Source organism: Pelmatolapia mariae, linkage group LG12 (genome assembly GCF_036321145.2).
Source record: "Pelmatolapia mariae isolate MD_Pm_ZW linkage group LG12, Pm_UMD_F_2, whole genome shotgun sequence".
In the NCBI taxonomy this organism is placed as follows: domain Eukaryota; kingdom Metazoa; phylum Chordata; class Actinopteri; order Cichliformes; family Cichlidae; genus Pelmatolapia; species Pelmatolapia mariae.
The window spans coordinates 11,107,997-11,250,836 of record NC_086237.1 but is presented as its reverse complement, the minus strand read 5'-3'; the positions used below and the strand labels follow the sequence as shown (position 1 = coordinate 11,250,836).

General features: G+C 38.6%; 2 protein-coding genes across 3 annotated transcripts; one reads left to right on the top strand and one right to left on the bottom strand.

Moving 5' to 3' along the window:
- Positions 1-39,208: 39,208 nt before the first annotated feature.
- Positions 39,209-79,606, top strand: npffr1l2 (neuropeptide FF receptor 1 like 2). Its single transcript, XM_063489985.1, has 3 exons — positions 39,209-39,551; positions 75,770-75,869; positions 78,601-79,606. Exons 1-3 carry the CDS (start codon positions 39,209-39,211, stop codon positions 79,604-79,606), a joined length of 1,449 nt encoding a protein of 482 aa, XP_063346055.1.
- A 15,819-nt stretch (positions 79,607-95,425) lies between these two features.
- hk2 (hexokinase 2) lies at positions 95,426-134,786 on the bottom strand. 2 transcript variants are annotated; one of them, XM_063489262.1, is made up of 18 exons: positions 134,517-134,786; positions 129,214-129,376; positions 127,981-128,129; positions 123,862-123,981; positions 120,981-121,076; positions 117,165-117,264; positions 116,441-116,624; positions 112,412-112,573; positions 109,926-110,159; positions 108,492-108,796; positions 108,244-108,392; positions 107,936-108,055; positions 105,745-105,840; positions 104,806-104,905; positions 104,465-104,648; positions 100,559-100,714; positions 98,254-98,490; positions 95,426-97,343 (listed from the first exon to the last, which is right to left on the bottom strand). In XM_063489262.1, exons 1-18 carry the CDS (start codon positions 134,577-134,579, stop codon positions 97,199-97,201), a joined length of 2,763 nt encoding a protein of 920 aa, XP_063345332.1. In that variant the 5' UTR covers positions 134,580-134,786; the 3' UTR covers positions 95,426-97,198. The 2 variants fall into 2 exon arrangements, with proteins under 2 accessions (XP_063345332.1, XP_063345333.1); XM_063489263.1 differs by lacking the exons at positions 123,862-123,981; positions 127,981-128,129; positions 129,214-129,376; positions 134,517-134,786 and adding an exon at positions 122,322-122,575.
- Positions 134,787-142,840: the final 8,054 nt, after the last annotated feature.

The following is a 142,840-nucleotide window of genomic DNA, read 5'->3' as shown; positions in this document are numbered from 1 at the left end:
GCCAAGTGCATAGCAACCATAACAACGCATGTATTTTCTGAAAAATCATAATTTTGCAACTCAGAACTTAAAGAGGGATAAGATTAGAATTATAAAAGATATGAAAAAGCTGAATCATATATGAATAGCCCAATAAATTGTTTACATTTTAAAGTTTGAATGGTTGTTCTAGGTGAAAGTATGAGGAAGTAGTTAAGTTTCAAAATCAAGCAAGTTTTAGCAGAATTTTGGAAGTTTCCCATTCATTTCAATGGGACAAATTAAAGGAAAAAAACGTAATATTTTAAAAAGTATAATAGCAAAAAATACCAAAAATCATAGCAGGAATTAGCAGAAATAGCAGAATAGTTTAAAATTTGAATGGTGAAAATAGCACAAAAATTGTGGAAGTAGTTAACGGACGAAAAACGTACGGAAGCAACTAGAAGAATAATAATAACTAGAAAAATTTGCATTTCCTGCGAAAATGCAGTGTGGATGCTTTACAGCTGAAGCTGTCTGCTGAAACTAGCTAAAAAAGCTGAAAAGTTGCAGAAATTGTAAAAACTTTGCAGAAGCAAAGGAACTTTGCTAAAATGTAGTAACTTAGGAGAACTGTAATACCTTAGAGGAAACATAATACTTGGCAGAAATACAATAGCATAGCAGAACTTAGCAGAAATATTGTAACTTACCAGAAACACGATAACTTCTCAAAAATACAAGAAATTAGGAGAAATAGTATAAGATAACAGAAAGAATATATTTAGCCAAACATTCTTAAACATTACAGAAATACTATGATTTAGAAAAACAGTACAACAAAGCAGAAATGCAGTGATTTACCAGAGACACTGTAATATACTATGAATATTGAAATTTTGAATAAATACTATGTTTTAGCAAAAATACTCCAGTTTAGCACAAATATTGTAACATAGCAGAAATACTATTCTATAGCAGAAATGCTATATTTAGAAAGAAAAAATATAATATAGTAGAAATACTATGATTTAGCAGAAATCTTACAATATAGCTTAATAACAATGATTTAGAACAGATACTATGATTGAGCAGAATAGTAATAACTTAAGTGAAAATATTGGAAAGGTAAAATGACAAGCTGAATAAAAAGGAACAAGGTTAAATTTGCTCAAAACTAATTTTTGTTCACCTGTGAAAAAAATAAAATAAAAATACATTTAGAAAAAAAAACAAATAAGAACAGCCAACAGATATACACAAAATCAAATATAGATACACAAATCACCAAATACACAGAAAATCAAATATGGGTACACAAATGTACAGAGAGAGACACACACACAGGGTCTATGCCAGTCAACCAGTCTGAATATATTATATTTTTATCCAACAATGAGATGCTGCCCTAAAAAGGGTCTTTGTGTGTGTGTCTTTCTTTCTCTCTCTCTCTCTCACTCACTCACTCACACACTCACACACACACACACACACACACACACACACACACACACACACACACACACACACACAGCAGCAGCAGCAGCAGCATCAGCAAGTGAACAGGGGCTGTTAACAGCATGTTTCTAGGTCAGTCAAACGGCTGTGAGCTTCTTAATTTGAATCCACCAATCAGAGAGGCTGTGTATTTTTCCCACCAAAACTGGTGCACTAAGTGCAGGCTCTTACAGCACAGAGAGAGACAGGATTTTTGCAGTCTATTTCTCATAGTGAGGACTCCCCTCAAACAAACAGCCATAAATTCCTAACTGTAGGGGCTAAAATGGTCGTTCTTAGACCGTTTTGTTCAGAAGACATGGGAGAATCTTGAAATGTTGACCATTTAAAATAAAAATATGAAATATCATAGATATATGACATAGATGATTGGTTATCTAAGAAGCCACGAGGGCCCCAATATGCAAATTTGAATGTGCAAGCCCTCAGACATGATTGGTTGTCTTAGAAGCCATATAAAAAGCAGTAAAACTGTACTATGATTTGGTAGAAAAACTATAATTAATCAAAAATACTATATTTGGGAGAAATTGTATTTTTTAGCAGAAACATTACATGTAGCAAAAATCTTATGAAATAGCAGAAATAGTATGATTTAGCAGAAATGCTGTATTTAGCACAAATACTGAAAAGCAGCAGAAATGCTATGACTTAGCACAATAGTAATAACTTAAATAGAAAAATTGGAAAAGCAAAATGGACAGCTGAACAAATCCTGAACATGCTAAGGGTCCCTCAAATGTAATTGTTAAATGAAAATAAAATCAGTAAAAAAAAGTATAACAGTCACACAATCACAAAGATGGACACATATAGAAACACACAAGCACAGAGAGACACACACAGGACCAAATTCAGTCAACCAGTCTAAATATATTGAATTTAAATCATACAGTAAGATGCTCCCATAAAAAAGCTCTCTCTCTCTCACACACACACACACACACACACACACACACACACACACACACACACACACACACAGGGAGAGACAAGCAAGACTCTAGGTCAGTCAAGCAGCCTGGGAGCTGCTTAATTTGAATTCACCAATCAGAGAGGCTGTGTGCTTTTTCCCGCCAAAACTGGTGCACCAAGTGCAGGCTTTTACACACACAGACACAGAGAGAGACAGGATTTTTGCAGTCTATTTCTCATAGTGAGGACTCCCCTCAAACAAACAGCCATAAATTCCTAACCATAGGGGCTAAAATGGTCGTTCTTAGACCGTTTTGTGCAGAAGACATGGGAGAATCTTGAAATGTTGACCATTTAAAATAAAAATATGAAATATCATAGATATATGACATAGATGATTGGTTATCTAAGAAGCCACGAGGGCCCCAATATGCAAATTTGAATGTGCAAGCCCTCAGACATGATTGGTTGTCTTAGACGCCATATAAAAAGCAGTAAAACTGTACTATGATTTGGTAGAAAAACTATAATTAATCAAAAATACTATATTTGGGAGAAATTGTATTTTTTAGCAGAAACATTACATGTAGCAAAAATCTTATGAAATAGCAGAAATAGTATGATTTAGCAGAAATGCTGTATTTAGCACAAATACTGAAAAGCAGCAGAAATGCTATGACTTAGCACAATAGTAATAACTTAAATAGAAAAATTGGAAAACCAAAATGGACAGCTGAAAAAATCCTGAACATGCTAAGGGTCCCTCAAATGTAATTGTTAAATGAAAAAAAAATCAGTAAAAACAAGTATAACAGTCACACAATCACAAAGATGGACACATATAGAAACACACAAGCACAGAGAGACACACACAGGACCAAATTCAGTCAACCAGTCTAAATATATTGAATTTAAATCATACAGTGAGATGCTCCCATAAAAAAGCTCTCTCTCTCTCTCTCTCACACACACACACACACACACACATACACACACACACAGGGAGAGACAAGCAAGACTCTAGGTCAGTCAAGCAGCCTGGGAGCTGCTTAATTTGAATTCACCAATCAGAGAGGCTGCGTGCTTTTTCCCGCCAAAACTGGTGCGCCAAGTGCAGGCTTTTACACACACAGACACAGAGAGAGACAGGATTTCTGCAGTGTATTTGTCATAGTGAGCATTCGCCTCAAACAAATGGCCATAATTTCCTAACCGTAGGGGCTAGAACGGTCATTCTTACACCGTTTTGTTCAGAAGAGATGGGGGAATCTTCAGGTGTTGACAATTTATCATTAAAATATGAATTATTGAAGATATTTGACTTCTAATGCACCATAACTGAGTAGAGGCGAAGAAAAACTGCCTTGACCAGCCCTCGAACAAAGCTTCGTAACTCTAAATCTATTTGGAGTATCGATATCATTCTTTCACTGTAAGAGACAGCAGGCTTTGGTGAACAGTCATGGAAATTTTCAGGTTTCTGTGGAAATCCATCAAAAAGATATGACGAGAGAAAAAAGTGCGTCATTTCCAGAGTTTGAAATCTGAAGAAATCTGAGCGAAGGACGAATTTCCTACCCTCAAACAAGTGTAACTCATCTCAGAAGGGTAATTGGTGAGAAAAAAATTCTTGAATTGTGAGCGTCAGGAGTGTCTGAAGATATACTGGGACAAGCCTCATGTTTTAACTTCGCTTCGTTAAGGAGATATGACGATTCGAATATGCCTCTCATGACAGAAATCAAGCGGTGATTTTGAACAAACTCTCCATTGACTTTGTATGGAGACTTTTCCGACCTTGTGTTGGTCTGAGGAGATTTGGCAAAATTCTATAAATCCCACAACAATAACAGTGACATTTTCTGAAAGCCAGCAAAAATACCTACGTTTTGATGTATAATTTGTGGAAGTTGAGTGAAAATTGAGCAAGTAGCAAGAAGTTGTTCGGACATGAAGAGAAGACTGCGAAACCTACAGTGGCACACTGAAAGCCAAGTGCATAGCAACCATAACAACGCATGTATTTTCTGAAAAATCACAAAAATGAAACTCAAAACTTAAAGAGGGATAAGATGAAAACGGTAACAGATATGAAAAAGTTGAATCATTCATGAATAGCCCAATAATTTGTGAACATTTTACAATTTGAATGGTTGTTCTAGGCAAAAGTATGAGAAAGTAGTTAAGTTTCAAAAACAAGCAAGTTTTAGCAGAATTGTGGAAGTTTCCCATTCATTTCAATGGGACAAATTAAAGGAAAAAAGCTTAATATTTTAAAAAGTATAATAGTTAAAAATACCAAAAGTCATAGCAGTCGTTAGCAGAAAAAGCTGAATAGTTTAAAATTTGAACGGTGAAAATCGGCTGAAAATTGTGGAAGTAGTTAAAGTCCAAAAAACGTACGGAAGCAACTAGAATAATAATAATAATAACTAGAAAAATTTGCATTTCCTGCGAAAATGCTGTGTGGATGCCTTAACGCTGAAGCGGTCTGCTGAAAAGCTGAAAAAGATGAAAAGTTGCAAAAAGTTGTATGGTGGTGAAAAATAAAAGTAGCCCTGAGCAGGATTCGAACCTGGCCCTCCTGGTTTCAAGGCAGCCACTCAGCTCACTGAGCCAAACTCATTCTGACAAAGAAAAGAAGGAGAGACTGAACATTATTGGGGAAATGAGCAGAAGCTGTTGAGAATTGTCCTGATAAGAGATAAAAGGGCTGAAAATTTTGCAGAAAAGAGGTAAATCAGCAGAATTTCTGCAGAAAAGAGGCAGAACAAAACTAAAAGTAGGTATTACCATAACCGGGATTTGAACCTGGCCTTTCTGGGCTCAAGGCAGAAGCTCATCTCACTGAACCAAACTCTTTCTCACAAAAACAAGAGATGGAGAAACTGACAATTTTGCTAAATGAGCAAGAGCTGCTGAGAATTTTGCTGAGAAGAAGTGAAAAGGCTGTAAATTTTGCAGAAAAGAGGTGACTCAGCAGAATTTCTGCAGAAAAGAGGGAAAGAAGCAGAACGTTGCGCTGAAAAGAGGTGAATGAGCAGAATTTCTGCTGAAAAGAGGCAGAAGGTTCTGTATGTAGAAAAAGAAACACTGTTGAACCATGTGTGAAATAAATAAAGAAATGAAATGAAAGAACAACCTGGTTCTGCTCAAATTCACCAATCAGAGGTACTGCCTTAGTCTGCTTCATCAGGCTGTGTACTTGTTTCTGCCATGGAGCGTTAACAATTGTGCTGATAAGAGGTGAAAAGGCTGAAAATTTTGCAGAAAAGAGGTGAATCAGCAGAATTTCTGCAGAAAAGAGGCAAAGAAGCAGATACTTGCACTGAAAAGAGATGAATCAGCAGAGTTTCTGCTGAAAAGATTTTTTTTAATGAAAACAGCCGAAAAAGCTGGAATTTGTGCTGAAAAGGGGTGAAAAAAAATGAAAATTTTGCTGAAAAGGGGTGAAGAAGCTAAAGTATACCAAATCAAAGTATTTGTGCCAAAACTTCCATATTACAACATGAATACGGATTAAAGATGAAAGAAACTGGCAACAAATTCCTCCACTACAAACCAGTGTGATACCACTACTTTGCAGTCTTCCGTTTACTAAGGCACTACCCAAAAGGCGCCACAAGAGGGCACTCCAACACAAGAGATGACCTATGTACACTGATGCACTTAGTAACAGTCAGCCTCCTACTTTGCCACTACGTAATACAGCGGAAATACAGTAGCAGAAATACAATGTTTTTGCAGAAAGACTGTAATTTCACTCATATACTATGAAATAGCAGTAATACTATGATTTGGCAGAAATACTATGTTTCAGTACAAATACTATGACAAAGCAGAAATACTATGACTTAGAAGTAATACTATAACAAAAGGGATTCCTGAAAATACTATGAAATTGCAGTAATTTTAACTCTATGATTTGAAAAAGATGGAAGCATTGAAAAACATGAAAAGGCTGAAATGAGCAGAAAAGAGATGAATCAGCAGAATTTCTGCTGAAAAGAGGCAGAAGGTTCTGTATGTAGAAAAAGAAACAGGATGAACCATGTGTGAAATAAATAAAGAAATGAAATGAAAGAACAACCTGATTCTCCTCAAATTCACCAATCAGAGCTACTGCCTCTGTCTGCTTCATTAGGCTGGGTACTTGTATTGACCAAGGTGGGTTTGAACCGACGACCTTTGAGCTGCAGAGCCGAGTCATTACTGATTGCGCCACCTGGGAAGAGGCCGGGCGGCCGAAAAACAAAGAGATCAGCAATCAGAAATAGATCGCGGTGAGCGGCGAAAAGCGCCGTTTTTTGGAGTTACAAAACGTCGTGTAACTCAAAAACTAGGAGGGCTAGCAGCATAATTCTTGTACTGGGTGAATCAGCGGACTTTGGTGTATTTTGACTGCGATTTTCATAGCTCTTTGTACCTCCGTCGCGGAGATATGACGAGAGAAGAAACGGCTTCATTTCCAGAGTTTGAAGACTGAGAGAAGGACTGATTTCCACCCCTCAAACAAACGTAATTTATGGCTCAACGGTAAGATGAATGTAAAAACTGCTTCCACTGTGAGTGTCAGGAGTGTCTGAAGATATATTGGCACAAGCCTCATGTCCTAACTTTGCTTTGTTAAGGAGATATGGCGATCTAAAAATGCCTCCCGTTACAGAATTTCAGCTCTGAATTTCAAAACCTCCCCATAGACTTTGAAAGGGGACTTGTCAGACCTTGTGTCACTTCGAGGTACATTGCAAAAAAACTGTGAATCTCACAATAAAGATAGTGACATTGTCTGAAAGCCAGCAAAAATACCTACGTTTTGATGTGTAATTTGTGGGGGTTGAGTGAAAATTGAGCGAGTAGCAAGAAGTTGTTCAGACATGAAGAGAAAATTCAGAACAGACCAGCACACACTCTGAGTTAATTGCATAGCAACCATAGCAACGCATGTATTTTCTGAAAAATCACAACTTTGCAACTGAAAACTTAAAGAGAGATAAGATTAAAACGGTAGAAGGTCTGAAAAAGCTGAATCACACAGGAATAGCCCAATACTTTGAGAACATTTTAAAGTTTGAATGGAGTTTCTAGGTGAAAGTATGAGGAAGTAGTTAAGTTTCAAAACCAAGCAAGTTTTAGCAGAATTGTGGAAGTTTTCCATTCATTTCAATGGGACAAATTAAAGGAAAAAAGTGTAATATTTTAAAAAGTATAATAGTAATAAACACCAAAAGTCATAGCCATCATTAGCAGAAAGAGCAGAACATTTTAGAGTTTGAACTGAGAAAATCGGCTGAAAACTGTGGGAGTAGATCCACGGCAAAAAACGTACGGAAGCAACTAGAATAATAAAGAATAAAGAGAAACAGGAACTCAATAGTGTGGATGCCTGAGGCATCCACACAACTAGAAAAATTTGCATTTCCTGCGAAAATGCAGTGTGGATGCTGGAACGCTGAAGCTGTCTGCTGAAACTAGCTGAAAAAGCTAAAAAGTTGCAGAAGTTGTAAAAACTTTGCAGAAGCAAAGGAACTTTGCTAAAATGTAGTAACTTAGCAGAACTGTAATATCTTAGAGGAAACATAATACCTGGCAGAAATAAAATAGCATAGCAGAACTTAGCAGAAATATTTTGATTTAGCAGAAATGCTGTATTTAGCACAAATCTCATAAAACAGCAGAATTAGTATGATTTAGCAGAAATGCAGTATTTAGCACAAATCCCATAATAAATCAGAATTAGTATGATTTAGCAGAAATGCTGTATTTAGCACAAATCTCATAAAACAGCAGAATTAGTATGATTTAGCAGAAATGCAGTATTTAGCACAAATCTCATAATAAATCAGAATTAGTATGATTTAGCAGAAATGCTGTATTTAGCACAAATCTCATAAAATAGCAGAAAAAGTATGATTTAGCAGAAATGCTGTATTTAGCACAAATCTCATAAAAAAGCAGAAATAGTATGATTTAGCAGAAATGCTGCATTTAGCACAAATACTGAAAAGCAGCAGAAATGTTATGTCTTAGCACAATAGTAATAACTTAAATAGAAAAATTGGAAAAGCAAAATAGACAGCTGAAAAATTCCTGAACATGCTAAGGGACACTCAAATGTAATTGTTAAATGAAAAAAGAATCAGCAAAAAAAAGTATAACAGTCACACAATCACAAATATGGACACATATGGAAACACACAAGCACAGAGAGACACACAGGATCAAATTCAGTCAACAAGTCTAAATCTATTAAATTAAAATCATACAATAAGATGCTTCAATAGAAATTCTCTCTCGCCCTCACTATCTCTCTCTCTTTGTCACACACACACACACACACACACACACACACACACACACACACACACACACACACACACAGGGAGAGAACAGCAAGTTTGTAGGTCATTCAAGCAGCCTGGGAGCTACTAAATTTGAATCCACCAATCAGAGAGGCTGTTTACTTTTTCCCGCCAAAACAGGTGCAATTGCTTACACATACGCAGCATAGAGAGAGCCAAACACACAGGGTCTATGCCAGTCAACCAGTCTGAATATATTAAATTCCTATCCACCAATGAGATGCTGCCCTAAAAAGGTCTTTGTGTGTGTCTTTCTCTCTCTCTCTCTCTCTCTCTCTCTCTCTCTCCCTGTCTCTCTCTCTCTCTCTCCCTCCCTCCCTCTCTCTCTCTCCCTCCCTCCCTCCCTCTCTCTCTCTCTCTCTCTCTCTCTCTCTCTCTCCCTCTCTCCCTCCCTCCCTGTCTCTCTCTCCCTCTCCCTCCCTCCCTGTCTCTCTCTCTCTCTCCCTCCCTCCCTGTCTCTCTCTCTCTCTCTCTCTCTCACACACACACACACACACACACACACACACACACACACACACACACACACACAGCAAGTGAACAGCGTGTTTCTAGGTCCGTAAAACAGCTGTGAGCTTCTCAATTTGAATCCACCAATCAGAGAGGCTGTGTGCTTTTTCCCGCCAAAACTGGTGCACCAAGTGCAGGCTTTTACACATGCAGCACAGAGAGAGAAAGGATTTTTGCAGTCTATTTCTCATAGTCAGGACTCCCCTCAAACAAACAGCCATAAATTCCTAACCGTAGGGGCTAGAACAGTCATTCTTAGACCATTTTGCTCAGAAGACATGGGGGAATCTTGAAATGTTGACCATTTAAAATACAAATATGAAATATTAAAGATATATGACATAGATGATTGGTTGGCTTAGAAGCCATGAATGACCCAATATGCAAATTTGAATGTGCCAGGGCTCAGATATGATTGGTTGTCTTAGAAGCCATGAAGGCCCCAATATGCAAATTTGAATGTGCCAGGGCTCAGATATGATTGGCTGGCTGGGAAGCCGTCCAGGTCCTGATAGGTAAGTTTGAATATTACAGTCCTTACAGAGGACTGACTCCCTGGGGACCTGGCAGAAATATATAGAAATACAATGATTACCCAGAAATACTGCATTTAGTACAAATACTATGTTTTAGCACAAATACTATAAAATGGCAGAAATACTATAATTAAGCAGAAATACTATATTAAGTACAAATCCTATAAAATAGCAGACATAGTATGATTTAGCAGAAATGCTGTATTTAGCACAAATACTGTAAATCAGCAGAAATGCTATGACTTAGCACAATAGTATTAAGTTAAATACAAAAATTGGAAAAGCAAAATGGACAGCTGAAAAAATGCTGAACATGCTAAGGGTCCCTCAAATGTAATTGTTAAATCAAAAAAATCAGCGAAAAAAAGTATAACAGTCACACAATCACAAATATGAACACATGGAAACACACAAGCACAGAGAGACACACACAGGATCAAATTCAGTCAACCAGTCTAAATATATTGAATTTGAATCATACAATAAGATGCTCCCATAAAAAGTCTCTCTCTGTCTCTCTCTGTGTCACACACACACACACACACACACACACACACACACACACACACACACACACACACAAACACACACACACACACACACACACACAGGGAGAGAAAATCAAGTTTCTAGGTCAGTCAAGCAGCCTGGGAGCTGCTAAATTTGAATCCACCAGTCAGAGAGGCTGTGCACTTTTTCCCGCCAAAACAGGTGCACCTCTTTTTACACACACGCAGCACAGAGACAGGATTTCTGCAGTCTATTTCTCATAGTCAGGACTCCCCTCAAACAAATGGCCATCATTTCCTAACCGTAGGGGCTAGAACAGTCATTCTTACACTGTTTTGTTCAGAAGAGATGGGGGAATCTTACAGTGTTGACAATTTATCATTAAAATATGAATTATTAAAGATATTTGACTTCTAATGCATATAACTGAGTAGAGGCGAAGAGAAAACTGCCTTGACTTGCCCTCGAACAAAGCTTTGTAACTCTAAATCTCTTTGGAGTATCGATATCATTCTTTCACCGTAAGAGACAGCAGGCTTTGGTGAACAGTCATGGAAATTTTCAGGTCTCTGTGGAAATCCAACAAAAAGTTATGACGAGAGAAAAAAGTGGTTCATTTCCAGAGTTTGAAATCTGAAGAAATCTGAGCGAAGGACGAATTTCCTACCCTCAAACAAGTCTAACTCATTTCAGAACGGTAATAGGTGAGAAACAAATTCTTGAATTGTGAGCGTCAGGAGTGTCTGAAGATATACTGGGACAAGCCTCATTTTTTAACTTCGCTTCGTTAAGGAGATATGACGATTCGAATATGCCTCTCATTACAGAAATCAAGCGGTGATTTTGAACAAACTCTCCATTGACTTTGTATGGAGACTTTTCCGACCATGTGTTGGTCTGAGGGGATTTGGCAAAATTCTATAAATCCCACAACAATGACAGTGACATTCTCTGAAAGCCAGCAAAAATACCTACGTTTTGATGTATAATTTGTGGAAGTTGAGTGAAAAATGAGCAAGTAGCAAGAAGTTGTTTGGACATGAAGGGAAGACTGCAAAACTTTCAGTGGCACACTGAAAGCCAAGTGCATAGCAACCATAACAACTCATGTATTTTCTGAAAAATCACAAAAATGAAACTCAAAACTTAACGAGGGATAAGATGAAAATGGTAACAGATATGAAAAAGCTGAATCATACAAGAATAGCAGAAAAATTTGTGAACATTTTAAAGTTTGAATGGTTGTTCTAGGTGAAAGTATGAGGAAGTAGTTAAGTTTCAAAAACAAGCAAGTTTTGGCAGAATTGCGGAAGTTTCCCATTCATTTCAATGGGACAAATTAAAGGAAAAAAGCGTAATATTTTAAAAAGTATAATAGCAAAAAATACCAAAAGTCATAGCGCACATTAGCAGAAATAGCAGAATAGTTTGAAATTTGAACGGTGAAAATCGGCTGAAAATTGTGGAAGTAGAAAAGTGCCAAAAAAAGTGCAAAAGTGGCAACTAGAATAATAATAATAAAGTATAATAAAGAATAAAGAGAAACAGGAACTCAATAGTGTGGATGCAAAAAGCATCCACACAACTAGAAAATTTGCATTTCCTGCGAAAATGCTGTGTGGATGCCTTAACGCTGAAGCTGTCTGCTGAAAAGCTGAAAAGTTGCAAAAAGTTGTATGGTGGTGAAAAAAAAATGTCACCCTGAGTAGGATTCGAACCTGGTCCCACCAGACTCAGAGAAGCTACTCATCTCACTGACCCAAACTCATTTACACAAAGAAGAGGTGGACAGATTGACAATTCTGCTGAAATGAGCAGAAGCTGCTGAGAATTGTGCTGATAAGAGGTGAAAAGGCTGAAAATTTTGCAGAAAAGAGGTGAATCAGCAGAGTTTCTGCAGAAAAGAGGCAAAGAAGCAGAAACTTGCGCTAAAAAGAGGTGAATCAGCAGAGTTTCTGCTGAAAATAGTTTTTTTTTCTGAAAACAGCCAAAAAAGCTGGAATTTATGCTGAAAAGGGGTGAAAAAAATGAAAACTTTGCTGAAAAAGGGTGAAGAAGCTAAAGTATACCAAATCAAAGTATTTGTGCCAAAACAGTATTTCTGCCATATTGTGGTATTTGTGCTACAAAAGTTACTACATTACAACATGAATACGGATTAAAGATGAAATAAACTGGCAACAAATTCCTCCACTACAAACCAGTCTGATACCACTTCTTTGCATTGTTGACGTTTACTAAGGCACTACCCAAAAGGCGCCACAAGAGGGCACTCCAACACAAGAGATGACCTATGTACACTGATGCACTTAGTAACAGTCAGCCTCCTACTTTGCCACTACGTAATACAGCGGAAATACAGTAGCAGAAATGCAATGTTTTTGCAGAAATATTGTAATTTCACTCAAATACTATGAAATAGCAGTAATACTATGATTTGGCAGAAATACTATGTTTCAGTACAAATACTATGACAAAGCAGAAATACTATGACTTAGAAGTAATACTATAACAAAAGGGATTCCTCAAAATACTATGAAATTGCAGTAATTCTATGATTTGGCAGAAATACTGTACTTCGTACAAATACAATGCTTTGGTAAAAATACTATATTTTGATTTTAACTCTATGATTTGAAAAAGATGAAAGCATTGAAAAAGGTGAAAAGGCTGGAAATTTTGCAGAAAAGAGATGAATCAGCAGAATTTCTGCAGAAAAGAGGCAAAGAAGCAGAACATAGCGCTGAAAAGAGGTGAATGAGCAGAATTTCTGCTGAAAAGAGGCAGAATTTCTGCTAAAAAGAGGCAGAAGGTTCTGTATGTAGAAAAAGAAACACGATAAACCATGTGTGAAATAAAGAAATGAAATGAAAGAACAACCTGATTCTGCTCAAATTCACCAATCAGAGCTACTGCCTCTGTCTGCTTCATTAGGCTGGGTACTTGTATGTATTTCGGTCCATATTAGAAAAGCTGCTAAAATGATAAAACTTTGCAGAATTGTAATAAATGATCAATATAAATGACAGGTCTGTGATAGTGTTTAAATTTGTAATGAAAAAAAATGTTGAAGCAAGGTGGGATTGAACCCACGACCTTTGAGTTGCAGAGCCGTGTCATTACTGATTGCGCCAGCTGGCAAGGGAGCGCTCAGCTCAAAAACAAAGACATGACCAGTCAGAAAATAGATCGCGGTGAGAGGCGAAAAAGTGCAGTGTTTTGGAGTTACAAAACGTCATGTAACTCAAAAACTCAAAGCTCTTTGTACCTCCGTCGCGGAGATATGACGAGAGAAGGAACGGCTTCATTTCCAGAGTTTGAAGACTGAGAGAAGGACAGATTTCTGCTAAAAAAGAGGTGCAGACGCGCTTGATGGAGATGGCTTCATGTGTAAGGGTACACTGAAGAGTGTCAAGAAAGGAGAGTGCATGCAAGCAGGGAAGATGTGTAACAACTGTCACAGGCAGGACTCGAACCTCTGCCACCGGGTCCCACAGCAGCGGCTCAACCCTCTGAGCCAAATGAGGTCTGGTCACAAAGGGGGCGGGTGTCTAAGACACAGAGACTTGAGCAGTCAGAATTAGATCGCGGTGAGCGGCGAAAAACGCCGGTTTTTGGAGTTACAAAACGTCGTGTAACTCAAAAACTAGGAGGGCTAGCAGAATAATTCTTGTACTGGGTGAATCAGCGGACTTTGGTGTATTTTGACTGCGATTTCCATAGCTCTTTGTACCTCTGTCGCGGAGATATGACGAGAGAAGAAACGGCTTCATTTTCAGAGTGTGAGAACTGAGAGGAGGACAGATTTCCACCCCTCAAACAAACGTAATTTATGGCTCAACGGTAAGATGAATGTAAAAACTGCTTCCACTGTGAGTGTCAGCAGTGTCTGAAGATATATTGGCACAAGCCTCATGTCCTAACTTTGCTTTGTTAATTAGATATGGCGATTTGAAAATGCCTCCTGTTACAGAATTTCAGCTCTGAATTTCAAAACCTCCCCATATACTTTGAATGGGAAGTAACCAGACTATGTGTCACTTCGAGGCAAATTGCGAAAAAACGGTAAATCTCACAATAAAGATAGTAACATTGTCTGAAAGCCAGCAAAAATACCTACGTTTTGATGTATAATTTGTGGAGGTTGAGTGGAAATTGAGCGAGTAGCAAGAAGTTGTTCAGACATGAAGAGAAAATTCAGAACAGACCAGCACACACTCTGAGTTAATTGCATAGCAACCATAGCAACGCATGTATTTTCTGAAAATTCTCAATTTTGCAACTGAAAACTTAAAGAGGTATAAAATGAAAACGGTAGAAGATCTGAAAAAGCTGAATCACACAGGAATAGCCCAATAATCTGAGAACATTTTAAAGTTTGAATGGAGTTTCTAGGTGAAAGTATGAGGAAGCAGTTAAGTTTCAAAACCAAGCAAGTTTTAGCAGAATTGTGGAAGTTTTCCATTGATTTCAATGGGACAAATTAAAGGAAAAAAGTGTAATATTTTAAAAAGTATAATAGTAATAAACACCAAAAGTCATAGCCATCATTAGCAGAAAGAGCAGAACAGTATAGAGTTTGAACTGAGAAAATCGGCTGAAAACTGAGGAAGTAGTTAAGTGCCAAAAAGTGTACGGAAGCAACTAGAGGAATAACTAGAAAATTTGCATTTCCTGCGAAAATGCTGTGTGGATGCCTTAACGCTGAAGCTGTCTGCTGAAAAGCTGAAAAGTTGCAAAAAGTTGTATGGTGGTGAAAAAAAAATGTCACCCTGAGTAGGATTCGAACCTGGTCCCACCAGACTCAGAGAAGCTACTCATCTCACTGACCCAAACTCATTTACACAAAGAAGAGGTGGACAGATTGACAATTCTGCTGAAATGAGCAGAAGCTGCTGAGAATTGTGCTGATAAGAGGTGAAAAGGCTGAAAATTTTGCAGAAAAGAGGTGAATCAGCAGAGTTTCTGCAGAAAAGAGGCAAAGAAGCAGAAACTTGCGCTAAAAAGAGGTGAATCAGCAGAGTTTCTGCTGAAAATAGTTTTTTTTTCTGAAAACAGCCAAAAAAGCTGGAATTTATGCTGAAAAGGGGTGAAAAAAATGAAAACTTTGCTGAAAAAGGGTGAAGAAGCTAAAGTATACCAAATCAAAGTATTTGTGCCAAAACAGTATTTCTGCCATATTGTGGTATTTGTGCTACAAAAGTTACTACATTACAACATGAATACGGATTAAAGATGAAATAAACTGGCAACAAATTCCTCCACTACAAACCAGTCTGATACCACTTCTTTGCATTGTTGACGTTTACTAAGGCACTACCCAAAAGGCGCCACAAGAGGGCACTCCAACACAAGAGATGACCTATGTACACTGATGCACTTAGTAACAGTCAGCCTCCTACTTTGCCACTACGTAATACAGCGGAAATACAGTAGCAGAAATGCAATGTTTTTGCAGAAATATTGTAATTTCACTCAAATACTATGAAATAGCAGTAATACTATGATTTGGCAGAAATACTATGTTTCAGTACAAATACTATGACAAAGCAGAAATACTATGACTTAGAAGTAATACTATAACAAAAGGGATTCCTCAAAATACTATGAAATTGCAGTAATTCTATGATTTGGCAGAAATACTGTACTTCGTACAAATACAATGCTTTGGTAAAAATACTATATTTTGATTTTAACTCTATGATTTGAAAAAGATGAAAGCATTGAAAAAGGTGAAAAGGCTGGAAATTTTGCAGAAAAGAGATGAATCAGCAGAATTTCTGCAGAAAAGAGGCAAAGAAGCAGAACATAGCGCTGAAAAGAGGTGAATGAGCAGAATTTCTGCTGAAAAGAGGCAGAATTTCTGCTAAAAAGAGGCAGAAGGTTCTGTATGTAGAAAAAGAAACACGATAAACCATGTGTGAAATAAAGAAATGAAATGAAAGAACAACCTGATTCTGCTCAAATTCACCAATCAGAGCTACTGCCTCTGTCTGCTTCATTAGGCTGGGTACTTGTATGTATTTCGGTCCATATTAGAAAAGCTGCTAAAATGATAAAACTTTGCAGAATTGTAATAAATGATCAATATAAATGACAGGTCTGTGATAGTGTTTAAATTTGTAATGAAAAAAAATGTTGAAGCAAGGTGGGATTGAACCCACGACCTTTGAGTTGCAGAGCCGTGTCATTACTGATTGCGCCACCTGGCAAGGGGGCGGGCGGCTGAAAAACAAATAGATCAGCAATCAGAAATAGATCGCGGTGAGAGGCGAAAAGCGCCGTTTTTTGGAGTCACAAAACGTCGTGTAACTCAAAAACTAGGAGGGCTAGCAGAATAATTCTTATACTGGGTGAATCAGCGGACTTTGGTGTATTTTGACTGCGATTTTCATAGCTCTTTGTACCTCCGTCGCGGAGATATGACGAGAGAAGGAACGGCTTCATTTTCAGAGTGTGAGAACTGAGAGGAGGACAGATTTCCACCCCTCAAACAAACGTAATTTATGGCTCAACGGTAAGATGAATGTAAAAACTGCTTCCACTGTGAGTGTCAGCAGTGTCTGAAGATAAATTGGCACAAGCCTCATGTCCTAACTTTGCTTTGTTAAGGAGATATGGCGATTTCAAAATGCCTCCCGTTACAGAATTTCAGCTCTGAATTTCAAAACCTCCCCATAGACTTTGAATGGGAAGTAACCAGACTATGTGTCACTTCGAGGCAAATTGCGAAAAAATGGTAAATCGCACAATAAAGATAGTAACATTGTCTGAAAGCCAGCAAAAATACCTACGTTTTGATGTATAATGTGTGGAGGTTGAGTGGAAATTGAGCGAGTAGCAAGAAGTTGTTCAGACATGAAGAGAAAATTCAGAACAGACCAGCACACACTCTGTGAGTTAATTGCATAGCAACCATAGCAACGCATGTATTTTCTGAAAAATCACAATTTTGCAACTGAAAACTTAAAGAGGTATAAAATGAAAACCGTAGAAGATCTGAAAAAGCTGAATCACACAGGAATAGCCCAATAATCTGAGAACATTTTAAAGTTTGAATGGAGTTTCTAGGTGAAAGTATGAGGAAGCAGTTAAGTTTCAAAACCAAGCAAGTTTTAGCAGAATTGTGGAAGTTTTCCATTCATTTCAATGGGACAAATTAAAGGAAAAAAGTGTAATATTTTAAAAAGTATAATAGTAATAAACACCAAAAGTCATAGCAGTCGTTAGCAGAAAGAGCAGAACAGTTTAGAGTTTGAACTGAGAAAATCGGCTGAAAACTGAGGGAGTAGTTAAGTGCCGAAAAACGTACGGAAGCAACTTTAAGAATATTAAAGAATAAAGAGAAACAGGAACTCAATAGTGTGGATGCTTAAAGCATCCACACAATAAAGAATAAAGAGAAACAGGAAAACAATAGTGTGGATGCATAAAGCATCCACACAACTAGAAAAATTTGCATTTCCTGCGAAAATGCAGTGTGGATGCTGGAACGCTGAAGCTGTCTGCTGAAACTAGCTGAAAAAGCTGAAAAGTTGCAGAAACTGTAAAAACTTTGCAGAAGCAAAGGAACTTTGCTAAACTGTAGTAACTTAGGAGAACTGTAATATCTTAGAGGAAACATAATACCTGGCAGAAATACAATAGCATAGCAGAACTTAGCAGAAATATTGTAACTTACCAGAAACACGATAAATTCTCAAAAATACAAGAATTTAGGAGAAATAGTATAAGATAACAGACAGAATATATTTAGCCAAACATTCTTAAACATTACAGAAATACTATGATTTAGAAAAACAGTACAACATAGCAGAAATGCTGTGATTTACCAGAGACACTGTAATATACTATTAATATTGAAATTTAAAATAAATACTATGTTTTAGCAAAAATACTCCAGTTTAGCACAAATATTATAACATAGCAGAAATACTATTCTATAGCAGAAATGCTATATTTAGAAAGAAAAATATAATATAGTAGAAATACTATGATTTAGCAGAAATCCTACAATATAGCTTAATAACAATGATTTAGAACAGATACTATGATTGAGCAGAATAGTAATAACTTAAGTGAAAATATTGGAAAGGTAAAATGACAAGCTGAATAAAAAGGAACATGGTTAAGTTCGCTCAAAACTAATTTTTGTTCACCTGTGAAAAAAATAAAATAAAAATAAATTTAGAAAAAAAAAACAAATAAGAACAGCCAACAGATACACACAAAATGAAATATGTATACACAAATCAACAAATACATACAAATGTACAGAGAGAGACACACAGACAGGGTCTATGCCAGTCAACCAGTCTGAATATATTATATTTTTATCCAACAATGAGATGCTGCCCTAAAAAGGGTCTTTGTGTTTGTCTTTCTTTCTCTCTCTTTCTCTCTTTCTCTCTCTCTCTCTCTCTCTCTCTCTCTCTCTCTCACACACACACACACACACACACTCACACACACACACATAAACAGCAGCAGCTGCAAGTGAACAGGGTCTGTTAACAGCATGTTTCTAGGTCATACAAACAGCTGTGACCTTCTCAATTTGAATCCACCAATCAGAGAGGCTGTGTGCTTTTTCCCGCCAAAACTGGTGCACCAAGTGCAGGCTTTTACACACACAGACACAGAGAGAGACTGGATTTCTGCACTCTATTTCTCATAGTGAAGACACATCTCAAACAAATGGCTATAATTTCCTAACCGTAGGGGCTAGAATGGTCATTCTTACACTGTTTTGTTCATAAGAGATGGGGGAATCTTCAAGTGTTGACAATTTATCATTAAAATATGAATTATTGAAGATATTTGACTTGCAATGTACCATAACTGAGTAGAGGCGAAGCGAAAAATGCCTTGACTTGCCCTCAAACAACGCTTTCTAACTCTAATTCTATTTGGAGTATCGATATCATTCTTTCACCGTAAGACACAGCAGGCTTTGGTGAACAGTCAGGAAATTTTCAGGTCTCAGGTCTAACATTTGTTTGTTCAGAAGAGATGAGGGAATCGTCAAGTGTTTTCTTTTTTTTTTTTTTTTTAAATATGAATAATTATAGATATATGACATAGATGATTGGTTGTCTTAGAAGCCATGAATGCCCCCATATGCAATTTGAATGTGTCAGTCCTCGGATATGATTGGCTGGTTGGGAAGTCGTGCAGGCCCTGATATGTAAATTTGAATATTACACTCCTCACAGAGGATTAGCTCCCTGGGGAGCTGGCAGAAATATATAGAAATACAATGATTACCCAGAAATACTGCATTAAGTAGAAATACTATGTTTTAGCACAAATACTATAAAATGGCAGAAATACTATAATTAAGTAGAAATACTATATTAAGTACAAATCTTATAAAATAGCAGAAATAGTATGATTTAGCACAAATGCTCTATTTAGCACAAATCTCATAAAAAAGCAGAAAAAGTATGATTTAGCAGAAATGCTGTATTTAGCAAAAATCTTATAAAATAGCAGAAAAAGTATGATTTAGCAGAAATGCTCTATTTAGCACAAATGCTGAAAAGCAGCAGCAATGCTATGACTTAGCACAATAGTGATAACTTAAATAGAAAAATTGGAAAAGCAAAATGGACAGCTGAACAAATGCTGAACATGCTAAGGGTCCCTCAAATGTAATTGTTAAATGAAAAAAAATCTGTAAAAAAAAGTATAACAGTCACACAATCACAAAGATGGACAAGTATAGAAACACACAAGCACAGAGAGACACACACAAGATCAAATTCAGTCAACCAGTCTAAATATATTGAATTTAAATCATACAATAAGATGCTCCCATAAAAAGGCTCTCTCTCTCTCTCTGTGTCACACACACACACACACACACACACACACACACACACACACACACACACACACACACACACACAGGGAGAGACAAGCAAGACTCTAGGTCAGTCAAGCAGCCTGGGAGCTGCTTAATTTGAATTCACCAATCAGAGAGGCTGTGTGCTTTTTCCCGCCAAAACTGGTGCACCAAGTGCAGGCTTTTACACACACAGACACAGAGAGAGACAGGATTTCTGCAGTGTATTTGTCATAGTGAGCATTCCCCTCAAACAAATGGCCATAATTTCCTAACCGTAGGGGCTAGAACGGTCATTCTTACACCGTTTTGTTCAGAAGAGATGGGGGAATCTTAAAGTGTTCACGATTTATCATTAAAATATGAATTATTAAAGATATTTGACTTGTAATGCACCATAACTGAGCAGAGGCGAAGCAAAAACTGCCTTGACTTGCCCTCAAACAACGCTTTCTAACTCTAAATCTATTTGGAGTATCGATATCATTCTTTCACCGTAAGAGACAGCAGGCTTTGGTGAACAGTCATGGAAATTTTCAGGTCTCTGTGGAAATCCAAAAAAAAGATATGACGAGAGAAAAAAGTGGTTCATTTCCAGAGTTTGAAATCTGAAGAAATCTGAGCGAAGGATGAATTTCCTACCCTCAAACAAGTGTAACTCATCTCAGAACGGTAATAGGTGAGAAAATAACTCTTGAATTGTGAGCGTCAGGAGTGTCTGAAGATATACTGGGACAAGCCTCATGTTTTAACTTCGCTTCATTAAGGAGATATGACGATTCGAATATGCCTCTCATGACAGAAATCAAGCGGTGATTTTGAACAAACTTTCCATTGACTTTGTATGGAGACTTTTCCGACCTTGTGTTGGTCTGAGGAGATTTGGCAAAATTCTATAAATCCCACAACAATGACAGTGACATTTTCTGAAAGCCAGCAAAAATACCTACGTTTTGATGTATAATTTGTGGAAGTTGAGTGAAAATTGAGCAAGTAGCAAGAAGTTGTTCGGACATGAAAAGAAGACTGCGAAACCTACAGTGGCACACTGAAAGCCAAGTGCATAGCAACCATAACAACGCATGTATTTTGTGAAAAATCACAATTTTGCAACTCAAAACTTTAAGAGGGATAAAAATAAAACGGTAAAAGATTTGAAAAAGCTGATTTATACCTGAATAGCCCAATAATTTGAGAACATTTTAAAGTTTGAATGGTTGTTCTACGCGAAAATATGATGAAGTAGTTAAGTTTCAAAAACAAGCAAGTTTTAGCAGAATTGTGGAAGTTTCCCATTCATTTCAATGGGACAAATTAAAGGAAAAAAGCTTAATATTTTAAAAAGTATAATAGTTAAAAATACCAAAAGTCATAGCAGTCGTTAGCAGAAAAAGCTGAATAGTTTAAAATTTGAACGGTGAAAATCGGCTGAAAATTGTGGAAGTAGTTAAAGTCCAAAAAACGTACGGAAGCAACTAGAATAATAATAATAAAGAATAAAGAGAAACAGGAAAACAATAGTGTGGATGCCTTAAAGCATCCACACAACTAGAAAAATTTGCATTTCCTGCGAAAATGCAGTGTGGATGCTTTACAGCTGAAGCTGTCTGCTGAAACTAGCTGAAAAAGCTGAAAAGTTGCAGAAATTGTAAAAACTTTGCAGAAGCAAAGGAACTTTGCTAAAATGTAGTAACTTAGCAGAACTGTAATATCTTAGAGGAAACATAATACTTGGCAGAAATAAAATAACCTAGCAGAACTTAGCAGAAATACTGTAACTTAGCAGAAACATGATAACTTCGCAGAAATACAGAAATTTAGCAAACATGGTACAAGATTACAGAGATACTTTATTTAAACAAAAATACCTGAACACTGCAGAAATACTGTGATTTAGGACAAATACTACAACATAGCAGAAATGCTGTGATTCAGCAAATATACTATTCTATGGCACAAATAGAATGAATATGCTCAAATAATATGATTTTGCTCAAAAACTATGATTTAGCAATAATACTAAGATTTGGCAGAAATACTATGCTAGGGCACAAATACTATAATTAATTACAAGTACAATAACATAGCAGAACTATCAAGATTTGGCGGAAATACTTTTAGTTTTAGCAGTAATACTATGATTTGGTAGAAATACTATAATTACACAGAAATATTATATTTACCTCAAATGCTATAAAATAGCAGAAATAGTATGATAATTAACAGGGGCTGTTAACAGCATGTTTCTAGGTCAGTAAAACAGCTGTGAGCTTCTCAATTTGAATCCACCAATCAGAGAGGCTGTGTACTTTTTCCCGCCAAAACTGGTGCACCAAGTGCAGGCTTTTACACACGCAGCACAGAAAGAGACAGGATTTTTGCAGTCTATTTCTCATAGTCAGGATTCCCCTCAAACAAACAGCCAGAAATTCCTGACCGTAGGGGCTAAAACGGTCATTCTTAGACCGTTTTGTTCAGAAGACATGGGGGAATCTTGAAATGTTGACCATTTAAAATACAAATATGAAATATTAAAGATATATGACATACATGATTGGTTGGCTTAGAAGCCATGAAGGCCCCAATATGCAAATTTGAATGTGCCAGGCCTCAGATATGATTGGTTGGCTGGGAAGCCATGAAAGCAACAATATGCAAATTTGAATGTGCCAGACCTCAGATATGATTGGTTGTCTTAGAAGCCATGAATGCTCCAATATGCAAATTTGAATGTGCAGGCCCTCAGATATGATTGGTTGTCTTAGAAGCCATATAAAAAGCAGTAAAACTGTACTATGATTTGGTAGAAAAACTATAATTAATCAAAAATACTATATTTGAAAGAAATACTATTTTTTTAGCAGAAAACTATATTTAGCACAAATCTTATAAAACGGCAGAAATACTATAATTAAGCAGAGATACTATATTAAGTACAAATCCTATAAAACTAGAAAGTGCATTTTCTGAAGAAACTGCAGTGTGAATGCTTGAATCTGAATGTATGCACTGAAATGAATTAATTGCTGAATTTTAAGTTAAAAATGTTGAATGAGATGAAAAATACAGAACTTTTCACCTGAAAACAAAAGTGCTGAACTGCTAAAAGTTGAAAACCACACAGAAGAAGTTGGAAAATAGCTGAAAACGTTTTAATTGTAAATTAGAAAAACATAAGAAATGAGAAAGGACTATTAAGAGTCAGAAAACATCTGAATGAATATTAAAAAATCATATTCTTTAAATCACTGAATGACTAAAATGTGATCCCTCCACTTGGATCCACACAGTTTAAAAAGCTTAAATGTCTGAGCTTTGAAAAACACGCTGTTGGAAAGAGAACAACGACGGCGACGTTTTGAGGGTAAAATGATGGCTGTAGAGCAAACACTGTGGACAAAGCAGCAGTTGAAAGAGAAGTGTTTAAGATGAATCTTGGCACAGTGAGAGACAGAGCTCGTTAAGCAGGCAGGTGTGAGCCTGGTTGCTATAGTGACTGCACCCAATGGCTCCATACACACGGACACAGACATGCACCTCACTTTTGCTGCTTAAAATGAACAGAAAAGTCAGGCCGAAACAAATCGCTCCCAAATGAAAAGTACAGGTCGTATTGACAAAATTCTTTCACCGTGAGCGACGGCAACGTCTAGTCTACCTAATTCTCGGTTTTCATGGCGGTGGAGTTTATTATATGGACGTGGTGACAGTGGAAAGACACCATGCTCTTCTGATTTTCAAACGAACCTTCTGAGCCATTTTAACATTGGAGTCTATGGAGCAGTTGGAGGGAGTAGGCTGCGCATTGGTGACATTTATGAAAGAACCATAACACCTAGTACAATAGTAAACACATTGGATGAAAGAGGACAGCGATGGCTACGTTTTGAGGGTAAAATCAGACCGGTAGAGCTAACGCTGCGGACACAGCAGCAGTTTTAAAAAAGATTTTAAGATTAATTTTTTTGCTTCTCTCACTGTAGCAGTTGAGCTGTCTCACTCTGGCCCCAACATTCCGTCCCATACACACCCATTATAAACTCTGAAACGGCTGAAAAAACATCATGAAACTTAAACTGGAACTGAAGAAAAAGTATAAAAGATATTGAAAAGATAAATACAAGTTGAATAGTTGAATGTCTTGTCTTCGTTTTAAAGTTTGAATGGTGGCTCTATGTCAACGTATGTGGAAGTAGTAGGAGTTTAAAAATGAGTAAGTTGAATGAGGATTTGAAGGGTCTCCCCATTGAAATACATGGGAAATTTTTGTTGAAAAAAGTTGAATAAAATTAAAAATATAAATGTTAAAAATGAGAAAAATAGAAGCAGTCATGTCCTAAAGAAGAGGAATCTAACAGTGTTTGAATGGTTTTTCTAAGTTGAACGGTTTTGAAGTAGTAGGACTACAAAAAACGTACGGAATAGATAATAAAATAGAACTAGAAAGTGCATTTTCTGAAGAAACTGCAGTGTGAATGCTTGAATCTGAATGTATGCACTGAAATGAATTAATTGCTGAATTTTAAGTTAAAAATGTTGAATGAGATGAAAAATACAGAAATTTGAAAACAAAAGTGCTGAACTGCTAAAAGTTAAAAAACCACAGAGAAGAACTTGGACAATAGCTGAAAATGTTTTAATTTTAAATGAGAAAAACATAAGAAATGAGAAAAGAAAATTTAGAGTCAGAAAAAGTCTGAATGAATATGAAAACTTCATATTCTTTGAATCACTGAATGACTAAAATGTGATCCCTTCATTTGGATCCACACAGTTTAAAAAATTTAAATGTCTGAGCTTTGAAAGACACGGTGTTGGAAAGAGAACAACGATGGTGACATTTTGAGGGTAAAATGATGGCTGTAGAGCAAACACTGTGGACACAGCAGCAGTTGAAAGTGTTTAAGATGAATCTTGGCACAGTGAGAGACAGAGCTCGTTAAGCAGGCAGGTGTGAGCCTTGTTGCTATAGTGACTGCACCCAATGGCTCCATACACACGGACACAGACATGCACCTCACTTTTGCTGCTTAAAATGAACAGAAAAGTCAGGCCGAAACAAATCTTTCCCAAATGAAAAGTACAAGTCGTATTGACAAAATTCATTCACCGTGAGCGACAGCAATGTCTAGTCTACCTAATTCTCGGTTTTCATGCCTGTGGAGTTTATTATATGGACGTGGTGACAGTGGAAAGACACCATGCTCTTCTGATTTTCAAACGAACCTTCTGAGCCATTTTAACATTGGAGTCTATGGAGCAGTTGGAGGGAGGAGGCTGCGCATTGGTGACATTTATGAAAGAACCATAACACCTATTACAATAGTAAACACATTGGATGAAAGAGGACAGCGATGGCTACGTTTTGAGGGTAAAATGATGGCTGTAGAGCGAACGCTGCGGACACAGCAGCAGTTTTAAAAAATATTTTAAGATTAATTTTCGACCTGCTTCCACTCTGGCAGTTGAGCTGTCTCACTCTAGCAGCAACATTCCATCCCATACACACCCATTATAAACTCTGAAACGGCTGAAAAAACATCATGAAACTTAAACTGGAACTGAAGAAAAAGTATAAAAGATATTGAAAAGATAAATACAAGTTGAATAGTTGAATGTCTTGTCTTCGTTTTAAAGTTTGAATGGTGGCTCTATGTCAACGTATGTGGAAGTAGTAGGAGTTTAAAAATGAGTAAGTTGAATGAGGATTTGAAGAATCTCCCCATTGAAATACATGGGAAATTTTTGTTGAAAAAAGTTGAATAAAATTAAAAATATAAATGTTAAAAATGAGAAAAATAGAAGCAGTCATGTCCAAAAGAAGAGGAATCTAACGGTGTTTGAATGGTTTTTCTAAGTTGAACGGTTTTGAAGTAGTAGGACTACAAAAAACGTACGGAATAGATAATAATAATAAAATAGAATAATAAAGATTAGAAGAACAATACTGTGAATGCTTTTACAAGCATTCACACTAATAAAGATTACAACAACAATACTGTGAATGCTTTTACAAGCATTCACACTAATAACAGAAATAGTATGATTTAGCACAAATGCTGTATTTAGCACAAACCTTATAAAATAGCAGAAATAGTATGATTTAGGAGAAATGCTGTATTTAGCACAAATACTGAAAAGCAGCAGAAATGCTATGACTTAGCACAATAGCAATAACTTAAATAGAAAAATTGGAAAAGCAAAATGGACAGCTGAAAAAATCCTGAACATGCTAAGGGTCCCTCAAATGTAATTGTGAAATGAAAAAAACCCAGCAAAAAAAGTATAACAGTCACACAATCACAAATATGTACACATATGGTAACACACATGCACAGACAGACACTCACAGGATCAAATTCAATCAACCAGTCTAAATATATTGAATTTAAATCACACACACACACACACACACACACATACACACACACAGCAGCAGCAAGTGAACAAACAGCATACTGTGTTTCCTGTATGTCTCTAGGTCAGTCAAGCAGCCTGGAGCTGCTAAATTTGAATCCACCAATCAGAGAGGCTGTGTACTTTTTCCCGCCAAAACTGGTGCACCAAGTGCAGGCTTTTACACACGCAGCACAGAGACAGAAAGGATTTTTGCAGTTTATTTCTCATAGTGAGGATTCCCCTCAAACAAATGGCTATAATTTCCTAACCGTAGGGGCTAGAACAGTCATTCTTACACCGTTTTGTTCAGAAGAGATGGGGGAATCTTCCAGTGTTGACAATTTATCATTAAAATATCAATTATCAAAGATATTTGACTTGTAATGCACCATAACTGAGTAGAGGCGAAGCGAAAACTGCTTTGACTTGCCCTCGAACAACGCTTTCTAACTCTAAATCTATTTGGAGTATAGATATAATTCTTTCACCGTATGAGACAGCAGGCTTTGGTGAACAGTCATGGAAATTTTCAGGTCTCTGTGGAAATCTATCAAAAAGATATGACGAGAGAAAAAAGTGCCTCATTTCCAGAGTTTGAAATCTGAAGAAATCTGAGCGAGGGACAAATTTCCTACCCTCAAACAAACCCAATTCATGGCCAAATGGTAATAGGTGAGAAAAAAATTCTTGAATTGTGAGCGTCAGGAGTGTCTGAAGATATATTGGCACAAGCCTCATGTCTTAACTTCGTTTCGTTCGGGAGATATGACGATTCGAAAATGCCTCTCATTACAGAAATCAAGCGGTGATTTTGAACAAACTCTCCATTGACTTTGTATGGAGACTTTTCCGACCTTGTGTTGGTCTGAGGAGATTTGCCAAAATTCTATAAATCCCACAACAATGATAGTAACATTTTCTGAAAGCCAGCAAAAATACCTACGTTTTGATGTATAAATTGTGGAAGTGGAGTGAAGATTGAGCAAGTAGCAAGAAGTTGTTCGGACATGAAGAGAAGACTGCAAAACTTTCAGTGTCACACTGGAAGCCAAGTGCATAGCAACCATAACAACGCATGTATTTTGTGAAAAATCACAAAAATGAAACTCAAAACTTAAAGAGGGATAAGATGAAAACGGTAACAGATATGAAAAAGCTGAATCATTCATGAATAGCCCAATAATTTGTGAACATTTTACAATTTGAATGGTTGTTCTAGGCGAAAGTATGAGAAAGTAGTTAAGTTTCAAAAACAAGCAAGTTTTAGCAGAATTGTGGAAGTTTCCCATTCATTTCAATGGGACAAATTAAAGGAAAAAAGCTTAATATTTTAAAAAGTATAATAGTTAAAAATACCAAAAGTCATAGCAGTCGTTAGCAGAAAAAGCTGAATAGTTTAAAATTTGAACGGTGAAAATCGGCTGAAAATTGTGGAAGTAGTTAAAGTCCAAAAAACGTACGGAAGCAACTAGAATAATAATAATAAAGAACTAGAAAAATTTGCATTTCCTGCGAAAATGCAGTGTGGATGCTGTAATGCTGAAGCTGTCTGCTAAAAATAGCTGAAAAAGCTGAAAAGTTGCAGAAATTGTAAAAATTTTGCAGAAGCTAAGGAACTTTGCTAAAATGTAGTAACTTAGCAGAACTGCAATATCTTAGAGGAAACATAATACTTGGCAGAAATAAAATAGCATAGCAGAACTTAGCAGAAACATTGTAAGTTACCAGAAACACGATAACTTCTCAAAAATACAAGAATTTAAGAGAAATAGTATAAGATAACAGAAAGAATATATTTAGCCAAACATTCTTAATCATTACAGAAATACTATGATTTAGAAAAACAGTACAACATAGCAGAAATGCTGTGATTTACCAGAGACACTGCAATATACTATGAATATTGTAATTTTAAATAAATACTATGTTTTAGCAAAAATACTCCAGTTTAGCACAAATATTATAACATAGCAGAAATACTATTCTATAGCAGAAATGCTATATTTAGAAAGAAAAATATAATATAGTAGAAATACTTTGATTTAGCAGAAATCCTACAATATAGCTTAATAACAATGATTTAGAACAGATTCTATGATTGAGCACAATAGTAATAACTTAAGTAAAAATATTGGAAAGGTAAAATGACAAGCTGAATAAAAAGGAACATGGTTAAGTTCGCTGAAAACTAATTTTAGTTCACCTGTGAAAAAATAAAATAAAAATACATTTAGAAAAAAAACAAATAAGAACAGCCAACAGATACACACAAAATCAAATATGGATACACAAGTCAACAAATACACAAGAAATCAAATATGGATACACAAATGTACAGAGAGAGACACACAGACAGGGTCTATGCCAGTCAACCAGTCTGAATATATTATATTTTTATCCAACAATGAGATGCTGCCCTAAAAAGGGTCTTTGTGTGTGTGTGTGTGTCTCTCTCTCTCTCTCTCTCACACACACACACACACACACACACACACACACACACACACACACACACACACACACACACAGCAGCAGCAGCAGAAAGTGAACAGGGGCTGTTAACAGCATGTTTCTAGGTCAGTCAAACAGCTGTGAGCTTGTCAATTTGAATCCACCAATCAGAGAGGCTGTGTACGTTTTCCTGCCAAAACTGGTGCACCAAGTGCAGGCTTTTACACGCACAGCACAGAGAGAGACAGGATTTTTGCAGTCTATTTCTCATAGTGAGGACTCCCCTCAAACAAACAGCCATAAATTCCTAACCGTAGGGGCTAAAACGGTCATTTTGAGACCATTTTGTTCGGAAGACATGGGGGAATCTTGAAATGTTGACCATTTAAAATACAAATATAAATTTAAAGATATATGACATAGATGATTGGTTGTCTTAGAAGCCATGAATGCCCCAATATGCAAATTTGAATGTGCCAGGCCTCAGATATGATTGGTTGTCTTAGAAGCCATAGAAAAAGCAGTAAAACTGTACTATGATTTGGTAGAAAAACTATAATTAATCAAAAATACTATATTTGGCAGAAATACTATTTTTTAGCAGAAAAACTATATTTAGCACAAATCTTATAAAATGGCAGAAATACTATAATTAACCCTCTGGGGTCGCTGGACGCGCCGGCGCGTCAAAATCACATGACCAATTTAAGACGACACAGCTACAAGATGCAGCACGTCAGAGTCTCCATTTCAACTTGGGTCGAAAGTGCGGACTTCAAACTACATACCAGTTTTTGAATTGTGTCGATGGGCCACGTAAAACCAGAGTTATGATAAAAAATACACGCGATGTTTTTTTCTGAACAAAACAGTGGTGTTTACAGCGGGAAGAACGGTAAAATGGCGTTTTCTACAGACAGCGCTAGCAAGCACTCTCCCTTTGCGAGTGAAAAAAGGATAACAAAAAATACCCCTTCCCTATTGGTGTTAGAGTTTACCATGTCAGCCAATCAAAAAAATGATATGGCAACATGTGGCACTTGGTTGTTTAGGGAGAAGGGGACGTTTTTAGGAGTGACACCTGTGACGGAAAGCAGGCGAGTGAAAGAAAGAGAGAGAGCGAGTTTTCACGTGTGAGACATTAGTGACGTTTAGCGTGTTTGGAGGCTATAGTTAGTTTGTTGTGTAGTTATTGTCTTGTATTGTGTGTCAGTTAGACTGCTTAATTTCATATTTGCTCTAAAAAAGCCGTCAGAGGCAGATTCCAGTGTAAACGCATATTCCCACATGGAAAACTGCACTCATGCACCTCCTGCTGTCAGACCTGCAGGGTTTAGGCCTGTGGTGTTCTCCTCTGTCTTATACTGAACACAAACTACATTTTTTGGACTGGCACAAATCATTTGTGTGCCTTCTTCCTTGATGCAGCACACCTGATTGTTCTGTAAATAGATTTAAATGGTTATATAAAAAACGCCCGAGGCCTTTGCTGCATTTTTAGGTAAATAGTACCATATAACTTTGTTGTTTGCAAAACTTGTGCATAATTTTTAGAAATGTACAATTTCTATTTGCATTTCAAGTTATGAAAATGATTCGTTAAACATGTTTGTGGGTTTTACAGTAAAAAATATAACTTTTTTCTACTCGGATTTTGAATTTCTTGTCTGAATTTAGATCAACTGTGCTAATATGGTATGCCAAAATGAAAAAATAACTCAAATTTCAGATATTTGAGGTTGTGTTGAAAATAATGATACCAAACAAGGCAAGAAAAACATATTTTAAAGGTGAAATATAGAGGTAAAATCAAAAGTAGTCAAAAACGGCCAATTATACCCTGGACCCCAGAGGGTTAAGCAGAAATACTATATTAAGTACAAATCCTATAAAATGGCAGAAATAGTATGATTACTGAAATAAAAATAAATACTGAAAAGCAGCAGAAATGCTATGACTTAGCACAATAGTAATAACTTAAATAGAAAAATTGGAAAAGCAAAATGGACAGCTGAAAAAATCCTGAACATGCTAAGGGTCCCTCAAATGTAATTGTGAAACGAAAAAAAATCAGCAAAAAAAAAGTATAACAGTCACACAATCACAAATATGTACACATATGGAAACACACATGCACAGAGAGACACACACAGGATCAAATTCAGTCAACCAGTCTAAATATATTGAATTTAAATCATACAGTAAGATGCTCCCATAAAAACTCTCTCTCGCCCTCTCTATCTCTCTCTCTCTGTCACACAAACACACAAACACACACACACACAAGATCCAATTCAGTCAACCAGTCTAAATATATTGAATTTGAATCTTACAATGAGATCATCCCATAAAAAGGCTCTCTCTCTCTCTCTCTCTGACACACACACACACACACACACACACACACACACACACACACACAGGGAGAGAGAAGTAAGTTTCTAGCTCAGTCAAGCAGCCTGGGAGCTGCTGAATTTGAATCCACCAATCAGAGAGCCTGTGCACTTTTTCCCGCCAAAACAGGTGCACGCAGCACAGAGAGACACAGGATTTTTGCAGTCTATTTCTCATAATGACGACTCCCCTCAAACAAATGACCATAATTTCCTAACCGTAGGGGCTAGAACGGTCATTCTTACACCGTTTTGTTCAGAAGAGATGGGGGAATCGTCAAGTGTTGACAATTTATCATTAAAATATGAATTATTAAAGATATTTGACTTCTAATGCACCATAACTGAGTAGACCAAAGCAAAAACTGCCTTGACTTGCCCTCAAACAACGCTTTCTAACTCTAAATCTATTTGGAGTATCAATATCATTCTTTCACCGTAAGAAACAGCAGGCTTTGGTGAACAATCATGGAAATTTTCAGGTCTCTGTGGAAATCCATCAAAAAGATATGACGAGAGAAAAAAGTGGTTCATTTCCAGAGTTTGAAATCTGAAGAAATCTGAGCGAAGGACGAATTTCCTACCCTCAAACAAGTCTAACTCATTTCAGAACGGTAATAGGTGAGAAAATAATTCTTGAATTGTGAGCGTCAGGAGTGTCTGAAGATATACTGGGACAAGCCTTATGTCTTAACTTTGCTTCGTTAAGGAGATATGACGATTCGAATATGCCTCTCATTACAGAAATCAAGCGGTGATTTTGAACAAGCTCTCCATTGACTTTCTATGGAGAGTTTTGCGACTTTGTGTTGGTCTGAGGAGATTTGCCAAAATTCTATAAATCCCAAAACAATGATAGTGACATTTTCGGAAAGCCAGCAAAAATACCTACGTTTTGATGTATAATTTGTGGAAGTTGAGTGAAAATTGAGCAAGTAGCAAGAAGTTGTTCGGACATGAAGAGAAGACTGCAAAACCTTCAGTGGCACACTGGAAGCCAAGTGCATAGCAACCATAACAACGCATGTATTTTGTGAAAAATCACAATTTTGCAACTGAAAACTTTAAGAGGCATAAAAGTAAAACGGTAAAAGATTTGAAAAAGCTGATTTATACCTAAATAGCCCAATAATTTGAGAACATTTTAAAGTTTGAATGGTTGTTCTATGTGAAAATATGAGGAAGTAGTTAAGTTTCAAAAACAAGCAAGTTTTAGCAGAATTGCAGAAGTTTCCCATTCATTTCAATGGGACAAATTAAGCTTAATATTTTAAAAAGTATAATAGTGAAAAATACCAAAAGACATAGCACACATTAGCAGAAATAGCAGAATAGTTTAAAATTTGAACGGTGAAAATCGGCTGAAAATTGTGGAAGTAGTTAAGTGCCAAAAAGTGTACGGAAGTCCCAAGAGGAACTCAATAGTGTGGATGCCTCCAGCATCCACACAATAAAGAGAAACAGGAAAACAATAGTGTGGATGCCTCCAGCATCCACACAATAAAGATTAGAAGAACAATACTGTGAATGCTTTTACAAGCATTCACACTAATAATAATAAAGATTAGAAGAACAATACTGTGAATGCTTTTACAAGCATTCACACTAATAAAGATTAGAAGAACAATACTGTGAATGCTTTTACAAGCATTCACACTAATTAATGTCAGCTGTTAGCAGCTTTCACAGTTGTTTTGTAGTTATGACAGTTACCAACAATATTTCCACCGCGGCATACACGTAATATTTTGGATGATTAATTACTTTGGCTTTTATTTTTACGGTAAGCAAGCAGCAGCCTGGGTAGCAGGCTAGAGCTCTTTGTCAGAGATTACTTACAGTCTGCACACTTTGTAACAGTATATACTGCTGTGGTGAGTTTATACTTGACTTGTTTTCTTGGCCGTCACCTAAGGATTTACATCCCTGATAAGCAGAAGGAGTCTCAGTGTCTGTTTAACGTCTCCCATTACAATGGCCTGTGTGTGTGGAGTATAAGGCCTATCTGTAGTGCAACGTGACATTACTATTACTAATGTGATATGATTAAAATATGTGATTAATACATGAGAAAAGGAATCTGCCACCACAGGGTGTACCTTAGGTAAATAACTTTCACAACCTGAAAATTAAAACTATTTAAGAGGTGTAATCTAATCTCCTTTGTTTCGCTTGAATATTTTCTAAATTTAAAGACATTAGAGATACAAAACTTAACTTAAAGACATAAATGAAAGCCTCAAAAGAAAATTTTTATATTTTTAAACATGTGCCTTATTTTGCCATCTTACTGGGCTTAAAAAATGCTTTAAATCAGCACAATGGTTATGAAGCGACTGGAAAGTAACCCACATGGAAATTGCCCTCGTCAAGGTAACAGTGTTTGTTTTTGCCAGAGACATTCGCAGATTATATTCTGCAGAAGTCTCGGACTACATTTAATGGTGCCTGTCATGCTACTGTGTATACTGGAGCACTTTTCATCAGGAAAATGTGCTTTTCATGTAGGATTTAGCCTCCTAGTTGACTACTTACTGCAAACAACAACGTTTCCAGGTTCAGCACTAGCCTGTCTCTGAAAGCTTTAAGAAGGGTAGTCATTGTGTCGCCACAGTGTGGAGATAAATCACATCACACATCCAAAACAAAGAAACACATAAGTGTGTGATTATTAAAATAAATGTCACAATGTGACAGCCATCATGACTTACTGTGCTCCTAGAACTGTCTATGCAAAAACAGAGTATTTTACACTTCCTTTTTCTTTATGTTAGTTATTGATGAGGTATGGTGGGACTTTATGCAAATAATTTATCAGCATGCTCAACAACACAGTAAGACAAAGTATTGCACAAGATTGTACAGCTGCTTGGTGTCAATTATGTTGTTCATTCTACAAAAATAACCCATACTTTCAGGCTTTATGTGCCAGCTTGGTTTGTAAGGAGTACGTCAGACCTATTCTTGGTGGTAGTTGGACTCCAGCAGAGCTGCCCTTTGTCACTGGTTTTTAGGTGGGGACAAGTGGCAGATAGCTTCTGGTTTGGTGGCCTCAACATCACCTCTGTCCTTTGTGCCGATGATATGGTTCTGCTGGTTTCGTCAGTAGCTGACCTCCAGCTTGCTCTGGAGCAATTTGCTGGCAAGTGTGAAACGAGCGGGACGAGAATTAGCACCCTCAAGTCAGAGGCCATGGTTATCTGTCAGAAAAGTGCCCGCTCCAAGTCAGAGAGGAGTTGGTCCCCCAAGTGGAAGAGTTTAAGCATGGTGTGGCAGTTGGTCATTTGTTAGGGGTTCAGAGAAGAGCTGCTATCCCTTCGCATCGGTTGGCAGCCATTTGAGGTGGCTCAGGTATCTGTTTAGGACACCTTCTAGGTCAGGTGTTTCAGACATGCGCTACTGGCAGGAAGATTTTTATTTGGCACTCTGTAAATAATATTGAATTGAATTAAATATTAATATTAGTTTCATTTTCACCTTTTTGCATTCAGAGGGAACAGGGTGTATCTAAGGTTTCAGTCAACACTTATGTAGCAACAGAAAGCTTGAGGTTTCAAGGTCTTTTGGAAAGGAAGTATAAATCCTTTTTTAGTTTATGGCTTAGGAAAAGGAGAGGCTAGTTCATTGCCATGAGGATAAGAAAAGCTCTGTGAAACGCATCTGACAAAGCAACTAGATTTAGCTATTCTTGGCCAGCCTTGAGGAAATGATGCTCCAAGCTTTGTGTATTTGAATTTTCAGTGTTTGTGCATCTGTACGCTCCATTTGCTAAGACATGGGTCTGGGTACTGCTGGCAGGTTTTTGGTCTCTGCAGAGATTGGTACTTTTTGACATTTTGTAAATATACAAAATTGGTGTTGTCAGCCAAGTTTGACAGTCCTCCCCCATTAAATGCATTCATTCAACACTCTGCTCTCATCTACCAAAAGGCTTGTGACTGAAGTCCCTGTCAACAAAAACCATCACAGCGGCAGCTTGTGTAAATTATTACAACGTGGCAGAATGTTGGAGGCATAAATCATAATTAACTTTTGCTGAAGAACCACAGCCTTAGCATTCTGTTTGAGGACGTTGTCTAATCCCGCACCCCGTCTTCCACTTTTTTTTGTTCGTCTTCTCATACTGCTGTACTTCATCTATTAATGAGCTGGTTATTTACTGCCATTGAGATTGACATTCAGTAACTTGCCTAAGGACATAATGAACTGGTGCATACTTGTTTGAAAGACTAAAGCCATCCAAATCTCTTGTTTTATAAAATCTTGTAATTTACAGTCACGTCCAATAAATTTCACACCAGCGTTTGCTGACAGATTTTTGACTCTGACAGACTCTGTTTTAGACAAGTTTATGTTCACTGATATTTTACCTAGAAAAAGTAAGTTTCATATCACAGACATATCACCACATGCCCTATTTGGGTTATTTGCATCTCCTTTTATTAACGTGATACTGTCTGCTGCAATCAAAACCCGGTAACGTGCCAGCAAAGCAGCTGCTGCCTAAGCTGATTTGTCTTTCTTGCCGACTTACTTTACATGCATTTAACACTTAATTACCGAAAAAATCTGGAAACCTTGTGGGATTTGAAATGTGCTCTAATTCTCAGTTAGCCTGTTTCATCCGTTCCATCTGCCTGATTATGCTTTGCAATCACAAACCTCTAGATTTTGCTTCTTTGGCAACTTTTAAAATAAATGTCTACTCTGATGTCCAGCAGCACAAATGGACATTTGTTTACATTACAGGTTTTCTTTCAATTGTTTACCTTTTTTCTCCAAATTGGTCTATTTTCACTGAAATACACTTCCTGTAGGTGCAAGGATTTTTGGACAGTGGCACTTCTTGTATTTTTGCTTCTATACATTTACCACAATGGCTTTTAAATCAAACAGTCAAGATGCCACTGAAGTACAGACATTCAACTTTAATTCAAAGAGCTTTACAAAAGTATCACACTCAGTGCTTTTGATTTGAATTAATTGAAATTTTTATACACTGTTCAAAAAATAAATAAATAAATAAAACAAAGTAACGCTTGTAGCAGTCCATAAAGTCCTCTATTTTTCAGAGGTTGAAAAGTAATTCTACAAATTAACATAGTTTTATATAAAAAGAATTACTTTTAATATTTGGATAAAGATCCCAGATGGACATTGCCAAATGCTGCGTTTTACTCACGTGAGATGCTCTGCTAGTTGCTTCTTCAATTCTCTCTGCCTTCATTTTTATCTTCAGTAACAGAAAATAGTGTGCTTTGTGTTGCAATCAGGTAACTGACTGACCACTGCAAATATCACATTTCTGTCATAAGCTGTGTGTGGCAGGCAGGAACGGAGGCCCTAGATGCAGACTCCAGGAGGTGAAAAGTAAACTCAAAACAGCTTTATTGCTTGGATACAAGAAAAAAACTAAATTGAGGATACAAAATAAACTAGGCTGGCTGGCAAACAGAACACACAGCAGTTAGTGATGGGATTTCCGGCTCTTTTTAGAGAACCGGCTCTTTCGGCTCGGCTCACTAAAAAGAGCCGGCTCTTTCGGCTCCCAACCGGCTCTTCAGGTTTTTTTGTTGCTTAATTTATTGTTAACAACAATATAAAATTATGCACAAAAAGGAATTACTAATGTAAAAAAAACCAAACGTGGTTTTACTTATATATGTTTATATATAAATGTATACGGTGGCCCCTAGAGACAAAGCACGTACAAACTCCAAAACACATTTCTAGTGTTAACTGACCTTCCAAAACAGAGCTACCTAGATCACTTAAATTACACAATTGAACGCATATGTGTATTGTTTGTGTATTTATACACAAGCACTCATATATATTCAAATAATTTAAAAAAATGTTAATTTACCTTTTACTACCACACACCAAATCCAGTCGTTGATACTTTCTGGCTTGTGTAGCCACTAGGTAACAAAAGCTCAACACGGCACTTCTGTTGTGTTTTGTACGTGCTTTGGAGCTTGTACGTGCTTTGGAGTTTGTACGTGTTTTGGAGTTTTTACGTGTTTTGGAGTTTTTACATGTTTTGGAGTTTTTACGTGCTTCGGAGTTTGTACGTGCTTTGTCTCTAGCGGTTACCGTAAATATACTTTTATTTATTCACTCCACATGAAATGTAACAAATAAATCATATAATACAAAAAACAACTATTTACATTTCAACTAACTACCGCCCCTCCCCCCTGGAGTGAAGCGGAAAAAAAGTGCGAGAGAGAGAGGGTGAGAGAAAGAAAAAAAAACCCCATGGCTCCCAATAAGGAGCCGGCTCGCATCGTTCACTTCAAAGAACCGGCTCTAAGCCGTTTCGTTCGCGAACGACACATCACTACACAGCAGGAAATGAGGGAGATCACAACCCAGGACTGAGGGAGACACTGACATAAATACAGAGAAGGATAAGGAGGGAAGGGAGAACACACGGGGAACACAGCTGACACGAGTTAACACACCGAGACCTTCACAATAAAACAGGAAACTGAGGAACATGACACAGGAGTGGAGGAAAGACAGACGAGAGGGAGCGAGGGAACACGAAGGAGCAGAGAGAGGCAGAGAGAGAGAGGAGCCGAGAGAGACATGACAGACTGGGAAAACAGAATGAAACACAAGGAGGGAAACAAGACACCCTGTGTTTTGGGTCATTATCCATTTGCTCTGAAGTGCTGTCCTCCTTGTTTGACAGCCAAATCCTGCTTCTTCTATCAGCAGTCAAATTATCAATAAACCCTAACGACCTGGTTCCACTGGCAGCCATACATGCCATAAGATATTTTATAGATGATGCAGAATGCTGCATCACCTTCTCCATACTTTTCTCTTCCCATCATTCTGGTGCCAGTTCATTTTGTCGTGCTTTGTGCATTTTTCCCCCCAGAATTGTGGAGACGCTTTTAGCTGTTTTTTCACACAGGACAACGTAGGTTTTAATTTTCCCCCTTAATAATGAAAACCTTAATTTAGTGTTTATCTTTGTCTAATTTTTACATTTGTTTGTCAATCCAAAACATTTTAGTGTGACAAACACAAAACAAATAAATCATGAAGGGAACAAGCACACTATAGATATATGCAACACTCCTCACTGTACTGTATTGCTAATACCTACCTCAAAATAGCAATACATATACATAGTTAAGTGTAGAGATGAGGACAGTCACACAACTATCGTTGCTGGTAAGGCAGTGAGCCCTTCTTTTTTGGTAGAAACCAATGTGTCTTCACCTACTTTATGAAAACAAAACTAAACTCTTGGTGTCAAGTAAAACTGTGATTTACTAACAACACACTTTTTAATTTTACAATTTTAGTTTGCTATTATCACCATTTTTTCCTCCACATACACGGGAAACTTATATGAAAGCGAGTGACAAGAAGGTGCTAATTAAAAGCATCTCTGAAGAAGACACGAATAGCTGAGAAAACCCAAAGCACAGGAAAAAGATTTGTTTTGTTTTGTTTAACTCTTTAGTGGTGTAACGCAAGAGCAGAGCTTCTAACACTATCCTACATTCTGATGCATTGGCATCTGTAACAGACTCTTACAGTATGACAAATATTATGTATTAGATGCTTGACATGAATGGCGTTCACTTTAAATTAACCAGTTTTAGTGATGCTTGCATCATTGGAGAAGATGAACCTCTGCCAATGTACTGTTGCAGCTGGTAATGAAAAGTTGTCATATGTCTGAACAAAGCCTGCAACACCTCTACTTCTCTTTGTTCTAACTTACATTTTTCTCTGCTTGTTGCCATTTTATTTCCTCTGCAGTGTTGACTGATATCAAGGATGGATATTCTGGGCGTTGTGGACGAAGACGAGATGCCACTTGAGGGATCAATCATTACATCCATCGTTTTAAACACCAGCCTAGATGGTGTATCCAATGTCACCAACATTACTTTTTTCCCTTACTATCAGCACTCTCTGTATGTGGCTGCCATCTACACCCTGGCTTACACCTTCATCTTTCTGCTGTGTATGGTGGGTAACATCCTGGTGTGTCTCATCGTACTGGAAAACCGTCGTATGCGCACGGTCACCAACCTCTTCATCCTCAACCTGGCTATCAGTGACCTGCTGGTGGGGATCTTCTGCATCCCTACAACACTGGTGGACAACCTCATCACAGGTAATACTGAGCTTGTGACTAATGTACATGCGGTCGTATCATTGTTAATTTGGACCTGGGTGCAGATGTGCATTTCAATTCAGCACAATGTACCATTTGGATGCATAGCATAATCACAGAGTATTCCGATAAGCAAATGGGTCATTCCATTTTAAATCACAGGCCTTATTCTCGATCTTCTCTGATTTGCAAAAGAGTTTGAACATATAGCTAATACATATAAAGCTAAAATTTTAGCTTTATATGTTTACTTTTCAATGTGTTTTGAAACATACTCAGCTGACCAACATTTCAGGCCTTTTTTTTCCACACAACAATGTCTGAGGCGATGTTTGAAAGTAGTCATTGGTCTTTCTTACAATCAAAATGATTCAGGGTCTATGATTTAGAGCAGATTAATTTAAAAAAAATATCTCGATGTTACTAGTGAAAATTTCTGAAAAGTATATAGTTATACAGTGGTCCCTCGTTTATCACGGGAGTTACGTTCTAAAAATAACCCGCAGGTGCCTTTGATGGTGCAAAATGTTTCATTGACATTGTTGGGTTTGTTGGGAGAAAACTTACACACATACAGTACAGCACTTCAAAGTTACACTGCTAGCGATCAAAGATTTATGTAAATTTGAGAAGCTGAATGCATTCTGTACTGTACAGGAGAGATGGCATGAGATTGACTGACAATGGTCTACGGCAGCGGTCCCCAACCTTTTTTGCGCCACGGACCGGTTTATGCCCGACAATATTTTCACGGACCGGCCTTTAAGGTGTCGCGGATAAATACAACAAAATAAAACTAGTACCGGTACCGAAAAAAAGATTTATTCATAACACACGTGAAAAGACCCAGGAAAACCGAGTTAACGATAAAAATGATAACAAAATAACGCTGAAAACCGATAAAAACCCTGAAAACCATACATTTCACACCTGAGCCTCAACTCTCGCGGCCCGGTACCAAACGACTCACGGACCGGTACCGGTCCGAGGCCCGGGGGTTGGGGACCGCTGGTCTACGGCCAAAAGGACGCAGAACACAATGTGCTGTAAAAACAAAACAAAAAAACAAAAAACATGCAAAATTGCACAAAAAAATCTGCGAAACAGCGAGGCCATAACGAGGGACTGCTGTATTTGTAATTTTGTGAAATACTACAATACATCATTCAGAAATTGTCTTTAGTTGTCATCACACACAAAAAAATAAGTACATGCATCAAGACGTTTACCCATCTGGAACAATCCTGACATCTTACAACACAGTAATATGACAAACGTCCCAGATTAGGGTTGTTAAGGAATTAAATACTTGGAACATATATTCAAAGTAACAGACTTTTATCCATTTAGCAGAAGAATATTAGAATATGGGATTAACAAGAATAGATTTTTAGACTATCAATAGTCTAAAAAAAAAAAAAGAGTTAAAAAAAGGTATTTAAGCAAAATCAAGTCAAATTACAAACAGGTGTGGTGCAATCCCTTATTTCAAAACCCCCACATTACTGTCTAAAAGATACAGAACACTCTCCAAAATAGATGAATCAATATCCCTTCTATTGTGAAATCTATCAGTCAGCTTAGACCACAGTTATTGGTCTCAGATATGCTTAAAAACCTTTAAAATGACCAATCTACAATTAATTCAATACAAAATCCTGCATAGAGTCAGGTCAGTGGTTGTCCAGGATTGGTTTTGTGTCATCTAACACCTGCTCACATGGTCAAAGCAATTCGCCTACAATTACATCCACCCTCTTTGGTTCTGTCCACCTGTTCAGAGGTTTTGGTGCCAGATATGTGAAGACTTATCAAATAGTCTGAAATGCTCAGCCTCACCTTTCGTTTGCTTGTTAAGCGGCCTAGATGATGTCACTGTGGAGATGAACATGGTCCACATGGTTCTCACTGCCTTATGCATTGCTAAGAAGACTGTCGTCATGAACTGGAAAAATAAAAATAATCTTAGTATAAACCAAAACAGAGACCTTTTGTTTATACATATTAATCTTGAGACAGCCTCTGCCTCTGGTGGGGGCTGTGGCTCCCCCACACCCACTATTAAACACTACATGGAGAAAACATATAAACACAAGCGTGCTCAAGTACACAGGTACTCACAGACACACACTATCTTGGGCTGCTGCTGCCTGTAAAAATATCTTGTATTATTAGTACTGTGTGCTGTTCTGTAACATTGTAATTGTTATTTATGCATATGTTGGTTGTTGCTGTGGTTTCTCTGTTGTTGTTTTTTCTTCGGTGTTGAAGCAGATTCTCAGTAGTTTTTTTTTCTCTCCCTCTTTATCCTTGTCTGTTTTTCTCTCCCTCTCCTTCTGTTAACTTTTTTCCCAACTTCACTTTCTTTTTTTCTTTTCCATCCCCTGCTCTTGTCTGTTATGCTTGTAGTAATCCAAAATAAAAAATCCTAATGAAGTTCTAATAAAATATCAACTATCAAGTGCTGCTGTACAGGATGGAAAGAAGAAGAAGAAGTAGTTCAGGGTCAAGGTGCTAGGTTGGGGTTGGCATTCACTCAGCTTTTACATCACTCTGGGATCTTGGTAATGTTAGCATTAGCATGCCGTCTGTACAGGCGCTTGCAGAAAGCAAAAGTTGTGTTGGCAGCATAATGCAGTCGTTTCTGTCCTGAATGCAGATTGAGCTTTATTATAGTGCTCTCATCAGCTGATTGTAGCACAAGTGCATATTGAAATGATAAGCAGGATTTATAGACAGGCAGACAGGGAAACTACTGGGACAGTAGTTCAATTCCCATCCCTTACTAGGTGTCCTTTTTTTTTTTAAACAACTTTCAGTGAGTGCATTGTCCATGCTTTGGTTTCTTTGTAACCATTTAAACTTGTGCCCATACATCCCTGCCTACACTCTCTTCTTCACCTCTCCTGTGCCATGTCCATTGTTTTGTATGGTTGACTGCAGGTATTGAAACTCACCCACCTTCTTTACCTCTCTTCCTTGCATCATCACTGTTCCACCTGCCTCCCTCTCATTCACACATGTGTATTCTGTGTTGCTTCTACTGACTCTAATTCAGCCTCTCCTAGCTGCCTGGTTTGGCATCTATGCTCTGAGTTCATTGCTTCCAGCATATAAGCTACACAAAGAGAAATTGGGTAGTGATGAGCAAATATCCCCCTGGAGCTCCAGGTGGATGTCAGGGTAGGTGTAGTAGTTGAAAACAGCAGGCAGCAGTGCAATCGGAGAGTGTCTGTGATATATATCATGAGGTGAGAAGAGCATGTTAATTTTGATGACACAGTTCAGCTCAAGTTGGCTGACTGAACTTCTTTGCTGGCTTCTGTTTATATACACACACACAAGTCTGCGGCAAATTAAGTTTACTCCTGTTTGAGTAACATTTGCAGTCCCTAATTGTTTCAGAAAATCACTGAGTTTTCACGTCTTCCACTTTCACCCAGTAGGAAGGGGACTGTGTGCCACAGGAAGTCTCTCAATTTGCTATATATAGTTAATCATTGGTCTAAATGGTAGATTCTGAAATAGAGAAGGCTTTCAGTAGCTGCAGTGCACAACTCCACATGAGAGCAATGGTCTGGAGACACTTATGAGGCAGGTGTCAGTGGTGAAAAGCGTAAAAACAGCTGTGCTGCTGTGATAGCAGGATGCAGCAGTCAGAGAAGTTGCATCAGATCTCTCATGGACTCTCTGGAAAAAGCGATGTTGTCCTTGAAAACCATCAATTCTGTCATTTTTTTAGTTCACTGAAGCAAAAGCTTTACATGAAAATACCGTCACACTTTCTAATCCTTAATATCTCTTTTTTATTACCAAGAAATGTGGTGACATTTTACCTGATTTTTTTTTTTTTAAAAAGGGGGAAAAAAGAACAAACTGTGAAAACTTCATTTTCCTCACTCTGCTTACTTTAGAAAATATTCACAGAGGACACATAACAAGTAAGATTGAATAATTCATACAGGTGATAACACTATATGACCTCCAATCACATTCCTCGGATGCCATGCTCACTTTTCTTAGTCCTCACACAAACAGACAGGAAGTTCAGGTATCTGCAATAATGATTTCACAGCATTACTGCAGGTGCTGGCATTCATCGACTTTAATTAAGTTATGTTATCTTTATAAAAAGAAAGAGAGCCATAGGAAGCTGCATGAAGCCCATAATTATCCTCTTGATTTAGATAATTGCAAAAGATGCAAACTGCAGAATGACATCAGTCGTCATTACTGTGCCTGACAAAGCCTGTAACTGTGAGAGCTGACTGAGATTTTTTTAGTCATCTGATATTGTATTAGGGATGGGTATTGATAAGATTTTCACGATTCCGATTCCATTTTCGATTCTGTTTAACGATTCAATTCTTTATCGATTCTTATTTTTTTAAAAAGAGAACACTAAGGTCGATTAGCTTAGAACTTTGTTTTATATCTTCTCTTTGAACAAGATAGAAATTTAGGAGTAACATGGCCTTACAAACCCAACAGTGAGATCTTAAGAGATCCACAGCCTACGGCTCTTCAATGGGGTGTCACAGGGTCCCCGGGGAAAAAATTGTAAATGTAAAATAATAAAATAAATATTCTTCTGTAGCAATTACACAAGAGTATCCAGTAATGTCCCTGCCTACAATTAAACACATTCACTTACCTAAATTGGGGGCATCTGCTGTGGCAAATGGGTGCAAGCCTTTTACCACAAACTTAGTCACTGCTCGGTGACATTCGTCTATCCTGGCATGAAAGGAGACGCGACCGGTAGGCTGCAGCGAGAACTGCCAGCATCTGAGCCAGCCAGACTCTGTCTCTCTCATCATGGTCACCTAAATGCAGCGCACAGTAATGGCAGGTTTTGTAATAAGGCAGATCGCGCTAACATAATATGCACTGTTAGTTGATTATTTACCTGCCGCATTAACAGGAGAGGACGTGCAAACGTTACCGCTGCTGCTGGGTTGAGGTTCACGAGTCCGGAGCGGAATTAAAAACACGACATTCATTTAAGGTCATCGCGTGTTTTGTGAGCAAATGCTTTTGCATATTCGTAGTGTTTCCTCCCTTAAATGAAATATCTACTTTGCAAGTATTGCAAGTTGCCCTGTTGTCATCCGTTCTCGTAAAGTATAACCAAACTTTTGAGCGTTTGAGCCGCCATGTTTCCTGCCAGGTAAATGACGCTCCGCAACGTGGTGACGTCATTCGGGGCGACTGGAATCGATAAGGGAATCGTTTGTAAAAATGGCAAACAATTCCAAGGAATTGAAACAGTGGGAACCGGTTCTCAACAAGAACCGGTTTTCGATACCCATCCCTATATTGTATTGCTTCTTAGTGTTAATACAAATCCACACACTGCATCCTCAGTATGATCAGGAATAAACTGAACAGGGGGAACATGTTTTGTGTGTTTGATAAATCACAAAAACATCAAAGTTCTGTTCCTGATTTCAGAATACATGATCCAAAAACAACATTTCCAAAATCATATTAGTCATCTTTGTTGACTGACAGACACAAAGACATAAACCAATATAATAAATCAATGACTGCTGCTCTCAAAGGCTGTTTCAAGGCAAAACAACAATACCCAGTTTCACAGCAAACAGTTTCCATCGTATCTTCAGTCGGCTGCAGCAGACATTCCCAGTCACCAACTCATCAGCCTGTTGCACAAAATTTCTATCTTTAAACTTTCACCACTGATATTTACAGGATGTCTTTGATCGATATGTGAAACAGGCAGGGTAAATTGCTTGCACAACATCAACAAATGCCTAGTAAAGACCTAAAGAGAATTCCTGGAATAACAGTCCCACCACACAGTTCAAATGGAAAAACTCATGCTGGATATCTATACTGATATGGGCTGGGTAATGTCTTAGGGATGAAGGGATGCCACACTGTTTGATGGAAATTTAAATTATCAACCTACAGAGGGCTGAGTTCAGAGAAAGACAGAAAATCAGAGTGAAAAAATGAAACATCGGGCTAGTTCATGCTACTGAAATTTCACTCAGTAGTTTGTATGTGTGCTTGTATACATGCCTGACAACGTTGGGGTGTTATCCTAATGAGACGACAGATGGTGTCAAAGAGAATCTGCTTGCATATTTGATCCAGGGCATCACTGAGCTACTTGATGGCGCCAGATAGAGCGAAACTAAATGTCCAAGAGGTGCTCTGTTGGATTTATGTCAAGCAACATTCCAGTCCTGCCGATGTGTTAAGGACCTTCTAAAGCCCTGTCCAGCTCTCCACGAGTAGCTGTCTGTCTCCTAGAATCTCCTCCAAGCACTTGAGAAAGTGCTGGGAGATACAGCAAACCTACTGATAATGTATTTGCTGAATTTTTGTATTGTGGCACATGTTAATGTATCATCCTAGGAGTTGGGCTACCTGCAAATCCTCTACTTAACTCACCAGATCAATATCCCACAAGTTTAATAGACCTGTTGCTATGCTCTGATTTAAAAAGTGTTTCTTTCACATTGAGAACATTTCCAGCTGTGTTGCTTCCTGAATAGAAGTGCCCCCTTAATGTTGAGACAGAACAAATTTGAGATATGAATGTGATGCAAATCCCAGTTACATGATCTCTGCAGAGTACTTCTTGAAGATTAATTTTACGAATAGCTTCAGTGGTTTGGATTCAGATAAATTGTGCTAACATGTTTCTTATGTTGGAATGAGGCAAAGTGAGATCATTCAGTTTGTCAATAATTCACAGTACATTTAAAAATCACTACATTTAATTTATTTAATTTATTTATTTAGGACAGTGCATGTTAATGAACATAAATGTAAAAAAAAATTACATGAATGTAAATATGCCAGATTATAGCCAAGGGCTAATTTCCATCTGTTGTCCTTAAACATAAAAAAATAGACATAATAATTCATAAAAATTCATAATTCATTCATAATAAAAACTCCATCACCAAACTCACACATACACATCATTCTGTTCCCAAATAAAACATTAAAACTATACAACTTATACATGATCACACACTTGATTTGTCCATAACCAGTTTTTAACCTGTGCCTTAAACAAATTGAATGTAGAGCATTTTCTGATGGATTGAGGAAGACTGTTCCACAGATGGCCACCCTGGACAGAAAGGACGTTCTGCCCAAATGCTGTCCGTCTGTGGGGTATAAACAAGTCTCCTCGGATTGTAGCTCGAGTGGTCCTGTCTGAGCTTTCTTTATGCCTAATGAACTGCTTTAGTGGTGGTGGAGCAAGGGAGTGTAAGACTTTATATATTAAACACACTCTTTTAAGTTTCACTAAGTTATTGAAGTTCAGTAATTTGTTTTTTTAACACATGACAGTGGTGGTGGGAAGTCGGTTTTTTGTCAAGTAGTTTTAAACTTCTTTTATAGATGTTTTCAATAGTTTTAAGTTTTGTTGGACAAGCAAATGACCAGGACGTCAAACAATAGTCCATATGAGAGATGATCATTGAGTAAAAATAAGTTTTTGCAACATTCATATTTAAATTATTACGTATATGATTAAAATTTCGATTATTAAATTTAAGTACCTGGGACACTTTATTTATGTGACTCTTAAAGGATAATGTTGGGTCTAGAATGACCCCAAGATATTTAAATTCTGGAGCTAATTCAAGCTCTACTCCATCCAGGAATATGTTTGACTGCTTCAAGTTTAAGGGGCGTTTTGAAAAATACATACAGACAGTTTTTGAGGTGTTCAACATTAGGCATGAGTCCTCCAGCCAGCTATGCATTAATGCTAAAGCAGCTGTAAGATCTTTTGCCACCTGCTGGACACTATTTGCTTGCGTATATATAACTGCATCATCCGCATACATTTGAGCAAATATATTTGGACAGACTTCAGGTAAGTTATTGATAAAAAGAGAGAACAATAAGGGCCCAAGAACAGATCCTTGAGGAACCCCTGTATCACAGTCTAAATATGGAGATTTAACCCCATCCAACACCACACACTGTTTCCTGTGTGAGAGATATGAGGCAAACCACTGAAGAGCCTGACTGGGGATATTAAACTGAGTCAATCTGGACAACAATATCTGATGGTTTACAGAGTCGAAAGCCTTCTTCAGATCTAAAAATACAGCTCCAACACAGGGACTCTTGTCCAGCAAGCTCTTCAAGTTCTCCACAAACATACACAGGGCAGTATCTGTGGAGTGATGTGCCCGAAAGCCAAACTGCAATGGATGTAATGAGGGTTGGGTGTTTTCTAGGTGAGCAGTGAGGAGTTTAACCACCCACTTCTCAGCTATTTTAGATACGACCGGGAGTATGCTTATGGGGCGATAATTAGCCATGTCAGTCTTCACACCTGCTTTGAAAATTGGTGTAACTGCAGCAATTTTCCAATCTGTTGGAACAGTGGAGTGTTCGAAAGACATATTCAAAACATGAGTTGTTGGACGTACAAGCAAATCCATATGTTCCTTTAGGAAATTTGTGTTAATACCATATACATCAAGTGCTTTTGATTGTTTTAAACCTGTAATTAGTTTAGCAACTTCAGTGTCTGAAATATGAGTGATGGTGAACAAATTTTGACCAACATCATTCACATTATCAGAGCATACGACTGAGTCAAAGCTCTGACTGATCTCCTTAACAGATGAAATAAAGAAAGTGTTTAAGTTACTGGCAATAGATAGAGGCTCTCTAACAATAGAGTTATTTACATAAAGTTCAATTGTATTTTTACTTTTGTTTGAATGACGGCCAAGTAATTTATTTAGGTGTTGCCAGATAATTTTACCATTACCTTTGGCTCTTTCAATTGTATGTATAAAAAAATTTGCTTTGGCCTTTCTCAAACTTCTTGTTACTTTGTTCCGCATTGAAGTAAATCTCTGTCTATCCAGAGTTAGACCTGTTTTCAGGAACTGTTTTAGTAATTGATCTCTTGTTTTCATTAGATTCTTGCACTCTTTGTTTAACCAGGGCAAATTAGATGTTGTCTTTATTTTTTGTCGACCTCTAATGGAGTATGTTGATATAACATCCTTGACAATGTCAGTGAAGTGACTGCTGCAGAATTGTGGATCATCACTACACAATAAAGGCTCCCAGTTAACTGATGCTAATGCTTCTGCTACATTTTGTCGCTGACTTCTTGGTATAAATTCATAAAAGGATCTCCTATTAGATGAACTTTGAAAGTTCATCTAAAGTTCATGAAGTTTTCTAGAAAATAATATAAAATTGTGGTCTGAAATACCAGTGATAAAATTATAAGATTTAATAATTCGCTCGGGCTTATTACTGAAAACCAGATCTATTTTAGTTTTAGAGTGTCTCGTTATTCTTGTGGGTTGTTCAATGTGTTGAGTAAAGTTTAAAGTCTCCATTATGTCCTTGAGTGTTTTTCTGTCCTTTTGACAGTCCCAGTTGACATTAAAATCTCCCATTACAATTATTTCATTAGACTTATTATTTATAGTATGATATTTAAGTAATATCTGTAGTTGTTCATAAAAAATATTCTTTGCGGAAGGAGGGCGATATAAACAGATCAACGTAAATGACATTTCTGGGGAAAGAGTAATTTTAACAGAAATATGTTCTATTTCAACATCTATTGGTGAACTAAGTAAAGAGGAATCCAGGTGTTTTTTTACATACACAAGTATTCCTCCTCCTCTTGTTCCAATTCTATCCCTTCTGAATACTGTGTACTCTGGAAAGACAACCGCAGACTCAGGAGAAGAACTTGTGAGCCAAGATTCAGAGATACCCAAAATAGAAATATTGGAGTTGCTAAGAATATGTTCCAGTTGCTCATGCTTTGCTAACATACTGCGAATGTTAATGTGTCCACATAGAAGCCCTTTGGTTTATTTTTAGTGTCCCAGATTACTTTAGCCTGATTAAATGTCTTGCAGATCTTTGTTCCTCTGTACCTTTTAATAGCAGGATTTCTTGTCCTTTTGTTGACATGCTATGAGCATTTAATGATGAGAAACCCTTTACCGGAGACTGTAGTTTGGGTACAGCAGGTGGGGGCCCAGGCAGCCGAGATGGGGGCCCAGGCAGCCGAGGTGGAGGCCCGAGCAGCCGAGGTGGAGACTCAGGCAGCCGACGTGGAGGCCCAGGCAGCCGACGTGGAGGCCCAGGCAGCCGATGTGGAGGCCCAGGCAGCTGAGGTGTAGGCCCAGGAAGCCGAGATTGAAACCCAGGCAGCCGAGGTGGAGACTCAGGCAGCCGAGGTAGAGGCCCGAGCAGCTGAGGTGGAAGCCCAGGCAGCTGAGGTGGAGGCCCATGCAGCTGAAATGGAGGCCCAGGCAGCTCAGATGGATGCCCAGGCAGCTGAGGCAGAAACCCAAGCAGCTGAGGCGGAGACCCAGGCAGCTGAGGTGGAAGCCCAGGCAGCTGAGGTGGAAACCCAGGCAGCTGAAATGGAGGCCCAGGCAGCTCAGATGAAGGCCCAGGCAGCTGAGGCAGAAACCCAGGCAGCCGAGGTAGAGGGTCGAGCAGCTGAGGTGGAAGCCCAGGCAGCTGAGGTGGAAACCCAGGCAGCTGAAATGGAGGCCCAGGCAGCTGAGATGGAGGCCCAGGCAGCTGAGATGGAGGCCCAGGCAGCTGAGGCAGAGGCCCAAGCAGCTGAGGTGGTAACCCAAACAGCAGAAGTGGAGGCCCCGACAACAGGGGCGTAAACACTATTAGCTGCAGATGTAGCCTTACTAACTGGGACGATGGTTGGAGCACAGTTAGTTGAGGTGGAAAGCAATGCAGAGATAGCTGTGCCCATAGGCTAACTAGGCTAATTAGTTGTAGCCAGTCCAAATCACTGATGCTTGAATTAGGTCCAGGATTTAGTTCTATATCACCAGCCAAAAGTAGCATCAGAACAAGTTTCAGAATCTCCAGCGACAGTTGTGGTGTATTTAATTGATCATGTTTACCTGGGGGTGGTCTAGCATGACCAAAATCCAAGAATCTTGTGAACAAAAGATGTTGACTCCATTTGGCTGGGAAAATGGTATAATTATCCAGCTTTCTTGGACATGTCAAACTCCACAGAACATAAAAATGTATAAAAACAAAAAGACAAGTTGATGTCAAGATCCAGGGGTTTTTAGATGGTTTTTTAGGTGGGTTTTTTGGCAAAAGCACAGGACCTGCAAAGCTGTGTGTCTGCACCCTAGCAGCCATCTTGAAAATGTGTACATACTGTAGCAGCCAATCGGAAAGCATGAAGACAAGGTATCCCCACATTATGGCTCTAATATGAAAAGGTAAATTGTTCCAGTTTAGTGGAGCTTTAGTGCAATTTATTGTTTTAATTCATCCAGCCACACATACACGCAAAAAACAAGAGCTAATCCAAGTTCCTAACTTGATAATTTGTGAAAAAAGGTTCAAGGACACTATTGAAAAAATGTAAATAAGGGCAACTGAAAGTTGAATACATCAGGTATCTTTTTACATTTAGAAATTCCATCTAAATGTATCACTCTTTGTCCAGTGATAAGTGGACCAAGGACAAATCTTCAGATTCTGTTAAACTCTGGGTTAAACAGGACAAGGTCTTATTTATAAAAGGTGTCACTAGTCAAGGTCCAGTAGAGTAAGTTGGGAGCAGAGGTTATTACACTGTGTAAATAAAATTCAGTATTGATTTAAAACACGGACAAAGAGTTGACAAAATCATTATGTGATGAATATTTAGAGTCAAGTGTGTAAGTAGCAGCATTAATTGTAGGTTTACTGCAAATAATTACATTATTTTTAGTTTCTCATGCTTTGGTGTCTGATGGATGAACAATCTTTACATCTCAATACACGATTGTCTCTTTGTTGTTTGCTGTGGATAATTTGTGGATGTAATGACGTCTTGTAGTGTTGCTGTCTTGCTGATGAGTACCTGGTCATTATTATTAGTAATATTAGTATTTTTATTTTTATTGCGAACCAACAAGTCAATATTCATTAATTAAATTGTGTAAGGAGTCCATTATGTAACACTTTTAACGTGTTAGGTCCTTCACAGAGTCAGGAAGTGTATTCATGATAAACCTTCAAATTGCCAATGACCTTAAAGGTTTAATTACTGAAAAGGTTAAAAATATACTATACAACATCTCTTATTCAAATTGTAACCTGCAGTAGAAAAACTGGCATTTATCATTAAAAAACAAAATTGGTTTGTTTGACTTCAAAGCGAGACTGTTCGAGGGAAAGAAAGAAAGATAACTAAATAAACGAGTCCCCAAACAGTTCTAAACAGTGTGGCTTAGATATTATTCAGAAATCAACTGAATTGAAAGTGACTCTGAACAATGCTGAAGTGGTATGTAACATCATTTAGAGTATTGAATTAAATGGCCTGCATTTGTATAGCGCTTTTACTCAGTCCCTAAGGACCCCAAAGCGCTTTACACTACATTCAGTCATTCACCCATTCACACACACATTCACACACTGGCAATGGCAAGCTACATTGTAGCCACAGCTGCCCTGGGGCGCACTGACAGAATTAAAACAGCCAGATGGGCCCATTTATCTTCATGCTTTTAGTGATTTTATGATAAAAAGTATTTTTCTTCTAAATTTAAACTATTTTTCTGTCATTGGCCTCATTTGTCATTTGTACCACTACTGCATGACTGTACGAATGACTGATGTCTAGCTAAATGAAACCAACGATTAAAAAGAAAAATCTCTTTCAGTTCACTTTCAATGCTCTTTTTCTTCCATGAAACCGACCTTGAACTACTACTGGGAAAGTTTTTCAGCCGGTTGACAGTTTTTACTTGACTGAAGAAATGTGTGTTTCATTTGATCTCCTCGATATGAGTCACACATCAATTATCATTTACTGCTCTCCCTGTAGTTGAAGGTCATGACTTTGGAGTCCATGAAGTGGAGCTTTAAGTGTCTGTCTGCTCTTGTAACATTTATAGGATTGCAGCCAAATTACGAACAACCGTGTCTATCATCAGGAAGTGTCCTTATTTCTTCTTTACACAATCAGAAAGGTTGTACTATCCGGAGCGTTGTCTCATCTTGGCTTTTCCAAATGGCTCCTCATAGATTGGCTTTTGGGTCGAAGCTATACTATGGGTATATGGATCTGTGGATATATGGATATGTGGTATGGGATCTCCACTAAACTTTGTGGGGGGGAAAAGTCACAGCAGTTAAGGGCTGAAAAAGGTAATGCTATTTGGATCACTATGATTTTATCCCCTGACTAAGTCATTGAAAGCCCACTGAAAGGCATATTTAGATAACTCCTTAATGCTACCGTATTTTCCGCACTATAAGGCGTGCTTAAAATCCTTTAGTTTTCTCAAAAATTAACAGTGCACCTTATAATTCGGTGCGCCTTATGTATGAATTCTGGTTGTGCTTACTGACCTCGACCTGTTTTTATGTGGTACACAGCGCTCAAAAATCTGTCAATAAATGTTTTAGTACGACTTTGGTAAGCTACCAAGCCACAACGCTTGATGGATTGTAGGAGCATTACGGCTACTGTTGTCGGGAGCCTCGCAGAGTAATCTGGGTCCAAAACTCAGTTCGCCTCAGGTCCAAAAGTCAAACGAACACTGAGAGTTAAAAACTGTCCAAATACTTTAATCTTTAATAAAATGATCAGCGTTGCTGCTTTACCAGGTGTAACAATGAAGTTTAACATCCAGGCATCCGTGAAAACAGAATTTATTACATTTAACAGAGTTAGAAGTTAGCAGGAAGTTAGCTCGCTAGCTTCCACCTAAGCATGATATCGCATGTTCTGACTGAGAGATTTGTGAAAAAATTAAAATGTACAGCTCTGCTATCACTTCCAACATAAATGAAGACAGAAAACTAAACAGCAGTGACTTTTGTAGGGTTACTGAAGTTGGACTAGCTGGTATATAATGATGTGCTACGTGATCGTTAGTGACACAGCTATGTTAGCATAACAAACAGTGAAGCTGGAGGATGAATGCTAACCTTTTTCCACTCGATAAAAGTTAGCATGAGGGTTCCCGATGGTTAGAGACAAATGCAATCATATGGCAGCATGCTGTAAACGGACCAAACTTCAGTCAGGAGAACAACTGAGATAATCCATCCACAATACGAGGTTAGTCATTAATATACTGCAACAACAAGGGAATAGAGCAGCTGCGAGAGAGTTCAACATTAATAAATCAATGGTACTACGGAAGTGGGGGAAGCAAGAAGAATGAATTGAGTGAAGTTTGACTTATCTGACTGTTTTGTTTGGCTTAATGAGCCTTATAATCCGGTGCGCCTTATGGTCCAAAAAATACAGTACATTCAGCTAACTTTGATGTTATGTGATGTCCGTCTTTAATGTATTACCAAAATGTTGCAAGATATCCTATAAGACCAGCTGGTTTCCAATAACAAATGGCAGAGACTGGGATGGCTCAGGTGACTGTGGAGAGGATATAAAGCCATATTTTACATAGGTTTAGTGATAAAATGTATTTTGTTTTGCTTTATTGAAAGTTGGCTCGTTTTATTCTATAATATAAAATATTAATTGGAAATTATCTATTTTCTTGTTACCAGCAACATTGTTCATAATGTTGAAAGACACCAGAATGTCTGCCATGAACTTATCATCTTTCAATATTTAGCTTTTTTTTTTTCTTTTATGGCTCTTCCTGCTGTGCACCCAAGACTGTGGCCTAACCTTTATTTATCACTACCAATCCAGCATTACTAGCATAACTTTCCATCAGGAAGGAGGCAGAAGAAAGAGAAAACAAATGAATAGTTCAAAGGGAAAAATGCCCCAAATTGGAGAGATTCCAGAGCTAATATTATCTCAGGAGGGCTTGGCACAAGTAAAAGTATTTAAAATTTTATTTTTCCTTTTACAGACATGGCAGATTGATACAGGATTAAATCACAAACAACCTCAACAATTATTACAAATTCCTCAAAATCCCCAAACATTAGATTTTCAGTCCAGACAGAATGAGCCATATGGAGCAGAAGGAAGTGAAACATGAGGAAAGAGAGGTGATAGAAGAATACAGAAAGTGGCCACAAGTGATGATACTGGATGCAAAGCCATGACTGGACTCAGCTGTGTTATTTTTGTTTCAAGCATCATATCCAGATCATTAAGTCCCAGCTGTTCAGAATCCTCATGTAGGACCAGCTTGTCTTTGCTTCACCCAGTCAAACAGAAAATGTGTTATCCTTTAAAGGTTACACATATCTAAAATCTGAGGTTCTCGGAAAATGAATTAGTACAAAGTACTAGGGATGCACCGATACCAATACCGGTATCTGGTATCGGCCTCGATACCACATTTTCTAAAGTACTCGTACTCGTTAAAAGTCCCCCGATACCGGGGACCGATACCACAGTCTGAGAAATGTCTATGTTTGAGCGGCGTGTAAGGGGTTAATTGCAGGCGCCGATTGCCCGCCCCAGGCCCCGGCTGCAGCTCAGAGCGGGGGAGAAGGCGAGGCGAGACATGTCAGCCGTGTGGAACTATTTCAAAGTGAATGAAGACGACAAAACAAAGGCAGACTGCAAATTGTGCTCAGCGAAATTGTCCAGAGGAGGCTCAAAAGGTAGCGCATTTAACACAAGAAATTTAATCAAGCACCTAAAATCCCAACAAGACAAGGAGTACAAAGAGTTTACCCACGCTTCTAAACCAACACAACCCACGCTGCAGCAAACTCTTGCAAGACGAGAGAAAATGTCCAGAGACAATCCACGTGCTGTGAAAATAACACAGGCAATTATCGAGTACATTGCATTGAGTGACCAGCCACTCTCGGAGGTAGAAAATGTTGGATTCCTGCATCTCCTCCATGTTCTGGAGCCCAGATATGATGTCCCAAGCCGCCACTACATGACTGACACGGAGCTGCCTAAACTACACGAGTCCGTGAAAAAACATATCCACAGCCTACTGCAAGCCTCCTCTGCGTTTAGTTTCACCACGGATATTTGGACAAGCAGTGTTAGCCCCGTGTCGCTAATTAGCCTAACCTCCCAGTGGATAGACGAGTTTCACGCCGCAACGAGCCATATTACATGCCAAACAATTCCGCTTCTCGCACACCAGCCAGGCTATAGCGCATGTGTTTGAGGAAATGCTCCAGACATGGGGTATACATAAAACATCAGTACATGTTGTGCTTCGTGACAATGCCAAAAACATGATTAAAGCCATGAATGACGCAGGGCTCCCAAGTCTGCCGTGTGTCGCACACACGCTCCAACTGGCTGTTCACAAGGGCTTATTAGCACAGAGGAGCATAGCTGATGCTATAGCAGTGGGGCGGAAAATAGTTGGGCATTTTAAACATTCCGCCTTAGCCTACTCCCGCCTCGAGGACATTCAGGGACAGCTCAACCAGCCAATAAAGAGACTGCAGCAGGACGTACAGACGCGCTGGAACAGCACGTATTACATGCTCCAGTCCCTCATAGAGCAAAAGCGAGTGCTGGGGGTGTATGTGTCCGAGCATGAACTCCCTGACTATCTCACCGCTCACCAATGGGCTCTTATGGAGAAGACTGTTGCCATCCTCGCCCCTTTTGAGGAACTAACTAAAAAAGTGAGTAGCTACGACGCACTAGCCTCTGATGTCATCCCAGCTGTGACTGTGCTAGTGAGACTTATAAACAGAGAAACAGACAAACAAATTTAAAATTAAATTTTGTTTTTTTATAATTATTTATTCTGTAATATGTTGCATACAACATGCTTTTCATTTTAAATAAATGTTCTTAATTCCAAACTAGTCCCTTGTTTGTTTTTTGTTAAATTATATGACTAAAGCTGTTACCTGTAAATTTAAATCATGTTTTTATTAAGTACTCGGTATCGGTATCAGCGAGTACTGAAATGCAAGTACTCGTACTCATACTCGTTTTCAAAAAAGTGGTATCGGTGCATCCCTACAAAGTACCAAAAATTTTACCCCAGGTGTGCATTTAAAAGCCAATGCTAATGAACCAAATACTAGACTGTGTCATTAGCATTAAAACATACGGTTTAACAGGATGAGAACATAAAAATGACACCATCTAACAATACCACGAGGATCACTGTGGAAAAGGATTTGTACCATGGCAGACTGTAAGGCATTGGTAAATAATGGTGAAGGTTAGGGCTGCACGATTTTGCATAAAATGAGAATCACGATTTTTTTGCATAGAATTGAGATCACGATTCTCTCACGATTTTCTTTTCCAATATAAATATTTATTGCACTTATTAACTGCACATCAACTTCGTAACAGTTGAGACTGAACATAAAAACAATAAATAAACATAAAAACAATAAATGTCTCACATTTTGTCGTTGCCGCAAAATGTTGTACTGCTTGTAATTCCGTCTCCACCGACACTGCGTGTATAGAGCAGGTAGTGCAACATTTGAAAAATAGTTGTGGGACGGCACTGTGTAGCGTTTGTCTAGGGTGTTGATCATATTCCTAAATCCCTCGTTTTGAACAGTGTTGATGGGAGCCATATCTTTGGTCAGGTGATAAGTGATAGCCTCCGTAATTTCTTTGTGCCTGCGGGAGTTCGACGGGTATGGGGAAGCGCTGTATAAGGTTCCCGTTATTGATGTTTGGGTGGTTGACCGGGACGGATTTTCTCCTGTCACTTTCTTGGCCTTTACAGCTTCGTCATCTCTCATGTGCTCTCCGTTGTTTTTTCCCTGCCAGCTGGCTTCTGTATCACGTGGTATAAGCCTCCGCCCTTGTCATTTGTTGAGCAGGAAGAGTGAGCGCTTGTTTTCATGCAGCTTATGTCCCAGATCAAAATGCGGTACAATCGTCATCTTTTTTTTCTTTTTTTTTAAATCGTTGTCATTTGGAAATGAGATCACACATAAGTATGAATTGAGATCGCAATTTTCTAACGATTAATTGTGCAGCCCTAGTGAAGGTTATGCACAGTACAGTTTATACTAGAGCTGTGTTTGCCTCTGTGGCCCTAAATCTAATAAGGAGCCCATGGGTAGAAAGCAAGCATCAAACTCCAGCACCTAGAAATGAAGTTAAGCTTAAGTTTTATAAGGAAGATCTATGGTCTCACATCTGTAGCGGACTCTTGAATCTAAGCTTCACATCACTTTTGCTTTCCAAGCTGTGAAGCTGTTTGTGTAGTCCAATCATCTTTCTCCAGGCCTCCTTCAGGCCAATCAGCATGCACGCCGCATCTCCGCCTTTTATCACTCAGGCTCCATCAACAGTGTCTAGACTCTGGGGGGTCCTGCTCTATCACCCTATCACTGCTGAGATGGGCCATCAGAGTCTAACCACAAAATACCTCTGAAACCTCTAATCTAAATTCTATACATCAATAAATCATGTAAATCGCTTTCTAATGACCTCGCCTTATTGAAATGAAGCTATCAGCAAACAGCCAAACCCAGCTATTCCAGCTGGTTTTAAAATTTATACAATCCCAATCAATAATAGACACATTTTAAAATGCTCAGTGGGTAGCTTGACCAAAACTGTACAGGATTTATTTTACTTTATTTTTGAAACACACGTGTTTGGATTTTGTTGAGGTTTAAAGTTAGAAGCTAGTTAGCTAGTAGCACTTTGATCGACATCTTTAGCTAGTAGCTATCTTCAAGTAGACTTGTAGTCAAGACCAGTGTTGGGGAGTAACGGAATACATGTACCGCCGTTACGTATTTAAAATACAAAATATGAGTAACTGTATTCCGTTACAGTTACCGTTTAAAAAGGTGGTATTTAGAATACAGTTACTTTGTTAAAATAAATGGATTACACGGCGGTACTTTCCTGTTTCATATTGTGGCGGGTCAGGACTGTTTGGGTTTTGTTTGACAGCTACGTTCTGTTGTTCCAGGCGGCAGCGTTACGGTTGCCATGGCGCTCTCTGCGACTGTGTGTTTCCTGGGTGAGAGAGCGCCTTTTTGTTGTTGTTGTTGTGCTAAGCTAATAGGCAGAATGCTACAGGCATAGCTCTAAAGAATGTAGCCTCCTCGGCAGTGTAGTCCGTGCTGCAGGGAGAATGGACTGCCATACACGTTATGTGTCTGTGAGCACGAGGAGGGAGAAAAAGGAAAAGTACGAGCTGTCACTGAGCAAAAACGGGAGCTGGAAGCATGTAAATATAATAATAACCACTGCAGCCAAGAAGAGTGCCTGACGAGCCCATTTGTAAGTAAGCTATTAAGACTCGAGTCGACTGTACGCTGTGTTCGTGTTTTCCTCTGAAACAATAAGTTCCGTTGGAGCAGCCTTTCAACGCCTCTCTCTGTCTCTCGCAAGCAAAGTTGACCCACACAACAAAGTAAAGTTATTTTTCGGCTACCAGCCCAACACGGAACCAGACGTATTAGCCAGAGGTCCCTTTACTACGGTTCGGAGCCGCGGACCTTCAGCAACAGTAATAAATCACACAGCAATAGTGCATTCACGTAGTTGGAAAAAGCATGATAATATATTAAGTAATCCAAAGTATTCAGAATACGTTACTGTCATTGAGTAACGTAACGGAATACGTTACAGAATACATTTTGGGGCACGTATTCTGTAATCTGTAATGGAATACATTTTAAAAGTAACCTTCCCAACACTGGTCAAGACCACCTAATCCGAGACCAAGACAAGACCAAGACCAGAGGGTATCGAGACCAAGACAAGACCAAGACCATGTCGAGACGAGACCAAGACCAAGACAAAAAAGTCTTTAAACTGCAGCCAGATGCTGCTTCGTTTACTGGTGTCAGGCATATTTATGTGTTTTTGCTTCCGCACAGCCCTCCTCAACGCTGTCTACAGTCTCACTCACTTACTGAGAGGACAGACGGATGCTCCACTTGACTGTCGCGTCTCTCACCCTCTCTGTTTTTCACATAGTAAGTAAGTAAAATTTTATTTATATAGAACATTTCTAGATAAAAGATCACAAAGTGCTTCACAAGGTATAAAACAAAAACAGTCCAAAGTTAACAAAATGCAATTATAAAAAGATGTGTTTTTAGCTGTTTTTTAAAAGTAATCAATGAGTCTGCAGATCTTAAGTTCTGAGGAAGAGAGTTCCACAGTCTGGCGGCCACAGTGGCAAAAGCTCTATCACCCTTGGTTTTCAGCCTAGTATGCTGAATAACAAGTAGGCCCTGATCACAAGACCTCAGGGACCTACTAGGGACATAGGGCTGTAAAAGTTCAATGATGTAGGCTGGTGCTTGTCCTTGAAGAGCTTTAAATGTCAGAACCAGTATCTTAAAATGGACTCTGAATTCAACGGGGAGCCAGTGCAGCTGTATAAGCAACGGTGTCACATGAGAGAACTTAGATGTTCTTGTCAGAAGCCTTGCTGCAGCATTTTGGACAATCTGCAGACGCTCCAGGGAGTTTTTGTTTAGACATGTAAACAGTGAATTACAGTAGTCCAATCATGATGAAATGAATGCATGAATAACAATCTCCAGTTCAGTATGAGATACTATGGGGCTGAGTTTAGAAATGTTTCTTAAATGATAGAAGCAGGACCGAACCAGAGATTTGACGTGGACATCCAGGGTAAGAGCAGAATCAAAGGTTACCCCTAGCCTCCTGATAGAAGATTTCACAAGTGTTGAAAGAGGACCAAGAGCATTCATTATGTTAGGTACATGTCTGTCCGGAGCACATACAAGGACTTCAGTCTTTTCTTCATTAAGTTGGAGGAAGTTGTCAGCCATCCAACCTTTGATGGTTTCTAAGCACACATTCAGAATCTGCAGCTTAGAAACATCTTCAGGTTTAAAAGACATATATAGCTGGATGTCGTCTGCGTAGCAGTGGTAGCGAATGTCCTCAAAGGGGCTCAAAACATGCTGGAGAGGAAGTAGATATATTAAAAACAATAAGGGCCCCAACACAGAACCTTGTGGCACACCATAGGACAGGGACGTGGAAGATGACCTGTACTTAGAGACCGCCACAGAAAAGTATCGTTCATAGAGATACGAGGAGAACCACTCTAAGGCAGACCCAGATACACCAACCCAGTATTTCAGCCTTTCAAGCAAAATGTAATGGTCAACGGTGTTTTTATGTAAAAAAATGTTTTTATGTTTTCTCCCTAAAGTGTATGTAAATATCTGGTTTCAACTGTGAATATACTTCTGTGTATTGAAATTCCTCTTGTTTTGCATAGAAATATACTGAACAACATACAAAGCATAATATATAAAATAACATCTACCTGAGTTTTTTCTTTGAAAGAAGCCCCTTATGTCCATTGTTGTGTTCATCAGTACATAACTGAAACCGATTTAGAGTGCTTTGTTTAGCCGTGGAGGGTAACAACTGAAAATATGAAATAAACACACATGTAAGCTAAGACTCTCTAAAAAATCAGCATTGTTGTTCGGCTTTTTATTTCGCCATTTGTTGATTCACTCGAAGAGCAAGTAACGCAACCAAGTGATCAGTTTGATATCAATCTTTTGTGATACACCGTCATATTTACATTATTTGTACAGTACGAATGATTTGCTTTGGTACCTGGTCAAACTTAAGCTCTCCTCTGTCTGCAGCAAACTCGCAGGCAGCAGCTTCTCTCCCCTCGCTCACGTGCATAAGTGCTGTGCTCAGTCGCCTAGTGCCTGAGCTCGGACCATACCAAAATTAGGGGGAATTTACGACAGTGCGCTCTGTGCTTCGTGTGTTGTTTTTGTTTTATACAGTTGTCAGTCAGGCATCTAACTGACAAATTACACTCCAAAAGACCCCATGCTTCTGAAAAAATGACCCGGGCTTAAGCCCAGTAATTTCCTCAGAAATCAATGTGCCATATAATTGCATTAGCAATAAATTTAATAACGCTCTATATTAACAGTTGCTGTGCTGAGCGGACAGCTCCTGAAACATTTGAAGTGTCGGAATGTGGAAATTTCGACATTGCTTGAAAAAACTGACAGCTAGCAACGTCCCTCTCACCAGTAGGCTAAGTGATTTTTAGCCAATTACAAGCTGAATCTGGTAGTTGGGGTTGTTAGCTAAGATACCATCATTAAGAAGCGGTACAACTAATGTGTCTATGTGAGCTAATTTGCAATCTGCACCGCTGGCCCGGCCATTTATTTTTTAATGCACCCTCTCAGATTAATTCACTGCGTGTCGTGCCCAGGGCTGGACTGGAACAAAAAATCGGCCCGGGCATTTTGACTAGAGACCGGCCCACCAGGTATTATAGGAAAAGCCATAAAGCCTTTGAATGAAAACAGACGCTGTTGTGACAGTGATGTACACTGTCTTGTTGGTATATGTATGATTTCTATACGTTGTACATCAGATAAAAACTTTGGTTGTAAGATTCAGATAATTATTTAATAAAAGCTAGACATTTTAAATGAGAATAAGAAAGAAAAGTGCCCCCCTCTCCCTGTTAATGCCCTACCTGGCCCCCTGGCAAAACTTTGCTAGAGCCGCCCCTGCACAGTTACCAGCTGTCAGATACGTAAAAAAAGGATGCTGGTGTTATTTGTCTCTCAGAAACAGTTCATAACTTCCCTTCAACTCATCCATGTCACCTAAAAGGTAAACCTGTTTCTCCATCACCTGTTCAGCTCTGATGATTCAGTAAGGACATCTCCTGGTTTCATTTTCATGTTTCCCTCTCACCACATATCCAAACCGACATCATGACCAGCAGCTTTTACAGCTGTGGCTCCAGCAAACATCAGCTGATACTAGAAAGTAATATTAAATAAATTCTAACAACAGCTGATCAAGCTTAAACGCACTGCTGTTGTTTAGCGCGACATCCGCTGGTTTCCTCTTTCTGGCGCAAAGCAGGCGATAAACAAACGAGAGACGGGACTTGCATCAGAAATACCAATCAGCTGATCATTGATCAGTTTCATGATTGAATGAGAGAAGAAGAGGCAGCTGACAGCGTAAAGACGCAGAATAACTCCAGCTTTGTGTCTTTTTCCATTCTAGCTGAAGTCCGGGACAAACTGTGTTCCTTTTCAGCTCAATACGAAACGCTTAATATTTTCTCTGAATGCGGGACGATTCTGTTTTTTAAAGGGCGGCTGGCAACTCTAATAACTAACCTTCTGAATAAAGTTCACTATCAGTAACATCATAGCACCCACCCAGCTGTAGAAACTCCGTCATGCTAGCTAGCACGCAGTACGAGTTATTGTAACTGACTGTAAAAACTCAGCACAACGAAAATAAACTACACCTAAACTCGGTTTATATCTGACCCAGATAGACTACAGGTCATAACTTCTTACCTGAAGTTCAGTTCACCTGACACTCGGACCGGCGGCCGCCTCGGGTCTCTCCTTCTCCTGCCTCCCCTTTCCCTCATCCACCTGGCCTCTTGTGGCAGCTCCGCCATAGCCACCACCAAACAACTGAGTTATTTTTACACATCTGCCAGCATCTGGCCAATCCACCACCTTTCATTGTTTATACGGTTATAAAAAAAATAACAATAATCGGCCCATAAAAACGAAAAATCACCATCGGTCCACCGGCCCGATGGCCAGTCCAGCTATGGTCGTGCCATCAGTTAACACGCGTGCCCAGGATTGCCGACCCCTGATGTAGACTATCTGAGAAGGGGGGGGGGGGGTATTAATCATCAATTAGCAAGCATATCTGTGTGTTTCAGCCAAACAGCTGAGTGTAGTTAGCTAACCAAGCTTGCTAGTGTGGACCTTCCAACTTTTAATACCCGGCAGTTAACATGACGGAGAAGGATAGATATGGTGTGAAATCCAGATTTTGAATACCCACTGGTAAGTTATTATTAATAATTTCCCTTGAATTCCAAACTTTTATGATTTTATGCAAAATACATATCTATTTCATTTATCAGATTGAGCAATGATAGGTTCCCTATGTCCCTAAAGAATAAGAAAACTTGATGAAAAGCTCAGTGAATGAAAACAAAAAAGTTTTTATTGTTCTCATTCACTTTTTGAACAAACTGAAAATGAGAGCACAGTTAAAAAGAAAAAAGGCTCATCTTTTATAGAATCTGTGGGTAACGAATCACTTTTCTAGGAAGTTCACAATTATCTTAAAATAGGCTTATGTTTTTAAATTGTTAATGTGATTATATTCAGAAAAAAATACCTTAATATATAATTATATAACTAAAAAACAAGCCTATTGGTTTTTAGTGCTCTTTCTGATACAAGTCTCTTCTGTTCTGTCAGTGAAGGCTCTGTGGGATCCAATTGGAAACAAACAGGAGGCAGTAATTGTTAAAGTTGTGTGTACACATGCATGCGTGATGAACCATGGAGCAAAAGTAATATTAGTTCAAGAATACATTGAGAGTAAATCTTGATTGTATTTTCAGTGCAATGTGCACAAAATAAAAACAAAATGAACCCAGCTGCGTTTTGATGGAGCACTCTATGATGGCATTTCTCATTTTTCATTTTCAGAAAATATTTACTTTTATTTTGCTTTAACCAGAACTTCAGCCTGTGCCCGCCGGGCTTTCTCACACTCTTTTTTGTGCACATTTGCACCTATCTTAAACTATTTATTTCTAAACATATAGTCTACATAAACATAAAATCCTAGCAGGTGAAATATCACATCATCACTTATATCTGCCTTAGAGCACTGTGCTCTATGCAGTCTCTGTAGATTCTGTTCCTATATCCTGTAAAAAGGACTAATTAATTACATTGCATCATTTCCTGTAATGAAATATGTCTTCATTACTTCATAACTCACTATTAACACAGTATTTCTATATTAAAGTAGTATTAAAGTGATCATAGCAAGTCTTACAGGGTTTATGTTATACCTTCAAATGTATTGTTGCTACTTTTATGAGTACTGAATGTTGTTCTTTTATTCTGGAAATTTGTATAAAAGCTGCTCTTAATTACAAAAGAGTATAAAGCAAGTGTTTCATCTTTACAGAGAATAAAACGTTAGATATCTTCCTTCATCTGTTGATTACTTGGTGAAAAGATTGTTTCACCTCGGTTATGGTATTCACACATCTCAAGAGATGCTGTCTGGCTTAGCATCAGAAATTCACAAATCTGTGACGCCTGTGGCATAAACGTACATTCTGATGTACTCATTTTTATTCTTGTCCATTCTGGTCACTTTCAATGAAAACTTCGACATCACTAACTCTGCCACCTCCAGCTCGGCCTCCTCTCTTTTTGTCAGTGCCACTGTCTGCAAACCATACATCATAGCTCTTAGCCTAAACTGGAAATAAAATAGGGAGAATGAAATTTGTGATCAAAATTGGTCTATTCCTGACACATATCCAAAAGGATGTTTCACTAGTGATGAAATAAATGTTCTTGTTGTTTTTTCAGAGCCCATTTAGATGGCCGTGTAAGGACAGGAAGAGGTTTGTGGTTAATATTCAGCCTTTTATTGTTCAAGTTTGTTATGGTCTGTATTAGGTCTTTCTTGTGGCCTTCAGTTGTACTTCAGGGTGTCCTGTAGCTTCCTGCTTCCATATCTGTCCTCTAAAGAAATAACAAGTGACAGAGTTAATAAATGAAGGACATATTTCACATGTTTTTCAGACACATTATTTTCTCAGACTGGAGTGAAAATTAAACCACCCCCACCAAAGAATCCATGGTTACACAGACTTCCACAGATTCTCAAGGTTGTAATCATGATCATCTTCCACTGAGTCGTTATAGCTGAGTTGCTATAGCAACACTGTAACAATACAGATTATCCTGCACACCACAGTCCTCACACAGAAATAGTATACAGACCTGTGCTTCAGTTTGATGACCACTACCGAGGTTAAAAGCCCTGCCTTGTGTTGAGGTTTAAATTTATAATCTTAAATGCTTATATGCTGATTATATTGCTTTATAAGAAAGGCCTAACTCTGAGTAGGGATGGGTATCGAAAACCGGTTCTTGTTGAGAACCGGTTCCCACTGTTTCAATTCCTTGGAATTGTTTGGCATTTTTGCAAACGATTCCCTTATCGATTCCAGTCGCCCCAAATGACGTCACCGCGTTGCGGAGCGTCATTTACCTGGCAGGAAACATGGCGGCTCAAACGCTAAAAAGTTTGGTCATACTTTACGAGAACGGATGACAACAGGGCAACTTGCAATACTTGCAAAGTAGATATTTCATTTAAGGGAGGAAACACTACGAATATGCAAAAGCATTTGCTCACAAAACACACGATAACCTTAAATGAATGTCGTGTTTTTAATTCCGCTCCGGACTCGTGAATCTCAACCCAGCAGCAGCGGTAACGTTTGCACGCCCTCTCCTGTTAATGCGGCAGGTAAATAATCAACTAACAGTGCATATTATGTTAGCGCGATCTGCCTTATTACAAAACCTGCCATTACTGTGCATTTAGGTGACCATGATGAGAGAGACAGAGTCTGGCTGGCTCAGATGCTGGCAGTTTTCGCTGCAGTCTACCGGTAGCGTCTCCTTTCAGGCCAGAATGTCAGCGAGCAGTGACTAAGTTTGTGGTAAAAGGCTTGCACCCATTTGCCACAGCAGATGCCCCCGATTTTCAGTAAGTGAATGTGTTTAATTGTAGGCAGGGACATTACTGGATATTCTTGTGCAATTGCTACAGAATAATTTATGTTATACTTTGTTATTGCTACAAAAGAATATTTATTTTATTATTTTACATTTACAATTTTTTTCCCCGGGGACCCTGTGACACCCCATTGAAGAGCCATAGGCTGTGGATCTCTTAAGATCTCACTGTTGGGTTTGTAAGGCCATGTTACTCCTAAATTTCTGTCTTGTTCAAAGAGAAGATATAAAACAAAGTTCTAAGCTAGTCGACCTTAGTGTTCTCCTTTTTTAAAAAGAATCGATAAGAGAATCGATAAAGAATCGAATCGTTAAACATAATCGAAAATGGAATCGGAATCGTGAAAATCTTATCAATACCCATCCCTAACTCTGAGTACACTTTGTGCCAAAAGTCCTGACAGGAAACGACATGCTTTTGCAGAAGCATGGCAACTGCAGTAGAAAGTGAAACCAACTAGGCTGTTTGATCGAAACTTAAAGTGTGATGTGACGTAGAGAGCGAGTATATAAATAACTAGGCTTCCGTTTGTGCTTCAGACCTGGGGTTGTGTGTTTTGTGTCCAGGTCTCCATATCCGGATATGTAAAATTAAAGATCATTGTTTGAGTTTGACCACTTTGAGCCCTGTGTCTTTCTTGGCCATAAAAAATCTAAAAGAACTGGGATTTAATACTTGGTGCCAGTGACCCGGATTCTTGTGCGGCTGAGGGGACTAATTTGGACCTTAAGGTACGATCTGATATGAGGTGGACAACAGACCGGTCTAAAAGAGTAAAGGTAAATATGTTACTGTGTCATTGGACCATGTGAAATCTGGCTGCTTCATTTAGCGCTAGGTGGTTTAATGTGGCAATTCTTTCAGATTTATGAAAGGGGGTATATACAGTCCAGATCAAAAGTTTAAGACCACTCATATTTTGCATGGTTGGATCTTAACAAGGTTCCAAGTAGAGCTTCAACATGCAACAAGAAGAAATGGGAGTGAAACAAAATGTTTTTTGAGCATGCAACTGAAATCTAAGTTTCAAACATGAACTTGGTAATGAGAAGCTCTACCACTATTACTGATAACTTCAAAAATTTGTTGCGGCATGTCTGATGTAAGCTTTTCCATGAGGTGAGTGGGAACATTTCTCCAAGTGGTGAAGATGGCCGCACGACAGGCATCTACTGTCTGCAACTGTTTGTATATTTTTGTAAACTTCCCTTGCCATCCATCTCCAAAGGTTCTCAGTTGGATTTAGATCAAGGGAACACACAGGATGGTCCAAAAGAGTTATATTTTTTTTCCTGGAAGAAGTCCCTTGTCCTGCAGGCATTGTGTACTGTAGTGTTGTCCTGTTGAAAAACCCATTCGTTAACACACAGACGAGGGCCCTCAGTCAAGAGGGAAGCTCTCTGCAACATAGCCAACGGCCATTTGATGCCCCTGCACCTCCTGAAGCTCCATTGTTCCCCTGAAGGACAAAGCACCCCAGACCATTATGGCGCCCCCTCCACTGTGGCGCGTAGAAAAAAATCTCAGGTGGACTCTGCTTGTCATGCCACTAACATTGGAAACCATCAGGACCATCAAGGCTAAATTTTTCCTCATCAGAGATTAAAATTTTCTTACACCTTTCAATGTCCTGTGGCACTGTCTTGCAAAGTCCAAACGGTCAGTTCTGTGGTGTTCAAGGAAACTAGGTCTTTGAAGAGGTTTTTTGTTTTTGAAGCCCTTCAGTCTCAGGTGCTGCCTGATGGTTATGGGGCTGCAGTCGGCACCAGTAACGGCCTTAATTTGTCTTGACGGACAGCTATTTGGATTCTCCGGCTCAGTGGGTCTTTCACTTGACTTTTTTGTTTCATAACTCTCAGGATCATTTAAGAAATTCCAAATAACTGTCTGCGTCCCACCTCAGCAGCAATGGCGGGCTGCCAGATGCAGTTCAACAACCCGACCATGTTCAAAAAAGGAAAGTTTTTTCTGCCTTTGCCATCAGAACGTCATGACAGAAAATGACAATGAATCCACATTTTTGCACAGATTTGACATTTTAAAGCATGTGGTCCTGAACTTTTGATCTCCTGTAAAAAAGTTTCAGTTTAAGTGTGGTTTTCCATAAATTGCATGCTCAAAAAATGTTTTGTCTCATTCCCATTTCACCTTGTTGCATGTTGAAGGTCTGCCTGGAACCTTGTTAAGATCCAAACATGCAAAATATGATTTTTTTTTTTTTTTTTTTTTTTTTTTGCAATTTTTCAACTGGTCTTAAACTTTTGACTGGGACTGTATAAAATGGTCTGATGTAATCAGTTAAAAAAAAAGAAAAAAAAAAGAAGAAGAAGCCCGGTACAATAAATCTGCAGTAATCCTGTAATTAAGAAGACTACACTAATTTATGCTTTAAATTCTACTCTGCAGTTTCTCTCTCCAGGATTTGTAACATTCCTATAGAAAATAAAATATGTATTTTGCTCTGCAGTATTGGGAGCAGATAGACATAAAGAGAACGACTCTGAGTTGTCCTCATCATCATTTTAAATCACAGCATGTAGACAACTTTTGCCACAACATCAGCAGTCAGCAATAGAGACTTCAAATCAAGTACTGATATGTATGTGTGTATTGCAATATGGGGGAGGACTGGCTTCAACAAATAACATAAGCAGTAATAAAAAGCACTTTGCTAGAACAGAAATGATTCTGCCTGGATAGACATCAGAATTCACATGTGGACAGGGTCGCTTGCAGTTTTGTTGCTTTATTACTGCACTGGTTTTGCAAGATAGGACTGCTGTGAAAAGGCCTGCTTGTTTAATGAGTGGCTCTGTCATCACTTTCAGTATCAGCACATCATTAAGGTAGTAACGTAGACCTTTAATTGATTATTGAAATGGCATGCTGAAGTAGAGGTTTTTGTACCTTGTTTGAGTCTGGTACAGATGAAGTCTGGTATTAATTAGTGCACGCTGAAAGAATGAACTGAGCTTAAAGTGTTGAAAGTCTTTATTCTGTGCTGAAAGGTCTTTGAAAACCACCTCCTATAAACTATACTTATATACATCCAAGTATTATATACTTGGATGTATATAAGTACACCTGTCCAGGGTGTACTCCACCTGACAGGTGGAGTACACCCTGGACAGGTTGCCAGTTCATCACAGGCCTTAGACAGAGAGAGGGGCAACTGCTTAACCCATATCAACCAACAGGAGCCCCATTAAAGCTGACATGCATGCCTTTGGACTGTGAGACAACGCTCGAGTACCCAAAAAGAGCCCGCACAGTCACAGGGAGAACATACAAATCCACCCAGAAAGGACCCGACAACTTTGAAAGCAGAGTCTTCTTGCTGTGAGGTGACAGTTCCAGAGGCACACTGTGACACTTTGTAACATTAACTAACAAACTATCTCCCATCTGCTGCCAGTGGAGCCCGCAACATCGTCTGAAGTGATACTCTGGTCCCCGAGGCAGAAACTAAGAAACTAAGAATCTTTAATACTGGATGGCACTAATGATAATTTCACAATGGAGTATGACTTCAGATCTAACTATACATATTTACATACAGCATTTCCACATCGCCATCGGTGAATTAGCTACATTACAGCTGTTGTATTAGAATTGTCAGGAATAAGTTTGAACTCACACTTTTTCGCCTTTGATCATACAGCGTAAATCTTTACACTTTTAACACACCCTAAGACTGGCAAACCATTTCAATTTCATTTATCATTATAGCTGTATAGGTACTACTTTTCTTTATACAATGCCTTAATAGTTACACCTGTACAGTAATACCCACAGAAAGAAGGTGTGAATGTGACTTTGTTGTGACAACAAAAGGCAGAAGACTTGAGCATGAATGAAAATAATGAAATTCTCCACCTACTACAGGTTTGTATCGCACACAATACTATAGATGCCTTTAAAACCAGTGTCAAACACGGTGATAAATCATCACCACGTGAAAAGTTTTTGTTTTTCATAAGCATTTCACTTTAAGCACATAGCAGTATGCTGTGAATCAACGTAAACCAACAGCGAGTATGTTGTCCTTGCAGCCTAGTGTGACTCAGTGTCTGTCCTCTGTGTTTTATACTATGAGAGACTGAGCCCCTCCTGTAGTGGTTTGGTTGCAATGGTGTGTGACAGTGACTCTGATGATGCATTATTAAAACAATGACCTGGGGCCTCATTTACAAAACAGCACATGGGACCATACTAGAAGTGTATAAGTGCACAGAGACAAAAATCTGTGTGTCAAAGGATAATCAGGTTTATATAAACTGCAGACAGTTCCCCTTTATAAACTAAATGCATATGTGGATCCCTATTTCACGCTCTGCATGGCATTTAACCATAAATAGACTTTGCAAAGTGTAGCAGATTTCAAATGGTAGACTGTGTTGTGATGACAGACACAGACTGGCTGGAAACTGGATTTAGTTTAGACAAAGTGCAGCAGCAAAATCAGTGTCACACAGCAACAGCAGGCCTCTCCTCATCCCAGTGTGGAGTCCATGCAGCTCTGGCTCACAATATATAAAAGAAAATACAATCTATCAAAACAACGGTGTGGTTTCTCTCAACAGCCACTTTAAAATCAAATGTTATAGTGGGGTAAAACAGAGACAAATACTAAGCAAGGTGTAGTCAAAAATAAGCCACTAATAATAACTTGCAATATTTAAATCGTCACTAAGATGGATCAATTACACAATACATATTCAAACAACTGTAACTTTTCCCAACATGGCTGAAAATACTATTCAGTGTGCAGCCTCAGATCATGAACTCATTATACACATAAAACAAAACCTATACATTTAAACATACCTAAAAGACAAAGTGCAGCAGCAAAATCAGTGTCACATAGCAACAGCAGGCCTCTCCTCATCCCTGTTTAGCACAAGTAAGGAACACATAAACGGATGGTGTAACAGATAAAAGGCAGTTCCAATTACTATTTTCCTTGTTCAAAGTAATCAAAAACACTTTGGGAGCTTTTAGCCATAAGAACTAATACTTAGTAAAGAAAAATGCACCACATTTAAACGTATAATTTAGTACAGGTAGAGGAGCTACAGAAAGTGTGCCTCACCAGTGTGGAGTCCATGCAGCTCTGGCTGGGAACCCCCACACATGCAGCTTGTTTACAAGTGGTGTCACACTGATTAATGCCCCACTTCAACAGTGACATGTGGAACCTTAGTTTTACAAAAATTAAATTTACACAATAAAAAAAAATAAACTATATACAATACAGTTTTGAGAATGTTCACACTCAGTATATTATATCTCAGCTACAAAAGCACCTTGTGAATGGAGATGCATAGCAATGAGCCTGCTGATCGATGGGTCTTTAGCCCTCTAGCAGTGTCCACCACCAAACAGCAAGATGCAAGTTTTACTGCAGGTTTTATTTTTAAATTTTACAGCAGTCTGACTGATTATTTCACAAGATGCTGAACTGATAGCAGCAATCATCGTTTTCATTTCATTCCGTCTGATTCCTGGGGGTCTTCTTTCTAATATTGTAGGGTCTTTACCTTGCAATATACAATTTAAAGCACCTTGAGGCAACAGTTGTTGTGATTTGACACTATGTAAATGAATTTGAACTGAACAGAATGGAATTGGCTGAACTTGTCCAATGATATGATTATGAGGATGAACCATGCTAATGATGTCATTGTCTTTATTTTAGGGCTGCTCACAATTTTTTAAATGTACAGATGGTGAAATGACAAAAGGTGGAACGCGTGGGTGGCAGCTCAGTGAGCTCTGTGCAAGAACCATCGGGAGAATACAGTAAAGAATTGCCATTATTATAATTATTATTATCATCGTACAACTCCAACTCCATCCACAATTCCAAAGTTGGGACCCAAATCGCAACAGAACTGAAAACATATAAGTGTTTAAATTGAGCCATTTTACTATACAAAATGCCAGCTCATGGTAGCATCACACAGTAGGGACCATGCCATCTTCTTTTAACAACAATCCATTCAATTCAATCAGTACTGTAGGATTCTAGCTGCTCTGTCTGGACTGCAGGCAGGTCAGTTCAGCACCTGGACTCTTCTTATATGAGCTGCGCTGCTGCTGCAATAGCTGTAGAATGCAGTTTAGTGTTCTGGGTGGGAGCATATGTTGCTCTAAAACCTTTATATACAGTACCTTTCATCACTGATGGTGCCTCTCCAGATGTGCAAGCTGTGGTTTTCATAGACACTGATGCAACCCCATACCATCAGACATGCAGGGTTTTGAACTCTGCTGATAACAGACAGTCCCGCTCCTCTTTTGTTTGGAGGACGTGGCATTCGTGTTCTCCAAAAGGAATTTAAAAATTTTGATTCGTCTGACAGTTTCCAACTTTGTCTCAGTCCATTTTAAATGAGCTCTGGTCCAGAGAAGACATTTCTAGATTTCCATGGCAGTCATGGAAATTTACCCTGATGAAACATTCTGGCAGGTTTCATTCTGTATGTTGAATCTAGGACGATTGGTTTCTGGTGTTGATTATAAAATGACACAAGGAATAAGTGATAAATGATGAACTTATGTTTAGTTTTCTACCTATCATTACTTTTTATGAAATAAGTATATTGAATGACGCTTTACCTTTTACCCCAGGAGGCGGTTTAACCCCTCTGTTGTGTGCACCCCCACCCCCCTTAATTTAGTGCTCTGGTCACAATTGGCCAGTCAGTTTTAACAGCTCTTAAATTAACACAAGAAACATTTTTACAACTAAATTCAGTTCAGTGGGCCATTCAGTGGGTTGTTCAGTACGTCATTCAGTGGGTCATTCAGGGGGTCAGAGGCCAAAGGGGTGGGGGTGGATTCTCATTCATTTTCTATGGCGGACACTTTTGACCGGGAAGACTGCACATTTAACAAAGTTGTCTGTGAAGGTTCTCAGTCATCCAGGTCATCATAGTCAAAGGAGTTTGCAAAGAAAAGCGTCTGGACTTCTTTGAGTTGCTTGAAGACGTTTCACCTCTCATCCGAGAAGCTTCTTCAGTTCTAAGGTCAAATGGCCGAGAGTCCCAGATTTAAACCAAGTGGGAGTATCCCCCCAAAGAGGGACAAAGGACCCCCTGGTGATCCTCTAATCACATGAGCCAAGGTGTGAAAGCGGGTGTGGGACCTAATCAGCCAGGGTTTCGGGTGAGCTCATTGTGAAACCTGGCCCCACCTTGTCATGTGAATTCCTGAGGTCAGATGGCCCAGGATGTGAGTGGGCATTAAGGCGTCTGGGGAGGGAACTCAAAACTGGATTATAGATGGCAGACAGTTGGTGTCGTAAACCACCGCCTCTGTTCAAAGATGGTCGCTCATAGTGGACATAAATGGCCTCTTTCACTCCTCTTTCAAACCATCTGTCCTCTCTGTCCAAAATGTGAACATTGGCATCCTCAAAAGAGTGACCTTTATCCTTAAGATGCAGATGGACCAGTGTACTTCAGACCCAGCAACACACTCAGACAGAAACTGGTTCACCCGAAAGACAAAACTCCAAAACACAGACTTAACAACGTGGTGTATGCTGTACAGTGCAGCGAGGAATGCCCAGACTTCTACATTGGAGAGACCAAACAGCCACTTCACAAGCGCATGGCACAACATAGAAGAGCCACCTCCACAGGACAAGACTCAGCAGTCCATCTGCATCTTAAGGATAAAGGTCACTCTTTTGAGGATGCCAATGTTCACATTTTGGACAGAGAGGACAGATGGTTTGAAAGAGGAGTGAAAGAGGCCATTTATGTCCACTATGAGCAACCATCTTTGAACAGAGGCGGTGGTTTACGACACCAACTGTCTGCCATCTATAATCCAGTTTTGAGTTCCCTCCCCAGACGCCTTAATGCCCACTCACATCTTGGGCCATCTGACCTCAGGAATTCACATGACAAGGTGGGGCCAGGTTTCACAATGAGCTCACCCGAAACCCTGGCTGATTAGGTCCCACACCTGCTTTCACACCTTGGCTCATGTGATTAGAGGATCACCAGGGGGTCCTTTGTCCCTCTTTGGGGGGATACTCCCACTTGGTTTAAATCTGGGACTCTCGGCCATTTGACCTTAGAACTGAAGAAGCTTCTCGGATGAGAGGTGAAACGTCTTCAAGCAACTCAAAGAAGTCCAGACGCTTTTCTTTGCAAACTCCTTTGATTTAACAAAGTTGATTAAAACACTCAAAATTCAAGGGAAGAGGTGCTCATCACTTTTATATGTTCAAGTGCATAGTGTGGAGGATGTCATAAGGTCTTGAGGCAATCGGATGTAAAACACAGTATTTATGAGTTTTTTAATTTGTAAATCGGTCAGATTTGACCCGAGAATGAATAAAGAACATCTGTCCTGTGCCTTGCGTGGTGATACAGATGTTAGCACTGGTACCTCACAGCAGGAGGATTCTGGGATTTTGTCTCACTGTGCCTTTTGGGGGGGTTTCTGAGTAGTTCCACTGATTGTAAATCCATCCATCAATTTTCTACTGCTTATCTTGTGCTTGCAATTATTTTGCACTGACCACTGCACTCCTGTGCTTTGGACCCTGGCATCCTGCCATTGGCAAAACACGTGCTTGGGTTAGGTTAATTGGCAATTCTAAGGTGGGAATGGTTGTTTGTCTTTCTGTGCTATTCCTGCCAGAGACTGGCAACCTGTTTACAACGGACAGACTGCCAAAACACAAAAAACAACCCTTGTGACAAAACACAAGAGTACGTAAAAGTATCAAAGGGTAGCCCTCTAGCAGAGGGGGGGTAAGAGGTCTGATGGAGAAGCCAGTGAACCCCTAAATTCACAACAAAAATCCTTTCTGGGTATTTCACAATACTGACTGGAGTTTCTTTTATATTTTGTCCTCTCTCACACCTTTTTTGTCCCTAAGGTTTTTTTTCTTACAAAATCTTTTGTTTGTGTTTTCTTGTTTTAATTTTTAGCACTTTGGGATTTTCAGCCTATAAGCTCTAATGATCATTCTTACACATGGATTCTTAGCCACAGCAAGTTTCTGCAGGAGAAAATGCAACTTTGCTTGAACTCAGAAATTTCACCTGCTTATTTGTCCTGCAGAAATAACATACAATGCTGGAAAAGTATCAACATTATTATGCACTGTTGTAATCCATAATCATATAGAGGTATTCAGCACCTCACGCTTCCTCTGCCTGATGGTGTGCAATGGAGCGAGGAAGGTACAGTATTATTTGACAGGAAATGTTTGCCTATGTAGCTGCAATTTTCCAACACCCCAAGGTCAGTGTCAATTGATTTCGAATTTTTTCAGCACACCAGCCCACTGCTACAATCCCATCACGCTCAATTCGAGCAATTTGCCGTTCGTCATAGAAAAGAAATTGGGAGGCTGTGTTTGAAGACTCTGTTTCTGCTGCCGCTAAAAAATGAAACAATCACCGTGAAGCGGAAGGAAGAAAAATGTGAACGGATACGTCTTCCATTCTAAATGGCACGTCTCAATTTGTGTGTCTACTGTCGTTCGACAACAAAGACACGGCATTGTCCAACATCTTACAGCGTGGAGTCTAAAAACTGATTACCAACCTCAATATTCTTCATGCAGCAATATAATCAGACTGATGTTAAGGATTTCTAAAATCACTGGGACAATTATTTCCTTGTATTGCCAATGATGTTACTTTCTTAACAGGTTGGCCCTTCTCCAACACTGTGTGTAAGATGAGCGGCTTTGTGCAGGGCGTGTCAGTGTCTGCATCAGTCTTCACTCTGGTGGCTATTGCTGTTGAAAGGTAAGTGCACATTGTTCTTTGGTTCTTGATGGAATATAACACAATAACAGAGAAATAATTAATGGCCAAATATATAAAAATTCTAATAATGTTAGTGGTGCAATGTTTGCGCTATTCCTATTTCATTTTAGAACAATACTATTTACTAACAGCAGCGGACAAATATACACCTTTGGCCTAATGATGGTATGAAAAGTGAGAGTAAAACCAAATGTATGTAGGCTTATAGATATCCTAAGGTGAACCTCACTGCAGCAAAATCTAGTAAAGTAGTTACTGAGATATTTCACTTCAAAACCACAAGACAAACACATCAATGCAATAATCAAAAGCTCAAGAGATTGGTTAATTGGCAATTCTAAATGGGCCATAGGTGTGAGTGGTTGTTTGTCTCTCCATTAGCACAAGTAATGACATGATTGTAATTGTAATGTAATTACTGGAGGTAGTAGAGTAACTCATTACAATACTGTATGCTGAAAAATGTAATATGATCACAGTTACACTCAGCACTACTGATTTTCTGCCTTACACACAGCGATTGCTTGAACAATCACGTTACTGACTCGGTGCAAATTAACCAAACTATTTTCAAAATGTTCCTGCCACTGTTTCAGTTACACTTTCTTTTCCAGCCTTTTGCTATCCCGGTCGCAACATTTTTAAGATGTGTTGCTGATATCAAATTCAAATTGAGCTGATATTTTCCATTAAGTGTGAAATTGTCTCAGTTTAAGCATTTGATGCATTTTCTGTGTTATACTGTGAATAAAATGTGAGTTTGTGAGATTTGCAAGTCACTGCGTTCAGTTTTATTTTTACATTTTACAGAGCACCCGAACTTTTTTGGGAACGCCGTTGTTTTTACTTATACATTTAAGTTGGACAGTCCAACCAGCCATACCCAGACTGACAAAAAACCCCAAATATTTAACAGCTTTATTTTGTCACTTATTGCTAAGATCACTCTAGGGACTTGCAACCAACATTAATGCAAGTATGTGCAGTCAACTTGTGATCCTGTTGCCTTTGAAATGTGTTTTGTTTTTTGGTTTTTCGAAAATGAAGATCAGATCTGCATCCACTCATATTCATTTGTCATCTTCAGTGTGACCTTGGTGCATTAAGACAACAACAAAATGGCAAGAAGACGCAGTCAGTCTGATAATCGGTCTGTGACTGAATGGAGTTACAGTTTTTTCTGAATGCTTAAACCCTAACTGTGATTCTTATAGCACAATTTATAAAACTATTAATATTTATAGCAAAATCACTCACTGAGTTTGCAGTGAACATGCTTCCTCTGCCTCCAGCATCTGGTCGTCTAGCAATTCTGTAAAGTAACAATTTCAGTATTTTTACATCTATGGTATTGTATCATTGGCATATGGCAGTGCTACAAATCTTAGTGCAAAGTGACTGTACTAACCGATTCTCATTTCAAAATGTCCTTATGATGCTTGCTACAGTGTAGCAGCTCGAGTTAGGCTGAACCTGTTGGCCAGCTTCCCTCAGGGTCATTCCACGGTTGATTACATGGTCCACTATTGTAGCTCTGATGTCATCAGCAATTCTATTTCTTACTCTTCTTAGCCTTCCTCTCCCCCCTCCTCGTCCTCCTCTCCCCCCTCCTCGTCCTCCTCTTGCTCCTCCTTGTCCTTGTCGTCCTCTTCATCCTACTTCTTCACCTCCACGTCCTCTTCCTCGGCCTCCTCTACTTCTCACTCTTCCTGCTCCCTCCTCTGTACTCCACACACACAGCTTACCTGTATTATAGTGCTTAGGCTGATTGCAAAGTGAACTAATTATCTAAAAAAGTTTTCACATGTGACAGTGTGCCAGACAGTTGGCAAAATAGTGTAAATAATGGCCATAAATGTGTATAGTTTTGCTAGGAGTGCGTTGATCATTTGGAAATTGAGTGTAAAGCAGTGAGTTGTGTTTACAGTTCTGCAAAAGAGTGCTGTGCAGTGGATTGTAGCTACAGGTTTGCAAAGTGTGTGTTACAAAATGGCAAACTGAGTGCAAAGCAGTGTTTGTGCTTTTAGTTTTGCAAACTCAGTGAGTGGTTTTGCTATAAATATTAATAGTTTTATAAATTGTGCTATAAGAATCACAGTTAGGGTTTAAGCATTCAGAAAAAACTGTAAGACAACCTTGATTTCATATAGAAATAACCAGAATGCAACCAGTAGTCAGCCAGTTGAGTCAAGTCCCATATTGCAGAGAGATGTGTCTTGTGCTATTTTGCACAGACTAATGCAAAATGTGCAAATGCAATACACAATCTGTCTGTGTTTTTAAATTAAACACTAATTATTTGCAAACCTTTGCCAGTTTGACAAAGACTGCAGTCGGTAAAAGTCAGACCGCAAGTGTTTGAGACAGGTTGCCTACTACCTTGGAATAGAAAGTGGTTGGCCAGAAGTTGAAAGCATTGCACGCTCTACCTCTAGGAAATCATTTCATACCTGAAACTACTTTTTAACAAACGTGAAAAAATTCAATGCAATTGATATACAACCACAGACCTTTTACATAGGAATGACACAACGGAAACAATTTACACTTTTTCTTTTCTTCTTCCTGTAAAACAGTTGTGATGTAATGGGTTTATTTCACAGGCTTAAAAAAATTAAATTAAACAAGTTATGATATTTATCTCTGAAAACCCACAAGTTTATTTCATTAATTCATAACAATGCTTCTTTTGTTTCCTTGTCCACTGCAGGTTTCGCTGTATTGTGTACCCTCTACAACCCAAGCTGACGGTGTTTGTTGCCAAATTAGCCATCATCTCAATCTGGGTGTTAGCCGTGGCCTTCATGTGTCCTGCTGCAGTTGCCCTGACTGTGGAGAAAGTCCCTTTCCATTACATGATATATAATAACAACTTCAATCAGACATTGCCCTTATACACCTGCTACGAAAACTTTGCCAACCCTCGGATGAGAAAGGTCTACACAGTGGTTTTGTTTGTGCACATCTACCTGCTGCCCCTCACAGTAATCTCACTGATGTACATAAGCATTGGAGTCAAACTCTGTTCTTCTGTGTTTGCAAACAAGGAGCCGCACCTGGCCAATGCTACAGCCCAGGTAGGAAGCAGGAGACACGGTCATCCGAGGGTATCGAGGAAAAAGATAAAGGTGATAAAGATGCTCATTGTGGTAGCTTTGCTTTTCATGTTGTCCTGGTTGCCTCTCTGGACCCTCATGATGATAACAGACTATGCAGACTTGGATGGGAACCAGCTGGACCTTCTGACTAGCTACATCTTCCCCTTCGCACACTGGCTGGCTTTCTCGAACTCCAGCGTCAACCCCATCATCTATGGCTACTACAATGAGAATTTTAAGAGGGGCTTCGAGGCGATATGCAAGTCCAGGCCTTTTTGTTGCCTTGTGCAGAGCCAGCTGTGGAGCAGAATTGTTGGGTGGAGGAGGAAAAGAAGGTCTGTGCAAGCACCTTGTGAAGGTACTGTTTCTAGAGAAGTTGTTAATCACAACCATTTTGTGTTGGGACTAAGAAATCGAGTCCATAATGACAACAAGTTGAATGACACGGCTGAGGTGAATAGGAGTGCGAGAGTCGAGTGTGCGGTGGTCCACTCGGGAAGGGCGCTTTCGGATCAAGAGTTAGAAATGACTGCTGTCAATAAGAAAAGCAGTAATGAAGAAGAATCAGAAAAAGTTAGTTCACTGGCAGTTTCACCGTATCAGGTGTGGGATAACTGAATAATTACAGTGCTAGCAAGAGAAACACGAAACAAAGCCATACTGTTATACTACCGCCCCATGAAGGACACAGTCATTAACTAACTGATGTCACAGGTTAAATATGGTTACACTTTAAAATGATGGTTAGAGAGTACACATGTTAATTTTCTACAATTGCAGTTACAATTACTACAGTTTTAGGAGTTGAAATGAAAATAACAGTAGGACTAACTAACCCTTCTAACAGTCCATAAACCAAAGACAATCTGACTATATTGGTCACTTTCATATTATTTTCCTGTATCTGAACCACAAACATCCAATAAGGTAAGCAGGTCCTGTCGTCTGTCCTCTCCCTGCTACCAAAGGGATTGGCTGATCACGTGTGGAGCCACAAAGACGTGTGACCACATCAAAAGATAACAATGCCAGTATTTATGCAGGCTAAATATACAGACCTTATTTAAGATCCATGCACGATCTTTGCCGTCATAAGGCTTGGTTGGTATTTTGTCTCTATTTATTTGAAATAGGAATTAGACCAATAGCCTTTTTTCTGTCTGTTTATCTCATTATCCAGCCTTTGTGCCAAGCACACAAAGACATTTTTGTTACAAAAAAGTTTTTTAGCTCTTCATTGCACTTTGTACATTTAGCCTGTTTATCCCAAAACTGATATGGCACAACAGCCAAATATTAGTCATCTGATAAAACAACCAGAGTGAAAATTAACATGTTTAAACAAACCACTGCGAGCCTTATTAATAGAAACACCCCCCAAAAATATTGGAAGATAAACTAAGACAGATTAGATATCGTGTTAGCCTTTGTATTCAATCATCTGGCAGTTAATATAGCTCAGCTTTGCGTCTTGTGATATGAAATTTGTTCCACATAGCCTAGGGTTTTGTGTAAACAGTACATGAGAATAAAACATTACATTATCTTGATAGATCGCATCAAATGAAGGGAAAAGTGTGGCATAAAGGATGCTGCATAGGCGTCAGTGAATGATTATGAATGACAAACTACGCCACAAAATATCTAAAACACTTCATGGGACATCAGTGTATTAGTTTTGCACCTTTTAGCAAATGTGAATATTTTAATGGAAGACATCCAGCAGTCACTGAAAAACTGCCTTCAAAGAACAATCAAAAAGCTACCTCCGCAATCATGCAAATGTACAAATGTAAGCAAATTCAGATTCATACTGGAAGCTACTGGTCAACTACCTCAAACTCAGTAATACTATGAAACTTCTAAAACATTTAAGTGGCATAAAATGATGAATGAAAAAAGCACAAATACCATTTAATAATCTCATTCTAATATGCTGTAGTGCTTTCTATTCATTAGAAAGTCATTACAAATATTTTCCAATCAGTGGTTAGTCTTGGTGATCGATGCCAGTAAAGCCTCTTTGACCATAGTGGCCGCTGACAAGATGGAGCGTGTATCTCGTAATGTGTTAAAAACTGCGGTTATGCTTAAAAAAACTACTTTGCATCACAGGAGACAAAAGTAAAAGAAAAAAAAGCTGCTTTCTTGCACGCCCTCACACACTTAAGCCAATTACTGTGTGGAGTAGGTTTGAATGTTAGATTGTCGAGGCTGACAGTGGTGATCGTGGATGAATCAGTATCACAAAGGCTCTAATCAGCTGCATTTGGCAACTGATGATTTGCCAGCCGAGCAGAAAGTGTGCCCTGTGAAAAAAATGGAAGTTGTTATAATTACAGGGTAACCTTAGAACGTCCACAAATGAAGTGAAATAATATGAAGTGAATTAAACCACAGATATATTGAGGGAGGAGGAAGATGATACTGACAGAGTTTGAAGAACTAAAATAAAATCAGACAAGCGGAACAGAAAACAAGTTCTAAAAATGGTACTAATTACAATTTGCGCAACATCTGAAGTAAAACAACACAGAGAGAGAGATACCGCCGATGTGGATGACAATCCACTTAAAGTGCTAAAACATGAAACATGTCAACCTTTACAAGACAAATTGATTATGTTTATGATACAGTCCCTTTAGACCAGCACTGAAATCTCCCAGCCCCCACTAAAGTACCCAACATGCATTTCTTTGCACGTAGTTCAGTTTCTCTAAAATGCAGCAATTAAAGAGGAGGAGCTCCCTTCAAAACTCATGAATAATGACGCAGGGCCAGATTCATATTTACATTTTTCTTACAGGGAAACTGAATACAGTGTAATGCAGTGTTGCTGCAATCACAGCAAACCTCTCGCCACAGCGTTGCAGTCAGTCGCTTTATTACAAATGCAGCATTACTCTCGTTGTGCCTTTTCGTGCTAGATGTTTATATAGAAACGAACAGCATAGAACAAACTGTGAATGTGAGATGTGCTAACTTTAGTTTCCTGCTGTTATCTGCTCCAGGGCAAATAACTTAATGGTGTTATGATTACGATTGTTGGCTGTGGCCATTATTTAAAAATGATTACTTGCGCAAAATAGCATTTCTGTTTTTCTTGGGAGAAAGCTGGTATTTCTTATGAAAATATAGATTTCAGTTTAAAGGGGAATTCCACTGATTTTTACGCACAGAAAGTAGCTAGAAGAAATTGGCTTTGTAGCCTAAAAATTACCTTAAATTGAAAAATATACATATGTCCTTTGTAACCATAAAAATTGTTGGTTGCCCATTGATTGCAATGAATGTTGCCAAGAGTTAAGGCAACCAGCTGGTTGAGTTTGAGTGTGCAAAACCCTCAGCCTCTAATCGACCACTTTCAACAGAAAGGTGACTGCATGGGTTGCCTGCTTGGTAAATGATAAATGGATGGGCACCTTTCTACCCAATTTGAGCACTTCTACTACAACTGGTCTTATTCACCAGTCACAGCCACACTCATACAGTGCTTTTATCTATATCTAAAGACGTTTCTTATCTGATATTCACACTCTGACCAGGGGCAACTCAGGGTTCAGTATCTTGCCCGAAGAACCTTCGACACATGGGCTGGAGGAGACGGAAATCAAACCCCCAACCTTTTGATTGGTAGATGACCTACTCTACCACCGGCTGTTGCTCAGATATTAAAGCAAGTCGGACATGTGGGAAGCAACCTGTCTCCAAACAACTGCAGTCTTGCAGATTGGCTAAGGTTTGCAAATAACTGGTGTCTGATTTATTAACTTAGACAATATGTTACAATCAGTTTGCATCGGTCTGCAGACTCGTCTGCAACCCGTGTGCAACCCGTCTCTTTGAAGTAGGGGACTTGGCTCAGTTGGTTGCCATCTGGTTATATTCTGGTTGCTCTGCTATTTAAAAGTGCCTATGTCACTTTACATGTAAATGTCTGTTCTGTAGCAACTATTTATAAAGGAATTTCAGAATTTTCAGATCTATGAGTTTCTTGTTGGACTCTGAATGTAAGCAGCTTATGCGAAGTATGTAGCCAGCGGCAGCATATTTTTGACACCTTATGACAGTTTGCTGTTCATTGCAAAGAGATTGCATGTATCCTATTAAATCACTCAGTGTTATATAAGAATCAGTCCATTTATTACCGTTTTATCCGTGTTTTGGTGCACTAATGTCATCAATACATCAATCTTCTTTCATTAACTTTGTCCTGACTGAATTATATTTTTGGCAGATATGTTTGGAAAGAGAGCATGAAGCTAAAATATGAGCAGAACTTTTTTCCCCCATGTTATATGGAAAAACAAACATTACTAAAATCACTGGATCCCCTTTAAACACTGTGCAGTCACAACACGTAAGATTATGTAAGAACACTTATAGTTTAATAGTGATTCCTCACTCATTATTTTTCAGTTTGCAAGCAACTGTTAAAATCACCAGCAAAGTTGATGATAAAGTTTACTAATAGGAGTAAATTAAAGTGAGAATTTACTGGCGATGTTGTGTGGGGCTCTGTGGTGATGTGCAGCCTCAGACGTCCTCCCTAAAACATCATGGGGCTAATAGGCTGCAAGCTTGAAGCTGAGGTTTTTGTGTGTGATATTCGGCATCACTTTAACAAAGATTTTGGGTAACTCAAAGGTTGTTATGTTAATGTGACTTATATAAATTATTTTGATATTTAGTTTTACCTTTAAAAACATTTACAAACCAATCAGATTTCAGTTAAACACAAAATGTTTTTTTCTTACTGTTACTGAATCAAGCACTTAGTTTCATGACTCAGAGCACATGTTGTTATCCAGTGTTAATGCCTTGTAATATCTAGTGTTGTTTGTAGAATAGAGGTGCTTTGTTACAGACTGTGATATATTAAAAAATACCACTGTTAAATCCTTCAGATGACGGTCTGATCTGAAAAGAATGTATTTTAGAGCAACGTATTTAACTAGTAAATATGCAAGCGTTGTGATCCTCCACAGCAAGAAAGATATCCCCATTATTATAGAAATATATGGATGAAAACATGTGTGCTTGTACAAATGTTGTCCACAGGAGCCTGAACCAAAGAGCAGAATGCAACATAAGGAGAGTCTATCTTTACACATGCTGTACTGTGCAAAGGTTCGGGTAAAAGAAGGATGTTATGTTTCGACTTCCCTAGATCTTTAAGACATCATCATCACCAAACATCATCTCTTCACTACACTTAAAATGGACATCATTACTGTGTCATCACTAAGTTTCTTTAATGAGAAGTGGATCCGACTGAGAAGACAAGGACACTTCACTCATACGGTAGCAAACTCTTCATCACAAGGTAATCAGGGCCTAAATTACACTGTGCTTTATCATCTTCTTTTCTCTAAATGGGACCATAATTTGTTAAATGAACATCATTATGAATTATTTCGCACTCAAAACAAGGGATTGAGACCATAAAGTCTTCAGGAAAGTGTTTACTAAATATTAATTAAAGTGGGCGATAGGGTCTCTAACTTGACGATTTGTTTTATGCAATTGGATTTTTTTTTCTGCAATCAAAGATGTCGCCTCCTGCTGAACATTTGAAAGAATGTACTACAGTTCTGTGCAAATGAATGTTTCTCAGGACAGCATTATTACATGCTGTCCCGTAAAAAAACGACCCCATGATTCAAAGCTTGTAGAACCACCTTTAGCAGCAATAAAGTAACTGAATGAAAGCAAGTACTGTATTTTACGGACCATAAGGCGCACCAGATTATACGGTGCGCCTTATGGTCGGCACTGTTGATGAACAGGTCTGTTTTCATACATAAGGTGCATTAAGTGAAACAAAACAGTCTGATAAGCCAAACTTTACAAACATTGATTCATTAACCTCCTAGGACCTGCCGTCCACATATGTGGACATCACATTTTGGGTTATTTAGACCTAAATACTCAATTTTGCCCTACATGGGCAATATATCCACTTACGAGGACATTATACTGCTACTGTTCTATCAAAATTTTAAACGAATATCCTCATATGTGGCCCTTATTTTTCTTAAAAACAAAAATAAGGTAAAAAAAAAAAATCTGGTAATTCTTTGTTTTTACATTCATCGGGCCCCAATTAGGGTTGCCAACCGTCCCTTAAAAAATCGAGAATCGACTAAAGAATCGTCCCGTATTTAGAAACAAAAGTACACGTCCCGTATTGAGCTAATAAGGGACGCACTTTGTCCCGTAATACAGTGAGAATCAAAAGTAGTCTATAACATTTAATGGAATTAACGCTTTGTTTGAAAACATAATTCCCAGCCCCTCATTTGTGACCAATGAGCTGACAGCACACTTATGACAATTCGAGTATGACAATTCAGATTACCGCTTATCTCATTGGTCGAGGAAAGGTCGCTTACAGAGAAAATACCGGAAGACAACAGATGACCACAAGAAGCATGGCCAACAGGGAAACAAACGCAGACACTGCGGTGCAAGTCTCGGACGACAGTACACCTAAAGCTGGGCTCACACTGTGCGATTTTTTTCAGTCACGTTATTCAGCTCTGCTCAAACTGCACGATTGACTCGCAGGGGTTATAAGTTCGTAGGTCACGATGCAGGGTCTCACACTATACCGCCCGATGCTCTGATGCGACCTGAGCGCTCACACTGTGCGTCCATAAAATGAAGGTTATAACAGAAAATCTGTCGCTCACTCTCCCTCTCTGTCTTTCACTCACACAGACACGCACACCACCACCATCAACTTTGCTAAATTGCTAATGAAAAACATTGATCAGGCAGCTGTGATTGAGCAGCAATGTAAATCCAACTATTTTCACGGTTGTTGTGGTCGTGATAATTTTGTGATGCCACATCGAAAAGGCTCGGATGAGCTTTCCAAAGTTCTACAAGTTGTGCCTCCATCGCTTGTGTCCAGATCACACGCTGCACTTCCGTGCTGCTCCGTCTTTGCGCGTGAGCAGTGTGAGCGGCTGCGGTGACACCCTCACGAGCGATTAATGATCGGGAGCTGGTCGTGAGGTGTTAATCGCTTCTCGTTACCCCACGTATACTACACGATGCACGATGAAGGCCAAAATCGGGCCGATCACCAAGTCGGTCGCACGACTCAAAAATCGGCTCAAAATGGGCCAAAAATCGCACAGTGTGAGCCCAGCATTAGACCAGCAATGTTTGTTCCCCTCAGAGAAAGAAAAAAAAGGCTGCAAAAGTACAGGGAGGAATGGGAAAAGGAAAACACCTGGCTGGAAAAGTGCACGATAACACCTATAAAGCGCACTGCACTGTGTGCCGGCACACTTTTTCCATAGGCATGCTTCTAATGGTGGGCACATGAAGAACATGAGGGGCGTGAAAGCTCGGGGAACCCTTAACCAATTTTTTGTCCACCAGGCCACGGCAGAAGCAGATATGGTATGTAAACACTGGTTTGTTTTTTTTAAACCCTCTGGTTAAGGTTAATATGGGCATGTGCAGTGAATATCAGCGCTATGTGGCCAGAAGTGTGATAATATAATTTATTTTGTGTAATAAACAACTGCAAGGATAGATGATTACAACAAATAGATGACTAATACATAAAAGTAATACATAGATGAATAATGATGATGAGTTATGATGCGTAATCATGGGAACAAGTGGGTTTACAAACAGGAGCAGCTGATTAGCATTAGAAAAGCTGAAATAATACCTCAACTGAAGCCAATTGTACTAAAAGCACTATATGTGCGCTGTTACAAGAATGTTTTTCGTTCTATTGTTTTCTATTAATTTATATAATTTTAAGTTAAGCAGGACAGAGTTCTTTTAAAGAAAGATTTACTTATATTCTCAAAAGTTAAGCATGACAGGCTTCTGTTTAAGAAAGAGACTGTTTTATTGTGTTAATGTTGTCATTTTGAGCTAAAAATAAATGGCTAAATGATCATTTGTTTCCCATGTGTTCATATCACAAAGAATATGCATCTACTTAAATCAAATTCAAGTCAAATGGTTAAAAAAATAATTTCACACAAAAAAAAGAGCTACAAAATTCACCACACTGGGAAGGGTGAAGACAACTGGGTTGCCCAGCCCTGGCAAGGAGGTGTCCATTATTTATTTTTCAGGGAGTTGGCAACCCTAGCCCCAATATGCCCAAATATCAAAGAGAAATTAAAAATGCATGTCGTGGAAGAGTTCGGGTCTTAGGAGGTTAATGTTGATTTTTCTCATAGCTACTGTTGTTGCATTATATTAATGACTAAGCTCGTATTGTGGATAGTTTATCTCAGTTGTTCTCCTGACTAAAGTTTGCTCCGTTTACAGCATCCTGCCATATGATTGCATTTGTCACTAACCATCGGGAACCCTCACGTTAACTTTTTATTGAGAGGAAAAAAGTTAGCGTTCATCCTACAGCTTCACTGTATTGGTTATGCTAACCTAGCTATGTCGCTAGCTATCACGTAGCACATCATTATATACCAGCTAGTCCAACTTCAGTAACCCTACAAACGTCACTGCTGTTTAGTTTTCTGTCTTCATTTATGTTGGAAGTGATAGCAGAGCTGTACGTTTGAATTTTTTCAGAAATCTCTCAGTCAGAACATGGCATATCATGCTTAGGTGGAAAATAGCGAGCTAACTTCCTGCTAACTTCTAACTCTGTTAAATTTAATAAATTCTGTTTTCATGGATGCCTGGATGTTAAACTTCATTGTTACACCTGGTAAAGCAGCAACGCTGATCATTTTATTAAAGATGAAAGAATTTAGACAGTTTTTAACTCTCAGTGATGCTGCAGTGTTCGTTTGACTTTGGGACCTGAAGCAAACGGAGTTTTGGACCCAGATTACTCCAAGTCAGCGAGGCTCCTGACTCCGATAGCCGTAATGCATTGACAATCCATCAACCATTGCGGCTTCGTAGCTTACCAAAGTCGTACTAAAACATTTTTTGACAGATTTTTGAGCGCCGTGTACCACATAAAATCAGTTCGAGGTCAGTAAACACAACCAGAATTTATACATAAGGTGCACCTGATTATAAGGCGCACTGTCAATTTTTGAGAAAACTAAAGAATTTTAAGTGTGCCTTAGGGCTGTTCGATGATTTCAGCCAAGCTTTAGCTGTCAGACAGATGGCCTCACATCTGACTTCGGAAAACTTTCATACACAGAGGAATTCATGTTCAATTTAATGATTTGCAAGGTACCCAGGTCCTGCAAACCAAGCCAAAATCATTAACCCTCCACCACCATGCTTGACAGTTGGTATGAGTTCTTTGTGCTGATATGCTAAGTTTGTTTATTTGCCAAATATGGCACTCTGTATTACGGCCAAACATCTCCACTTTGGTCTCATCTCTCCAAAGTTTAGTAGTGTCGCAGACCTGTTCCTGTGCTACCAAGTTCTTTTTAGAGAGAAGAGCAACACTTCCAAACAAGATGTATTTGTTCAGTCTTTTTCCAGTCGTACTGCCATGAACTTTAACATTTGAAATACTAATGAGATCTGAAGAGCTCCTGGGTATTTTGAAACATTTTGCAGTGCATGGTCTGACCTTGGGAGTGAATTTGCATGAACACACTGATAATCACTTAATCAAATATATTTGATTAGCAGCACGTGGCTGCTAATTACCCTCTTTGTTCCTATGGAAGCAGTACTTAGTTTTTACTTCAAGTCCTGTGAAAATTGTCTTTTTCACATGACGGCATGTCCTGGAAAATATGTCTTTTATATACAGCCTAGAGCCACTGTGTGAAATTTAGACAATTTGGAGGTGAATCAGGTCGGGGTATTGTCCACATTAGTTATCTGTTATATGTAGCACAGAGCTGTCACGTTCATTCTACTGGAAAGAGTCTGTGTGGATCAGGCGAGGGAGCATCAGGTTTTCAGTGTCACTACAGTAGCTTAGAGTTTATGGAGTACATTATATTTAACATAATATAGACAGAAATAAAAGGATAAAACTTCGCTTAGCATAGTGAAAACCTGCATCAGATGCCCCAGTGGGCTCAGAGCAACCTTAGACTGACATGATGTGACTGTTTCTGAGAGTCAGATGATGTGTTATGCTTCATAATACAGCTTATATGCAGACAGACAGAGTCAAACCCTGATTTCTCCAGCTTGGGCTACACTCTTATGAGTACAGGCTATGTGGAGTTCTTCTTTCATCTAGAGATCATACATTGAAAGCAAATGCTACTGTGATTAAACTGTTTTAAAAAGGTCGATTCTTTACCATTTGCATTCCTACATATGGAAGTGGGTAGAGGAAGCAAGACCTATGTCTACAAATGTAGAGAGAAATAAATTTTACTAATTGCTTACAATGTTAAAAACTTGTTAGAAATCAGAAATTAATCAAGGATAACAATCACACCAAAGCTAATTTTTCTATTAAGGAATGCAAGTAATTAACTGTAATTTGGAATCTTATTAAATTATTAATAATAATAATAATAATGTGCTAATTTGCTATTTTTTTCTATTTTGACTAAATAGGAAAATTCATGCATAACAACAGTAATTATACTTTAGCATTAGAAATATCATTTTGATAATAAAAGCATGTGTAAACTGGTGGATTAACCATTGCAGAAGCATAAAAAGTGATTCTAGTATTTAGTGATATTGTTCGTTTAAGGCTGTGCATAAACCTTACTTTTGGTGGTGGTCTAATTAATCTGTTACATGATAATCTTTTTATATTAATCAAGTACTGACACACACTGTATGAATTTTCCTTTAAGGAAGGAGCTGCTAGTTACTTCCTTAAGAGGTCACGCTGGTTATTGGAAAAGGCCAGCTCTTCAGTAGGACTGGTGCTGTGGAGGAAGACTGCCTCCAGTCTGTATTTCAAAGCTCTATGGGTCTTTGTACACCGATGAATGACCTGCACTTTTACGACACCTTTTAACTCTCAGTGCAGCTCTGCAAATTAGACTCACACACTGGTGGTATTTCTTTATGTCTGACTTTGGCTGCAGCAGCTGTGTTTATTGTAGCTGCTATCATATTTTTTGATTTGCTTTTATTTGTCATTCATTAATGATTATTGTTAGTGTGATGTATGTAGCTTTAGACCTGTCCATCTGCTTCAGATCTGGACTCTGAATGTAAGTAGTTAATGTGAATTTCTGTGTATGTGCATGACAACAGACTGCACGGTTGACAGTTTATCTCAGTTAATTGCCATATTATTGGAAACAAATTGCACGTAACTGCCAATTTACTTGACCCAACTTGACCCAATTTAGTTGCAAACTGCTAGCAGACTGACAGCAGAGTGACTCCATCTCACTGATGATTTATCATCATCTTGACAGATCAAACCCACTCTGACTGTGTGTGGTCTTCGACCTGGTCCCTGTCTTTGAAGCAACTATTTCAAAGGCAACCAGCCTACAAGGTACACATGGTCATGCCGTGGGCTCCAACCACTGTTTTCTCTAGTTAACTGTAGCACTAAGTAAACAGACTTGTGACTGCACTCAGTAAAGCAAATTGAAAAATATCCAGGGTGTGTTGAGCTTGCGTCGTAGTTTTGACCCCAAATCTCTGTCAGGGCTACAGCAGCTGTTGCAGGATAATAAGGGAGAAACAGTGCCTGAAACCTTTGCACAGTACTTTATGTTACAGTTAGAATGTTTTGGATCTTTGCTTTGTTTCGTGTTGCTTTTTTTAATGCCATCTTTATTGCTACACAGTGACTGTTGTAGTACAAGTTGAATGTGTTACCCGTTCATGCCTTTGTCAACATGTACATAACTGTTCTAGTATTTGAGAAGAGCCTCGAGAAGGCCCCCGGCATCATAAATTTGAAATCATGTTGTGAGCTCGGCGTAACCATACTCTGGGTTAGAGGAACTACTTTTGTGTACTTTTTATTCAATAATCTAAACGTGTTTTAGAATTGAAGCATGCTAGCTCAAGTGTCATGGACAGAGGATGTTTACTGCACAGTGGCCTGTGACTTTGTTATCACTGTTGATTTTTTGTGAATGTATTAATGATGTCAGAAAAAAGTGTTCTTGTGGTCAGTATTGCCTGATGACAACTCAGGAGAAGCAAAAGCTATGTTGCAAACTATACGTGTGGCTTACAATGCAAAACTCTGACTCTATATTCTCTATATTATTGTGATTTATATGTGTTCTTGTACTCGATAGCTTCCTGTGGTTCTGTTTTGATTCGTGTCACAAAGGGTTTAACTCTGACAGTTTTAAGAAGCCCAGTTATATTGCTCATGTTTCAGTGGTGAAAACATTTATTTTTTATTTTTTGTATTATAAGGCGCTGTAGAAAAAAAAAGTCACTGCTCAGCTACAACCACAAACAAAGCAGCAGCACTGGGTGTCTGTCTAATGTGATTGCTACAGCCCGTCCCTGTAGCCAGAGCAAGACGTGTGTTGCTATAGAAACCATGATATAGCTCATGATATTGATGCTCAAAAAAAAGTGCTGAACAAAAAACGGTTTCACTCAGAGTGGAAACTGATGTGCTGGCATTATTAATAGAGTGTGAATGTTGGGGGGTTTCAGCCTGTTTGTTGAGCCCAGATCAAACTGCCCGCCTCTAACCTTACTGCACAAAGAGGTTACTTGTGATTGGATCACTTCCAGACTAGACCCGCCTTTCTATACAACTTAATTAGTTCTGATTGGATCTTATCTTTCACCTTGTTTTTATTCATAGGGGAAAGTCTCAGTACGTTTCATCATAGTATTTGTCCTCGTGCACTAGTTTTTATTTACGTCATGTTTTTGTGGAAAAAAAGTTGGTGACTTAAACTACGAGAAAAATTATATGTCAAAGAAATTATCACCGTTTTTGTGGAATGGCCTTAATAAGTTCTGACCAATTATGCAGGGCAAAACTACCATTATTTCCTTGAATAGGCACAGGAAGCTGGCAGCAGGAAGTCAAACAGCACTGACTCATTTGTGAAAATGGCAAAATTGTTTTTTAATCACATCTCCATTTATTTTTAGTGAAGAAGCCTCTTGAGAGGTGAAATGTCTTCATGAACCACGCGGCTCCATAAAACGAGCATGGCAGTGGCCTAAACACTAACGCTGAGACGTCTAGATGCAGACTCAAGAATAATAAAGGCACATGCCGCTCATTTGCATCTTTTATGTACATACTTTTTAAAAATATTTAATTTGATTCAATTTTCAGTTCATCAACAATATTAATTTTATTCTACTGATAAAACCGGAGGGAATTTCTCTCTAATGAACTCAAAGAGTTGTTGAGGCATTTCACAGTAAAAGTCATCCTTGTGCTGAAGTGGAGAAAATGTCAGCGTATTAAGAGGCTCAGTAGCATTAATCCTGTGGGCAGCTTGGATATCAGTGAGAAGCTGTTGGGGCGTTTTATTGTGATCCAGACAAGCTGACCCTCACACTCAACTTTCCTCTTTGCTTTAAAGGCTAAAAAATATTCCCAAAAAATTCAGAATGCCAGTCTATGACATCCTGCAGCTACTTTATAGATTATTCTTTATGCCATGCTCTGCTTCACACTGTGCCTGTTTGCACACCAGCTGTGACACTAGTTGGTGAAACTAGTTGCTTGTGGCTGTAGCTGAGGAGCTTTAACATGCAAACAGCTGCTGCAGTGGCAGATTATTACAGACTGTATGCTATCATGCCACTACTGCGCTTTGAGCTTTTTTCATGTTCAGTCTACATCATGTGTTCAGGTTTAACGTGTTAATTATGTGCGTTGTTTTGTGTGCCTGTTTTGTTTCTCTTGTGTAAAGCTACCAAATAAATGATTCTACCCGACTGCCTTTGTGTTCACGTGTCGTGATGAATATACACCTCACTTTACTTCTGTGGAAGTAACCACGGATGAAATCCATTTACTAATGCAGTCTTTGTAATACACATGTGGAAGCAGAATAATTTAAGCAGGTGGAAATAATTTTTAATCATTTAAGAGGATGGAAATTCCAGTTTGTGCTCACTGCAAGATTGGTTAAGAAAAATAAGCCTGCAGTTCACATCAGGTTGACTTGTTTGCATTAATGGACTTTAACATTATATGGATACACTGTCTTCTTTCCTCATTATGCTGCCAAACCTTTGCTCTCTTAGTAAAGAAACTATCTCCCATCAAAGACTTCATTAGGAACATGGGAAACATGCGTAATTAAGACAAACTGACCCCTTTTTGTAATTTGTAATTTGGCTTGAGGCACTGAAATATAAGACATGCACAAGAATGGAAAGAAATTAAAAAAGTTTTCAAGGTTTTTCAGAACTATTTTATGTTTCTGTGCCCATAAAATAAAGATTTACTTGTACTGTTTCAGTGGGGATGCTTTGCTTCTTGCAAATTTGAAAACTTTCTGCAAGAGGCAGGAGGCAGTGAGCAATCCACCACAATGTAGTGTGTAGGAATGGCCGCTAGTTGCAGAGCCAGCTAATTCAATCCAGCCCAGTTCAGGTTTATTGATTATAGCACCAAATCAAAGCAACAGTCGCCAGAAGCCAATGCAAGGTAGGATAAAGATGCTACAATAATCAGATGACTGGCAGAAATTCAACTACTAGCTCCTTCTCTCACCCACCAGTTACAGCAGATGGCCGTCCCTCCCTGAGCCCGGTTCTGCCGGAGATTTCTTCCTGTCAAAAAGGAGTTTTTCCTTCCCACTGTCACCAAGTGCTTGCTCATAGAGGGTTGTCTAATTTTGGAGGTTTTCTTTGTATTATTGTAGAGTCTTTACCTTACAGTGTAAAGCTGCTTGAGGCAACTCTTGTTGTGATATGGAGCTGCATAACTTTAAAATTTAATTGGATTAGAATTCTTGTGAAACGTATTTAAGGCCACCCGTAAGGTTCACAAGACAAATCAAGCACAGCAGACGATAACAGTCCAGTGATTAACCATTAAAACCGCCATAAAAGTTTAAATGTCGCACAAATTACAACATTAACTTGTCTGAGCCCGATTATAACTTAATTTGAGGTGTAAATTGCTAATGAGGATCAGCACAATTTCATGTCTGTCCCAGAGGATTAGAGTACCTGGTATTCCTCATGTCCTGCCAGCTTCTAATATGCCACTGACTCCTTCAGAGCCTATCCCTGCTGTTTCATCAAGCTAGCACTTGGCTGCAATCCCTGATGTAATTGGCACTGAAATGCAGGTCAAGATTGAAGAATCTTTAATAGAAACCTTTTCATAACAGGCTGAACATGTTAAATGTGACCCTCTTGTTCTGTCACTTTAAAAATATGTTAGATCAAAAATAGTGGGCATTTGGGAATTGAGTTTTGTGCTTGTTAAATCACTAATAACAATAATGAATAAAGGTGATGTTGGTTGTAAGCATTAGATGTAAAAGATTTGATTTTATCTGCTGTAAAGCACCAAATCTGTCCCTCAGTCTGTAAAGCACTCGTTGACTCGTATGAAAAGTGTTACATGAATAAATATTGCTTGCTTGCTTACATCATGTTTGATTAAGGAAATTGACGCAATTAATGTAACTGTTGCATCTACTTGATCAGGCAATAAACACTTTATTTAATAAAAAGGTTCCCAGAATTATAAGAAAAATAACATTCTCTCATTGATTTCATGATTACTGCGATAAAACAGGATCTCAGTTTTAAATCGTGCACCTTCAGTTGTATGTGAGGGGTACTGCAGAGTATAAATTATTGCAGGCTTCATTTCATATGGGGACTGCAGTCCTCCATGAATGCACCTGAACTACTGTACATCAACATGGTAAGTCTTTTTCTGTGTGCATGTAATGTGCACATATTGTGAAATATTCATCATGGCGTGTTGCTGCAATCGCAGCAGGACTCTACCAGCCTACCAAGCACAAACGAATGAATGAAGCCTGAAGTTCAGCAGCAGTTCTTTAACTAACAGCACAAACTGACCATAGAAACAGAGATTGTGATGGCAGTGACCTTTAGGACAGACCTATTTTTCCTTTCCTTATTTTTTATCATACATTTATTGCTTCAGGGATGGATGCTCATATTAAAGTGGCCAAAGTTTTAAATAATGGGGTCAGCATATGTAAAAGTAATCCGTGCGAGCTTAAAGCTCAGGCTTCAAACTGTTCTGAACACTCAGTGCTAAGCTTACATCTTTATGATGTCACAGCGAAGGGTATCTCCCAGAATAGCCATACACCTAGCCCACACAGCCCGCTCAAACCTGTGCACAAGTTGCCTTAAAGGAAGGAGGAAGAGAGCTAAAGTGACTCATTTCAGACAGAGCATGAACTGGGCTGCAAAGCTACTGTAACAGAATCCAATAAGAGGGAATACAGAGCTGGAAATGAGAGCTACTGCCACAGCTTTTGATTAAAAACACATTTAGGACACCATTTAAAAGCATTTTGAGATCCTGTTATTTTTAAATACAGACACAGGACTGCAGCATGAAGAGAACCTGGAGTTATATTAATAACAGCAGACTGTATTTAGCCAACATTTATACAACAAGCGTATGACTAACATATGTGATGTCCAGTTCATTAGCCGTCCGTCCCTGGCATGTGCCATTCAAAGGACTGAAGGCTCATTATAAAGGTCTGCTTATAGTGATTAAGGTGTTAGGTGAAACTGAATGCAGTAACACTAATTAGACTGCATATTATGCAAATGCACATCTGCTGTCGGCTGAAGGAGCATACTCACCTCTGAGTTTATCACATCTCCCTGGATATAAACAAATGTATTTGGTGATGGACACATTCTTTAAGGGACAACAAGGTTAGAGGGATCTTGTGATCTCCTCTTTCAGGCACACCAAACTGTGTATATGTATATCCTATTGTTGACCTTTGAGTTTGAAAAGGACGGCGCAACATGGAGGCCGTGTAACAAGAATAATGGAATGAAGGACAATGGAGGAAGAAACGAGAGAGTGTAAATGTGCAAATGTGTACTGATTGTTTCCTGAACTCATCCACAGGCACATTACATGCGCACGTGTCTCTAAGCTTAAAACTATGAAGCCTGCATGACTCATGCTGTGATTCACCTGCACCCTCGCTGCGACTACAGTATCTGTTTGCTTGAAAGTTGCTCCCAAATGCATCTATTTTAGTACCCATCTGAATAAAAGAAAGAGCGAGCGAATACAGACCAACAAGTCAATTTTATTGTGACGGTCTTTAATGGATGTAAAACCGCAGGATGAATTATGGTCTGCCAGACAATCTGATGCGGCTCTTAGCAGACAGATTATGAATGAAAAAGCAAAGTGGTGTGGTTCTAAAAATTCACTAAAGCCTGATTTTAGTGATGTTGCTGCTGAATGTTGGGAATTCTGATTTTTTTAAAAAGAAAAAGACAATTCTTTTTTGCTGAGTTTCGGCTTGATAGACATTTTCAGAAACATGACTTTTTAACCTTTTTGGTAGCAAAATGAAATATTTAAACATGCAAATAAAGTTAATACAAATAAAAAATAAAAATAAATTAAAAAAAGGTTTCCACCAGTGCTGGATTTCAACTTTTTGTCTTCTCTCCTTTATTTTCTGACCTCTACTGTTTGGTAAGAGTCCCTGGGGATGGGTGCAGTGATAATATTTAATGTTGGTACTTTTCCTACAGCATCAGAATAACCTAATGGTAATCATTAGCCCTGCACTAGCACTACAAATACAAACACAGTATGAATAAAAATACAGAATGAATAAAATTTGGTTTTCGGCATGTCCAGCAGAACAGTTCATTTATATAAACGCTGTGTTTAAATATTGGTAAATTCAGTACAACAACTGGCATTTCATTTTTGGTTTCATAAGACAGGAGTTACAGTTTAATCTCCCACGTGTTCAGCAATTTTCCAAATAAAGGCCATGGAAATGTTTTTGTGACGGAGGCACTTTGTGACACATGCGCTCATAAGTGCTGCATTTTTTTCAATCGGTGTACAAACGTATACAGCGAGCTGGAAGCAGCCTGGGATATTCAATATTAAAGACAAAGATGGAGTGTATACAAAACAAGCCCATTAGCTTGTAACAGTCACATTTCACAGGAGGTGCAATTCTTGTAACGCGCTGTCTGAACTTCATTTAAAGACTCCCCCCTTCTCAATGTCAGCTACAAAGATTACAAACACAAATCTTAAAACACATTCTTACACACCTTTACACTGGGGGTGGAAAAAAAACATTAAAAAATATATATAACTATTCATGACATCACAGCAGCCTTTGGGATTTACTGCTGTCCTTCATTTTTGACCCTGCAGGCCACTGCGGTGATCAGTGCTGCTCCCTTTCCACTTCCATCCTCTGACTTCAGGAACGTCACCTCACACTGTGGCGCCAAATCCCGCAGTGTTTCTTGCATGATGGCAGAGAAACTTAATAAGCAAGAAAGAGAGAGAGAGGAGAAATAAGTGTCAAAAAGCTGCATGAAACTCTCTTCCTCTACTATGCAAATAAGAGTATTTTTGCAGCTGATGACTACGTTGTCTTAAATTTAATACACCCAGATGGTCTTTTCTTTCAAGTCCTCAAAGGACTAAAAAGATACATTTCTAAAACTCTGCAGCTCTTTCTACAAATCATGAATAGTTTATTCAAAAATCTACAATTCACATAGTTTCCTTCTTTCACTGAACTGCAACAGATCGTATGACAGTGCAGAAGAAAACGTTCATGTGCTTGTGGTGAGAGTGCGGCGAGTGCCTGAGACAGTGTGACAGGATGTAAATGAACGTCCACCCTCGGCTGAGCTAATGTTAGCTGGCCTCATGCTTCTTTTGTTTGGCAGAGAGTGGAAGGAAGAAAGCTGCTCACAAGACACTGCTGCTGAGTTATTCAAATAGATTTTTCAAAGCACAAATACCTTTAAGTTTGAGTGAATTCAAAAATAGATATCCCCAAATGCATACATAACATATACAAAAAGCTTTTTACGTGGATAAATAGCACTGCAGACAGAAAAAGGCTCATTTATGGGTGAAAAATGAGTCTTATTAAAAAATTTGGGCAAACACCTACACAAACTTGACTTTTGTGCTGGTAATGCAAGTGGTTCATTCATTATTATTGACCTTTTTCAATAAAGGCCAGCTCCCAGAGCAGGGAGCTTACAGCACACTTGAACAGGGTCACAGAAATTACAAGAAAAAAATATAATAAATTCGTGAATATGAAAGTATGCAGTGCAGCTCTGTATCCCAGCCACTCAGGGCTTAATTGTGCAGGCTTGTCTGATTCTTATGAACTGTGAATAAAATGCTGTTTTAGGAGATAACTGCTTCTTACTGAGGATGCGTTTTATAAAGCGTGCCATCCACTCCCACGGTGATGGAGAGTTGATTCAAGTTGCGATTCTGCCGTATCTTGTCGACAACAGCGGCTAAACCGGCGCCAGAGAGCTGAGCGGCACGGCGGGCGACCACGCTGCACACCTCCTTCACCAGCACGCTGTCGTCGCACGTGGAGCCGGTGAGGCCCAGGTGCTGCAGGATGGAGCGAACCTGACGCATGGCGAGGCGGTCGCTGCGGGGTCGGAGAGAAGAAAGTGTTACGCACACGTAAAGAGAGTCCACTTATTAGACACACATTCATACAGAGCATTTATAATCAGAAAGAAACGCTGAACTTTAAAGCAGACAAAGTCTTACACTGTGCAAATTTAAACTCTATAAAGACTCAGAGAGATTCATGGTTGGATTTTAGAAAGATTTCAGACTCCACCTGTTTGTGGATGCAGCATACATGGACCTGCAGCATTGTGACCTACAGAGGAGCACTATATTTTTGTCTCATCCATTTCTCTATTTCCACATCCTTTCCTCTAAATGAGATTTTCCACATGATGTTTTCTATCTAGCTTCATAAAAAGCCTTATGGATGATGAGCCGCTGAGATGGTTGTCTTTTCTGCAAGCTCTCGCTCCTCTGCAGAGGACATCTGCAGCTATGGGAAAGTGACAGATGGAGCCCTTTCTGACCAAAGACCTTCTTCCTTCTCAGTCCGTTGCGACGTGCAGCCAAAAGGATCTTAATCACTTCATAATTATTTCAGTTTGTGAACTTTAATTGATAAGTATCAACATATTTTAATGTTCTCATTCTAAATAACTTTGTGTAGAATCATTAGAATAAATGTCATTTTACCCATTTAAAATATTGTAATTCCACATCAAATGTGCTGAAAGAGCACAATTTATTAACACAAAGTAACAGCCTTTCTCTGAAACATCTCTGATCTCACCCATTTCTTTGTACTTTTGCAGTGATCTGCTTCTATCAATCTCTTTAAAATCACCCAGCGCGATTGATGTTTCTTTAGATTAATCTGTAATAACACATCTTGGCTCTTTCATGTGCACTGTAGCAGGGGAGGTAAATCCAGGATGATTCAATCAGAATGCTAAGCTAAGCTTTCGATAAGACAGAGCCCTCAGGCCCTTAACTGATGCTACTAGCATACAGAACATTTAGAAATCCTTCCATCATCACACAGGTTGCAAAGCCTACTCTCATCCCCAGAGTTTCAAATACTGTCGATGATCTTGCTTGTCATTGGTCTGTCACGTCCTCCTTATCACATGTAGACTTGTAAACGACACCTTGGTATTATTTGTTCACACTGATGAGCTGAACTTCTTAGCATGCAGTGTTAATGATGCACGTGGTAGATGGACTGGTTCTTACGCAGCACTTTTCTGCTCTACTACTCAAGTAGAGTTCTTTGAGTGCTACTTGAGCACTCAGCTTTATCCAACATGTTTCATTCACTTTTTCTTTCTTCTAAGTAGAACATTCAAACTCTGATGAACGCACTGGGAGCAACTCCGGGCTCTGGAGCGACTGGGGATCGAAGCCCCAATGTTCAGGCTCTCCGTCCTAAGCCTGATCCTGAGCCACAGCTGCTGTATTCAGGAATATTTAAACCCAAGCTAGGATTTTCTGTGAAAACACAAAGCTCCCCAACAGAAAACAAACCTGCAGTTTTCCAACTGACAAACTTTCGACCCACTGCCTCCCCTCAAACCTCCAAATTGGGGCTTAACTGTTTTTTTCTTGCTCTGTTTCTTTTCTGTCTTACCCTCTGCACTGGGCTTGACCAGGACACTGGCAGTGCATCTCTATGATACCAGCAGGATCTTACACAATGGCAGCATTTAACACCCTGGGATAACAAGTGGCTTTACAATAGTCTGAGCAGCACATGTATCAGAGAAGCATCGCAGCAGAACAGACTGTGGTGTAAAGTCGAGCTTCCTGTTTTGGACTGCTAACTATCACTGAAAAGGAAAAATGGTTAATATATTTCACTAACATACTTAAATAAATATAAAAATATAAAAGGATAACTGGAAAGTATGAAGGATGGCAACATATTCAGACACTGTGATATTATGCTATCACATCTAAATAGTCTGTGTTGGTTTCAAAGAACAAAAATGAGTCAGTGATACAAAAAGTGTTGACATGCTGCTCATTATTTTATACATAATCATTATACACCTCAGGCTTTAGTATAACAAATGCCAATCATGTGACCAACATGGTGTGAGCTCGACAGACATGTTGAGACTAGAGCAGTTTGTAATACTCACCTTTCAATCTGCGACAGGAACTTTGTCTCAAAGATGCCCCGCGTCTTCAGTCGTTCTGACACTTTGCCCCTGAACAGCAGGCCCTTAGCGGTAAAATCCAGTAACACGTTCCGCACGATCTCCCCCAGGTACATCCCACTGATCATCTTTTCATACCTTCGAGAGAACACACAAACTTCAAACTTTCCATATCCATGCACACAGACAACACAGTAGCCACAGTATTTACATTATCACCATTTACAATTTCAATCCCAAATGTTACTAAAAAGCAATTTAGTGAGCAAGCAGCAATTTATTTTGAGAAAGAGGAGACAGAAACACTAATTAAGAGAAGTCAGATAAGTTATTTGTTCCATTAACAAAAATAAAGGTCATTACGAAAGCAGATTTTAATGGAATAGTTACCAGAATGCGTAACAGGGACTGAAATGAATTCTGTCTAATGTTATATGCTCGACATGTACAGGACACACACTGCATGAACTCCCTGACGTGACTCTGAGACTGCTTTTTAACAGATATTCCAAAAGGCTTCTTTAAAAGAAGAAAAAATAACTTAATAAAGCACTTCTTCTTTTGAAATAATCAATGTATAGTATTGCCTGTATAGGTGCTTATGTGATTCTGCGAAAAAACTAAAACCTACGAGCTCTGCTGTCTTACTCACAGCTACAGCTTAATGTTCTCTCATGAATAAGTCAAGAGGAAACCAATGATCTTGTGTCTTTCATTTCATTTCATCTCCCGGTCAAAGGTGTGACCGCCCTCTCCGGTGGCTTGGTATTTTGTATTTTCTCAGAACAAAGACCACAAAGTGCTTTAAGCCAACAAAATAAATGCTTTGTCTGGATGTGTTCAGATAAACAGAATAAACAAGAGAAAAATGTGATGTGGTGGCCGGCCTGAGCTCCTGCGGACTTGAATACAGAATATATAGATTTCAGGAAAAAAAGGCTGAACTTGGATGGTTCTGGGACAGCTTTGAACCCTTTATCTCATTCTCACAGGCAGATGCTCTCAAAGTCAATCAGATTGGATCGACAACTCTCCACAGAGGTCTGGGCTTTTTCTGGAACACTCAAATACAGTCAAGACTCAACTCCAAGCCAAACCAGTATTTTGATTAAAAATTAGAAACTGCAATCTCTCATTTTTAAACATATTCAGACTCACTTGCTCTGGGCTTTTTGAACCTGCCTGTATATATTCTAAATCCACTACAAGCTAAACTAAAGTGCAGCTTTTGCTTTATTGTTGAAATAAAGAAACAATCAATCAACACCATGACTGCTCAGATCTCCAAAGAACTGCAGTAAAGTGATCATAATCGCACAAACTCATTTTCACAGATAGTACTGAAAATGAAAAGCAAAGGGAAACCATTATACATATCAGTACTGGTATAGGAAACAGCACAACCAGCACAGGAAAGATGAATAACTCAGAGTACTTCTGCCCTTTTAATACGCACAACTGCGTCTCTAATTAGAGGCTGCAGACACACTGCTGACTTCACATATTTCAAGTGATCCAGTGATGCAACTGCGTAAGCATTCGCAATTATATTGTTTTTACTCTTAGCCAACTTTTCTTTAGTTTTTTTTTTAAAGATACATGCAAGTGTGTATGTGTGACTAGTTACTCTGGTAAAATGTCATCTTATATCAATATTAATTAAATAATATATAATGTTATATTGCTTCAATAGTTGCATGCTGATGAGTTTGCATGTGTAGCACATGCACAACATAGAAAACAAAAATACTTTTGCAGTTTTGTGTTGTTTTGTATGCTCTGTGTATTCATTGGTATTGTTTTTTGTTATTGTTAGTTTGTTCTTGATGGAGTCTGCTGTTTTGTTTGGCAATTAGAAACTGTTAAAAACGTGTCTAACAGACTGTATTTAAGCACCAAGTTAAACTATCCAAAGATTGCACATTTACAGAGATGCTCATCAAATGACCCCCGATTACTTTAGCTGTTCTTCTGTTTGATGTGTTTTTAATATTTGATCTGATGAAGCTGATGAATTTATTTTTCCTTAATCTAATTCTATTTATAAGAACAACATGAAACCTGAACCCCAATTGGAAATCACTCTGCATCGTTTTAGTTTAAGAGTGTCTCTGTAACAGATGTTCCTGCAGACACAATCCTGCTGTTTTGTAGTCCATCCAGTAGTTTGATAAACAATCACACAAGAACTGTGCTTTTAAAAAAAGATAAAACACTTATCTTATCCAGACAGCTGTATAAACAGCTCTTTGGGTGAATAAAGAGCTGTTTATAGCAGCAGCTATGCTGAGTCTCTATCATTCAGCCAAAGGTACTGAGTGATCGATTGTGTGCAAAGAGCCAAGAGACAAATGTGATCAGACTTAATTCTCAGCATTTAGACTTATAATCCACGGCCCCCTCACATCTGCAGGGAGAGCAGGACAGGCTACATTTTTCAGTAGAGTCTTTCTACAGCATCGAACTGCATTTTTCAGTTCTTTTAATGTTCTTAGATATATTTGACCACATAGAAATATTTTACATTTTATCATTGGAATAGGTGATACTCATAAGGATCATTCTGTGGGGGAGAAGAAGAGTTATATGATTGGTGAAATGCCCCTTTTGGATTGGTAAGATGCTGCCAGCACCACCTCTTTAATGTGAACACACAGGGTAACCCTCTGCGTTAACTTAGCGAGTTGATAACCTGCTTTATGCAATCACTTATCCTGATCACTGATGCTAGGATAAGTGAATCCAGATAACAGAAAGATAATTTGGGTGCACTGAAGGTCATAGTACAGGGTGCTGAGGTCTAAGCCTACAAATATAATAACAGTCACCAACATAGTTATTTAAAGAATATACATTTGTTATTCAGATTAACTCTTGCTTTTGACTTGTTGGATTTAAAATGATGTGTACTTTCAAAAGGCCCTGACGTGAAGTTTAAGGATCTGCTGAATAATGGCCTGTCTGTTATGAAGTGCAGAGTGCTGCAGCGGCAATGTTTTTTTGGAGGCCAACCTGAAGGTTAGCATCACTCTGGCTCACTAGACAAAAAGCTGTCAGTTTGTTGGCAAACATTTGGACTATACAGAAAATAAGCTCTGTGAGAATTAAAGATTCATCTCTTGGACAACTTGTTCAGCAACATAATCATCACAAACCAACATCAACCATAACCAATGGTTAGCATAACACATAACCATAAACCTTATCTTAGGCATTAAAGAAAAAAAATACTGACGTCGATGCAGAGAAACTCATATCTGGGTACCAGGACAGAGTGTTGCAGTGTCACATTACAGAGGGAAAGAAACGTGAAATTTTAAGAAAATACAAAATCCTTTTGCAACAAATGATTCCGATTATTCCCTCATAGTTTTTGTTTACTGAATTTGGATTGAGTATTTGAAAGATTATCTAACTTGTTGCCACAAAGGTCTAGTTTATACTGAGCACTTCCAGAGTCTGATATTTCTAAAAGAATAATGTCAGTAATTTATAAAAAAATAAATAAATAAATCTGTGATTCCAGTTTTCAACACTGAAACGTTGTCATTGTGGGAAATGTCAGAACTGACCGCTGGAATTGCTTTACTGCCACAGAGAGCTCTTGATGTGAGACACTATGAGGTTATCTATTCAAACACCTGTCACAGTGGTGACTTGCAGTGTAGTGCACTCTCCATCTGTCTTTTAATTGGCAGCATTATTATTTCATGATAGATTCCCTGACTCTTCTGTGTTTCTTGAGCCAGTGTGTCTTTCTCTCAGTCAGTCCTTGTCTTGTTTTTCCCTTATGTGTTCATAATGGTAATTACATGTGATGCTGTTTGTTGTGAATCTTGGCTCTGAGAATCCACGCTGTGGATATTTCATTTATTACCAATCCAGTACCTCTGTTTCCCAGGGTAATTAGAGCAGGCATCGACGAGGCGATCGAACTCTGTGCAAAACTCCTCTAGTTCCCCATTTTCACCAAATGCTCCCCACTCGACATTGACACACATGCGGCCATTATCGCCCTCCACCAGTTCGATGTTATGCATTTCCTCCATGTAGCAGGCATTGGTCCCTGTGCCTGAAATTAATCAGACAAAATACGAGGACTTTCATAGAACAGCTCGACTACAAAGATGATGAATAAATAGAAATATACCAGACAATGTTTGCAAACAATAAATAAACTTTGATGCTTAAAAAACACTTCAAAGAAGGAGGGAGGTGGCCAAACTTACCGACGATGAGTCCCACCTCACATTTGGGGTCCTCGTAGCCACAAGTCATCATGGTTCCCACTGTGTCATTAACTACTGCCACAAAGTTCAAATCAAATTCCTGGAAGCAAAGTAAACAAACTTATTTATATCTATGAACTGGAACTGAGCATAAACATAAATATTAATATTATCCATAGCACTAGAAAGACATTATTCGCTTATCTACACTCTTCACTCATCTGCAGTTCTAATGGTTGCGGGTCTGAGAATCCTCATATTGCTTTAGTGCATCATCTAACACTGTGAGCACGGGAAAACAGAAGATATAAATCATAGTTTGGTAAATTGTCAGATTATATAATAAGATTCTGTACTTTTATAACAAGCGCTACTTACATTACTTTATCTTACATTTCAGCCACAAACACACACACACACACGTAAATATATATAAATATATACATATAGACACATATGTATATATATCTCTGCGTGTGTACATATACACTCAGCCATTTCAGAAAATAACTCAAACACAAATTCAAAAGAATCTATTCATAGAATCACACAAGACCATTTTAATCTATTTTTTACATCTCGTGCAATAAAACTGAGGTACTTGTTATTCAATCAGAAATGAAAGACGTGACTAAAAGCATTGGAGAGAAAATAAATTTAGACATTCACTGACAAGTGTAGGTGGATCCCTTAAAGTGCTGCTCTCCTGGGTCTTACATGTGACTGTATAACATGCATGGTACAGTCTATAAGTGAGCCACTTTGGCTCTTTTTATTACATGAATCAAGGGTTAATATTCAAGGCCACAATTCTGTAATATTGTTGGGTCTTTACCTTACATATAAAGCACCTTGAGGACACTGATGTTGTGCTTTGGCAGATGAAAAAAAGTGAAGTGACTTTAAAATTGTATTTAAGACTGTGATTAATGTACTGACCCCTCTGCTGCGGACAGCTTCTTTAAGCAACGCGACAACATCTTTCCCCTCACAGCCGCTGGCTTTAAACCCCTTCGTCCACTTCAGGAGTATGCCCTAGACAAATTACAGAGTCACAATCAGAATCCTTTGTATTTAGCCAAGTTTGTGCAACAAACATTTGACTTTGGTTCACTTTGTTCTTTGCATGCAAAGAAAAGAAACATTTTTTTTTGTAGTCAGGGTGTCATTAGAGCTGAAAATTGAAGCACACACAGAAAGAAAAAAAAACAACAACTCAGCTCTCAATTAGAAAAACAAAACAAACAAAAACAAGAAGCAGTCAGGGAAGACAAACCTCCACCGAGGCAGCTCACTCTCTGGGCAGTATTCACATTTATGGGAACATTTTTGTATTTTCTGTACAATCACTTTGTACTTTTTTATTTTTAATTTTACTTTCAGTATTCTATCAGAGTACATAACGGATTATAGATATTATAATGGATAATATATACTGTCAATAAAAACAATGGCTGTAAGAAACATAGTTTTAAATAGTTTTTACCTTCAGATCAAATCTACTGACCTTGAAGTTTAAGACTTTTTGTCAGTTTTCCACCAATAAATCATTAAGTTGACCTTGAAGACCTCGGTGGATGTAAGACAAATTTAGATGGATTGTTAACATGACTGCACTCTACAGACCTTCAGAGTTTTATCAGAATTTATACAAAACTTTTTGAGCTATTATGTTTACAAACTAATGACACGCACATAAACTCCATGGCAGAGCAAAAAAGGTTAAACACAGTCAATAAATATACTTTTTTATTCTGTCAAACTTGCATGAATGTATCTTCATTGTGTGTCTAAGTATCTAAAACGGTTTCCGACTCACAGACGGAAAACAAGCTCCTTAGCTTAGCAAGTAAAGAAACAAAAGTGTGGGCCCTTTGCGCAATCATGGCTCAACACATGTGGCAGGTTGTTGTCATCAATTGTCGCTCCTTGTTTTCAAGTTCAACAACCGAGCCCACTTATACAATCACATTCACAGATCACCAAAATATCTTTCTTTATGTAACTCTGTCTGCATGACACCCTATTCCAGGTATACTGTTTGGGGCGATGATTCAGAGTTCAAATTTATTCTGCAGGACTTCTTATTTTCATCATCATCCAAACAACACTCCCTATAGTTCACTGATTGTTCAAACTTCAAGCTGCTGGGAACATTTGATTGTTAGTATTTGTTGTTTTTTTTGACTGACTATGCAAAAGGCTGTGATTGCTATACCCAAGGTAGCTTGTGTACTCTCCACCAGAGTGTCCCAGCAAGTTTAGAAAACATAGTTTAGACCAGTTTCTCTACCTGAAACACTCCTGTGCTCACATACAGCGTGAAGAAGAAAGTTTTAAGTATAAGAAGATATAAATTAAATAATCTGCCATGTAGCAGGTCTGGCAATTAGATAAATACAACCTCAGAGCAACCACAAAACATGACATCCTGCACCGCATCATAATTTATTTAACAAAAACAAAACCAACTAAGCTAAACCAGAGTACAGTGCAAGTAGCAGCCAGGTGCTCTTAATCAAATGCACTTGATGAACTGATCATCAGCAAGTGTGAGCACCTCTATAAAAGCAGAAGTTTGAGCTCTTTGCTGATCTGGGGCATTTGGATGTGCTATCTACAAAAAGGGCAACATCTCAGTCTCATCAAGCCTAAATTATCATAAATTTCATGACAGAATAATTAGAAAAAAACCCAAAATTAAATGTAAGGCCATCTGTCTGACAGCTAAAACTTGACAAAAACTGGGTCATGCAACAAAACGCTGGTTTTAGGACGACCAGCAAATCTACAATTAAATGGCTGTAAAAGAAAATAATTAAGGTGTTGCAATGGCCTAGTCAAAGCCCAGATGCTGTAGTGGGACCTCATGAGAACTACATGATGATGATGATGATGTGGAAATTGATACAAGTGATTCAGAAAATGATTACATCAAGTTACAAACTACTGAATCATGAAGTTTACTTCGTTTTTCATTCACTCTAAACTCACACTGACGAAGACCAAGGGTGGGTCTTTGCTGGGGTAAAAAGTATAAACGTTTTTGGTGAAAGGCACCAAGAGAAAGATGTAACCAGTCTGAACTCATATAGTTTATATCTCATTTTACGCGAACACAAAAAATTACCTCATCAAGTTTGGTTTGATCACAGGGGAAGGAGAACGTAAAACCCAAAGGTAAAGATGCTCCTTTCATGCCCATGTATTCCAAAAAGTCAGCCATGCAGTCCACAATATGGTTGAACAGCTAGAAAAAAACAAAACAAAATTAAAAGGAATATTATATGGTATAAGTACAAATAAGTACAAAGCATCACTTTTGCAAACATCCACAGTACTGTGCTTTGACATGGCAAGTTCTAACCAACATTTGGCCTTAATTTAGCTCTTAATCACAAGTAGCTTCCTGTCAGTCAGTTTCAGTTGAAGCACTACCTCTTCCCCTGTGCCTTGCATGATTTCCTGTGGGATACTGTAGATCTTCTGTTGCATATCCACACTGCGTTTTGTTCCACTTCTCACTCGCACCAGAAGCACTCGAAAGCTGGAGCCTCCAAGGTCCAAAGCCAAGAAATCGCCATGTTCTGTTCAGGTATAAAAGACAATAACTCATTATATTAAAGAAAAAAGAAACCTTGTCTCAAAAACAAGCCAGAGCTTGGGGGAGGTGGGGTTAAACCTACCTGATCCGTCAGGAGTGGATCGGACGTAAGTGGGAAGCATCTTGATGCTGGCCTGCTTGTGGGTTTGCTTTGACAGACCTCGGGTCATCTCCTCGCTGAATCGCCTCTTTACTTCCAGCAGCTGTTCGCGACTCAAGCGCAGCGTGTCGAGGATGCGCTGCCGCTCAGCATTTTGGTTAGCAAGTCGGAAGGCCACTGCAGTCACCATAGCTGCACCCTTCCCACTACCATCCTGCGACTGCAAAAAACGCACATCGCAGTCGGGTACAAGTCGACGAACCATTTTGTTGAGCCTCCTGGAAAACCTAGAAAAGACACATATTTGGTTCCCCATGGTTTCTGTCTTCTGTTATTCCTTTTTCGCTTGTACACATGGACCCAAACAACTTGCTCTGTTGTGTTTTGATCATTTTTTACATTCAAGCTGCTCTACACCAGACAATAATCAGGAACATCATCTATGAACATTTCCTTCTTCAGAGATTAACATTGTGTAGCCACTTCTTATACCTGAGTATAAGGTATAAGGTAAGTCATGCTTATGATCTCTGCCAAGGAACACACACACACACACACATAAACTGTCATGAATAATTTTTTCATACACACTGTGCACTTTAACTGATGAACGTGGAGATGATCTTGGTGACATTTCCACTAGATATATTTGATCAGCGCAAACTTTTAAATTTAAAATGAACCAATCTTCTGACCCTGTGTCGCACAAATAGAATCAGCTGTGCCCATTAGCTTCTTTCTAGCACTTTACTTCATAGACCGTAAAAACAATGCATTATTTAGGATTGCTCATTTTTTTAACAACACCAAAACTGGTGGGTGCTTTGTCTGGTTGCAGTTCTCTCTTGAACACACCCTCCCTGTTAGTTGTAAAAAACAAACAAACAAAAAACAACAACACACAATAACACACAATGACAAGCTGTATATTTTATAGATTATCATTTTCAGTTACACTAAAAGCAGCGCATAATCAAGCCAGCTAGGAAACCTGGAAATGGGAAGTTGTAGGCAAATTAGCTTGCAGCAATTTTCCTTTAAGAGCACAATTTCTAAAAAACAGTTCTTATAGATGGATTTTTCTCTGTTATGTTATAAGTGAACATAATGATGCTCCATTATCATGTATACATCCTTCCAGCATTCAGTCTTTAAGCTGTTTGTCCGACTTATTTCTAATCACACAGAGCAAACGTGTAGATACAGCTGTTCACTGAGATCACCTCCCTGAGACTTGTCTTTATGCTTTTATATTCTTTGTCTCAGGGACATGCAGGTACACAGAATGAATAGTAAAAACGTGATGTGAAGTGACAAACACAGCCACTCCACAGCTACAGTAAAATGTGCCAATGACACAGATCAAAGTAATGAGTGTGTTGGCGAGAACCAAGATAACAGAAGTGATCCACTTACTCTGGATGATTCTTGTAAACAGAGCCATCCACTCCAATAGTGACACGCAACTTCTCAGCAGCTTTGTTATCCCGGATCTGTCGCAGCACCGATGCTAGAGAGGAAGCGCACAGGTGTGCGGCCCGTGTGGATACGATCTGACACACCCTCCGAGTTGCTATGCAGTCCTCAACCGATGGGTCCAACCCCAGGCCACGAAGTATCTTCTCAGCACTAGGAATACCTTCCTCATCTCTGCAGGAAGGAAAGTCAAGAAATGAATGTGAAGAATAGAAGAAGAACTTGAGGACAGAATTATTAGCCTCCCCATAAAAACGTCTTTTTATTTTAAACATGTGCCAAGTGTTTTTTAAAAGGGCAAGACATTTTTAACACAGCTGTTCCAAACCTCTCAGATTATAATAGATGCTCACATTATTTTACTTTGCATACAGAAACATAATGATTTCACAAAAACCAAAAGCTAACAGCATCAAAATTATTAGCCTCCATGCTAATAGCTTGTTGCATATACTTGCTGCTGGATAACAGCCTGCACTCATTTGCTGTAGTTTTCAACAACTACATATTTCCTTTGCAAATCTTTTAAGCTCCTCCACATTTTATGTTTTTCTGGCATGGATCTTAGTCTTCAGTTCATCCCACAGATTTTCAATTTTGATTCAGGTCAGGGCTCTATGTAGGCCAGTCAGTAAGAGTCACTTTGTTCATCTGGAGGTAGTTCTCCACCTGGAGAGATGTGTGTTTTGGGGTCTTTGTGGTGTTGGGAGACAAAGGGAGGATCTCAGCTTTGGTGATCACTGCTACAGGTTTGTTTGTTTTTTTTTTCCAAAATTTGCACATATCCTTCTTCATGATTCCTTCCACCTTGATGAGATTCTCAGTTCCAGACAAACTAAACCATCACAAGCATAACACTCCCACCATCATGTTTCAGTGTGGGGAAGGTGTTCTCTGGGCTGTACGCCTCTTCCTTCTTTATCCTCGACCTTCTCAGCACATTTTTAATTACTAGCATATAATCCCTGCCCATTGCTTTTGAACATTCAAAATCAGAATTTAACTTACTAATGAAGACCTATTAATAGATTATTTACCAGAAAGCAATAAAAGAATAATAAACTTCCAGGAAATGGACTGTGTGTTCTGTGAGATGGTCTGGTTTTCTCTTCCCTGCATGCTGTACTTCTACTTTGCTGTTGGGGAAGATTTCTCTTCAAGAATCTCTGAAAGACCCACTAAACATGTATTTGATGTTAAACATCACTTGTTCACCTCTTTAGCTATAAATAACTAATATTTTGACTCAATCCACCCCAAAAATAAACATAAAAATAAAAAATCTAGCAAAACAGGAGCGATGGCAATTATACGCAAATAGAGCCATGTGAGGACGTTTACACAAGACTTTATGCAGTTCACCCCATTATTTAGTGACGTCTGAAACAACTTTCAGCCACAATAACTTAAAGCAGGGTTCCACAGTTAAACAAATTATAATCTCAATTTTGGCTTCGCACAATGAAATGAATATGAGTGATCATGCATTAAAATGCATGTAAAGTAATGCCCTGTTGATTTCATTTTGTTGAAAGTTTTGGTGAATAAGAAGGACCACTTTGATACAAAGATGTGAACAGATGTGAAAGCAGTGTGAATTAAAATATTATTGTTCACTAGAATAAATACGTAATCATGACAAATACTTGTGATTGTCATTTTGGCCCTAACTCGAAGTAATTGTGTAGTGTGTGACTTTATCACTCTCTCTTGTCATTGTGTCATTTTGGCTCTTCTTTAAAATGTTGCTTCAGTTCATTGCAGTGTGGGAGCACTCATTTATGCAACACTTTCTTAAGGTTCTGCCATAGAATTTCAGTCAGGCTGAGGTCTGGGCCATTACAACACCTTGATTCTTTGCCTTTTTCGCCATTCTGTTAGAGATTTCTTGCTGTGATTGGGCTCCTGTTGCATGAACGAGTTTCGTCCGAATGGTGAATGGACTGATTATTATCTACTGCTTATATGAATCGGAGAGCAATTTGGAGTTGGTGATGCAGAAGGCAGGATGCAGTCAGGGATCGAACCACCAACCTTCCAATTAGTACATGACCTGCTCTACCTCCTGACTACAGCCACCCAACCTATGCAACTTTAAAAACGTCAGCAGTGTTGCTATGTTATTTTTAGACTGACGTCCAATGGAGCTATAATTGTTCAGCCTTTTTCTTTGTGCTGTCATGAACTTTAACATTTAACAGACTAAATGAGGTCTGCAGGGTGTCAGATGTAGCTCTTGGATATTCGGCAGTTTCGATGAGCATCTTAATTCCTGGCATAGCTCGTTGCTACTAACATAATGTTCAACAGGTTTGCATTTAATCCGCCATCTGAGAGATATCACAGAATGCAGTGTCAAGGTGCAGATGCACGCAAGCGCACACACACAAACACACACACACACACACACACACAGAAAAACTAACTTGTCATTCTCGATTGCATAGATGTGGCTGGTACTGAAGTGTCCGGTGGTGAGGAGCTCTGATGTAGTCTTGCCCTGAAACAGCAGCTGTGATCTGGCCATCTTTACCAAGATGAGACGTACCAGTTCCCCCATGTACATCCCACTGATCATCTTCTCAAACCTGCATGCAAAATGAAAAAAAGAGGAGCAAAACAACATCATATACATATATTTATAAAATATGATAAGCTCTATTTATGTACGTCTACACATGCAGAAACAAATACAAAAGGAGACCACAGAAAGCTGGACAGACCCTCAACTACTGAAATGTGAACTCTGGAAGCCTCTTCATGAAGCCACCAATGTTTCAGAAATCAGAAACTTCTAAACAAGCCGTCGCACTCTTCTAGCAGAAATCAAAATCTGGCAATAACATGCAAGTGAGGTGCAAAAATGCCATCTGTGTGACATTTCCAGTTGTTTTCTTTCTTCTTCTTTTTTTTAAACTTCTTTTGGGAAATAAACAATCAATCAAAACTGATAATTAACACTTCGGCAAGCCTACAACTGTTTATTATGTTGATGAACAGGCTTGTCTTCCGAGCTCCATCACAGCCTGTTTATCTGATGTTTCATCAGCATCTGTTGAAATGCAAAGAACAGAAATCCCACAAATTGGCGCATTGCACCTCTTCTCTGCTTTTGTAACAAAATGAACATTTCACCGATCCTGAATTCTTTGCTGAGAGAAGACACATTTTTGACATTTTAAAAGCAAATCTTGAAGCAAACTCATCTTTATTCTTTTTCCTTAACTGAGGTTGAGCAAAAGAATGAGAGAAATAGCTAAAATAGGATCTTAAAAAAAATTAAAGCTATGTTCTGTATAGATGACTCATTCATGTCCAGTCCATGTCCTGTCCAGGTCTGTTCTTTCATTTGTTTTTTACCTTCTGATTATCTTATTCAAGCGCAACAGGGGGATGTTTATTGGGAGGTTATTTTGCAGGTAGGCAGCATCAAAACATGTTATCAAGAACTATTCTCATTCTTTGACTTCAAAAAAAGGCACAAATTTAGAACACCTCTTGATTGTATAGTTGTTTTTTAACTTTTTGACATACAGTAACAATGTTGTAATAAAATGAAGCACTAAGACCTCCAAAAAGGTAGCTCAGTTAGTTTTAAGGGAACAGAGTTTTATTTTATTGATTCATTTTGTTTTCTCTGTTCTTTTTAAATGTACTTTAAGAAGTTTTATAGTGCAGTAAAAACAAGTGCAAAAGATCAGACTTTTCTTATTTGCCCTACTGAAACTATTTCAATATACCTGACATAGTTTTGAGTCAATTTTGTTTTTCAAATTTATAGAGACATAATACATGTGTGCCATTTATTTCATGCTTAGAAAATTATTTTAAAATGTAATAAACATCAAGTTTAACACAAGTTTATTTTGTTTTCCAAAAATAAAACTATATTCAGGAGCGTACATTCAAATTGTTTTGTATTTAAATTATAAATTATTAAGCTGTTACTGTAATATACATCACAAAGTTCTAATAAAAAATGTGATGTTTAGTATGCTCATGTATCTACGGAAGAGGATTAGGGCCACTGGGAAAAAAAAGTGGGCACATCTTCTTTTTTTCTTCTTTTCCAGAATTCTGAGAAAAAAAGTCAGAATTCTGAGATTAAAGTCAGAATTCTGAGAAAAAAAAAGTCAGAATTCTGAGATTAAAGTCAGAATTCTGAGAAAAAAAAGTCAGAATTCTGAGATTAAAGTCAGAATTCTGAGAAAAAAGTCAAAATTCTGAGATTAAAGTCAGAATTCTGAGAAAAAAGTCAAAATTCTGACAGTTTCTAGATTGGAATAAATTCCATCTAGAAATGTCTGAGAAACTGTATCTAGCATCTAGAAATGGTTGCTTGTAAAAGAAGCATAGTATGCTTAACTACATTAGAATGCCTTAATTTGGTACAGCCGGTTTGATTATTATTATGAATTACCTGTTTAATGGATTAGTTTAAGTCAACTGACAAATATGTACATACCTTCCTGCTGTCTTTCTCTGTTTTTGTTATTCCAAAAGCAGTTCACTATATAAAAACATCTTGAACAATGGCAATTTCATCTTCACAGCACATTTCATTACACATAAACTCAGTGTGCTCAACACAGAAAATAAAAACATAAAAACCTGTGTAGGTTTAAAATGACTTACGGCAGTGAAAACAGCAAAACAAAACAAAAACACATTAACTTTGAGCCTGTGTGAACAAAAAGGTATGAGTGTGATTTTGAATGTACGCTCAGATGTTATTGATCTCAAGTCAATAAGGAAGCCCGTTCCAAAGAGCAGCACTCTGAAAGCACCCTCAGTAGACTGAGATCTGGTTCTGGGAGCAGTAAAAGACCTGAACCTGATGACCTGAGAGGTTTGTCTGGGTTCCAGACAATGAGCAAGTCAGAGTTGTAACACTGAGAGCGTTGTGTACTAATAGAAGAATTCTGTGCAAATGGAAGCTCAGAGGAGCACATGATACAACAAGCTTACCCTCCCTGAAGATTCCTTCCAAGCTCTACACTCTGTATCATAATGTGTCACGTGTGCGTATTCACACACATATACTGACTGTGTCCACCAAAGCCAGACAGTGAATGCAGGTAGTAGTTAAGAGTTTGGGAATCCCTGCAGCAACGTCTCTGTGTGCATCACTCTTCAGATTACAATGTTTCAGAGACGGAACAGATAAACCGGTACTTACAGCCTACTTGAGTTATCTCAATGCAGTGTACGAGTACAAAAACAGGCCAGGTGATGCAGCCAAGTGTTGGTGCAACAGGGATCACTTCATTTCAACTGCTGAAAGTCTCACTGCACACATTAACCCTGCTACAAGGTGTCTGATACAAGGAGAGCTGCTCAGTCGTAAGCAGGACATGACAATGCTGTTCCCAAATGAAATGCTGAGGCAAACTGCCTTTCCAGCAGAGTGTTATTTTTATGTTTTTAGACATAAACAAATAACAATTTTAGACAAGTGTGAGACAGTCAGAACTACAAAGATTTTAATAAATAAACTGGCAAAAGTTTGATTTATGTTTTAACATAACATGGTAATAATGATCCACCAATTAGGCATTAAACTAAGTCATTCATTGAAGTATGTGAACTGTTTAATCTCTGTGATGCACTGTATGCTTTATTGTCACTGGAAATTAAGCTGACACAAACTTAAATCCATCACCTCACCCCATTAAACCCTGTCTGGGCCCAGACCTGTTATTGAGGTTTCTCATGTGATATCAAGAACTGTCCACTATACTGGCTGTTATACAACCACTGGTTGCTAGGGAAAAATGTGCTTTTCTGACTGGTTGCCAATGGTTCCTGCAGGTTGATGGCTGTCGCTGGGGGAAATCAGTTGCAAAGAAGGTGCTGCACCAAAAACCTCCCAGCAGGTCACCTTTAGTTTTTCATGTTTGTCTGCAAATACTCCAACAACTAGCCAAGCAGCAGTAAAACTTAAAGAAACATAAACCAGAAATAGTTAGCTGTGCCTTTTGAAATTTGCCGGCTGCAGTGCTGAAGGGCTCCATTTCCATTTTCGCTGTTACTCTGAGAGCAGCTGGCCAGTATTAGCAGAGCCGAATATTCATTTTTCCCTCACGACCGGTGGTTGCCAGATGGTCATGGACCAATCTCTAGGCCTGTGTGACTGAGGCCTTATTCATTTGATCCTACATGATTGTCACATGTCCAAAACAGTGAACAAGTGCCCACATGTCTGCAAAACCTCAAATGTTCCAGGACATACTGACTTTTTTGACAGAACTCTGAATTAGTATATGAAAAAGGTCATTTACATAATATCAGCAACAACACCAACAAAGGTGAAGCAGTCAGACAAGGTATTTCAATATGCCCACATGAATGGAAATCAGAGAGAGTCACTTCTAATTCAAACCCGCCTGCCTGTGAAGCCACCAGCGTGGGATGTTTCATCTAATACCAAGTCAGGTGAGAACAAACACACTCACAGCTGCTTGCCAGGGTTGAATGAGCCTGCGTCCAGCTCCCGGTCAATGTCAGTGCGTAGGTCCTCCAGGGCCCCGTCGTCCCCAAAAGCACCCCACTCAGTATTTACACACATCCGCCCCTCGTCACCATCCAGAACACCAATGTTCCTCATCTGCTCCATGTAGCAAGCGTTGGTCCCCGTTCCTTGAGAAAAGAGATTTCACTGCAACAACTCTGTCAGTAACTATACAACAACTGACTGAGAGGTCGGCTGGGGTTAGCTGTCACATTTAAGATTACACTTACAAGATGAGTGTGAAAGCATCTATGCTCACTCCTCTCCTCCACCTACCTATTCCAGTCTGTATATATTGTTTTACAACATAAGTTACAAATATAATACTATAACAATAATATCACACTTTGTAGCAGAAACTGCATCTGAATGAAATCCATTAAAGGAAAAGTTGAAAAACTGAATAGAGATGAATAAGAAACTTCAGCAGTGCCATGGAAATTTCTTTTTTGAGTGCAACAATGAGGTGCCACATGTTATGGCCTTCAGCATTAAAAGATTTCTTTTTTATTATTGATCATGAACATCGATATTTTTACCCAAGAAGAAAACAGATGGAGCAGTTTATCCCTTAAGATGCAGTTTAATGGGTGTTACATCACTGTTGTGTGGTAGAAGTCTCACTGACCCTCATAATCCATTTATAGTCACTGTTACATTAGACTTACCTACAATGAGACCAACTTCACAGTGACGGTCATCAAAGCCACAGGTCATCATGGTTCCCACTGTGTCATTGACCACAGCCACAATGTCAATGTCAAAGTCCTGCAATGAGAATCTGTTTATTAAAACAAGCTTTCATTTGAATTCACTACTTCTTGCATCACAATATTTTGGATTTACTTCAGCACTTCATTTTGTTTAATTTACTAAACTGAAATCAATCTTTAAGTTTTTATGAGGACATTATTCAGGTGTTTTATCTAAACATGTTTTCTTGCTGAGGTTTGCTGAGGACATTTGTTTAGTTATTGTGGATGGCCTTCCATACTTATAGCTGGAAGTATCATTGATATCTTTAAAAGGCACAATGCAGCAGCTCATGCTGTCATTACCCCAGGTCACCTGCACCAGACGCATGTAGTGTTAGCCTGCACAAAAAGACCTTTTCTTCCAAGTTATTAGAGCCTGAGCACTCACATTGCGAAGGCTCTATTGTATCTGCTCCATTTATTTAATATCAGTCCTCCCTTAGAGTACACGATTTGCATATGAGCTCCAACCAGGATGCTCTTTGGCACTGTGTGTTCAGCAAACTTTCACACTGTACCATTTGTGCTTTTTTACCATTTGCTGATTATTTGCTCCAAAAGAGCCAGTGTGAATTAGTTGTAAGTTTGTTGTCAACAAACACACTAAATATCTTGTTTGAGGTGAGCCAAGCCTCGCGTATACTCAGAATTCACCATAAAATCTAGTTTTGGCACTGGGTTCAGTCATTACTCCTTTTCCCCATGTATGCATGCTCATGAAGATGATTCATAAAGCCCCTGGATACGTGAAAATTATCAACTTGCATGGACATGTTTGCATTGATCGGTAAGTCTGACCATATAACAGTCTCACAGCAAACAGTGTGGCAGATGCATAGCAGAACAAGTCAGGCTGGTGGTCTGCATTTGTCCACGCATGTTGTTCTGAGTCTTCCCATTACTTCAGCCAGCTTACTGAAGAAATTAGAAAGGCTTTGAGAAGTGATGTAAGAACCAGTGGTTGATCTGCTCATCTGCTCTGTTATATGCTCTTCATCATCCAACCACTGACAAGGAGTCAGTGGTTGGATGATCTTGATCACTGTCAAGATGGGCATGTTTCTTCTTGACGTGTGGGATTTAACGATTAGAACGATTTGGTCGCGAAACAGTGGAGTAAAACGAGCAGGCTTGCCTTGTGGTGTCAGGCGTGTTTTGAGATCATGTTGCAAAGTTTCCTCACACTATAATCAGACAGGATCACAGAAACAACACCTCTACACCGAGTTTCTCATGTGTGCCCAAGTCTATCTTTTCCTGCAGGTTGAGGAATATACACTGATGAACCACATTATTAGGTACACCTGTTCAAACTCCTGTTAATGCAAATATTCAGTGTACCAAGCAGCTAATACATTAGGCATCGTTAACCATAGCATAGTTGTCGGTGCCAGGCTGACTTGTCTGAGGTTACAATTTACACAGCAAAGCTTAAAATCTGATATATTGTCTAATGGCTTGGGTTTTTTTCCCGGGACATGAAACATAAAAAGATTTTTCTGTAATGTGTTACGTGTAATTATTTAGTAGTCCTTAGTTGTAAATTAGTCATCTACAGCAGTGTTTCCCAACCATTGTGCTGCAGCAAATAGGTCTGCCGTGAAAAATGATCAGGTGTGCTGTGGAAGATTATCTGGTTCCACCTGATTAGTACTCTAAACAGCCGGCGTGAGTAACGGGCAGAACAACTATATTCTCTTCCACTAGAGGGCAGTACAACTACCTGCTCTAATTAAATGGGTTGCCAACTGCCAGTAAAACAGAAGAAGAAGAAGAAATTACATAAAGTCATGCTGTGAGTGAGACAATGCAGCGTGCAATAGATAAATATTTGAAAAGAAATTAGTCAATCTGACCTGGGTCCTGGAGAAAATTCAGACCCAGATGAAGGCCCTAGCACGAGTAGTGGTCAGATGAAAGCAAAAAAATGTAGACTGGGGACAAACCAAGCCAATTCCACTATGCCTGGTGCGCAGGGAAAAATTATCAATATGCTTTTTGTGACATTTTTGTTTGGTGGTGTGCCATATGATTTTTCTAATGTGAAATATGTGTTGTGGCTCCAAAAGGTTGGGAAACACTGATCTACAGCAGTGGTCCCAAACCTTTTTTGCGCCACGGGCTGTTCGATATAACGATATATATCGGATGACGATATAAAAACATCTATCGTTTCATTTTACGCTATCGTTTGTTTCATGGTATCGCAAAATAAAGTGTTTACGGCAATATTTTTTCATCGTTTTGATGGTCACTGTAGTGGCTATATTAATTTCTTAAAGTTCTCTCTTTCTCTTATATTTAATATAACCACACTACAGACAGACAAGCGCCTGTTTTTATGCGTTGTCGTTAGCGACAACAACGGTAAAACCATCGCATGTCCGCTTGTTTATTTTCCACATAAATCTTTCACAATAAAGCTCAAGATCCTGTTGAGACTTTTCAAAATAAACTGAATCACGTAAAAAAGTATGCAGAGCATTTACGAATGAGAAGCAAAAAAGAGACGCCAGGTGCTAAAAAATAAACCTTAGACTCAAACGTTAGAACAGGCTTTCCCCCGCAGCACGCTGTGTAATAAATGGCGGCCGTTACAACTTATGTCTAAAAATGTGTAGTTTCATGCATCGGTTAAAACACTCGACTCCAGGTACACGACGCCCAGCTGGAAACACTTCAGCTACCCGAGATTCACAGAATTTACAGAAAATGTTAAATTTTTGTGATTTATATCGTTATCGGGACGATAGATGTTTTATATCAGGATATGAGATTTTGGTCATATCGCACAGCCCTAGCACGGACCGGTTTATGTCTGACAATATTTTGACGGACCGAACTTTAAGGTGTCGTTGATAAATACAACAAAATAAAACCAGTACCGGTACCGAAAAACAAAGATTTATTCTTAACACACGGGCAAAGACCCAGGGAAACTGAGTTAACGATAAAAACAATTAAAAATAAATAAATAAATAACATTAACAAACGACTCATGGCCCGGACCGCTGATCTACAGTATATCTGTCTCAAGTTTCTGTTGTATTCATGCTGTTTCAAAAATGATACAAATAGGAAAGCTGGACAGTCCCCACTGGTGGACAAAGTATGGAAAAACCAACATTCATAACACGGTTGAAGGGTGTTTCTCCCGTCTTGTCTTTACAACTCTTTATGAAGAGTTGTAAAAGAGTGTAAAGAAGGGTGGAGTTTTCTGCTCTACACGCTGTGGGCCTCTTGTTAGTTGCTCGTTGAACTTCCTTTAAACACCACAGTAGCTGAGGTACTGTTGCTGATCATGTCCATCCCTTTATGAACACAGTATGCCCACCTTCTGATGGCTGCTTCCCACAAGATAATATGCCATGTGTCAAAGCTCAGATCATCCTAAATTGATTTTCTTGAATATGACACTGATTTCACTGTACTCAAATGGCCTCCACAGTCACCATGCAGGGGAACAGGACATTTGTATTACAGATATGTAGCCGACAATTCTGCAGAAACTGTGATGACATCACAGGAGTGCAGACCAAAATGTTTCCAGACGATTGCTGAATCTATGCCATCAAGAATTAAGTTGAAAGCAAAAGGACGTCCAAACTGGTACTACTAAGGTGTGCCTAACACAGTGGCAAGCCAGTGAATCTAACTGCAGCTACACTTAATTAGCACAGTGTCAATACCTTTCCAAATGTTCAAGTGTTTATAAATTTGGATAATTACCCCTCTTTTCTTGATGGATTTCCTCAGAAGGCTGACCACGTCCTGTCCTTCCACCCCACTTGACCTGAAGCCTTTAGTCCAAGACATCAAAACAGCCTGCAGATGGAAAAAAAACAACAAGTCAATTAAAAAATAATTTCATGATATATTGCTCAGAGTTGTTACACACCTCATCGACTCACAGAATGACTGAGTGAATCACAAAAGAGTGAAGTGATTTACAAATCACCTAAAATCTGAAACACACTTCATCACTGGCTGTAAGAGTCCCCAACTCAGGTGGCAACGCACACTGTGTTTATAATAACTTAACCTGACAACGACTAAATGTTAACTCTTCCCTGTAAAATGTGGACATTTAAAACAGCAAAGTAAATAAACAGCAGGTGGTAATTTCCCTATAAAAGCAAAAATAAACATTTATCTTTTTATGAACTTCCATGACACAGCTTGGTAAAATGTCTGGGACATGAAAGCTGCTCATTCTTACCAGCATTCATTCAGAGCAAAATTAATGAGTAGTATCAATAAGAATTTTCAAGCTGGAAGGATTATATTCAGCCCAGAGACAGTCCACCATGAAGACTTTTAAAATATGTTCACAGTCCAAGCTAATCATGGATTACCCTGGACACCATATACAGTCCAAACTAAGTAGTTTGATTTGTGTTGAGGTCATGTGTGGTGACAGTGAACATGTTACCTCAGGTGACACATTCAGTGCAGGGCTGTGTGCATCACAGGCAAAAGGAGACTGTGACCTTTCTGTTGATGGTATGATTTCAGATTTTGAACTCAGCACAGCACTGTGAAACTTCGTGTTTCCCATTTATTTTTTTATCTGTCAGTCATCAAGTACAAACTACAGACGAATACGAAACGGGAAAGGTCACTTAGCAACTGGCAGCTAGTAATAAAAAAAAGCCAGAGTAATTTTCTGTTAACTAATAATTTCACTTTTAAAATGTATGAACTTTGTGTTCTTTTAGTCTAAAAAAAAATGTAAATCTTGTAAAAAAAAATAATAAAATAAAAAAAAATAACTGAAGACTGAATGCCTCCTCTAATGTCTGCTGTAACCAGTTTTACTGCATATTTTTGCAATAGCCATAAAAACTTGTTACCATCTTCACTGTAAAACAGGTTTGCACATTAAATCTAAAATAATATAACAGACAGCATTAAAGTACCAAGTCTCAGCTGTAATATAGGCACGTATGCCTTTAGGATTCAGCCCTTTCACCAAACTGTGTCTAAAAGTACTGGAACAGTTTGGTTACTAAAACCTTCTTAGGAAGCTGCGTGTCGTTTCAACATATGTTTATGGACGAAGGTGCTCACCTGTGGGTTCAAGCTGAGTGAGTGTTGGATATTAGGCTGAGGTGGAGTTATCTGTCAATTTGAGAAGTGAAAACGTGAAGAACAAATTGTCTAAAAAAAAGAATGAAAGAAAGAAAAAAAGAAAAAAAATCTACAAGAGACATCAGTTTGTTTCATCTGTTGCACAGACAAAATAGAAAATAGCAAAGGCTGAGGAAGTCTTAGTGGACAAAAAAAATACCCTTTGAGTGCACAGGGGGAAAAAAAGCTCCTGAAGATGTACGCTTAGGGCCAATTTATGAAAACATCCACCCTCCATAAACCGAATTTCTACTTATGAATTAAAATGAGCTTCCTTTAAAAAGATGGAAAGAGAAAAAACTGAATTGAAGGGGAAAAAAATATCATAACCCAAACCATTATTTTAATTATAAAGGTGGTTTTGGAAAAGCATAGGAGGTTGGCTGTATGTCAAATTAGAACTGCGATATTGCCATCTATTGAATATTTCACTGCTGATGGAAGCAACAGGTAAAATGCCCAAGGACACAAAAGCATCGTGCATGCTAAGAATCAGCTAGATTCTTTAAATATTATACAATTAGGCATTAAAAACATGTGGCCAAAGCAAACAAAGGGCTTTTTAGCATGATTGCTTTAAATTGAGGAGCACAGTACTTGCCGCTCAATTTAGAAACAAGGATGGAAACTCCAATATCAGTAAATGTTGAATATGTTTGCAACTTGTTGAGTGAAGTGAGCTGTCATAATAATGGCAAATGTGTTGTGTTAAAACTGTTACATATAACACACAGCTGTTTCCTTACTTACACAAACTGAGACTTGGCACTTTAATGTAGTAAAATAAAGAAATAAATCAACAAGAACGCAAAGAGCAAGAGTCCAGATACTCACAGACTGGACCGCATCACTTTTTGCACAGCAAAAGAAGAGTTAGAAAGAATGCCAACGTAATAACCCAAGAAAAGCAGCAGTGTGATGAAGCCCTCACTGACTGCTGCAAGTAAAAGCTGACAGCAGAGGACCATTAGAGAAACTTCACACTATTTTCAATACCCTGAAAGAACAAAAAATAAAAGGCCCAGTTCATGCAACGGCAGAGCACCGCTGCTCTCCGCATCCCCTTCTTCTCGCTGAGGTGGTCCAGACAGGAAAGGTTATCAGATGACCAGCCAAGTGTACAGACAAGACGTTTCTAAAAAACAGATATCTCCCTGCTACAGTTAGGAGCCACAGATCTGGAAAGGCAACACTTTAAAGGAGATATCTAAAGTATGGTTGCAGTTTGAACTTCTGAGGAGGTCAAAAACAAAAATCTGACTCATTCAGAAACAACTAAAATGCCAAACTTGAAATGGTAACAGTAATTGTGTTATTTTATCATTAATTTATTTTAAACAATTTCAACTCTTTATATATCTAAACACAGAAAAAAGAGTTCTAATTAAACAGAAATACAAGAAAGAAATTAACTGAATTGAATCTTTATTGAAATCCATCCAAGTCTTTGATTTGAGGGCAGAACTTTTAAATCACTCACCTCATCCAACTTAGTCTGCTGGCAGGGAAAAGAGAAGGTGAAGCCCAGAGGAAGCTTTTTGTCCTTCATGCCCATCTTGTCCAGATAGTTAGCCAGACAAGCAGCTATGTGGTCAAAAAACTACAAGAGAAGAAAGGTCAGTTTTCTTATTAAGTGCAAGATGAAAAATTGCATCTTTAATTTTCCATACATGTGTGCATTGTTCATCCAACTAGCAATGCTGCTGGTGTAATGAACCTTGTGATACATTATTACGAGTCCTGAAGCCGTTTAAATCCTACTAACAAATCTGTTAAGAACAGGCTAACATGGTCTTATACATCACTTCATCACATCTTTGCTATGTCACTTGTAAACAACATCTTAACACAGGCATGCAATAAAGAAAGCTTTCAAAGGACTTTATAGTTCAACACCTTGAATTAAGTAGCTTGTAGAAGCACAAGTAGCAGCAATAAGCTGAAGTAATAGTTTTCTGTGTGACTTTATCAACATTTTTGTGGAGGAATTTCGTCCCACTCTACTTTACATTGGCATTCCTTTATGCACAGCTCAAGACTACAGTTTGGTCCATTTGAAAACCTTGACTCTTTTTCAGGCTTTCTGTTGGAAATTTCCTGCTGTTCGTGGGATCATTGTCCTGCTGCATGACCCAGTTTCAGCTGAGCTTTAGCTGTCAGACAGATGGCCTCACATTTGACTCTTGAATACTTTGGTATACAGAGGAGTTCATGGCTAACTCAATGACTGGAAAGTGCCCAGGTCCTGTTGCTGCAAAACAAGCCCACATCAAGCCAATGCTTGACAGGTGGTATAATGGTGTTATTGCTGATGTGTCTGGTTTTTGCCAAACGTGGGACTGTGTATTATGGTAGAACTTCTCCCCTTTTGTTTTCATCGGACCAAAGGACATTGCTACGCATTTACCAATACCTGCATGGAAAAGTTCTTAACCTGCGCAAAAAATGACTTAACACGCAAAACCACTGTGAGATTTTGACAAGTGAGTAACATCCAATTTTGCTCTTGCAACCATGTTAAACTCATTCTAATATAACAGGTTTGTGTTTGCTGCCTGCAGTCTGCATCATTTTAAAGACTTTTGTTCAAATTTCCTAAAGAAAAACACATCCATTCATTTGTTTGTACACATAGTTAGAGGCACTTTTAAATGTAATCATAAAGTACAAACAAATCCAGGCACAAGTATATTTATAAACACCAGGTTTATGCATGATTTATGGACAGTTTTGTGCGAACACACATGAGTAAATAAGTTTTATTGTTCCATGTTTGTTTTAAACAGAAGAGCTTTTCTACTGATAATCTTTCCAAAGAAGTCATACTTGTTCAGTCTTTTTCTAACTGTACTGACACAAAGCAACTGGCTGCTGCTTTGCAGTAATGCTCTCCCTTAATGCTCAGTAGTATGATGTTAAATGCAAAACAAAATTACACAACATTAAAATAAAACGCGAGGATATTTTTGTCACTGTAAAACAAACAAAGGATAATTATACATGCCTAACTGTTATTGCAATATTATTAAAATTTATAAACCAAGCATTTGATCTCTTTCATGCACTGAGTTTAATTCAACAGTCTTAAAAGAGCGACACTGAGGTTGTTAATTAGTGTGTTGTTTTGGTTTTCATGTTGAGCTACATGATTTAGGCCACCTGTGGTTTTCGGGGGAGATGGAGCTCTCTTTAATTTAGTGGTGATATAGACTGCATTCTCTTTCTCTTTCAAAGCCCAACCTACTGCTGAGCTTTTTATTTTTCACTCTTCACCTTGCTCCATCCTGAGGCCATGAAAATGGCTGCTTGTGGATGGGGAATTGCAAGACACTTTGAGTGTTGTGGATACGACACTACAGAAAGCCACAGGCTCAGCAGGGGTTGGCATTCATGATGGTCTTGGCATCTGTCATATTTGTCTGTTTTTAGTTTGTTGTGTGATGACTTCTGACAACCCTGCCAAAACCCAGTCTGCCAGTTTGCAAAAAACTTTTATTTTTCTTTAGTTTCTAACTAACTTTTTTAATATCTAATTTAAATATTTGCAGTTGAGTGTATTTGTTTGTCTGACGGCTGTTTTATTTTGCTGTGTCCATGACAATTAGGCCACTGTTAACCTACACAGTTTTATGTTTTGATTTCCTGTGTTTAGCACATTTAGTTTAACTATGATGAAATCTACTACAGTGGACCCTCGTTTTTTACAATTATTATAGATGTTTTAAGGCTGTCAAACCCCTCACTACACACTTTATACACTTTTCTCAGACAGGCGTGAACATTTTCACACTTTTCTCTCTTGTTTAAACGCTCTCAAAGCTCAAACCTTTGTAGAAAAATAAGTAAAGTATTATAGAATGAAACCAAAGATCAAACCCTGTTTTCAGGTCCAGAACATGGGAATAGAGCAGCTGCCAGAGAATTCAACATTAATGAATTATCTGACTGTTTTGTTTCGCTTAATGTGCCTTATAATGTGGTGCGCCTTATGGTCCGAAAAATACGGTAACTTGTACATTCCTTTAGCATGTCCAGAAGTCCAACTTTTTTTGCGATATTAGCATTTTCCTCTGCCTTGTGGGTGCAAAACATTTTGTCAACATTGTTGGAGAGAAAACTGACAAACATACAGTGCAGCACTTCAGAGTCACACTGCTAGCAATCGAAGATTTACGTAAATTTGACAAGCTGAACACATTCTGTACTGTACAGGAGACACAGAACAAGATTGATTGACGATGGTCTACAGCCAATCAGGACGCAGAACACAGTCCGCTGTAAAAAAAAACAAATAAAAAAAACAAACCCAAAAACCCCCCAAACAAACATGCAAAATTGCACAAAAAAAATCCGCGAAACAGCGAGGCTGCGAAAGCTGAACCACTTTATAGTGATTGACCACTGTATATGAAAAAAGTTTGCTATATTACAGTGTGTCATTATTGAACTGAAGCCAAAATACAAGGTGCTGCTAATCAAATGTACTTAACTGATCATCAGCAAGTGTGAGCATGTCTATAAAAGCAGAGTTTTTCAGTAGCTTGCTGTCCATTAGTTTGGGAAGGGTTGGAAGGGCATTTCCAAACAATGTGAACTCCTTTTTCGTTCTACAGTGAAAAAGATTATTCACATGGGAAAAACATTCAAGACAGCTGCCACGCTTCCCAGTGAACATCATAGTAAATTAAATGTTCAGTTTCCCTCAGAGAAAACACAAGACATTTTAGAATCTACAGACCTCAGGTGAGCATGGTCAATGTTAAAGGTCATGACAGCACTAATAGAAAAAGACTGAATAAATGTGGCTTGCTTGGAAAGGTTGCCAGGAGAAACATCTCTCTGAAAAGAACATGTGAGCACACATTAATAGGCAGAGTTGCAAACTCAAGGCCATTGCATCAACCATGAACTCCTCTGTATCCAAAAGTTTTCTAAAGTCAACTATAGGGTCATCTGTTAACTACTAGAGTTTGGCCACAGTTGGGTTCTGCAACAGAACAGTGATCCCAAGCACAGCAGCATATCTACAAGAGAACAGCTGAAAGAGAAAAGAATCAAGGTCCCGGTGTCCCAGTCAAAGTCCAGTCCTCAACCTTAAGAGAGCGGTTAAGAAATGAACGCCTGCAAAGAGTGGGCCTAAATTCCTCCACAATGATGTGAGAGACTGAAAATTATTATTTTAACTTATTAATTGGTGGTTCTATAAGTTATTGAATGATGCAGTGTGTGTAGTTTTGCACACCCTGCTTCTGCATTTAGGCTGTGAGCATAAATAATGACACAGTATAAAATGTAATCCGTAATTGTTCATTTGAGGTTGTATTTACCTCATTCTAGCACACTGTAGGGATCAGAGTTTATTTCATTAGAACAGAAAGACAGTCTTTTCTTTTTACCGTGATTGTACACACACTGTATAGATGTACTTCAGATAAACTAATGATAATTTAATTGTCATTTTTGGGTTGATGAGGCCAATTTCTCCTGTCAATGTGCGTGCTTTTTTCTTCGTACATGGCTCGTAAACCTCAGCGATAGCAAAGCACACAGTAAAAGAAAAAAGATAAATTAGCCTTCCATAATGTGGAACGCCTCTTACCTCAGACCCGCTCCCTCTCATGATGTGTTCAGGAATGTCGTAAATCTGACTTTCCATCTCCACTTTTTGCTCGCCGTTACCCATGACTTTGACCAGAAGCACTCGGAAGTTTGATCCACCAAGGTCGAGGGCCAGGAATTCTCCTTGTTCTTTCAACAAAAGAATAAACCCAGAGTTACATACAGCACAACACTCACAATCAACCAGAATATTCCCGATATATCAAAAATACATGTTAAAAAAGTGCTTCAATTTCCCAGTATAATATTATTCTATATTATTAATAGTATGTTTCGCATTGATAACAAAGTTGCTATGAAATAATATTTTATAATCTAATGTTCAATCAGAAAAAAAGTCCTATTTCAATTCCAGGAAACTAAATTAATGTCTTCTTATTGCACTGCCGACACATTAAATTTATAATATACAAGTTGTTTTTTTTGTCTTGGAAAGTGAATAATTCATTTCTGTCAAACAGTTACTTCATATATCATTCTAGCTGTAATTAAAAACACACTCATCAAAAATGTCAACTCATGTGTGCTTCATGCAGAAGATAAAAAATATATCTATCTATATAAAGATATATCTATAGATATATAAGATATATATATATGTAAAGATAGATCGATCGATAGATCGATAGATCAATAGATCGAGTATTTACTGGTGGCTGCCGGTGTTACTCCTCACTCCTCACCCTTGTAGTAGATACTCTCATGGTTAAATAAGGATAAATAGGATAAATTTGAACATGCTAGGTGACTTCCTTGCAGAATGCAAACAAGTCAATAAATAAAAATCACATACAACAGTTGTAAGGAATATCTGTTCATGTTTCATCTGTCTTATAAAAATAAATACATAAATAGATATATTAGACGTCACCAAATATTAGTGTGCACATCAGGCTTAAAAAACCCTGTTTCAGTTGGGCAGTAGAAGATAGTACCAGTGGTGTAATTTTCTATATTTATGCCCTTAGATGAACCTGCCTTGAAAAAGAAACTCTCTCATGTCAGGCTGTGTTTATGATTAGATAAAAACCTGTTACACTGATTTACTCCCTAAAGAATGAATTATCTAAATAGTTTTTGGTTTGAAATGAGAACATCTTCCCTCAAGACAAAATCCCCTTTTTCAAGGAACACATTTTCACTGGACACGTCATTTACACCAACTCTTTACAGTCTCATATGAACAGTATCCTGTACGTGAAACGGGTATTACCTGTTCCGTCAGGAGTGGAGCGCACAAATGTGGGCAGCATCTTGACAGCAGCTGTGGGGTTGGTGTCTCTACACAGGCCTTTGTCCATCTCTCGACGAAATCGCAGTGACACGTCCATCAAAGTCTTATCTGACAGCTGGAGGTTGTGAAGGTATTTGTCCACCTAGATAAATAAATAAGTAATTAATTAACAAAGTTGGTACTTCCTAAGCACTAGAATAGTCTGCATCAGAAAATATAACATGCATTACAGCCTTCCTTGGCAGGGTTCAAGGGGATAATTGCTTAATAGCGTGTAGCTTCCTGGCAACTGTATTAAAGTGTTGAAAAGAAAAAAAAAAAACCCCACACAAACTCAAATAGAAACACAGAGTAAACAGCATCATCATGTTAAAGGTGTACCAAAAATAAATGCCTAATGACTTCTAGTTTCCCAACTGGTAACTGAAGACGTTGACATTGTGTAGCTTGATATTTAAAACTCCCAACACAAGGTGTGCTCCAGCTGCTTCAATACGTGACTGTTAGACTCTTTGTTCTCCACTTCTATACATTTTGTATAGAAGATGTTACTTTTTGCACCAAACTTGTGTCCATACTGTGGTATCCTACACCTGAGAGCATGGAAGTGAGCCAGACCAGTGAAAATCCCCTTCTGTCAGTGTGTAGTTTAACTTTACACTCACTTAATCCCTGAGATGGGAAAATATAAGAAAAAGAAGTGCAATTTCAACCTGTCTCAGTTTCTCTATGTGATAAAGTACTGCTGCTGCATTAAATGAAAGAAATCTGTCACCAGAACTAATACTGGGCTTAAAGTGGAAGAAATTTGCCCACACTGTCCTGTAGTTATAATGCAGAATGTTTTTGTTAATTCACATATAATGTCCTGTTGTATTCATTTATTTTACGGTGGACATATTAAAAAAAGAGAGACTTCTAAAAGAACTGGAACTTTCCTGTCATTTAACAGTTTCTACTATTACTTTATTACTTCCGTGTAGCATGAATGTCCACGGGAGAGGTCTTTATGGGTGGGACAAACAGTGAAATTTATGAGAACAGCTAAAAGTCCAAAATCCTTCACATTTTCCAAAACCATCTAGTGAGCCGCACTGGAGTCTTTACCAGGTCAATTCTGCCCCCCAGGTCTTATGTTTGACACCACGCCTTAGAGGTCCCAACAAAGAAAGAAATGAAAATTATTCTCAAAATCTTTACAAAATTTTGTAGGCAAACTTAACAGTCTGGAGCAAGGCTAAAGCAAGAAGGTAACAAAAAATTTCACGTATTGTTCCAGATTTTAGACAAAAACTATCTATGACAAAAATTAACGAAAATAAGCCCATTTCAACAACTCAACTCTGGTACTAGGTCACCGTGGTCCTCGAGTTGGACCGTGTATCTAGGGAACACAATGGATTGAATGTTGTAGTACTTGCACATCACTACTATGAAAGTGGAAATTACACTTTCTGAAAGGAAGAGACTAAGATTCGGCAGGAAAATAGGCTGATACCACACACACACAGTGATATTACATAAGTACATAGTACATAAAAATACACCTGCAGATTCGTCACATGGCTTGTATAATGCGTCTCTGTTCCAGTGAGTTAAAAGAGCAAATTTCTCAATGAATATGGCATTTTTTTCTTATTAATAAAGTAAAATGCATGTACTGCATGTAACCCAGATCTCTCTAATACTTAAAAAAAAAAAAAGTTTTCTCTGTAGCAGTACTTACTGACTGATTTCAGTCAAATGTGAATGGTAAAATCTTTGCTCAGATTCACACCTCTCACTTTGAAATGTGCTCCCTGGCACCAAACAGGACACTTTTGTTAAAAATAGATTTTCTTTTTTCAGTGTGAGGGGCTTTCTCAGTATTATCCATCTCCTCTCAGACTCTTCAGACCCACAGGTATTAGTTTTCCTGGAGCGTGGAAACAGCTTTTGATAGAGTAAAATGGAGATATTTATTCTATACTTTGAAGGGATTTGAGAAGGGGCGAAACATCATAACTTCTCAGGTATTATCCAAAGCTCCAGTCTCTATTCCAACCTGTTCAGTGTTGGTAGAGGCAGAGGTACCCTCTTTGACCTCTTATTTGCATTTGCTATTGAGAGTCTTTCATTAGCCTTTCACTAAACTTAACTCTCTTTATTGACCTCAAGAGAGGATCAATAGCAGGTGTAATTCAGAGCTTTCCCATGTCTGGGGTGTTGCCTCAGGAAGGGCACCTGGTGCAAAAATCTGCCAAATCAAATACGTGGAGCTGCCTGCTGTGGCGACCCCTTGTGAATGAGGGAGCAGTATGAACTGTTGACACTAACTGGATTAGGACCCAGGAGGAGCACTATCATCTTGATAGATGCAAGAATCTTTATCTTATCAACCATTTTCTCTGTCAACTTTAATTTTCTCTCCAACTGGTACACCACAGGAAGACTACACTATTAGAATAATAAAATCGACGCTTCTTTAAACTCCTCAATACGTGCAAATTATCTTGAAAATTGTCTTTACTTCCTGTGAAATTGAAAAAAAGCATATGTGTTAGGTTAACCAGTGATTCTAAACCGGCAGTAGGGATGAATGTGAGCGTGAATGGCTGTTTATGGCGCCCTGCAGCAGCAACTTGCCCATTGGAAATCCTACTATCCTACTACCTCCCCAACTTTAACAGCTGGGATGGGCTACAGCAGCATTTAACCTCTTGTAGACAGTGCTTCCTATCCTTCTCAAGAGGAGAGCTACACATCTCATACAAGTCACGAGCTATCAGGACTCATTATCTGCTCCTAGAACAGTTCTGAACCATGATCGTGACTGTCCCGTCCTCCACAGTATAACTGTATGTGTTCTTCACAGGCGCCTTGTACCGTTTTCTTTTGTGGAAAGTGACAGAACAGTTACATGACTAAGCTAAGCTTATGCTTTAGAAGAAAAAAAAACACCACACACTGTACAGTATGTTACCAGAGCCTGAAATTACCCCCCACCCCTCTGGTTGGCCACTATAGGGGGCTACTACAAAGCTTTATTGCAAGGTTCTTACTATAATGTCTAAAAGCAGGTTTTTACTTTGTCATTAAGGGTTTAATAAGTCCAAAGGGATGGGAATTTATACTTCATTCATTCATTTAAATTAAATTTAGAAAGAGAAGGGGTCTGAATATTTCCCAAACCAACTTTAAATGTTCCCCTTAGCAGGAGTATCTGACAGACCAATTCACGTTTTGTAATTATAAGCTGAGTGTGAGTAAGAAGCCTCACAGCAAGAGAAGCTGTTAAAGGTTTCGTAGATGAATGATAGCGTCTATGAACAAGGAAAATCATCAATTCATACAATTCCCCGTTTAAATGACAGCAATGACTGGAGTGCAACAATAGGAGAAAACAGCAGAACAACAGAACAAAAGGCCTAATGACTTCGATTCAGCCATTAATCAAAAAGAATCAGCTCAAAAGGTCCAAGGGCAATACTGCTGTACTACCATGTAGGACAAATGCTGTAATTTCGTTTTGGCTATTTCAACAGATTGCATAAGATTACCACCAGAAACCCTGAATAAGAAGTCAAACCGTAGGTAATGAAATGAAAAAGCAGTGAAAAGATTGTTCAAAATGAAATACAAAAGGAATTACACTGTCTGAAATGGCAGTAAATTCAAGTTTTATTACGCTATTATTTAACAGTAATTATCAGGCATGTGCATTCTCACCCATACAGTTTAACTTGCTTACATAAGCTGATCACTAAGCACCCATCTTCACATACAGTCTCGTAGGCAATGTACAGATTATATCTATTAGTATGCAAGGGCTAGGCCTAAAAAGAAGGCTCTATCATGTAAATGTTACAGTCCTGTGACTTGCAGGCTTTTAATTTGAAGCAGTCACAGGAAGTGTTTGTACTAGGGTTGCTAATCATCCCTGTGTTTTCACGAATGATGACGTGTGTTTTAACTGTGAGCCTCTGGGCATCGTGAAAAGGACAAGTTGTGCAGAAGACTGTAGCTATCTACCTGATCTCAGTCAAGACAGATTTTCCCATCTCTACCGCGTTAACAGCATAACACAGTCACTTCACCAAAGCATGTCACTAACTTATCAAACAGAACGTGTTCGAATTAAGGGGCTGGCCTCAAAGCCTGTGTCAATAATGATAAAAATAAAAATTCCTGCAATGAAATTTTTTTTACAAATTTAAATATTTTTGAAAATATTATGTATAACGACAATATAATAATACTGTAAACTTGTATTGTATGGTGTCGTGTCATTAAGTAACCTGTCCCAAGCCTGAATATATAGGAGGGTTGCATCAGGAAGGGCCTCCAGCATAAAAACTGCGCCAAATCAAACATCTGCGCACATCCGCTGTGACAATCCCTTGGGAAAGCTGTAAATACCACGTCATTAAGTAAGCTTCCTATTGTGGATGATTTTATTTTCACATTAATCCATTTTCTTACACTTATCCAAATCAGGTTTGCAGGGGGCTGGAGCCAAGCCGAGGTACCTGAAGAGAACCCACACACACACACACACATGCAGAATCCAAGCAGCAAGGCTCCAGTCAGATGGGAGACTCAGACCCAAGGTGTTCTTGCTGTGGTGCAACAGTGCTAATCACTGTTCCACTGTGCCACCCTGGGTTTGTTTTATTGTTATTAAGTGTTTTGTTTTCTTTTGTTTTAGGCACACTGCAAATTTCTTAAATAAAATCTGGAGCTTTTTGCAGCAATGATGGCCTTTTCCTGTTATAAATTTAGGTGACAGGAACCACTAAAGTTTTTAACTTTACTGTGCTTTTACTTCCCTGAACAGGAAAAATGTCTGTGTCTTCCACACTTTACCGTTTCTTCCAAGAAAAGGGCGTTAACGATTTCCCCATACAGAGAGTAAGAAAGGGGTACACACACACACACACACACACACACACACACACACACACACACACACACACACACACACACACTGCATTGACGAAACCTGATATGACATTACCTTCTCTATAGAGTGCGTAATAAGCTTTATTGAGTCCTGTTACCCAATGCATTGCTCTAACCTCCTCTAGCGTGAGCAATGAAGTGGGGGTTAATTAAGTTAACGGCAGCTTTTTGGACAAAGAGGAAGAAGTAATAACACGCAAACAATACATGCTAACAGCCTAGCGACCTGTTTGACCCCGGTTTCACGTCCTCCCTGAGACGTATCAAGTTCAAATGTCACGTCACCATACTGGAGACAGCCACCAAAACATAACTAGCGGAGTGTTGAAGCCAGTACTCACTTTATCTGCTTGGTCATCGTGGAGTTCCGTGCTGTAATTAGCCAGAGGGTTCGAGGTTGACATCGTTAGTCAGGGATGTGTGGCGAATTTACGTCCTTCCCGTCCTCCTACTCTACAAACTTACAGAGAAAGTAAATACAAACACGGCTCCCTTAAATAATAAACACACAACAGTGCTAGCTTGTCTTAAATTCGTAAGTTAAACTCGTCTTTAAAAACAGACTTGTGCAAAAAAAACTCTAGTGAAACTTCCAGCTTCCTGGACCTGGTAGTGTGGTGACGTCAGAGAGAAAGAAGGGCGCCGATTGGCTGCAGAGATGTCGCGGCGATATCACTCCCCCCCCCCCAAAAAAAAAGAAATTACAGAACAACAGTGCTGAGGTACTACAAAATTTGGTATTGAAGTGATACAAAGTGAATACAGGGAAAGTATTACAGATACCAATATCAATACTGATACTGTTACTTTTAAGACAGATATTGGGTAGGGCAGTGTGTTATGATCTATGAGATGAATCATCATCAGTTTCCAAATTCATAACAGAATTTAATGACCGCTAAATCACTACGATTTTTTACTTTCCACAATACTTAACACAACAAAGGACATCATTCAGCCTTTCATGTGTTTTGAAACTGGAATTTAAACGTTGTTTAAATGTGCTATAGGCTATACATATAATACATGTGACAGTCAACACAAAAAGGTTTTTTCAAAAAGGACATTTTTTTATGGTGCATGTTTGAGGAGGAGGATTTTTTCATTTGCATAAAATAATGCAATAAGCACAATTCAGTGAGCTATACACTGAACTTAGAGCAGGGGTGTCCAACTCCAGGCCTCAAGGGCCAGTGTAAGGCAGGTTTTAGGTGTGTCCTTGATCCAACACAACTCTTCAACATGTCTTGAAGTTCTCCTGAGGCCTGGTAATGAACTAATCATTTGATTTAGGTGAGCTGACCCAGGGTGATATCTAAAACCTGCAGGACACCGGGCCTTGAGGCCTGGAGTTGGACACCCCTGACTTAGAGGATAGAGACAGCATATCAATCCTAGTATCAATCTGTTACCAAAACCAGCGTTTTAATCGATGCTATCGATATTTGGATTGATCCGCCCATTTCTACAGTACAGAGATGTTTCAGATATGAACCAAACAATAGGAGCGCAATTTCTCAGCCGTTTGTTGTTACTTTGCAGATTGTGATTTTTATACAAGGTACAACAGTGTATAAAATTCACTTCAGGCAGGTTCCAAATTTTATCCAATACCTCAATAATAAACAACTCAAACAAGGAAATAAACAAAAGGAAATAAACAAAGGAAGGAAATAAAGAAAAACAAACAAACAAACAAAACAAAACAAAAAAACCCCACACATTTTCAAAGATGCTTGGAACAGCCTACCTGGCACTTATAATCCAAATTTCTCTCATTAAACGACTTGTAAACAGTATTGGTGTATGTATGCCGACACCTGATAGCATCGTAGGCCCCCTCTTCTGATTGATCCTTGCATCACGTGAACATCTATTTATAGAATGATTTCGAAAGTTACGTTTGGTCACGGCGGTATGTGACCAGAGGGATTTAATTGAAGGGCATGGATCAAATGGAAAGACGTGTGGGCAGGTACTGTTATAAGCAGAAATATGTTGCTTTTCACATTCTTTTGTTCTGAAACTGCTCAGACAAAAACTCAGTAAGTCTGGTTCCTATCTTTAAACAATGTTACCACTAGCAACAACAACAAAATATATAATAAGATTAAAACTTCCAAGAGTATATCTGAAGGGAAGAAGTTCCTGTGGTCTCCAGTAAAATGATGGAACAATATCTTACACAGAACAATCACCATGCAAATCTAACTCACATGAACCCAATTCGAAACCTCATATCACACATCTTTTTTTCACTTACTCAGTGCAGATCAGCACCAAAAACTATTTCACATATAAATCTTCTTCGCACGTGACCACACATGCACAGACAGACACACACATCCACATATGTGCAATACCACTAAGTGTAATTTTTCTAACAAAACATAGTATGTAAATTTTATTTTATATAGTATGTTATTCTTTTTATCTTATTCTATTCCATTGTTTTCCTTAATTTTTAGTGCTTGTAACTTCGCACTGTCCACTTTCTGCCGTGACCCAACAAATTTCCCACGTGTGGGGCTAATAAATGCTTAAAAATTCAGACCTTCCATACACAAGTGGTACTCATTGAATCCTACACAAACAAAGCAACAAATGTAAGTGCAGTAAAAGCAGTAAGTAACCACCACATGCCCTATATAGTTTGTAAAAAGCAATGTACACAGATGTTTCAGTAGCTACAACACAGGGCAACCTGATAATGCTGAAGTCGGGTTGTGCTCTTTATCCTGCATGCCTCATTATCATTCAATGAAGAAGAACATCTGGAAGTACTGTCCTTTGTTTTGCTCTTGTCCTCCTCCTCCTCTTCCTCCTCTGCACCTTAGATTGTTCGCAGAGAACCATCTGTCTTCCATCACCTCATTAGCAACACTTGTTGAGTTTTTGCCTACAAGTGAATTGTTGTGAAAATACATTTGAGAGTGTTTGAAGCAGTATTGCATCAGGAGCATATATACTGTTTTAGTGTTTACTTACATAACTTGGTCAGCTTTCAGAGCTTTGTTGCTAAAGAACTAACTCTGGCTCTCTATACCACGCGCTCAGTGTCCAAAGACAACTTAATGAATCTCATTATTCTGGGAAAAACTTTACTCGCTTTCATCTCATTAAAACAGATTTTGTACCATGAAACACTTTTGATGCACCGCAGATGGCAAAAGTAAACATTACCACAGCACAGATGTTATATCTTAGACCCAACAACTCAGAGTAGTTAATGAATCTCACAGTGGTTACATTTTATTGACCTCCATCTCCCTGATATGTGAGTTTTATTGTTGAATCAAGGATTTTGGTGTTAGATGTTTGCTGCCTTTATAATGCCGTGTAGTATATTTTATCACGAATTTGCTGTGGTGTGACTTTTTGTTTAAAATTCACCTTTAACTGGTGTACGAAGGAATTCAATTTTCTGTGTGTTGCCAAATACAAGATAGTTTTTCCACAGAAACAGTTGTACCAGTGGAACAAGATGTTCAAGTCGTTCGGCAAACAACTCTGTTGTTCATTTCAAAAAATGATATTCCTAGAAGTGATTGATGGTTTCCGAACATTTCCTGAGACAATGGGTGTGTGCGGAGATCAGCTCAGGTAAAATGAAAATCTGTAATGCGCCAGGCAGCTACTGTTGTGTAAGGAGGCGTGTTGCATCATGCGTAAAGTTATGTGAATACTCAGTAACCTCCCCTTTAAGGCACAACGTCGGTTTGTATGCGTTGGCTCTCGCTGCTCATTACAGGAATGGGAGGGATATGTACGAGACAGCAATCATCTCTCTGCCTGAGAGACTAGTGTGAACGTCTGGTGTGTTCCAAAATTTACATTTTTAGTTTAAACTATGAAATTAAATTGCAAAGCGTTACATTGAAAGTAGAAAATACACGATACGTTTTCATTATGCAAACTGTTTTACAAATGGTGAGGCTAATGTGGATGGGGAAATGTGGCACTGATTTGAGACTGCATTAAGAGTGGTGACAATGATGTTTCTGATGTGTGAATTGCACTAAAGCGATTGGGGAAAAGTGTAATATAGTAAATTGCGCCTTTCTAAAAAATATGTGCACTCAAGGCACTTTCTCCCACAAATCTCATTCACCCATTAACACACACACACACACATTCATATAGTGATTTTATCTATACCCAAGCACTTTTTAAATAACAGTCAACACACACAAATGTATGTGCCAGGGGCAACCCAGAGTTTATTATCTTGTCCAAGGTCACTTCAGGGGTCACTCTACCACCTGAACCACAGCCTCCACAGATATCTTTTACTTCAGAATAAGAAATATTTTTGTGATTGACTAAGACTGAATTTTTCCTGTTTTGTTGGTCTGAACACAAATGTCATCCACTTGAAATTTGTCACATAGTGCTGTCTGGAGTTGGCATGGTAGAAACCTGAAGAGCCAAATGCCACATAAAGACATAACTCACAGCATGACCCCTGATCGATATCCCCACATGCCTCTACAAACAATTTGCAGATTGTTTTTTAAATTTTCTTCAAAATCCTAAACATATTCTCACAGACCAACATGATACACCTGTGATTCATAATAATAATAATGAATGGAGGCTTAAGCTTAACACAATTACAATGATATTTCCTAAACGTGACAACTGGCAATTGGTCACGCTCGTTGCTATTGCTTTAATTTAACCAATATAAGTCAATTGTGAGTTCACAGGCAGCAAGAGTGATCAGAAAGTTGTTAAAAGCATTGAATGGAAATGGAGGCAGAGGAATAAGAGCCTGTAACAAGAGCTGTAGGTGGAGGCAGAGGAGAACAGACATTTCAGATGGAGTGTGAGAAACCACTATTTTTTCTATGTTTGCTGATTTATTAATATTTTTTTATCCTTATTTTATGTTTTGTTGCACTGGAAAAATCCAAAAGGGGGAAATCTGCTTAATAAATCACAGTATATGTCAGATATGTCTGATGGACTGCGGTAGAGAGGACACAAAAACAGGACTCTTTGGTGAGTTTAGTCAATGAAAGGCATTTAGTCTGCGTACAAAATCTTAGAATAAACCAAGGCCAAAATGAAAAAAGAAAAAAAAAACACAAAATAAAATCCCATAAAAGAGAGGGAGATATGCCGGGGACAAACAGACAATCTGACAAATGGATGAAGCACTGCAGGCTTTCTTGTTTGTGCCTCTTTTCGCAACCCAAAGCAGGGAGAGGACTCTTTAAACAACTTGTGCTTTTATTCAGTTATTTGAGACGTTCAGACTTTCTGCCTTTTGCTTTTGTCTGTGTGATTAAATAAAAGTATATACTGCCACATTAGCCTGTTGTACAGTTGCGCAATAACAAAACAATTTCTGATGCAGCTGTGCCAAATGTCATATTTCATTTTCATGGCCTGAGGCAAAATCCCACAAACCAGAGCTTTGACTTTTCGTGGACATGTATTTGTTTCTTAGTTAGTTTATTGTTTGTATTTGACTTTCATGTACATTTATATCTCGAGGTCTTTATTTCAGTTCAAGCTGACATTAGTATTCTGGGTGGGGTTTACTTTGTATAGTTGCCTATGTTATTTTCCAAACCTTTAGCCTCACATCTCTGTATGTCAGGTTTGTGCGTGTTAGTGTTTAGTTAGTTACTTCCTGTTTTATTTTGATAGCAGAGTTTGCCTGCTGCACAAAAACCCTCTCAGTGATTGCTTTGGTTGTGAGGTGATTGCCACAGTTACCTGTAGTTTTTTATGTTTGTGTGGAAGTACTCGATTGCACACAAACATGATCGATCCAAATATCGACAGTATCGATACAAACATTAGTACTGGTGTCAGATCAATACTAGCACAATAAGATTCATACTTTGTCTCCATCCTCTAAGTTCAGTGTGTAGCTCACTGAATTGTATCATTTTATTATTTTTATGCAAGTGAAAAATGTACATAAAATATAAAAATATACAAATATACATCAAACATGCACCGTAAAAAATGTCTGAACCTTAAAATGTGTTTTGAATTTGGAAATTGATGATGATTCATTTCGTGAATCATGACACACTGCCCCACCCTACATAAGCTGCCTTTGTAGGTTAAAAGTATCAGTATCAGGATTAGTAGATCAGTATGAGCAATACTGGCTTGAAAAGCTGATTTTGTTTTAACAGTTTTCAGAGAAAAGGGTGGAAGGTTGTGAGAAGTGTCTCTTGCCAACCTTGAGAAAAATAAGAACAGGGGGAGAGGAAGTGTGGTGAAAACTGAACTGTTGCTGCAGCACTTACAGTGAGTGGCTTTAATTTTGAAATATCCTCAGTCACATCTAAAACAGTATAGCTGTTCAAATATTGTTGGAGCTCATTTTATCATTGATAACAAGATTTTTTTTGTCATCCACCACATCCTGGTGCAGTTCTCATGACTCTGACACTCTGTCCAATATCATGTCCTATCCGAGTATTGATCTGCAGCACATTTATAAAACTCAAGCTCTGATTGGTAAGTGCATTTGTTCACTTGGCAAAATAGCATGGCAATGTAGAACCCAGTGTTTATAGCTAATAATAATGTTATATAATAAATGAATACAAAGCAGAGGACATGTATTGATGTACATTGGTTTACACTCAGGAGCTGTGTGTAGTTGCTGTGTTTACTGCCTTAAAGCATTTTAAAGCCTACACAGTGTTTCTGTTTTTAACTTCTATTTTAAGCATAATCAGTTAACATATAGTGAAATGTGCGATGTAGATAAAATTGCCATTGCTTTCCAGCAGCCATGCACTTGATGCAAGTGGAAATAATGCAGTCCAGTACGGGAGTAGGATAGGGTATCAAAAACTGACTCCCTGCAGTGCTGATATAATGCAAATCAGCTTTGCAAGAGTTCAATATTGAGTAAAAATGTTTACATCCGCTCTAATGTTAACATGACGGCAACTCCACTTAGTGTTTATAAATGCACACTGATAGAGCTAACTTTGGCTTATTATTATAATGATCTAAATGGTCATGTGTGAGTGCATTGTGTGATCATTTAATAATAATTTATTCTCAGTTTAATTTAAATTGAGAGCCCGAGCCATGGAGTCTAAACAGCATAACTTTCCGTGTTAATAATAACAAGAGGCACAAGACATGAAACCATCCAAATCAAGAGTTTGGTTCCATTCATGCACACTGCAGCTTTCCACAGTGGTGCAAAAACAAAGTTACTGAGTGGCGTCTGCCCCAAACCTGTACAGACTCTCTGTTCACCCAGTCCAGTTTGTTGTTCTTGTAGGATCAAAGATAATGGGGTTTTATACTAATATCCTCTTATATCTCCTCTCTTTATCCCTTGTTGTTGTGTTTGTTTCATTGGCTAATTATTCGACTGTTCTAACATTTGTTTTGTACGTTAGTGCAGCTACAGCACTCAAATGTTCCCTTTGGGGTTCAACTTCTCCTAATCATGTCTTAATCTTCACTTAATCAAATGTCTCTGTGTGGTTATGGACCTACTGTAACAATGTGAGCAATTCAACACTGAATTTCATTATAATGACTTTGGAGAGGATTTGTTTTCTCGGATAACAAAGACTGTTCTGGAAACAAACACACACACACACACACACACACACACACACACACACACACACACACACACACACACACACACACACACACACACACACACACACAGTTAAATCCTTGCCTTAGGTTTACTTTGTATATTTAATAGTTGCTGCTGTGATTTATTGATCATCCTAAAAGTGCAATTTCTCAAAGGATAGCTGTCAGTTTTTCTCTGACTGGCAAAACACTGAAAAACACAGGAAATATAACTGAAAAAAACACCATTCCTCCATTTTCATACAGCTTACTCAGATTCTTTCGGTGCAGAGTTGCAGAGACCTTCCTTACCCCTAATGTTTGAAGTTTTTATTTTTAAGATTTGTATTTGATTTAATCTGTTTCTCAGCTCTCCTTCATACTGCAATTTGCCATCTACAGGATTACACCCAGGAAGTGCTAATTCACTCCAGGATCTTCTAGACCTGCTTTTATGGTCAGGTGAGGTGGAGTATTATAAAAATAATAATGTCTTAAATTTGTATAGCGCCTTTCAAGAAACCCAAGAACACTTTACACATGAATAGCAACGAAAAAAAGGCTGTACGTTAAGGGTTTTGTTGAAGACAGGTTGATTCTCTTGATACAATTAGACATGGTTGTTTACTGTTAAACACTCTAACCATTAAGGAAACTATCCATCCATCCATCTTCTTCCGCTTATCCGGGGCCGGGACTTGGGGGGCAGCAGCCCAAGCAGAGAAGCCCAGTTCTCCCTCTCCCCAGCCACCTCCTCCAGCTTGTCCGGGGGAACATCAAGGCGTTCCCAGGCCAGCCGAGAGATGTAATCTCTCCAGCGTGTCCTGGGTCTGCCCTGGGGCCTCCTCCCAGTGGGACACTGGGTCCTTTCGATGTGAAGGACCAGCAGCTCTACTCTGAGCCCCTCCCAAATAGCCGAACTTCTCACCCTATCTCTAAGGGAGAGGCCAGCCACCCTTCAGAGGAAGCTAATTTCCGCCGCTTGTATCCACAATCTCGTTCTTTCCGTCACTACCCACAGCTCGTGACCATACGTGAGGGTAGAGACGTAGATCAACCGGTAAATTGAGAGCTTGAGACAGAA

Bases quoted from the DNA above. Each gene is read 5' to 3' on its own strand.
- npffr1l2 (XM_063489985.1), top strand. From the start codon at position 39,209: ATGGATATTCTGGGCGTTGTGGACGAAGACGAGATGCCACTTGAGGGA. The intron at 39,552-75,769 runs GTAATACTGAGC...CTTTCTTAACAG, and splicing joins GGTGGACAACCTCATCACAG to GTTGGCCCTTCTCCAACACT. The intron at 75,870-78,600 runs GTAAGTGCACAT...TGTCCACTGCAG, and splicing joins GTGGCTATTGCTGTTGAAAG to GTTTCGCTGTATTGTGTACC.
- hk2 (XM_063489262.1), bottom strand. From the start codon at position 134,579: ATGTCAACCTCGAACCCTCTGGCTAATTACAGCACGGAACTCCACGAT. The intron at 123,982-127,980 runs GTAAGAGGCGTT...CTTCTCTTGTAG, and splicing joins TGAGAGGGAGCGGGTCTGAG to TTTTTTGACCACATAGCTGC. The intron at 121,077-123,861 runs GTGAGTGATTTA...TTCCATCTGCAG, and splicing joins AGCAGACTAAGTTGGATGAG to GCTGTTTTGATGTCTTGGAC.